Consider the following 144,179-nt stretch of genomic DNA (forward strand, 5'->3'; position numbering starts at 1 on the left):
CTGATATTATCATTCACATATCAAATTTGTTACACCACTTTATCGGTCACAGGGAAAGCAATTATAGTGCAGTTCAATTTTACGCTCAATGGTTGAACTGGGGATCAAAGTCAGAGGTTTTTTTTCCCTGTTGGAAAAGCGTTAACCTTTTTATTAGTTATTTATAATAACAAAGCAACACCTCGCGCCTCGCTCACTTAGCTTATATATACATCCCTCCTATAAAACGGGACGCGCTCCAAATATTTCAAATCCATTTATATGGCGATTACCGAGGGTTAGTGTAAATAAAAAATGCACAAATGTAGGAAGGCGTCGCATTGAATATTTTTGGGTATTGTTCTTTTAAATACTGTCGTTGTGTCCTCTGGGTGTTGGGAAGGACAACCCGTGCAAATAGGGTGAGGTATAGATTGGAGGGTGGTGCCCACCCTTTGGCAGAGTGAGTCAGGATTAAGATATTGAAAGTGGACGGTGAGTTTCTTTGAAGGGCCAAGCCTAAGAGATAGAGAAGCTGGAATGTACTACTGAGGTCCACCGATTGTACCACCCCTGGGAGGAAACCAAGCTCTACATAACCCTTTAAGGTTGACAATGGATATTACTTCTCATGGTGGTGAGCCTGAGCCTCGGAACTGGAAAGAGTAGCGGTTAACAGTGGGAGGTAAGGCGGAGTCCAATTTGAGCAGCCTGTCTGGTCTCCTATTGGCTGCAGAGGTCATGTAGGTAAACAATCGCTCGTAAATAGAAGACTAGAGTAGTTATTTAGTCTTATTTTTTGCATGCAGGGCATTCCCCCAGCTAGTATCCAGAGTAACCACCATGTGGCACACGAACAGCAGCTAGATAGGCTGGGAGTGACTCAATAATGTTCTGGTAGGTGGTCCCAGGTATCTGGAGCCATACTGATTGCAGTGCATCCCACAGTTGCTGGAGAGCATGGAAGAGAAGCCATAGAGCGAACGCGATGATTAAGGTGGTCCCATAGATGCTCAATTGGGTTCAAGCCTGGAGAAATAAGGGGCCCAGGGAAGTACTTGGAGGTCTTGGTCTTGGTTTTACAACCACTGTCTAAAACTTTTAGCCATGTGACATGTTATATTATCTTGGTGGAAGATCCCATCTGCCCCACGGAAGACAATCAGCATGTATGGGTGTACATGATCTGCAAGGATTGATTTATAATCAGATCGGCTCAGAGTGCCTTCCACATGGATGAGCGGCCTGGAGAACGCCATGAAAAATTTTCCAAGACCATAACGCTGCCACCACCAGCTTGAGTTCTTTCAGTAATGGTTGCAAGGTGTTTGCTCTCTGATGTTTCTAGCCTGACACCAATGTCCATCTGTTCGATAAAGCAGAAAACGTGATTCCTTGGAAAACACAACCCTCTGCCAATCAGCGGTGGTCCAATTCTGATACTGCCATGCAAATAGAAACCTTTTCTTCCGATGCTCCTTTGCTAACAGAGGTGTAGTGACCTCCCTTTTTTTTTCAGAGCCCCGATACGCAGTAGGGTTCACTGAACTGTCTGGTAGCCCCCCAGTTCATCTTTATGGTGAGCTGCTCCACTGTAGCCTTCATGCACCTTCATTACCAACATTCACCTCTCACATAAATGACAAGCGTCCACAGTTTCCATGTCAGTTATTCCCAGCAGCATGCAAACAATTCTGCCCTCTTTGAGAAATACTGCCAACCTTAGCTCGAAAGCAAATACTCATCCCTTTTTGCAGCTCTGATAAATTCCCCCTTTTAGCCATGACACCAATGAGGGAGCAGACAGCCTGTCGCACACCCTAGATGGCCACCAAACCAGTCCACCACATCACTTCCTTCATGGGCTATGCACTCTCAACATCGAAAGTAGGAGGTGGTCATAATTATATGACTTGACTTTGTATGCATAAGTATGCATGATAGTAGCAGCCCTTTCTATAAACTGCACTTATATTAGCTTATGACTTTATGCTTACTATTCCTTTAAAGATGTTTATGCTTTGGGGTCCATATTAATGAAATTGGTGCATACGTGGATCCTGTGCAGAGGTGCATGAATTCGCTATAAGTGCATATTATGTCTGGCATATTGCACTTCTTTGAAAATATCTCTTTAACAGGACATAAAATGTGTCATTCTCATAGATTCTGTGTATGACATTGGAGGTAAATGGAGGTACAGTATGGGGCCACAGTTAGCTATTTCCACCATATTAGTCATGTGAATGGAGCTCAAGCCTACCTTCTGGGAACAATGTTTGGCCAGGGATTGGAGGGGAAAGTCATATTACCTGGTATCTTTCCTTCTTCTCGTTCAGCTGCAGAACCGCTTGTTCCTGAGGCTATTCTTCACTAAATATATATATATATATATATATATATATAAAAGGTGGCCAGACGTCCAGATTTACATGGGACAGTCCCGCTTTGGGACCCTGTGTCCCGCTTTGGGACCCTGTGTCCCGCTTTCTCCAGGGTCCCAAGCAGGACAGCGATCTGTCCCGCTTTCGGGACGTCTGGTCACCATGAAGATGATCAGCAGCCAGGATTCCATAGCTCCCTAGCTGGTAATCACTCACTGCCGCTGCTGCGGGACACACACACTGATGTCAGTGTGTGCACCCAGGATCATTCTACCCCGACCTCTCCTCATTGGTTCCGCAGAAGAGGGGAGTGGAGGAAGAGTCCAGGCATACACACTTCCATCAGTGTGTGTCGCAGCAGAGCAGAGCAAAGGAGCAGCGGTGCTCTGAAGACAAGAAGGAGGTAAGTATAGAGGTTTTAGGGGGGGGCTCTATTACTACAGGGGCTACTGTGGGGTCACTATGATTACTGTGGTCAATATAGGGAACACTATTAATAATAGTGCCCCCAATATAAGCCCATTAGTAATAGTATTACTACTGAGGCCACTATGGGGGTCACTATTACTACTGTGGTCACTGTGGGGGGTCACTATTACTATTGAGGCCACTGTGTGGAACACTTTTACTACTGGGGCTGTTATAGGGGACACTTTTACTACTGAGGCCACCGTGAGGGTCATTGTTACTACTGGGGCCGTTATAGGGGACACTTTTACTACTGAGGCCACCGTGAGGGTCATTATTACTACTGGAGCCAATATAGGGGACACTTTTACTACTGAGGCCACCATGAGGGTCATTATTACTACTGGGGCCAATATAGGGGACACTATCACTCTGCATGTGGCAGCATAGCTCAAACTGACTTAGGGTATGCACGTGGCGGAAATACTGCATCCAAAAACGGTCAAAATCCGTACCATTGGGGCGGATTTTAACTGGAAATCTGCCACATATCCACAGCTGATTTCATGCTATGAGGCACCACCTCCCCCCCCCCCCCCCCCCCCCCACCTCCTCAAAAGGCTTCCCGCACTCATCCCTCCCTGGCTTTTAGTTTCCAGCAGCCTGGTCAAGTGTGGCTTCACTGGTCAGGGGAGGCCACTACAGGACTCTGGGAATCGGAAGTCGGGGAGCACTGACAGCGGGAAGCCTACAGAGGAGGTGAGGGGGAGCACCGCATAGTATGAAATCAGCTGCGGATACACCGCTGATTTCCAGTCAAAATGGTACAGATTTTGACTGTTCTTTGGATGTGGACTTTGCTCCTGTCTTTTTTTAAAAGGCTGCTATAAGCCCCTCCCCTGATCACACCCCTTTGCCCATCTTTGACCCTGGGAAAATCTGGTCACCTTAATATAAAACAATATTTGTTTCATTACATAGGTAGTCTGGTTTCCTGACAATCCCTTTTCTAGCACTGGCTGCATGGAAACAAGAAAAAAGTATTCTCACCCATCCATTGATGCCGAGATCCAGCACTGCAACCTGCTACGGTCCTGGTGATTGTTGTGACATATGATGTCACAGGAAATCACGTGACCACTGCAGCCAATAAGAGCCTGCAGCATCACATTCCTGAACTTCTGGCATCACAGCACTCAGGAGTGCCAATGGCAGTAGAACGAGTGGTGACAATGCAGCCTTTCATTGGCTGCAGCGGTCGCCTGATTTCCTGTGACATCATATGTCACAACAATCACCGAGACTGCAGTGAGCTGCAGCGCTCATGACGTCCCAGGAGGTGGGGGTATTGGAGGGGTTAAGTATATCTCTGTTTGTTATTTTAACGCAGCCAGTGCTTTTGAATCAGCATTGTCCAGTAAGTGGACAACCCCTTTAAACAAAGATTTTGTGTCCCTTTAACCTTTCAGAAAAAAAAGTAAATGTAATCCTCAATGTTTTTATTTTTCCAACCTGTCTCCATAAGGTAGCGGTCATACACCAAAATTACCAGCTTATTGAGCTCATTATTAAAAGCTGCATTACCTAATGTAAACCAGATGGGTTTTTGCTTTTCATAAAATTTACATACCAGGACCAGGCTAATAGAAATCCGAGTAGGGAAAGATCATTGTATGTAGAGTTAACCGGTCATTTATATTAGGGTCAAATGTGGAGGCCAACAAAATGTTTAAAGTCTTCAGAAATCTATCCTCCTCCATTCAGGATTTGTAGGGTCTTCGGAATAGGCAAGAGGTTCGGACTGTACATGATCACAAATGTAACATCACAGTCTTTTCTATCAGTTCTCATTCTTGGATGTTACTTTTTCGGCAATGAACAAGTATATCATTCTACTTTTGGGCTCCAATATTTGGCATATAAGCCGGGAATATCTCCTGCTGCAGACGCCCAAAGTGCCCATAGACTCTTACCAAGAGAGTTACCTTTTGACTTATATTTGGCCAGTATCTGTCAGTATATCATTGTCTCAGTTGACTATGCTTTTCCATAATGTTGAGTGAACTTGGCATGCAGTTCCATCTCAGGAAGATATGTAAATGATTGACAGAGGGAGCGCATTATTGGAATGCGAGAAGCTGGGTGGTCATATTGACGAATTGCCCATCACTTGGGCTTTTCTGACCAGACTTTTACGGGATGTTGAGACCAGTGGATAAATGAGGACACACAAGGTGACCGGGCTCAGGATGCCCTCGACAGACCACCAGCAGAAAAGATCAACTGATTGTCCGACAAGCATGAGCAGCTCCAGGAGTTTTGTTGTCCGCCATCCATAGACAGGTGGCACCATCGTTACAAGCCCCAGTGTCTGTTGGAACCTTTTTCAGGAGCTTGGCTGAAGGACATTTGATCTCACAGAGCCCACTACATGTAGTATCTTTTACACCCCCCGTTGTCTCCATTTGTAGTGGTGTCATGAATGATGATACTGGACGCTAAGGAGTGTAAAGAGGATGTCTTCAGTGAAGATTCCAGCTTTATTTTGGGGACTGACGACTGTTGTGTTTGGGTCTGGAGACCTCTGGATAAGCACCTCAATCCTGCCTTTGCTGTGGAGCGGCACACTGCCCCCTGCTGGTGTCATGGTCTGTTGGAACATTGCTTGGGACAGTAAATTCCCCTAGTAGTGGTACGAGGGACAATGACAGCTCAGCGATATGTTCAGAACATCCTGCAGCCACATGTGTTTTCTCTCATGGTGGCTTCTAAGAGGCATCTTCCAGCAAGATAATGCTTGGCCGCACACACAGGAAGCCTCTACAACATTGTCACACTTCCGCGACTGCCCGGTCACCAGATTTATCACCAATAGAACATGTATTGAACCATCTGGGATGCCAACTTTGATAGCCTATAAAGATACACGATCTGTAGGCTCAGTTACATCAAATGTGGAGCAAAATGCCGCAGGATACCATACGGAACTGTATGCCTCCATGCCCAACCGTATCACATCTTGTATCCAAGCTAGAGGCAGCCAAACAGAGTACTGGGGCCTCCATGCCCACCAGTATCACATCTTGCATCCAAGCTAGAGCCAGCCAAACAGAGTACTAGGGCCTCCATACCCACCAGTATCACATCTTGCATCCAAGATGAAGCGGCCTAACATGAACATGGTGCTAGAGTCTCAATGACTTCCTGTAACACATCTTGCATCCAAACTAGAAGGGGCCCAACAGGGTACTAGAGCCTCCATGCTGGCCTGTATGACGTCTTGTATCCAAGCTAGATGCATTAAAACAGGGTACTAGAGCTTCCCCCCAAGTGTTCAGGCATCCTCTACGTCTAGAGGAAAGAAGGTTTCTACACCAACCTAGATGAGGGTTCTTTACTGTAAGAGCAGTGAGACTATGGAACTCTCTACCTAAGGACGTGGTGATGGCGAATTCAATAAAAGAGTACAAGAGGGGCCTTTACACCTTTCTTGAGTGATACAATATTACATGTTATATCACTGATTACTTCAGAGGGGCTGGTGATCCGGGGATTGTTCTGATTGCCAGATTAGGGTCAGAAAACAATTTAAGTCCCCTAAAATGAGGAAAGTTGGCTTCTACCTCATTGCTTTTTTTTGCCTTCCTCTGGATCAACATTGCATAATAATGGGCTGAACTGGATGGACATGTGTCTTTTTTCAGCCTAACACACCATGTTACTTAAAGGGGTTGTTCCGCAGAAGCAAGTGCAGTTATGCACTTCTGTATGGCCATATTAATGCACTTTGTAATATACATCGTGCATTAAATATTGGCCATACAGAAGTTATATACTTACCCCCTCCGGTGCTGGCGTCCCCGTCTCCATGGCGACGACCAAACTTCTCCTCTGGTCGCCGCAACAGTCGCGCTTGAGCAGAGAAGAATCCTCTTCTGGAGGGTCCTGGCTCACAAGCTGCGTCCTGGCTCCTCCCCCTTCTCAGCGTCATTGAGTAGCTCCGCCCCGTCACGTGGTGCCGATCAGCCAATGAGGTGGCTGTAATCGGCAGTGGAGCTCAGACTGGAGAAGAACATCCACGGTGCACCATGGGAGAAGACACGCAGTGCACCATGGGAGAAGACCAGCGGTGCACCTTGGGAAATGACGGCGGCCATCTTGGAAGAAGATTTTTATAACTTCATGAAACAGCTTCATGGTGAGTAGAAACACTCTAAAAAACCGATTTACATGGGTAGTTTGTGATGCTTGCTTAACATGGGGGACTGGGGTGTGAAAAAATTTTTGTTTTGGCTGCAGGACAACCCCTTTAATTTATTACAAATTGTGTCAGAATCTAGAATAAATTGTATGTGCCACATTTTTTATACATTTTAGATCACTTTATGCATACCTCGAAAGTTTTAAAAAGCAGGAGAGGAAAGGAAGTGGCCAAGACGTCATTCTTTTCATCTCCTAAATAAGTCACCAAGCCTTTGATAAATCACCACCCCTACAGAATTTTGCAGCAGTTCATTAATAAGTAATTGCTAATATAAGTGTTTATCTGGTCTAAGGAAAGAATGTAAGAAAAAAATGTATTCAATTAAACATTTTAAACAGAGACCATGATTTATAAAGTAATTTGTTGACTACACTAAGGCCGGATTCCTATATACTCATATGTATACATAAGCACATGGGAGTTTGTATTCTAATATACCAATGAGACACATGATGAAAGAAGGGATGTGTTGTCTGTGATGGATTGTACAAATGAATGGCCAAGTTTTTTTTCTTCATTTTCAAGAAGTTCGGTGAAGAGGTCATTGACTTGAGGTAGAAAGTAATTCACTAGGTCCTCAATGAATGTTTACTATAAGAAATTTAGCCAATGAGCTTCAGACTCTACAACAACATCAGCCGCCGAAAACCAAGAGGCAATTTATCTCTTGCATGAATACCCAATGATGCCCTAAAGACACAATTTTGCATTTTGATTTTTGAAGTGAATTCTCATGAACTTGGTAAATTCACTTGGGATAATATTGGAGTTTGCAAAGATTAAGGTATAAACAGTGCGAAAATAAGTTAATATTATATTCCTTCAGTCGGGGTTATTTATGTCATATATGTATTACTATAGATAAGTAAAAAGTTCTACAAAGCTATTAATTAAAGGTAATACTGTATTTATAATTCATAGTCAAAAAATACTACTGCGGGGCAACAGAATCTGTTAGAAGAGCACCGGAGGGTCGAAAGAATACTATTTCATTTTTTTAGAGGGTTTATAACACTACAGAGTTGATGTATCATCTCTACAACATATTAATGGCCACAGCCTTGACGTGTCAACCTTACTGACATCACTGTTGGCTGACGTCACCACATCTTTGCTGTGATTGGCTGCCTTGATCATGTGTCTAGTTGTTCTCTGCAGTTGTGTAAACAAGGATTGGTTGGCAATTGAGGAATAGCTCATGTTTGGGAACTGGTAGGACAGCTTATGTTGTACCCATACCCTGCCACATGTTTCCCCCATATACACCTCTACCCAGGGGCGTAGCTAAACTCTCATGGGCCCGGGTGCAAACATTTATCTTGGGCCCCCCCAGCTTCTCTTAACCCCTTAACACAGAGGTGTAACTTGAAGCTTGGGCCCCAATGCAAAACCTGTAACAGGGCCCCCAACTATAATGCTTTATTCATAGTACTGGGCTCCCTACATGGAGAAGAAAGGCTTTATGGTTCCCCTAAGACTCCTGGGCCCAGGCATAACTCCATCCCCTGCATCCCCTATAGTTATGCCAGTGCCTCTACCCATTTGGCCTATCCCTGGACTTCTCTTCAACTACACCAGATCTAAATTCATAGTAATGGCCATATAATGTACATATTCCCCTCTACAAAGGTACTTCTAAGGGAAAATAATGGCATCTGATTACGCGAGGCACAAAGTCTAACAAAAGAAACCTCTAGATCCCCCTGAATGAAAGCAGAGATATATTGGAATATGATAGGGCCACAGAGACAGGATGGATGCCCTATTACGGTTCTCTATAACTTAGATTGAAGGAACCCATAATAAGCCAATATCCAGGAGCCGGTGGGAGTAATCAAGTGAACCAAAATCCAAAGTAGAGCTGAATTTTTGGGAATTTTCCAATAACCAGAATTGAGGGTAAATTTAAATAGCCTAATGTAATACAATGATATAACACTTACAGTCCCTAGTTCCTTACACAATGTATACTGTATGCTCAATTAGGATAACTCTACAAACATTCTAATTATGGAATCTCAATTATTTACCACTTGCACATGTTTTTGTTTTTTACTATGTAACTCAAGTTTAATAGAGAACACTTGGCAAAGGTTACATTATATAATAGAATAACAGAAAGAACTAAGCAGTGAGGCGTATATAGAAAAAAAGGAATGAACTCGGCATTCTGCAAAATGAGGAACAGCTGTAGGAGTCACAACCTGCTCACTGTTTGGTTCAAAAGTTAACTAATGGTTCTCCTCAAGAAACTCTACAACCGATAACCATATGTGGACGTCTAAACTGTTTCTAAGTGTTTTTTTCTTCCTTCTGTCAGGTTTTTCATGATTGATCTACTTCGTGTTTTGATACTTCTTTGAGTTTGGACCGTGAGAACCATTCGAAACACAGCTGTACGAACAGGTATTCATTGTGTATATCATTTAAAGGGGCTTTCTGAGACTGAAGAAAAAATGGAATTGGTCGTAAATGTAATAAAATGAAAAAATTAACCAGATTAACTCCCATAAACAGCCCCCATTCCAGCACAGGAGCTCAGTCCTGCCACTTCGATCATGGAAGGAGCTGCAGTGACCAAATGTAATTCATTGTGCATGCGGAGCAGGAGAATGGTGCGTGATGGTGCGACCATTACAGCGCTTTACTATCAGCACTTTATGACTGGTGCTTTTAACTCTTTCTCACCTAGGGCAGGGAATTGGCTTGAGGTGGGACCTTTTCTACAGTGCTACAAACCCTTTTCTTCTGGTGTCTGCCGCACCTTTCAGCTCCCTTTATACCTTCCTAGCCGTTTCCCAAAAAGGAGTGGGTGAGCCTAGCAGGAAAGCTCCCATACAGCAGCATGGCTGCTTTTCTCTGTAGGAAGGAAGTGGGTCACCACTCACCCCTTTTACATTCCCCCCTTCTTTAATGTTGCCAGTCCCCTGGCAACCTGACAACATCCAGTGTTCCTGCAGGGGTTCGCGGCTGCACTCTTCCCATCATTGTTGGTGCCTTATGTTCTCTGTAGGAGCGGAGTAGGTCATAGCTTACCCCTCTTACACGTGTTCACTCAGCCACTCACAGGCTTCAGCGGTGATACTGGTGTAACAGGGTATCTCTGTGTCCCTTCTTAGTGGAGTATTGACTGTGGTTACTGTAAATGTAATAGTTTGTTTTACTTGAAGTATGTGGCTGCAACAAGTAGCCACATAGAGAAATGAAATTATAAAGTTGCACTTATGTTGTTGTAGTCTTATAAAACAACCAAAGTCTGTGTCATCTGGGAGTTTTGTGCCAGAGTCTTCTGGATGTGAAAGGAAGATCGTATCAGGCTCCTCCATTCAATTCTGTGGAATCAAACTGTTATTAGCAATGACACTTTGGTGGTTTCCACTGTCACATCTGAAAAGTGACTTTGAGTCAAGTACTGTACCTTCGAGAAAAAAATCCTGCACATTATTTGCTGTCTCCGAGGTTCGAACAGGTGGCCAACAAAGTGTGTTGGCCAACATGGAAGGAGCATGGACTGTCAATGATTTCATTGGTCGCAGGCTACCCATGGGTAAGCTGCCGCTCCCTTGTAATAGAGAATCATCTCGATAGCCCTTGGGACACTGAAGCCCCACACCAGTTCTCGTGCCGAAGGCCCCAACAACATCTCAGGGGCCCTCAAACTGGCATAAACAGCATGTGACCACTGAACCTGTGATTAGCTGTGCAGAATAAATGGCATGTAACCGCTGTAGCTTCTTCTGGGAATGAAGTGGTGGAGACCGGGGCTCCTGTGCTGAACTTGCGGCCATTAAAGGAAATCAGTCCTGCTTATCTTTTTTAATCTATTCATTTCCCTGCCCATAGCATTTTTTAATGATAGATGGATAGATAGATAAATAGATAGATAGATAGATAGATGGATAGATAGATAGATAGATAGATAGATAGATAGATAGATAGATAGATAGATAGATAGATAGATAGATAGATCCCCTTTGAATATACTAAATTAATCCATAAGATTGTGAGGCAGAGAGTTTGACAGTCTGCTAGTCTTGGCAGCAGCTGCCTGGCATTGAGCTCTAGGGCTCATTTTGCCATTACCCCAGTCTTTTTTTTTGTCCACAGTTATATGCTGATGTTTATTTTCCCATATCCTAAGGTGCAGATCCTTACATTTATCTTTATGTGTTTAGGTTTTGTGAGTGATTCTATTAATCAAAGGCCAGCGGTGCTGGATGACAGCACACAGGTGTAGGGTTATTTTAATAATAGATTACTTACGGGCTTACTATATTAAAAGCAGCATTATGCTTCGGCTTTAGAATCCTTTGATGTCTCCTGTTAGACATCTTCCATTTATCCCCTTGGAATGACAAGGTAATACATGGACAAGTGTCTATCTTCTCCATTTATTATCCCCCATGTCTCTGATTACTCACCTCTTTTTTCTTCTTTGAAACTGGAGCAAATATGTACCATTTTTAATGACTCGAGTTGCTGTTCTAGTGTGACATGTCATTGCCTGAGGAGCAAGGGGCTATGACGATGACCTCAGATGACTCTCATTGTCTCAAGGTGTTCAAGTAAGATGGAATGCTATATATCATTATATGTCTATACCTGCTATCACCTGCAACTAGTAAGGAGAGAATAGCTGACTTTATGAATAATTGAAGTAAAATTTTCCAATTCATAGGTAAAGGCAAAGACAGATAGATAGAAGATAAATAGAAAGATAGATATGAGATAGATAGATAGATAGGAGATAGATAGATAGATAGATAGATAGATAGATAGATAGATAGATAGATATGAGATAGATAGATAGATAGATAGATATTAGATAGATAGATAGATAGATATCAGATAGATAGATAGATAGATAGATAGATAGATAGATAGATAGATAGATAGATAGATAGATAGATAGGAGATAGATAGATAGGAGATAGATAGATAGGAGATAGATAGATAGATAGATAGATAGATAGATAGATAGATAGATAGATAGATAGATAGATAGATAGATAGATATGAGATAGATAGATAGATAGATAGATATGAGATAGATAGATAGATAGATATTAAATAAATAGATAGATAGATATGAGATAGATAGATAGATAGATATGAGATAGATATTAGATAGATAGATAGATAGATAGATAGATAGATAGATATGAGATAGATAGATAGATAGATATGAGATAGATAGATATTTAGATAGATATGAGATAGATAGCTAGATATGAGAGATAGATAGATCGATAGATAGATATGACATAGATATGAGATAGATATGAGAGATAGATAGATAGATAAATAGATATGAGATAGATAGATAGATAGAGAGATATGAGATAGATAGATATGAGATAGATAGATAGATAGATAGATAGATAGATAGGAGATAGATAGATAGATAGATAGATAGAAAGATAGATATGAGATAGATAGATATGAGATAGATTAGAGATAGATTAGATAGATAGATTGATAGATAGATAGATATGAGATAGTTATGAGAGATAGATAGATATGAGATAGATAGATAGATAGATAGATAGATAGATAGATAGATAGATAGATAGATATGAGATAGATAGATAGATAGATATGAGATAGATAGATATGAGATAGATAGATGAAGATTAAATCATATAGTGAAAAAAATTAAAACAGAGAATTATGGGGCACAATGAATGTAGAATGGTCAGGTCAACTCCATCCCAAATACTGAAGTAATGATACAACTTACTTCATTTATGGGCCCCATATCTTCTTACAGTGTCCCATCTCATTTGATGGGAGGCTCGATAGCTTGTCTTTTAACATAATCCTGTTAAACTAATGTAAACATGTACTAGTAGATATATAGCAGTCTAACCCACCAATTTTGGTAGATCTGGCTGATGATACAATATGTATGGAAATCTCCCGACTCACCTGTAATGGCAAACGTTGGGTTTCAACTACCCGATTCTTCTCTTCTCGGTAAAATAAGCCACCCTGGCAATGGCTTTCTCTCCTCTTTACATCGAAAACACATGCATGTTTAGTCAAAGCTATTGGAGTGTTGGACAAGATAGCTATTGGCAAAACAAGCATGCAACGAACAGACAGCTATCTAAAGTGTATGCCCACCTAAGTCGAGGCGAGGCCAAACATTTATGTGTTCTCACTGTAAAGAGGGAAGAAAGCCGCCGTCAGTGCACCCTTTTCTCCTTGAGAAGAAAAGAGATTGGACAGTTGAAATCCAACATTTGCTGCCAAGGTAGAGAGGGAAGACAGCAAGACCTCTACATTAGAGATGAGCGAACGTACTCGTCCGAGCTTGATGCTCGGGCGCATATTAGCATGTTCGGGATGCTCGTTACTCTTAACGAGTACCACGCGGTGTTCGGGTTACTTTCAGTTTCCTCTCTGAGACGTTAGCGCGCTTTTCTGGCCAATTGAAAGACAGGGAAGGCATTACAACTTCCCCCTGTGATGTTCCAGCCCTATACCACCCCCCTGCTGTGAGTGGCTGGGGCGATCAGATGTCACCCGAGTATAAAAGTCGGCCCCTCCCGCGGCTCGCCTCAGATGCCTTGTGAGTTAGGTGAGGGACAGTGCTGCTGGTGCCGGAGCTGCTGTAGGGAGAGCGTTAGGAGTTAGTGTAGGCTTCAAGAACCCCAACGGTCCTTCTTAGGGCCACATCTATCCGTGTGGAGGGTGCTGTTAGCAGTGTTGCCCTTTTTTTTTTTTTTTCAAAATCGGCTGTGCAGAGCATTGCGCCCTGCAGTAATACTACAGGGACAGAAGTGGTGGTTAGGCAGGGAGAGTGTTAGGAGTGAGTGTAGGCTTCAAGAACCCCAACGGTCCTTCTTAGGGCCACATTTAACCGTGTGCAGTACTGTGCAGGCTGCTGTTAGCAGTGTTGCATTTTTTTATTTTTTTTTAAATCGGCTGTGCAGAGCATTGCGCCCTGCAGTAATACTACAGGGACAGAATTGTGTAGGCAGGGCCAGAAGACATATTAATTATTGATTGAATATACGCAGTGGGCCTTTTCTTTAACAAAAAAAAGGGAAACATTCTATTTGGCCTGCCTCTGACAGTCCTCAGCGTTCTGGGTACGTGTGTGGTGGGTGCAGACCGTAAACAAAAATCATACGCAGCCAGCTACGTTTAACAGCAGGCTTGCGCCAATTTATTTCCTGCCTGGGAAAAATCACCGCTCTGCTGTAGTTAATAACTCTGCAACCCTGCAGTTCTGTGACACATTTGCAGGGCCAGAAGACATATTAATTATTGATTGAATATACGCAGTGGGCCTTTTCTTTAACAAAAAAAGGGAAACATTCTATTTGGCCTGCCTCTGACAGTCCTCAGCGTTCTGGGTACGTGTGTGGTGGGTGCAGAACGTAAAGAAATCATACGCAGCCAGCTACGTTTAACAGCAGGCTTGCGCCAATTTATTTCCTGCCTGGGAAAAATCACCGCTCTGCTGTAGTTAATAACTCTGCAACCCTGCAGTTCTGTGACACATTTGCAGGGCCAGAAGACATATATTATTGATTGAATATACGCAGTGGGCCTTTTCTTTAACAAAAAAAGGGAAACATTCTATTTGGCCTGCCTCTGACAGTCCTCAGCGTTCTGGGTACGTGTGTGGTGGGTGCAGAACGTAAACAAAAATCATACGCAGCCAGCTAAGTTTAACAGCAGGCTTGCGCTAATTTATTTCCTGCCTGGGAAATCAAATCACTGGTAATACACCATGCTGAGGGGTAGGGGTATAGGACGTGGACGCGGGCGAGGACGCGGAGGCCCAAGTCAGGGTGTGGGCACAGGCCAAGCCAGTGCGGTGGCCAGGGGTAGAGGCAGGGCCAGACCGAATAATCCACCAACTGGTTCCCAAAGCGCCCCCTCGCGCCATGCCACCCTGCAGAGGTCAAGGTGCTCTACGGTGTGGCAGTTTTTCACAGAGACGCCTGACGACCGACGAACAGTGGTGTGCAACCTTTGTCGCGCCAAGATCAGCTGGGGAGCCACCACCACCAGCATGCGCAGGCATATGATGGCCAAGCACCCCACAAGGTGGGACGATGCCCGTTCACCGCCTCCGGTTTTCACCACTGCCTCTCCCCCTGTGCCCCAACCTGCCACTGAGATCCAACCCCCCTCTGAGGACACAGGCACTACCGTCTCCTGGCCTGCACCCACACCCTCACCTCCGCTGTCCTCGGCCCCATCCAGCAATGTCTCTCAGCGTAGCGTCCAGACGTCGCTAGCGCCACAGTTTGAGCGCAAGCGCAAGTACGACGCCACGCACCCGCACGCTCAAGCGTTAAACATGCACATTGCAAAATTGATCAGCCTAGAGATGCTGCCGTATAGGCTTGTGGAAACGCAGGCTTTCAAAAGCATGATGGCGGTGGCGGCCCCGCGCTACTCGGTTCTCAGTCGCCACTACTTTTCCCGATGTGCCGTCCCAGCCCTACATGACCACGTCTCCCGCAACATTGTACGCGCCCTCACCAACGCGGTTACTGCCAAGGTCCACTTAACAACAGACACGTGGACAAGCACAGGCGGGCAGGGCCACTATATCTCCCTGACGGCACATTGGGTGAATTTAGTGGAGGCTGGGACCGAGTCAGAGCCTGGGACCGCTCACGTCCTACCCACCCCCCGAATTGCGTGCCCCAGCTCGGTGGTGGTATCTGCGGGGGTGTATGCTTCCTCCACTAAACCACCCTCCTCCTCCTCCTACGCAACCTCTGTCTCGCAATCAAGATGTGTCAGCAGCAGCAGCACGTCGCCAGCAGTCAGTGTCACGCGGCGTGGCAGCACAGCGGTGGGCAAGCGTCAGCAGGCCGTGCTGAAACTACTCAGCTTAGGAGATAAGAGGCACACGGCCCACGAACTGCTGCAGGGTCTGACAGAGCAGACCGACCGCTGGCTTGCGCCGCTGACCCTCCAACCGGGCATGGTCATGTGTGACAACGGCCGTAACCTGGTGGCGGCTCTGCAGCTCGGCAGCCTCACGCACGTGCCATGCCTGGCCCATGTCTTTAATTTGGTGGTTCAGCGCTTTCTGAAAAGCTACCCCCACTTGTCATACCTGCTCGGAAAGGTGCGCCAGCTCTGCGCACATTTCCGCAAATCCCACACGCACGCTGCCACCCTGCGGACCCTGCAACATCGGTTTAATCTGCCAGTGCACCGACTGCTGTGCGACGTGCCCACACAGTGGAACTCTACGCTCCACATGTTTGCCAGACTCTATGAGCAGCGTAGAGCTATAGTGGAATACCAACTCCAACTTGCGCGGCGCAGCGGGAGTCAGCCTCCTCAATTATTTACAGAAGAGTGGGCCTGGTTGGCAGCCATCTGCCAGGTCCTTGGAAAATTTGAGGAGTCTACCCAAATGGTGAGCGGGGATGCTGCAATCATTAGCGTCACCATTCCTCTGCTATTCCTCTTGAGAAGTTCCCTGCAAAGCATAAAGGCAGACGCTTTGGAATCAGAAGCGGAGGCGGGGGAAGACAGTATGTCGCTGGATAGTCAGAGCAATCTCATGTCTATATCTCAGCGCGTTGAGGAGGAGGGGGAGGAGCATGAGGAGGAGGGGGAAGAGACAGCTTGGCCCACTGCTGAGGGGACAGATGCTGCTTGCCTGTCATCCTTTCAGCGTGTATGGCCAGAGGAGGAGGAGGAGGAGGAGGAGGAGGATCCTGAAAGTGATCTTCTGAGTGAGGACAGCCATGTGTTGTGTACAGGTACCCTGGCACACATGGCTGACTTCATGTTAGGATGCCTTTCTCGTGACCCTCGCGTTACACGCATTCTGGCCACGACGGATTACTGGGTGTACACACTGCTCGATCCACGGTATAAGGAGAGCCTTTGCACTCTCATTCCCGAAGAGGAAAGGGGTTCGAGAATGATGCTATACCACAGGGCGCTGGTGGACAAACTGATGGTAAACTTCCCATCCGACAGCGCTAGTGGCAGAAGGCGCAGTTCCGAGGGCCAGGTAGCAGGGGAGGCGCAGAGATCAGGCAGCATGTACAGCGCAGGCAGGGGAACATTCTCCAAGGCCTTTGCCAGCTTTATGGCTCCTCAGCAAGACTGTGTCACCGGTCCCCAGTCAAGGCTGAGTTGGCGGGAGCACTGTAAAAGGTTGGTGAGGGAGTACGAAGCCGATTGCAGCACCGTCCTCGGTGACGCCTCTGCCCCCTACAACTACTGGGTGTTGAAGCTGGACATGTGGCCTGAACTCGCGCTGTATGCCCTGGAGGTGCTTGCTTGTCCTGCGGCTAGCGTCTTGTCAGAGAGTGTGTTTAGTGTGGCTGGGGGAATCATCACGGATAAGCGTACCCACCTGTCAACCGACAGTGCCGACAGGCTTACACTTATCAAGATGAACAAAGCCTGGATTTCCCCAGACTTCTCTTCTGCACCAGCGGACAGCAGCGATACCTAAGCAATACGTAGGCTGCACCCGCGGATGGAAGCATCGTTCTCTCTCACCATCCAAAACGGGGACATTTCTGCTTCATCAATCTGTGTATAATATTCCTCCTCCTCCTCCTGCTCCTCCTCCTGAAACCTCACGTAATCACGCTGAACGGGCAATTTTTCTTAGGGCCACAAGGCTCACTCATATAATTTTTCTAAACAATTTTTATATGTTTCAATGCTCTTAAAAGCGTTGAAACTTTAACTTGAAACAATTTTTCGTTCAACTGGGCTGCCTCCAGGCCTAGTTACCACTTAAGCCACATTAACCAAAGCGATTAATGGGTTTCACCTGCTATCTTGGTTGGGCATGACCAATTTTTTCTGAGGTACATTAGTACTGTTGGTACACCAATTTTTTTGGGCCCTCACCTACAGTGTAATCATAGTAATTTCTATGTTCTTTGCCTGCACTCATGGTACAGAAAGGTGTGTGGGGTTGGCCTACACTTTAGCTACATAAATGTAACTGGGGCCTAGTCTATACTGCAGCTACTGAAATGTGAAAGAGACTGTTATCTCCCTAAACTGCTGCAATGGGAATGTTACTGGGGCCTGTCTTGAGTGCTACTATTACTGAAATGGAACTAAGACTGCGCTCCCCCTATACTGCTGCTAGTGATATGTTAGTGGGGCCTGTCCCTAAGGCTACCAATGAAATGTTAATAATTGTGGGCTCTGCCTATACCGCTGCTAATGGTATGTCACTGGGGTGTGGAAACAGAGGCTTCACAAAGACATGATGGCGGCGAGGCCATTTCCCACCAACGCTGTTACTGTTAAGGTGCATATAACCACGGACACATGTAGAGGACACATAGTGCCTCCAAAACATCCCCCTCCTCCTCCAACAATGAAAACATTCTTGGCAAATACCTTTGCATTGGTCCGTCTGGTGGCAGTCCAAGAATTTCACCTTTAACGACACAACAAGAGAGCACCACCACCATCCCCCCGCCACGGCCCACTTAATCCTGGCCACATTCCGAAAACCAACTACATAAAACCGCGCTACCAGGTCCGCAGTCACCACCACATTACCACCAACGAGGTTACTGTTAAGGTACATATTACCAGTCAGACTGGGGCATGCAGTGTGGGCCGAAGCCCACCTGTATTAAGCACGACATTACTACCTCAGCTGTGTTGGGCAATGCAATGGGATATTTTTATGTACCGCCGGTGGCTTCCAGGGAGCCACCCATGCTGTGGGTCCACAGGGAATTATAAATGCATCTGTTTCCACTTGTAAAGAACCCCAGTCTGACTGGGGCATGCAGTGTGGGCCGAAACCCACCTGCATTAAGCACGACATTACTACCTCAGCTGTGTTGGGCAATGCAATGGGATATTTTTATGTACCGCCGGTGGCTTCCTGGCACCCACCCATGCTGTGGGTCCACAGAGAATTATAAATGCATCTGTTTCCACTTCTAAAGAACCCCAGTCAGACTGGGGCATGCAGTGTGGGCCGAAGCCCACCTGTATTAAGCACGACATTACTACCTCAGCTGTGTTGGGCAATGCAATGGGATATTTTTATGTACCGCCGGTGGCTTCCTGGCACCCACCCATGCTGTGGGTCCACAGGGACTTCACAATAGGGAGTTGTACCTGCCTGTGTCTATGAATTAAAAACCGCCATCTGACTGGGGCATGCAGACACCTTGACAGAATGAATAGTGTGTGGCACATAGGTTCCCCATTGCTATGCCAACGTGTGCAGCTCCTGATGGCGGTGGCACAGGATTATATTTCTGATTGCTTCTGTACAGCATTGTGGGCTATCGCCCCGCCCCTTTTAAAGAGGGTCGCTGCCTAGCCGTGCCAACCCTCTGCAGTGTGTGCCTGCGGTTCCTCGTCATGGCAGACGCACTTATAAATAGACATGAGGGTGGTGTGGCATGAGGGCAGCTGAAGGCTGCGCAGGGACACTTTTGTGTGCGCTGTGGACACTGGGTCGTGCGGGGGGGTTGGGCAGCATGTAACCCAGGAGAAGTGGCAGCGGAGTGTCATGCAGGCAGTGATTGTGCTTTGTTGGAGGTAGTGTGGTGCTTAGCTAAGGTATCCATTGCTAATTAGGGCTTTTAAGAAGTAAAAGTTGTTGGGAGGGGGGGGGCCCACTCTTGCCGGTATTGTGGCTTAATAGTGGGACCTGTGAACTTGAGATGCAGCCCAACATGTAGCCCCTCGCCTGCCCTATCCGTTTCTGTGTCGTTCCCATCACTTTCTTGAATTGCCCAGATTTTCACACATGAAAACCTTAGCGAGCATCGGCGAAATACAAAAATGCTCGGGTCGCCCATTGACTTCAATAGGGTTCGTTACTCGAAACGAACCCTCGAGTATCGCGATAATTTCGTCCCGAGTAACGAGCACCCGAGCATTTTGGTGCTCGCTCATCTCTACTCTACATACATTAAATGATAGTCCAGAGCCACCAAAATTGGCAGCTTTGGCTGATATTTATCTAATGTGTGTGTCACCCTTAGTTGAAAGGGTTATGTTAAAAGATAAGCTTTGGGTGGACATACACATTAGATGTATATTGGCCAAACCCACCAATATTGGTTGCTCCACACTATCATCTGATGTGTATGGGGCCTTCCCAACTCTCCGCTGACAGCAGATATTGTATGTCATCTGCACAATACTTTTTCTCTTTTTGGATGGGGCACACTGGCAGTGGCTTTCTTCCTTCTTTACATTTAGAACACATACATGTTTGGTCGAACATAAACTTCATGTGTATAGGAGTGTCAGACGAGATGGCTATCGGCCAACCCAACGTTTGGCCAACAGCTAAGACACATTTTACAATACTTTGCTTTTAGAATTATACAACCATGGGTCGAACTGGCCTATCAGAGTCCCAGGGAATCCTCCAGAGGACCAAAGATCTGCCACAATAATAAGGCCCTAATACATCAAGGTCCAAAATGTCCAGCAGAAGACAATCTCAGGAGGTCACTTTGGAACTGATCACTTGCCACTAGGGACTATTTGTTATAGATGATCCACAAATAACCTATTGGATCTTATTGAATCTGTCCTGTGTGTAAAATGATAACATCAAATATAACAATGCGATTACAAGTAGGTTTAACATATGAGTGTGGACCCTCAGAATCCTCGTCTCTGGTGGGCCAATGTATCCCAGTTCGAACCTGTGTGCACCCGCTATACCGGCTGCTAAAAATATTTGGGTTTGGGAGGGTTTTGGTTCCTACATTTTCTGTTACACTAGTTATAAGCAGAATACACTTTATTAAATAATCACAATGTACATTATAAAGGTAACCTGATGACTACAAGGTCAAGCGGTAAAGTTAAGCCAAAGCATAAAAGTGGCAACATAAGCATATTGAGTGAATATGAGCTACACCTCGGTGGCACAGTGGTGATGGGATTGGCTCTATGATGGCAGGCTGCCTTCACAGGGTTATGACCTCAAACGAACACCAGTTGTTGCAGTTGGAAGTCAGGTTATGGTGTCTGCAGGTCAGAAACATAAAAAGGCATTTTATACATAGAAGATGTGGTATACTCTGTAATAGTGATGGATGACTCTGCACTGTGAGCCATTATATGGATGGTGACACCATGTACTTTCTTGCTACAAAAGGTGACAAAATCCACAAGCACATGTGATCTACATGTTGTGCTGGTCTTAGTTTGGCACCTTGTGCAGAATTTGTTTTGCCCCACCCCTCATCATAAGAAGCAAGTAATATACAGTATATTGCACTGATAGGCAGTCTCTGCATTTTGCTGAAAACTGCAAGATAGCAACATACCAAACCAAAAACTGTTCAGTGAATATATACAGCGCCCGAACCAAGCTCATAACATAAATACAGCCCCAGAACCAAGCTCATAACATAAATATAGCACAAACCAACCTCAGGACATGAATACAATACCAGAACCAAGCTCATAACATAAATACAGCTCCAGAACCAAGCTCATAACATAAATATAGAACAAACCAACCTCAGGACATAAATACAATACCAGAACCAATCTCATAAATACAGCAACAGAACTGAGCAATTGTGTTGCGGGAGTGCCGATAGGCTGACAGTGGTGTCTTGGAACATTAGAGGGGAGGAGACAGGGCCAGGAGGAGGATAATTCATGTAGCTCCCCAAGATACTGTTGCACAGAGGAAGAAGATCATTTGACTAATTGGACCTAAAGGGGAAGATTGCTCCCAGCCTACATTTGCCCGGTGCACCCCCTACAAGCTGGTGCCCAGCACCTTGTACAACTGCATGGGTCACACATAGCTAAGGCTGGCCAGGCCTATATGCATTAGATTCATCTCTGGATAGATAATCAAACTTTCCTTCTTCTAGATCAACAATATGAGCTTCTCTGTATATTACTAAACTCCTGGCAAGATGTGAGCGCCGATGCCAGGAACCAAGCGGTAACAATGCAGCCTCTCATTGGCTGCAACAGTCACCTGATTTCCTGTGACATCATCTGTCACAACAAGCGTCAGTTTCAGAACTGCGGCGCTGCATCCCGGCAGCGGTGGACGAGTGAGTATACTTCAGTTTATTATTTTATCACAGAGAGCCCTATTGAAGTAGGGCTGTCCAGTAAGCGGACAACCCCTTTAATGTAATAATAAGAAAAACACCAATAACAAATAACACAAAATGATGAATAACTGAAACAGTGATATATAACTAATCATTGTAATCCAAATAAAGGAAGAAATACAATAAAATACAAAATAATAACAAGAATATTTCACAATAATAAAATTATTAAATAGCAGCGAAAACAATAAACCGAATACGTAATCATTAGAGATGAGCGAGTATACCTGCTAAAGGCTATTGCTCGAGCGAGCATTGCCTTTAGCGAGTATCTCCCCGCTCGAGACGGAAGGTTCGGGTGCTGGTGCGGGGGAGCGGTGAGTAGCGGCTGTCAGCACGAGGGAGCAGGGGGGAGAGAGGGAGAGAGAGATCTCCCCTCCGTTCCGCCCCGCAGCTCCCTGCCCGCCGCCGGCACCCGAACCTTTCGTCTCAAGTGGGCAGGTACTCACTAAAGGCAATGCTCGCTCGAGCAATTGCCTTTAGCGAGTATACTCGCTCATCTCTAGTAATGATGCAATAAACCGAATAAATAATGATGCAATAAATGAATGTAAAACACCTATTTGTAGAGTATCTATGATGAGCGTACAATGGTAAGGAGTAGAGATGAGCGAGCATACTCGCTAAGGACAATTGCTCAATCGAGCATTGTCCTTAGCGAGTATCTCCCCGCTTGGATGAAAAGGTTCGGCTGCCGGCGCGGGTGACAGGTGAGTTGCGGCAGTCAGCAGGGGGGAGTGGAGGGGAAAGAGGAAGAGAGAGATCTCCCCTCCGTTCCTCCCCACTCTCCCCTGTCGCTCACTGTCCGCCGGCGGCAGCCGAATCTTTGCTCTCGAGCGGGCAGGTACTCACTAAAGGCAATGCTCGCTCGAGCAATTGCCTTTAGCGAGTATACTCGCTCATCTCTAGTAATGATGCAATAAACCGAATAAATAATGATGCAATAAACCGAATACGTAATGATGCAATAAAGCAAATACGTAATGATACAATAAACCAAATACGTAATGATGCAATAAACCGAATACGTAATGATACAATAAACCGAATACGTAATGATACAATAAACCAAATACGTAATGATGCAATAAACCGAATACGTAATGATACAATAAACCGAATACGTAATGACGCAATAATACTGAGAGAACGGATACATATAATACCAAAACTAATCAGAACGCTCAGAACACTAAATGGAATAATACACATTTCTCTTCCGTCTTAAAGATAGAGTGATTCCGATGACACAAAGGACGGCCGCCATCCCCTTTGTGCGGCGCGGACGCTCTCTACAACCCATTTCTGGACGATTAAATAGTGACAAAATAATAAGCAATGAGCAGAGGCCTAAGAGACAGAGGAACATGCCAGCTTCAGAAATGTGCCGTGCTAATGATGTGAAGGGGAAAATTCAAAGGACTGCGGTCGGCTTTTCATTTATTATGCAGCGATGTGTGCTCGAGAATTTAATTAGACCTAAAGCTAATTAAAATCATTCACACTTGATTAAACAAGTTGGAAATATATCTGGATGTATAAAGGTGATCTACTACAGTGCAGATAAAGGGCCGGCGCCCTGCAAGGTTCATGTGTAGGGACAGTCCTGGGAGTCATCTGCTTGGACATAGGAGCAACAGCTGGATGAGCCTGAGGGCTGCTTCACACAGGCATATGCGCAATTGCGAACACTTCAGCACTACGGATTTGCGCTATGAACGAGGTTGAGTTGCGCACGTGTCTGTGTGGTTTACTGCACTTCATGCGCACATGCCTGCGGAACGCACCCATGCTCTGATATAAATGGCCCCTTTGTCTAATGAGGTCCAAATATGTTCTTTTTTTTCTTGGAATTGCACTGCGTATTGTGCAGTTTTGTTTGCATTGCGCACCTCCCATAGGCCGCCTGCAGACGGGCGGGTCGGATCCGGCGGCGGGGATTCTTGCCGCGGGACCCGACCCGAGTGCCTACCGGGAGCAGCACATACTCACCCACGCCCCGCAGCTCCGGCTCTTTCATGTGCCGGCTGCCGGACCGGAGCCGGCGGCCGGGTGAGTGACGCACAGAAATAGGACATGCCGCGGTTTGTTTGCCACGCAAGATTTCGCGCGGCCAAAACGCGGCTGTCTGCATAGGATTGCGTTTGTCAACGCAATCCTATGCAGGCTTTGAGCGGCGGAAATCACGCGGGAAATCTCGCCGTGGGATTTCTGCCCGTGTGCAGGCGCCCTACTCTTCTGCAAATACTATTTTTTGTGTGCCAGAGAAATGAGCAAAAGAAGGAAATGTGATTGAACACATTGAAATCCATGGGCTCTATTCTCTGCATATTGTGCATGAAAAGTTAGCGCGCGCACAAATACGCCCGCGGGAATGAGCTCTAAGTCCTACAATAGACTTGCATTTGAGATGTCACAATTTGTGATCTTTGGTTTTCCACAGGACTGCAAAGTATTCAGCTTTACCTTGTACAGACAGCTATACAATGGCACAGTCCTGTACGGCGCTGCACTGTGGAACCACAAGAACCATGTATGCTGCCATATCATGCTTCCTCTAGTGCTGTATGCATGGAGCTATAGTGCCTGAGAAGGAGAGAATAGCTCCATCTATTGAAACATGCTGTCGTGGGTGGTGGTGCAAAACAGGATTTAGGATACGATGCAGCAGATGGAGTAACCAAAGTTTAAAATATTTATTGATGATCACAGAAAAAGAAATGAACACTAACACTATAGTGATAATATTGGTTACACAATTAAACTTTTTTTTACTTAGAATCGCCTGTCACTAACTGCGCTAATTAGATACTAAGGATAATACTTTGTGCACAATAGGAAATAATTCCGGAAGAACAACATCAATAACACTCGACTATTGTCAGCACCATTTCACACAATGTCTGCTTATGGAATACGTGGCACAGCAGCACAGCTTGCCTTTACAGGTCAATACTGGAATACAGCCTCTTAGAAAATGTCCCTTTAAATAACATAGTCCATAACCCCAGTTTGAGCATCAGAAGCTTGCACGATGTTAGTGTCCGCAATATGAGCCCTAGCTGCTATAGCAGGCCTGCTAACACAATGTCTTTAACCCTTTCCTCAGTGTATACACCTATTGTCCGATTGAGGCTAGCCTCACTTACAATATATTGCTTGGGAATACTAACTTCGACTGACCCAGGAAGTCCAGGGTCAGGAGCGCTCCTCCACCATGATTTCTGTAGATCCTGCTTGCTGTCTAGGTGTTCTGCTGGTCTGGAGATACACCACTGGCTCTCTCTCGACTCCAGACACCAGGCAGTCTTTGGTCACTGTCTCCTCTCAGCAGCTCCAGTGGCTTCCCCTCACAGACAGCAGCTCCCCAGCTCTCTCAGGCTCAGCTTCAGCAGCTCACTCTGCTCAGCACCATCTCTCCACTGTGACTCAGCACAAAAAGGTCCCTTTTGTAACCAAGGCCGCAGTCTCTAGAAAGTTCCTACTGAGCATGCTCAATTCCAATGTAGAGATTTTGGCACAATTTTTGATGCAAGTCACAGTCCATCTCCATTTTAACCCCTTAGGGTATCCCATTGCAATGGCACCATATAAAATTGGAGGCATCTGAAGGTATAAGATAGCTTATTATGAATTCCACTGATTCACAACCTAATACATAGGAGAAGTTGATATGTGTCACTTCAGTTCAGAAAAACTCTCTAAATGTGTGTAACTATTGAGGGATCAGTGATCAATTAAAGCAACTTTTTGGTCAGAGGGACAATTTTTAACAGGTTCACATCTTGTTTCTAAAAACAGAACTCTATTATGATCATAGCGGTCGCCCCAGCATTGGATGTTACCATAACATCAAAATCCATGGCACATGGACTTAGCAAGTGAGTAACCTAACGCTTCCAGGATCCACCTATTATGTGCCATTTATAATATAGGGGTGATTATTTGTAAAGGGGCCTTCAGAGCTCCTCAAGCTCTACTAGGATAAGATTGGTACCTCTGCGCCCCCTATAATTACAGCACTATGTAGTGGTAACTTGAAACCACCACTAAAAGACCTTGCTTGGAGGACAGGTAGGAGGCACGTTCTTTGGTGAACTTACCGGGAGGGAGGCAATGGGACATTTGCCAAATCAATCTGAGTTACGCAGACAGCAAGTGGGAACTACTTGAAGAAGGTGCAGTCATAGGGTTGTTTTGGAATCAGATGATGATTAGCCAGGAACCGTCCAAGTTTTCAACAGCTTTTATTGAATGTCCCGCTGAGCTGGACCACCAGTCTTCAGTTTCAGACCGATTGCCAATATGGTAGCTCATAAGTCGTAGAGGGGTGCCTTTTGTAATTTTCTCAGCTCCACATCTCACATTGAACCATGCCAATCCATGTGGCAGCAGCTTATAAGAGCCGACCTCTTTGTCCTGTCTTACTTGTCACACTGCAGACCTTTCATCCCTAAGCGGAAATTTTATACTACTTGGGCCACACCTTTTTTTGTGGTAGCATGTTCCTTGCATCCCTTTATTGCTACACATCACCATTGCCAACTTGGTGCCTTGCTCTCCTTAAAGGCACAGTAACATAAAATAAACCTAATTTAAATAATTGATGCTATTACATGAAACAAAAAACACCCCTTACAACCCCTTACATACTATGCCAATATCTAATGTTAGCTGTCAGCACAGTCCACTTTATAAAGCAGGCAGGCACAGGATGGTGAAGTCAACTTCACCACCAAGTAGCAGAAGAACACTGGCTTCTACTAGGCACTTTTAGTATTTTTTTCTTGCAGAACTAGGGGAATTTTATGAAAACTGGTGCAAATATAAAAGAGGAGTCTTCTCCCAGATCAGTTAATCAAATTGCTGCTTTAATTTTCCTAAGGGCCACTCTACTACCCAAATACTCCATTTGCTTTGCATTACTTTTAATAAATAAGCCCCTATGTTCTACAATTTGCATGAAGTATAACATGGAACTCCAGTCCAGAGGACTGAATGGTAATTACCTCTCTGCGTTCCAACGGCAGGTCTCGACTTGGGACCATGGCTCCAATTGCCAGCCGTATCTGGTTGATTGGCAACCAGACTCATCTAACCCTGCTCCAGCAATAATTCCTGAGGGTCCCAGCCCTGGCCTTATCTCGCCTGCTATCTGCTGCTGGCTGCATCAGGTTGGCAGCACAACAGGCACTCGTTAACCACTTCCAGACCAGAGATTTATCACTTTTTTTATTTTTTCATCCTCTCCTTCCAAGAGCCGGAACTTTTTAATTTTTTCATTGACCTAACCGTATTAGGACTTGTTTTTGTGGGATGAGTTGTAGGTTTTACTGATAACATTTAATGTACCATATAACGTACAGAAAAACTTTTAAATGCAACAGCACCATTTTTGGTAGGTTTAGTGTTTACAGCATTCGCAGTGCACTAAAAATGACATACCACTTTGGAGTGCACCCATCTTTTTGATCATTTTTTTACTCAAATTGTTTGGGAGTCAAAAAAAAATTCACTTCTGGCATTCCATCCTTTTTTTTTATTAATGGCCCTCACCGTGCAGGTTAAATATTGTGATATCTTAATAGTTTGGATTTTTATGTACATGATGATACCAAATATGTTGTTTTTTTTAATTGATTAGTTTTTTTATAGGGAAAAGTTGTTTTTTTTACTTTTAATATTTTCATTTTTAAAATCTTTTTTACACTTTTATTTAGTCCCTACAAGGGGCTTCAACTTGCGATCATTTGATCGCTTATACTGCAATACTGCAATACTTCATTATTAGAGATGAGCGAACGCGTTCGTCCGAGCTTGATATTCGTGCGAATATTAGGGTGTTCGGGATGTTCGTTATTCGTGACGAACACCATGCGGTGTTCTGGTTACTTTCACTTCCTTCCCTGAGACGTTAGCGCGCTTTTCTGGCCAATTGAAAGACAGGGAAGGCATTACAACTTCCCCCTGCAACGTTTAAGCCCTATACCACCCCCCTGCTGTGAGTGGCTGGCGAGATCAGGTGTTCGCCTAATATAAAAGTCGGCCCCTCCCGCGGCTCGCCTCAGATGCGGTGTGAGTTAGATGAGGGACAGTGCTGTTTATACCGGAGCTGCTGTAGGGAAAGAATTGGTAGTTAGTGTAGGCTTCAAGACCCCCCAAAGGTCCTTATTAGGGCCACTGATAGCTGTGTGTTGGCTGCTGTTAGCAGTGGGATTTTTTTTTCTTTCTCAAAATCGCCTCTGCAGACCGTTGCACCTGGCATTAGGGACAGAAGTGCTGCATAGGCAGGGAGAGTGTTAGGAGTGAGTGTAGCCTTCAAGAACCTCAACGGTCCTTTCTAGGGCCATATTTATCCGTGTGCAGTACTGTCCAGGCTGCTGTTGGCTGTGCTGCATTTTTTTTGGGCTTCTCAAAATCGCCTCTGCAGAGCATTGCACCCTCCATTGATACTGCAGGGAAAGAATTGTATAGGCAGGGCCACAACACAGTTATTATTCATAGAATATACGCAGTGCTGCCTGTTGGTGGGAAAAAACTGAAAAGAAATCTATTTGTCCAGCCTGTGTCCGTCCTTACGCCTGTGTAGACGTGTGAGCTGCGTGAAAAACATTGCTAAATCATACGCAGCCAGCTACGCTTTACTGCTGGGTTCGCCATTTGCTTTCCTTAATTGGGGAAAAAAATACCTGCTCTCCAAGAGTTATAATAACTCTGCTACCCTCACGTTCTGTGACACATAAGCAGGGACACAGCGCAGTTATTAAACTTCGCAGGTTCATTGAATATACGCAGTGCTGCCTGTTGGTGGGAAAAAACTGAAAAGAAATCTATTTGTCCAGCCTGTGTCCGTCCTTACGCCTGTGTAGACGTGTGAGCTGCGTGAAAAACATTGCTAAATCATACGCAGCCAGCTACGCTTTACTGCTGGGTTCGCCATTTGCTTTCCTTAATTGGGGAAAAAAATACCTGCTCTCCAAGAGTTATAATAACTCTGCTACCCTCACGTTCTGTGACACATAAGCAGGGACACAGCGCAGTTATTAAACTTCGCAGGTTCATTGAATATACGCAGTGCTGCCTGTTGGTGGGAAAAAACTGAAAACAAATCTATTTGTCCAGCCTGTGTCCGTCCTTACGCCTGTGGAGACGTGTGAGCTGCGTGAAAAACATTGCTAAATCATACGCAGCCAGCTACGCTTTACTGCTGGGTTCGCCATTTGCTTTCCTTAATTGGGAAAAAAAATACCTGCTCTCCAAGAGTTATAATAACTCTGCTACCCTCACGTTCTGTGACACATAAGCAGGGACACAGCGCAGTTATTAAACTTCGCAGGTTCATTGAATATACGCAGTGCTGCCTGTTGGTGGGAAAAAACTGAAAAGAAATCTATTTGTCCAGCCTGTGTCCGTCCTTACGCCTGTGTAGACGTGTGAGCTGCGTGAAAAACATTGCTAAATCATACGCAGCCAGCTACGCTTTACTGCTGGGTTCGCCATTTGCTTTCCTTAATTGGGGAAAAAAATACCTGCTCTCCAAGAGTTATAATAACTCTGCTACCCTCACGTTCTGTGACACATAAGCAGGGACACAGCGCAGTTATTAAACTTCGCAGGTTCATTGAATATACGCAGTGCTGCCTGTTGGTGGGAAAAAACTGAAAACAAATCTATTTGTCCAGCCTGTGTCCGTCCTTACGCCTGTGTAGACGTGTGAGCTGCGTGAAAAACATTGCTAAATCATACGCAGCCAGCTACGCTTTACTGCTGGGTTCGCCATTTGCTTTCCTTAATTGGGAAAAAAAATACCTGCTCTCCAAGAGTTATAATAACTCTGCTACCCTCACGTTCTGTGACACATAAGCAGGGACACAGCGCAGTTATTAAACTTCGCAGGTTCATTGAATATACGCAGTGCTGCCTGTTGGTGGGAAAAAACTGAAAAGAAATCTATTTGTCCAGCCTGTGTCCGTCCTTACGCCTGTGTAGACGTGTGAGCTGCGTGAAAAACATTGCTAAATCATACGCAGCCAGCTACGCTTTACTGCTGGGTTCGCCATTTGCTTTCCTTAATTGGGGAAAAAAATACCTGCTCTCCAAGAGTTATAATAACTCTGCTACCCTCACGTTCTGTGACACATAAGCAGGGACACAGCGCAGTTATTAAACTTCGCAGGTTCATTGAATATACGCAGTGCTGCCTGTTGGTGGGAAAAAACTGAAAACAAATCTATTTGTCCAGCCTGTGTCCGTCCTTACGCCTGTGTAGACGTGTGAGCTGCGTGAAAAACATTGCTAAATCATACGCAGCCAGCTACGCTTTACTGCTGGGTTCGCCATTTGCTTTCCTTAATTGGGAAAAAAAATACCTGCTCTCCAAGAGTTATAATAACTCTGCTACCCTCACGTTCTGTGACACATAAGCAGGGACACAGCGCAGTTATTAAACTTCGCAGGTTCATTGAATATACGCAGTGCTGCCTGTTGGTGGGAAAAAACTGAAAAGAAATCTATTTGTCCAGCCTGTGTCCGTCCTTACGCCTGTGTAGACGTGTGAGCTGCGTGAAAAACATTGCTAAATCATACGCAGCCAGCTACGCTTTACTGCTGGGTTCGCCATTTGCTTTCCTTAATTGGGAAAAAAAAATACCTGCTCTCCAAGAGTTATAATAACTCTGCTACCCTCACGTTCTGTGACACATAAGCAGGGACACAGCACAGTTATTAAACTTAGATAATTCATTCACTAGAGGCAGTGGGGCCTTTCGTTTTCCAAAAAGGGCAAAAATTATATTTGGCCTGCAGTCTTGCGCCAATTTATTTCCTGCCTGGGAAATCTAATCACTGGTAATACAGCATGCTGAGGGGTAGGGGTAAGCCTAGAGGACGTGGACGTGGACGTGGCCGAGGACGCGGAGGGCCAAGTGAGGGTGTGGGCACAGGCCAAGCTCCTGATCCAGGTGTGTCGCAGCTGTCTGCTGCGCGATTAGGAGAGAGGCACGTTTCTGGCGTCCCCACATTCATCGCCCAATTAATGGGTCCACGCGGGAGACGGTTATTAGAAAATGAGCAGTGTGAGCAGGTCCTGTCCTGGATGGCAGAAAGTGCTTCGAGCAACCTATCGTCTACCCGCAGTTCTGCGCCGTCCACTGCTGCCAATCCGAATCCTCTGTCTGCTGCTCCTCCTTCCTCCCAGCCTCCTCAGTCCACTACAATGACACCTGCTCAGGAGCGGGAACACTCCCAGGAACTGTTCTCGGGCCCCTGCTTAGATTGGGCAGCAGCGGTTCCTCTCCCACCAGAGGAGTTTATCGTCACTGATGCCCAACCATTCGAAAGTTCCCGGGGTCCGGGGGAAGAGGCTGGGGACTTCCGCCAACTGTCTCAACAACTTTCTGTGGGTGAGGAGGACGATGACGATCAGACACAGTTGTCTTGCAGTGAGGTAGTAGTAAGGGCAGTAAGTCCCAGGGAGCAGCGCACAGAGGATTCGGAGGAAGAGCAGCAGGACGATGAGGTGACTGACCCCACCTGGTGTGCAACGCTTACTCAGGAGGACAGGTCTTCAGAGGGGGAGTCAAGGGCATCAGCAGGGCAGGTTGCAAGAGGCAGTGCGGTGGCCAGGGGTAGAGGCAGGGCCAGACCGAATAATCCACCAAGTGTTTCCCAAAGCGCCCCCTCGCGCCATGCCACCCTGCGTAGGCCGAGGTGCTCTAAGGTCTGGCAGTTTTTCACAGAGACGCCTGACGACCGACGAACAGTGGTGTGCAACCTTTGTCGCGCAAAGCTCAGCCGGGGAGCCAACACCAACAGCCTCACCACCACCACCATGCGCAGACATATGATGGCCAAGCACCCCGCAAGGTGGGACAAAGGCCGTTCACCGTCTCCGGTTTGCACCCCTGCCTCTCCCCCTGTGCCCCAACCTGCCACTGAGATGCAACCCCCCTCTCAGGACACAGGCACTACCGCCTCATGGCCTGCACCCACACCCTCATCTCCGCTGTCCTCGGCCCCATCCAGCAGTGTAGTTCAGCGCACCGTTCAGCCGTCGCTTGCGCAAGTGTTCGAGCGCAAGCGCAAGTACGCCGCCACGCACCCGCACGCTCAAACGTTAACCGTCCGCATCGCAAAATTCATCAGCCTTGAGATGCTGCCGTATAGGGTTGTGGAAACGGAGTCCTTCAAAAGTATCATGGAGGCGGCGGCCCCGCGCTACTCAGTTCCCAGTCGCCACTACTTTTCCCGATGTGCCGTCCCAGCCCTGCACGACCACGTCTCCCGCAACATTGTGCGCGCCCTCACCAACGCGGTTACTGCCACGGTCCACTTAACTACGGACACGTGGACAAGCACAGGCGGGCAGGGCCACTACATCTCCCTGACGGCACATTGGGTGAATTTAGTGGAGGCTGGGACAGAGTCAGAGCCTGGGACCGCTCACGTCCTACCCACCCCCAGAATTGCGGGCCCCAGCTCGGTGCTGGTATCTGCGGAGGTGTATGCTTCCTCCACTAAAGCACCCTCCTCCTCCTCCTCCTCCTCTGTCTCACAATCAAGATGTGTTAGCAGCAGCATGTCGCCAGCAGTCGGTGTCGCGCGGTGTGGCAGCACAGCGGTGGGCAAGCGTCAGCAGGCCGTGCTGAAACTACTCAGCTTAGGCGATAAGAGGCACACGGCCCACGAACTGCTGCAGGGTCTGACACAGCAGACCGACCGCTGGCTTGCGCCGCTGAGCCTCCAACCGGGCATGGTCGTGTGTGACAACGGCCGTAACCTGGTGGCGGCTCTGCAGCTTGGCAGCCTCACGCACGTGCCATGCCTGGCCCACGTCTTTAATTTGGTGGTTCAGCGGTTTCTGAAAAGCTACCCACGCTTGTCAGACCTGCTCGTAAAGGCGCGCCGGCTCTGCGCACATTTCCGCAAGTCCCACACGGACGCTGCCACCCTGCGCACCCTGCAACATCACTTTAAGCTGCCAGTGCACCGACTGCTGTGCGACGTGCCCACACGGTGGAACTCTACGCTCCACATGTTGGCCAGGCTCTATGAACAACGGAGAGCTATAGTCGAATACCAACTCCAACATGGGCGGCGCAGTGGGAGTCAGCCTCCTCAATTCCTTTCAGAAGAGTGGGCCTGGTTGGCAGACATCTGCCATGTCCTTGGTAATTTTGAGGAGTCTACCCAGGTGGTGAGCGGCGATGCTACAATCATTAGCGTCACCATTCCTCTGCTATGCATCTTGAGAAATTCCCTGCAAACCATAAAGGCAGCTGCTTTGCGCTCGGAAACGGGGGCGGGGGAAGACAGTATGCCGCTGGATAGTCAGGGCACCCTCCTGTCTATTTCTCAGCGCGTACAGGAGGAGGAGGAGGAGCATGAGGAGGAGGGGGAAGAGACAGCTTGGCCCGCTGCTGACGGTACACCGGCTGATTGCCTGTCATCCTTTCAGCGTGTATGGCCTGAGGAGGAGGAGGAGGAGGAGGATCCTGAAAGTGATCTTCCTAGTGAAGACAGCCATGTGTTGCGTACAGGTACCCTGGCACACATGGCTGACTTCATGTTAGGATGCCTTTCTCGTGACCCTCGCGTTGCACGCATTCTGGCCACTACGGATTACTGGGTGTACACACTGCTCGATCCACGGTATAAGGAGAACCTGCCCACTCTCATTCCCGAAGAGGAAAGGGGTTCGAGAGTGTTGCTATACCACAGGACCCTTGCGGACAAGCTGATGGTAAAATTCCCAGCCGACAGCGCTAGTGGCAGAAGGCGCAGTTCCGAGGGCCATGTTGCAGGGGATGTGCGTAGATCGAGCAGCATGTACATCCCAGGCAGTGCAACAGTCTTTAAGGGCCTGGCCAGCTTTATGGCTCCCCACCAAGACTGTGTCACCGCTCCCCAGTCACGGCTGAGTCGGCGGGAGCACTGCAAAAGGATGGTGAGGGAGTACGTAGCGGATCGCACGACCATCCTTGGTGACGCCTCTGCCCCCTACAACTACTGGGTGTCGAAGCTGGACACGTGGCCTGAACTAGCCCTGTATGCCCTTGAGGTGCTTGCTTGTCCTGCGGCTAGCGTGTTGTCGGAGAGGGTGTTTAGTGCGGCTGGGGGAATCATCACAGATAAGCGTAGCCGCTTGTCAACCGACAGTGCCGACAGGCTAACACTCATCAAGATGAACAAAGGCTGGATTTCGCCAGACTTCTGTTCTCCACCAGCGGACAGCAGCGATACGTAAGCAATACGTAGGCTGCACCCGCGGATGGAAGCTACGTTCTCTCTCACCATCCAAAACGGGGACATTTCTGCTTCATCAATCTGTGTCTAATATTCCTCCTCCTCCTCCTCCTGCTCCTCCTCCTGAAACCTCACGTAATCACGCTGAACGGGCAATTTTTCTTAGGGCCACAAGGCTCACTCAAATAATTTTTCTGAACAATTTTTATAAGTTTCAATGCGCTTAAAAGCATTGGAACTTTAACTTGAACCAATTTTTCGTTACACTGGGCTGCCTCCAGGCCTAGTTACCACTTAAGCCACATTAACCAAAGCGATTAATGGGTTTCACCTGCCCTCTTGGCTGGCCATGGCCAATTTTTGGGATGTACATTAGTACTGTTGATACAGCAATTTTTGTGGGCCCTCGCCTACAGTGTAATCAAATTAATTTTTAGCCCACCTGCATTACAGCTGACGTTACCTCAGCTGTGTTGGGCAATGCAATGGGATATTTTTGTGTACCGCCGGTGGGTTCCAGGGAGCCACCCATGCTGTAGGTGCACACTGAGTTTTTAATACTTCTGTACACTTCTAAAGAACCCGTCTGACTGGGGCATGCAGTGTGGGCCGAAGCCCACCTGTATTACGCACGACATTACTACCTCAGCTGTGTTGGGCAATGCAATGGGATATTTCTATGTACCGCCGGTGGCTTCCTGGCACCCACCCAGGCAGTGGGTCCACAGGGAGTTAAACCTACATGTGTCCACTTGTAAAGAACCCCAGTCTGACTGGGGCATGCAGTGTGGGCCGAAGCCCACCTGCATTACGCACGACATTACTACCTCAGCTGTGTTGGGCAATGCAATGGGATATTTTTGAGTACCGCCGGTGGGTTCCAGGGAGCCACCCATGCTGTAGGTGCACACTGAGTTTTTAATACTTCTGTACACTTCTAAAGAACCCGTCTGACTGGGGCATGCAGTGTGGGCCGAAGCCCACCTGTATTACGCACGACATTACTACCTCAGCTGTGTTGGGCAATGCAATGGGATATTTCTATGTACCGCCGGTGGCTTCCTGGCACCCACCCAGGCAGTGGGTCCACAGGGAGTTAAACCTACATGTGTCCACTTGTAAAGAACCCCAGTCTGACTGGGGCATGCAGTGTGGGCCGAAGCCCACCTGCATTACGCACGACATTACTACCTCAGCTGTGTTGGGCAATGCAATGGGATATTTTTGTGTACCGCCGGTGGGTTCCAGGGAGCCACCCATGCTGTAGGTGCACACTGAGTTTTTAATACTTCTGTACACTTCTAAAGAACCCGTCTGACTGGGGCATGCAGTGTGGGCCGAAGCCCACCTGTATTACGCACGACATTACTACCTCAGCTGTGTTGGGCAATGCAATGGGATATTTCTATGTACCGCCGGTGGCTTCCTGGCACCCACCCAGGCAGTGGGTCCACAGGGAGTTAAACCTACATGTGTCCACTTGTAAAGAACCCCAGTCTGACTGGGGCATGCAGTGTGGGCCGAAGCCCACCTGCATTACGCACGACATTACTACCTCAGCTGTGTTGGGCAATGCAATGGGATATTTTTGTGTACCGCCGGTGGGTTCCAGGGAGCCACCCATGCTGTAGGTGCACACTGAGTTTTTAATACTTCTGTACACTTCTAAAGAACCCGTCTGACTGGGGCATGCAGTGTGGGCCGAAGCCCACCTGTATTACGCACGACATTACTACCTCAGCTGTGTTGGGCAATGCAATGGGATATTTCTATGTACCGCCGGTGGCTTCCTGGCACCCACCCAGGCAGTGGGTCCACAGGGAGTTAAACCTACATGTGTCCACTTGTAAAGAACCCCAGTCTGACTGGGGCATGCAGTGTGGGCCGAAGCCCACCTGCATTAACCCTTTCCAGTCCACTGTGTGACCTGTGAAGACATTAGGGTTTAAGGCTGTACAGCTCCGTTGTTGGTAGACGTCCGTCGGGGTTCTCTTACTGTATATTGCCAGCCTCTCTGCTGTCGGAGCCTATCCTACGTGTCAGCTCATGCAGTACTGGCTTTAGCCAGCATATAGCGCCGTTGTATAACAGCAGAAAAAGAGTAAGCCCCCTAGGAAAACCATATACAAATTGGATTGGAAAGGGTTAAGCACAACATTACTACCTCAGCTGTGTTGGGCAATGCAATGGGATATTTCTATGTACCGCCGGTGGCTTCCTGGCACCCACCCATGCTGTAGGTGCACACGGAGTTTTTACTACATCTGTACACTTATAAAGAACCCCAGTCAGACTGGGGCATGCAGTGTGGGCCGAAGCCCACCTGCATTAAGCACGACATTACTACCTCAGCTGTGTTGGGCAATGCAATGGGATATTTCTGTGTACCGCCAGTGGGTTCCAGGGAGCCACCCATGCTGTGGGTCGACAGGGACTTCACAATAGGGAGTTGTACCTGCCTGTGTCTATGAATTAAAAAGCCCGGTCTGACTGGGGCATGCAGACACCTTGACAGAATGAATAGTGTGTGGCACATAGGTTCCCCATTGCTATGCCCACGTGTGCAGCTCCTGATGGCGGTGGCACAGGATTCTATTTCTCATTGCTTCTGTACAGCATTGTGGGCTATCGCTCCGCCACTTTTAAAGAGGGTCGCTGCCTAGCCGTGCCAACCTCTGCAGTGTGTGCCTGCGGTCCCTCGTCATGGCAGACGCAATTCTAAATAGACATGAGCGTGGTGTGGCATGAGGGCAGCTGAAGGCTGCGCAGGGACACTTTGGTGTGCGCTGTGGGGGGGAGGGGGGGCGGTTGGGCAGCATGTAACCCAGGAGAAGTGTCAGTGGAGTGTCATGCAGGCAGTGATTGTGCTTTGTTGGAGGTAGTGTGGTGCTTAGCAAAGGTATGCCATGCTAATGAGGGCTTTTCAGAAGTAAAAGTTGTTGGGAGGGGGGGGGCCCACTCTTGCCGGTATTGTGGCTTAATAGTGGGACCTGGGAACTTGAGATGCAGCCCAACATGTAGCCCCTCGCCTGCCCTATCCGTCACTGTGTCATTCCCATCACTTTCCTGAATTGCCCAGATTTTCACACATGAAAACCTTAGCGAGCATCGGCGAAATACAAAAATGTTCTGGTCGCCCATTGACTTCAATGGGGTTCGTTGTTCGAAACGAACCCTCGAGCATCACGGGAAGTTCGTTACGAATAACGAACACCCGAACATTTTGGTGTTCGCTCATCTCTATTCATTATGCTATGGTGGTGCTGATGGAGTGTGGGAATAGGCGCCCTACCCTCCAAGCTGATTGTTTAGACATGTAAACAGTTAACTCCCATGATCAAAGCTAACCCTGATCACAGCAGTTACCGGTGGCAGTCAGTTATCAGAAACAGCTGATAGCCACAGAGTATAGAGTTGACTCGGCTCCCAAACCCCTCCATACACCGTATATGATCACATGCCGTTTATAGTCATTTGGTGGTAATGATATTGGTCATGATTGCCTCTTTGAAGGGGACTCTGGTAGAGATGAGCGAGCACGCTCGGTTAAGGCAATTACTCGAGCGAGCATTGGTCTTTTCAAGCAACTGCATACTCGTCTGAGAAAATTCGGGGGGCGTCGGGAGTGAGTGGGGGTTTGTGGGAGGGAAGCAGGGGGGGGGGGAGAGAGATATCTCTCTCACTCTCCCCCCGCCACCCCCCGAATTTTCTTGGACATGTATGCAGTTACTCGAAAAGACCAGTGCTCACTCGAGTACTTGCCTTAACTGAGTGTGCTCGCTCATCTCTAGACTCTGGCCTACCACCTTCTCAATGGATTAAGGTACTGTTACGTGTACTACTGGGACCTGTAGGGCCCAGATCACACAGCAAACTTCAACAGACAAGGATTCATGACTGCTCACCCTGAACATCAGACCGAGACTGACCAGGAGCTGGGTTTATATGTCAGCACAAACTCAGGAGATTGGCTAGCAGGAAGTACCACACCCAGCCAGCTCAATCAATTAACTCTGTGAGGTCTGTGCTGCTAGGAAGCTTAGAACTACAGGTCCCAGCAGCACATGTAACAGGTACATCCTTGCTTGGTTCTTCTTCTTGCTTGCTATTTGACCCTGACTTTGCCCTTGACTTTGTTACTGGTTATTTCTTGGACTTATCGACTGGTTCTCATCTTTCAATTTAGTACTGCACAGCCTAATAATTTTCAACCTCCATTTGCCCAGATATGATTCTTATTTCTAGTTTAATCTTGACCTCAGTGGCCAACGATGACCTGGCCAGATGACTTCAGATGACGTACTTGCTCCAATGAGCATTAAACTGCAGTGAATCACTTTGGACAAATGTCGTGGGACCAGCAAAGTACCACACCAAAATCAAAGTTGTGAGAAAAAAGAGTTCCTCCTACTTCCTGAGCGAATCACCACTGTAGCTTTTATACAAAACTTGTCCAAACAATTAGTAGTATAAATATACAATGATGGGAACAACTTCAAATATTTATAAATATTGTATCTTCCTGATCGGCGCAAAAAGACAATCCTTTCTTTCATAAGACCAAAATTGGTCATAGTGTTAATTTTTGTTGTAGGTCTATAAAAATGGTAGCATTTGCAATCAATTCTTAAAATGGTGCAGAGAATTTAGTCTGAGTTCCCATTTATCAGTCATATCCAGCTAGCTGTTTCATTCTAGATCCGGACACAGCTTATGCCCTTTTGGTGCACTTTGTGCGCCAGTCCGACGTCCGTAGCTGGATAGAAAAACGCTGCATACAGAATTTTCTGTCTAGTCTGTGAAGACATCTGCCATCAAAACTGATGCTCCCGATGCCATAAACTGCCCCACAGAAAACTATGGCATCAGTTCTGGTATCAATTTCTGACCGGATGGTTGAGAAAATGAGAACCCAACCTTCATACATTTTTTTCCAAGCTTGTTGTAATATTAAAAATGCCTATCCATGCCCCCATGTCATTCAAAGGTCTCTATGCTTTGGATCATTTTGTTTTATTAGAAGGTTCCCACCATAATAATCTTATCACAGGATGTACCACTGCTGAGACCACCAGTGATCAGCTATAATATGTGTTCAATTTCCTTATAGCACTAGCCCAGGGTAAAATAACCATTTTCAATGAGTCTGGGAGATAATGTTTCTCCTTGTGGAAAGCATCATGAGGGTGTAGAAAGTATTATAAGCCATGCAAGGCTCCAAGGCTAAAAGTTAGTGATTGAATAATTCTGTAAGCCAAACCAGTATGCTCATGTGCAAACAGCTGTTTTGGCAGTTCTTGTCCCTCTTCAGTGCCTAGTAGAGTTCTGGTTGGCTGGGTGAGAGGCCATCAACAAGTGGGGCAAAACCCTCAAAATAGCTGTAATGTACAGTACATGGGTATTTGGTTTGGCCTACACCCCTCGTCATGTTGCACGGCTCATTAAAAGTTTGGATATGGACTTATAGGGTAGCTACCTTCTAATAGGTGGCACTGTTGAGGCACAAGTTCCTCTGAAATCAATAGGTTATCCATGGGCAGGTTGGGTCCTCCAGATACGAGACGCTCTTTGCAATCACTCTCCACTCTGCCTACTAGTTAAGGGTCCTGAACAGGGGATCCCACTCTATTAAATCTCTAAAGGGGACAGTAAAATGTTTTTTTATAAACCAGACAACCCCTTGAAAGACACTCTAAGAGTTGTAGGTATTTGGGAACACGATACATGATTGCAGAACCTTATGGTCCGATATTCTTTAGCAATTTTTGGATCCCACATTTTCATTCATGAGCTCTAGGCTGCTTCTACTGACCCCAGAAAGCAATATTTTTCTATTACTAATATTTTTTGATGAAAGATATCAAAAATATTAAAAAGCCAAAAAAGTCAAGTTTATACATATATTTTTTTTTTCCAAGGAAGGCGCAACATTTTTTTTTTTTTTTTGCAACGACAACCCCGAGGATACAGCAGTTGTCTTCAAATCTGTGACCATAAAAATCATTATCTCTGTGAAATACAGCAATTTGGGAGATAATCAAATAGTGACCACGGGGCAGAGCTGCCAATCTGAAGGATTATGCTCTGTGAACGCCTGATTCCGCCTGACCTTCCTCCGAGCCAGCTGTCAGCTTGGCGAAAACACACACAATTCGACTTCAGGCACATTCATTAGACTGTCTTGAGTGAAGAAAATCATTTGCATAAAACCCCAGCTTTCTTAATTAGTACTTCATTTCTCCCTTGACTTATTCAATGGCGAAGTTCAAAATTCTTTCACCTAGCTTAAAGTAGTGGCAGGGAGTACGTAAGAAAATATGGAGTTGCTTGAAAAGCAGTTAAGCTTGATCATCTTGGTATCTCAACAGGAACATGCCCTGGTGCGAATTAGTTTTCTGCTTGAGACAAAATAAAGAACCTGGATCTATGAATCAATATGACACAGTTGTTTTCTATGGCATTTACTTATTAATACATCAAAGCCTGTTGTGAAATACAACCTTGTACACGGCGATCACTGATGGCGAAGCCAATCTTTGAAGGAAATCAATTTGCTGTCATTTGCTTTTGTCTTCTCGAATGTTACAAATACTTTACAATGATGTTGTCCCATGTCTACACCCGTCTCATAACGAAGCTATTTGACCAAACGTGTTTTTCTTGTTGCAATTAAAAAGTCCAAAATTGATGTGGTAGAGAATGTGCTGGTCGTAGTGACGGCGTATAACCCTGGGAACACTGTAGTGCCTGGACTGCAGGACTATCTTGCATGTGTGCCGGCAGGTGGCATCTAAAGGGTTTAAGAACAGTTGAGTCTACAAGAATGTACAAGTATTTAACATGGTTAGTTGAATCTCATCAGCTTCGAAAAGTTGTAGCTCAACATGTCTTGCTTCGTAATTAAAGGGGGTCTCTACCCTTTTTTCAACTAGTGAACTATCCTGCTACTCAACTTCCAGTTCATGTTACTGACATCCTGTTCTGGGCAGGAAGTAGAATAGCAGTGCGGTGGTCCCATTGATTTCAATGGGACTGAAGCCGCCGCTCCCACTTCCTCCCCTGTCTGCTGATGACAATGTTTGGCCTGTAGTAGTGGACAGTGATATGGACAACCAGCTAATGGATGGGGGACTGGAGTGACAGACCCTCATCTATCAACTACGTACAACTAGAGATGAGCGAGCATACTCGCTGAGAGCAATTGCTCGAGCAAGCATTGCCCTTAGCGAGTACCTGCCCGCTCGAGAGAAAAGGTTCGGCTGCCGGCGCGGGTGACAGGTGAGTTGCGGCAGAGAGCAGGGGGGAGAGAGGGAGAGAGAGATCTCCCCTCCATTTCTCCCCGCTCTCCCCCGCCGCTCCCTGCCCGCCGCCGGCAGCCGAACCTTTTCTCTCGAGCGGGCAGGTACTCGCTAAGGGCAATGCTTGCTCGAGCAATTGCCCTTAGCGAGTATGCTTGCTCATCACTACTTACAACCTATCCAGAGGATGGGTCATCAGTTGAAAAGAAGGGCATAAAACCGTTTTTATTGCATCTGCGAGAAGGGAAAAATAAAGTCTGAAACTGATGTGGTAGAGAATGTGCAGGTCTTACAAATGCTGTATTAATAGCATATACCCTTGAGAACACTATAATACACCAAAGTTGCAGGACTATCTTGCGTACATGGCGTATGAAGGGTTTTAGAAACAGTTGAGTCTATAGGAATGTACAAGTATCTCACAAGGCGTACAATCCGGTGCGATTGAGTTTCATCCGCCTCAAAAAGTTGTAGCTCAACATTTCTTACTTTGTGGTTAATTGCATCTACGAGAAGGCAAAAAAATTCTGAGCGTGATGTGGTAGAGAAGTACTGGTCTGACAAGTGTTGTATTGACTTCACATAACCCTGGGAAAACTGTAGTGTACCCAAGTTCCAGGACTATCTCATGTGTGTCCTTGCATATGGCATCTGAAGCGTTCAACAACAACTGAGTCTATAGGAATGTATAAGTACTGTATCTCACAAACAGTGCAATCCGGTGCTGGTAAGTCTCATCCATGACAAAAAGTTGTAACTCAACATATCTTACTTCATAGATATTTGCACCTATAAGGAAGGAAAAGTAAGTCTGAACTTGGTAGAGAATGTGCTGGTCTTACAAGTGTCGTATTGATGTCATATATCCCTGGTAACACATTAGAGAACCCAAATTGAAGGACTATCTTGTGTGTTTATGTGCCGCTATTTGGACGGTTTTAAGAACAGTTGCGTCTATAGGAATGTACAAGTACTGAATCTCACAAGCTGTGCAATCCAGTGCGGGTGAGTCTCATCTGCCTCAAAAGTTGTAACTCAACATTTTATACTTCATAGTTAATTGCATCTATGAGGAGGGGAAAAAAACTAGTGCAATTCCGATCAACTGAACATAACTCTAAACTTAAAGGGATTGTCTTGTTTTGAAACCCATTTTCATATAATAGAGAATATTGAGTTAATAAAGGGGGGACTCTGTTCAGGATCCTCATCATTGTCAGGATCAGTGGGGGTCCAGAGAGATCAGATTCCTACCAGCCATAAAGTAATGGTATATCCTAGTGATTTGCCATCACTTTATGGTATGGAAATAACCCTTTGATGGCTCCTTCACATGAGCGTGACATATTCACACGAGTGAGAGTGGGACATGATTGCACTCTAAATGGAGTGCTATTGCGTCCTCTCACAAGCATATTTACACCCCTTTACTTTACTTTTGTGCACTGTCGGGCCTGTTCACATTGGCGCAGGACACAACTGTGCCATGTTTGGATAGATATGGAAGCCGACTTAGTAAGCAGGCCAGCCGACTTAGTAGAGGGGCAGCCGACTTAGTAAGCAGACCAGCCGACTTAGTAGAGGGGCCATCTTAATTAGTCTCCGGTGTTATCGTTTAACAGCATGATATCGAACGGTTCAGTTCGCCATTTTGTTTGGGACATGTGCGCATTTGGGCACCCCATAGACTCCTATGTGGCCTGGGGTGTGCACAAAAATAGAGCATGTCACATATTTTTTTCACATGACCGAATTTCAAGCGCAAGAATGCTCCATGTGATGGAACCCATTTAAATCATTGGGTTTTAAAGGAAGCAATTTGCGCAAGCACAGAAAATTTCCCATGTGAAGGAGCCCTGAAGAAAGCCTGTTACTGGGCACTCAACTACTGCCAACTGTGCACTAACGCTCTGGTCATAGGCACTATTGTACCTCTGGGCTGTTAGTCAGTTGGTCTTCTTCAGCCCCTCCCCCTAACTAGCGATTTAAGCGATAGATGTCAATCATTAGACAAGGGAAGGTGCTGAGAAGGGCCAAGCAGCAGATAGACCAGAACAAGCTTGAAGATAAAAAAAGGCATTATGTTGTTTGAAGAACATCACTTTTCTGACTATCACAGTGGCAATATGGTGACCTCTAAGGTAGACTTCAGGTTACAATTCTAAAGGAGTTATATAGGAACCAAATTTTGAGATTTTTAACAAATACCCTGCTTACATTTTAATGTAAGTAAAAAAGGAAGAAGATGAACAGCAATAAGAGGGATGCAACCAACAATATTATGATCAAGTAAGAGGCGTAGCTAAAGCCTCACTGGCCTGGGTGCAAAAGTTTACTTTGTGGTTATCCCCTTAACGCAGGGGCGTAACTTGAAGCACTTGGGCCCCATTGCAAAACCTGTAACAGGGCCCCCAACTATAATGTTTTATTCATATACTAAGCTCTCTATATAAAGAAGAGAGGTCTTATGGGCCCCCCAAGGCTCCTGGGCCCGGGTGCAACCGCACCCCCTATAGTTACGCCAGTGGATCAAGTCATTGAGAAGTTTGAAGACTGAAGCAGAAGATGGGACATTATGCAGAAATACTTATTTAAGGTTTAATCCAGGGAGGGAAAAAACTTACTAGATCCAGTTGAACCCAGCAGTGCCAATACCTCCACTTCCAGCCATGTTCTGAGACCATTGGTGACTTCATTGCATTGGTCATGAAAAAAAAGGGGGCTGGCTTAGTTATTGAATTTAGCTAAACAGTCATTTTCCCGAGATGACATCAGAGATGCTGGGGAGTTATAAGTTGCTCTATGCCATGTGACACAGTGACGGAAGTTAGCCACAAGTGGAGGTGCCAACACAGCTGGATTGGACTGGGTCAGCTAAGTATTTCTCCTCTCTGGATAATAATATTACCAGTTGTATACCAATAAATAAATGATAAAACATATGTGCATTGATAGTTGATGGGCTAGACTGGCTCACCAAGGATCGTCTGGTGGACCTAAGTTCTCACACGCCAAATGGCTTCACTTATTAAGCTGATTGGGAATCTGGAGTCAATCATTTAGTTCTTGGGGTTAGTGTTGAGCGGACCAAAACAGTCAACCCCTATTTTGCGTCAGACTTTGCTAAAAGTTTGGTGTAAACCCCAGCTAAACCCACCAAAATGATTCCCTCTTCAAAAATGTGGCTTAGTTTTTCCTTATAGCAATGGAGTCATTTGTTGAAATCTGACCAAGGATAACATCTACATGGAGTTTGTATGTTCTCCCTGTGTTTGTACTTCTCAATAAATGTGTGCACAGTGATTATTATTATTATGAAGAAGAAACCCACACAAACACATGGAAACATACAAACTCCATGCAGATGTTGACCTTAGTTAGATTTAAACCTAGGATCCCATTGCTGCAAGGCAACAAGACTAACCACTGAGCCAATGTGTTGCTTCTTCTTCCTTCAGAGGAGGGGAAGAAGAAGGATACAAGGACATAGGAGAAGAAGAAGAAGAAGACAGAGGAGGAGGAGGAGGAGGAGGAGACAGAGGAGGAGGAGAAGACATAGGAGGAGAAGAAGAAGAAGACAGAGGAGGAGGAGGAGAAGAGGACAGAAGAAGAAGAAGAAGACAGAGAAGGAGGAGAAGAAGACAGAGGAGGAGGAGAAGAACAAGACAGATAAGGAGGAGAAGAAGACAGAGAAGGAGGAGAAGGCAGAGAATGAGGAGGAGAAGAAGAAGACAAAGAAGGAGGAGAAGAAGACAGAAGGAGGAGAAGGCAGAGAATGAGGAGGAGAAGGAGGAGAAGAAGAATACAGAGAATGAGGAGAAGAAGAAGACAGAGGAGGAGAAGAAGAAGATAGAGGAGGAGAAGAAGAAGACAGAGGAGGAGGAGAAGAAGACAGAGAATGAGAAGAAGACATAGGAGGAGAAGAAGAAGAAGACAGGAGGAGGAAAATAAGAAGACAGAGAAGAAGAAGAAGATGGAGGAGGAGGAGGAGACTGCTTTCTTATTCTTATTCTTCTCCTCATCCAGAGGAGGACAAGAAAGAAGAAGTATGGTGGCTTTGTGGTTAGCATGGAGTTTGTATAAATGTCTGTAGTAACCCACACAAACATCCATGCAGATGTTGTCATTAATCAGTTTTTAACCCAAGGCAACAGTACTAACCACTGAGTGGAGGATGAGCGAACCGACTGAACCAGACATTTCAAAAGTTTGCTCATATCTAGATGAGTTAGCCCTTTACCCAATGTTTTCTGTTATTGAAGGGTGGGCCAACAGAACAATTTTCTCCAATTGGCCCAAGGTACTCTAGTCTGACACCCACTTCCACTGAGTACAAGTACAACATCACTGGGTTAAGCTGAGTTTAGTCAATATGACTAACAAGAAGGAACCTTAAGTGATATGTCTGATAGGTGTACATAGAAAATTAAATTCATTGTACTAAGAAGAAAACCTGGAAAATGCCAGGCTCCTTCCATAAAGCCAAATTATCATGCTTTTGTTTCCTAGGTATCAAGAGTATCCATATGATTAAATAAAGAAATGGAGAAATGGGTTAACTAAGGTTCCAATAACAAGAAAATATGGTGTGAATAATCCTATTGAAAGATGTAGGGAATCTTAAGATATATATAGAGCTTATGTGGGGATTTACATTTCAATGTGCAAATCTGTGTGATGGTTTTTGAGAAAATTCATGCATGCAACACTTACAAATTACTCTGCTACATTCCTTCTTGTCTGATCTATTTCATGCTTGTTATAGGCTTTCTAAAGACTGTGAAGGGAATGTCACAAGTGTTGAACCATTCCAAGCAAAACAATTCTGCCAGTCTATTAGCTATCCTGCAGCTCCCGACACCGCGAGTGGCAGAAGTTTTAATCTTCCCTGTTTCTCTATTAGGACAGTGCAGGTGGAAGAAAAAGTTTGAGGTTCTTCTTCCGTCAATGAGAACTAACAAGTGATAAGACTTGAGAGTACTTCATATATTCTGTTGGTTTTGAAGAAATGCCCAATGTAAGACCCTTAACACTGTTTACACCTAATGAAGATATTTAAAGGTGAAAGCTACCATAACTCCAATGAGACATCTCCTTGGTGCATTATTGTACATTTACTATGCAAATTAGCTCCCCTCCAAAAGGAAGAGAACTACCTCATACCAGTCAAACAAGAGATACCCATCTGTAAACAGCTATTTTATCGGTGCTTTATCGGTGTGTAACTGGTGAAGGAGCTTACTTGAAACGGACCCTTGGCAGGGTTGAGGACCATGGAATGGTGTTGTGATGGGTTGGTTGCAGACCCTTGGTATTATATCTGGTGAACAGCCATCCAGGAATAAGAGCTCCTGTGAGTCAACGTCATTCACCCTATATCAGGAAGACCCCCATGTGAGGCTGATGGACCATAAGAGACTATATCCTTGTGTGTGCCAGGCCCATTTGTTGGTGCTATCGTAGCAGGTGCTAGAACTTCCAGAGCTGTTTAGAACTGTTTGCAAAGTTACAAGTAGAGTGCCTCCAATGGAGAAAACTGAGTATGATATGCACAATAAGGTTTTTGGATTTGCGGCACCTTATTGCCTCCTTCTGATTACTGCCATGCCATATAACATCACACCAGCATTCTGCATTACACAGCAAGGTACTAGTTGAATGGATGAGATGACTTTGATGCAGTTCTGAGGGGCACTAGTTCTCATAGAAGAGATCCAGCGGTGTAAGGACATTTTCTTTAGGCAATGCTCCATGGTAAAATAGTAAGCAAATTAGCTCTGCAGAAGAAGCGAAACTATTTAGGGCTCCTTTCCACTGGCGATAGCGATATCTCTGCGAGAAAATCGCAATGTTAAAATCGTATCGCAACGCAGCAAAATCGCAAGCTTTTGCGTTGCGAAGCGAGAATCTGTTTTGCCATTGCACTGAATGGGTGACAGAAAAATGCAAAACGTTGAAACAATCCTCCTGCTGCGATTTTTAATCCTCGCATCGCAGCTTGCCCTTAAACATCGCTAGAGGAAAGGTTGTCATAGAACAATGTGTGGGACTTTCCTGCGAGAGCTCGCACTCTCGCATCGCACTGAAAATGTGTGATTACCTCGCCAGTGGAAAGGAGCCCTGAGGGTGGACGCTCACTGGTGTTTTTTTCTCCACTGTGATGCGAGAGTAAAGTTAAAGTCTCGCATCGCAGTGCGAGAAAAAAGTCGGTATGACGCCGGCGTATCGCCAGTCTGTTCAATGGGGCCAGCGGCAGCAGTGCTAGCCCCATTGAAAAGAGATGCAGAATGTCGGGGACTTCTGCCACAGCTGTGACAGCTGTAACAGCTGTGGATGGAGCTTCTTTCATCCCCCCGGGGACCGCGGGGATGAAGGAATCCTCTGCCACAGCTGTCACAGCTGTGGCAGAAGTCCCCGACATTCTATCCCATTGCTTTCAATGGGATCGGCACTGCTGCCGATCCCATTGAAAGCAATGGTTTCTGCCAAGCCCCGCGGAATGATTATCGGGGAAGGGCTTGAAATATAAGCCCTTCCCTGATAATCAGGAAAAAGTGTGTAAAAAAATTTTAAAAAATGTACTCACCTCTCCGGCGCTCATTCTGCGGGGCTTGGCAGAAAGCATTGCTTTCAATGGGATCGGCAGCAGTGCCGATCCCATTGAAAGCAATGGAATAGAATGCCGCGGACTTCTGCCACAGCTGTCACAGCTTTCACAGCTGTGGCAGAGGATTCCTTCATCCCCGTGGTCCCCGCTGGCCCCATTGAAACCACTTGCGATATGCCGGTTCTATACCGGCGTCTCTCTTGCGCTGCGAGGCGAGAATTTTCTCGTGCTCTCACAGCGCAAGAGAGAAAATATCACTAGTGAGTGTCCACCCTTACCAGCCAAACCACAGACACTATCAAAAGGAAGAGACATCCATCAGTAGACAACTGTGTTTTTGGGTTCAGTAGTTAGCAGAGCAGTGGTTGGCTGGATGACATGAGGCGCAGTTAGAGAACAGATCATTTACATATATTTTTCCATGGAGTACCGCCTGAAGTTAGTCTCCTTACACCGCTGGATCTCTTCAATGAGAACCATCATTGTTGTCGGTAGTATCTTTGAAGAAGTTATGTGTCAGTGTGAATCCACATTACAATGGGAAAATCAAGCAATCTGAGCGACTAGTCGGGGCCAGGATTTCCCTGCCAAGCTTGTGGGGTGCGGAGAGTATACCGAGAATGGCGTGATCAAGGATAAAAATCCAGCTAAAGGGGATCCTGTGGATATAACCTCTTGTCATCAAGAGGGGTCAGAGGAGGATGTCTGGAATCATTCTGATGAACAGACACTACACAGTCATGTAAATTGTAGCTGAATACAATGTTAACGCTCCAACTAATGTCTCTGAAGACACAACTCTCCGTTCTTTATCACAGATGGTCTGTCACAGCAGATGACCAGTTCCAGCCCCATTGAGTCTAAGAGAAACAGAAAGGCGAGACTCCAATGGGCAACAGAGTGCAAAACATGTATCACTGAGCAGCGGAAAAATATCATCTGGTCAGATCAATCCAGATTTCTGCTGCACCGTGCTGATGGGAGGTCAGAATTTGGCACAAGCAGCATAAATCGCTGACCCCTTCCTGTCAGCTGGTCACAACATGTCAGCACCTCCATCTAACCTGCAGATGTAGCTTCCTGTCCGCCGGGGCCGATATTCCTGCAGAATGATATCCTCACCTGGTGGAATTTACATCATGATGAATTGCCGCGGTTCCGAGCAACAAAGGAGGTCCAACGTGCTACTAGGTGGGGGTCTCTAATGAGTTGGTTGTTGAGTGTTTCGCATTGTGAATTGTGTAATGTAGCATACTACATATTGCAAAGTAGAAAAAGGAATTTTAAAGTTTTTTGTATCAGATGACAATTTTTTAAAAACACCGCAATGATTCTTTTTTCCGGATATTAAAGGTGACGTTCCCCCGTCTTCTCCGTTTTGTCCAGCAGGCAGCCATCACTTTCAAATGGTGTCTTTATTTAAGGCCTGGCACCTTCATTAGTTACAACTGTTATTCCTCACTAAATGAGGAAGCTTTTAAGTTTTAATTAATCTCCTTCGCCTAAGTTGCAGGTGGTCAATGTGTTTCTGTGTTTAGTGTTCTGAAAAGACCCCGAGGACGGCGGAGTATATGAGTCTAGTGTGGCAGAACATTACAGGAGGGTTTTTTTTTTACTGAGTTTCATCATCAAAATCTAATTAAAGAATATCTTTCTCTTAAAATACACCAAATTAATTGCTTGGACTCCATGAAGGAAAGAACTGATTCTGATTAATTCAGCGTGAACTCAAGACTAGATGTTAGTTATTCATTAGGAAATGTAACGGCGTTTTATAAATAGATGTATAGTTGACTGTCAGTTCAGTACATGAGGAGGCTCGGTGATGACCCGGAATTTGGGCAGACAGAAGCCAAACATAGACATGAGATTTTAACTAGTCGGCCGTATGTCTCCCTACTGTACTTTTTGTCAATGCCACAAGCAGCTTTGGACAGTTAAAGGGATATTTCTAAGATTGACTTTTACCAACTATCCATAGGATATGTGAGAAGATTCCGAGAACTCACCGATCCCGAGAATAGGGGTCTTGAGTCTTCCTCTTCTCTTCACTGTGGGATCATTGCAATCCCCACAACAAGGAGGAGATTGAGTGGAGCAGCGGTTGGTGCTGCTCCATTCATCTTCAATGGAAATAGCCAAGCGCTTGTTCTCAGTTATTTCTGTCAGCCCCGTTGAAATGAATGGAGTGCCACCATGTTTTGCTTGGTCACCACTCCATTCAGTCTTCATGTCACTTTGAGGGTGCAGTGAGGAGGAGAGGAGGGGGACACAGGACCAGCCATTCTCTGGGTCAGTAAAGGTCTTGGCAGTGTGAACCCTACCGATCAGACGTTTCTCACCTATCCTATGGAAAGGCAGTAAATGTCAATTTTGGGAATAACCTTTAAACTGTGTATAGCTGCTGGTCGCATTGACCATGGGAATTCCGTTCTCGGGATTGTTGGGGGTCTCAGCAGTAAGATTCCCAACAATCAAACTATCCCAGGCCGTTGATTGCTGTAGGTCTAGTTTCTCTGACAATCAGCTGGGGGGAAACCATATCTAGGTACATATCTAGGGCATGTAGTTATTTCTCTTTTATTGTGGGAACTCATTCTACAATACACATTTTTCATCACTCACATTAGTTCCTGTGAGGGTCACAATCTAACGTACCTATCACAAACACACTACAGCCAAATGCACTAATATGGTCTGCAGAGGACCTGTGCAGAACGGGTATCTTCCACTATATGGTGGTAATATTGGTCTTTGTATAGTAACATTATGGTGGTATTATTCAGTCTCTGTTTAGTGGTAATGGTAGTAGTCATGGCATAGCGGTATTACTTGAGCCTTATATAGCGGTATCATTTGTAATATTGATCTTTGTACAGTGTACAGTAGTGTGTTGTATACAATAAACGGAATGAAGGTAATTATTCAGTTGCTGTTTAGTTGTAATGGCAGTAATCATAGGGCGGAAGTGTTATTTGGGTCTTGTATAGTGGTATCATTGATGACATCAGTCTTTGTGCAGTACAGAGCATTTTATTTAGTAACAGTATGGTGGTATTATTCAGTCACTATGTGATGGTAATATGTGACCATGATGGGGCGGTATTATTTGAACCTTATATAGTGGTATTATTGGTAATATTGGTGTAGCATTCAGGCACTGGATTGGAACTGTAGGTGTGGTAGCCGCAGGTCTGGAGAATAGTCAGGAAAAGCCAGAGGTCGGTATTGGCAGGTCTCAGTTAGGTTTGTCGAGGAGCAGGCAAGAGAGGAGCTTGACTAACACTGTGCAGCACAATAATCATGCACTGGAGGAGAGACTGGGCAAGGTTTATATAATGCAGGGCGCCAATTAGGAGCAGGGCGGAGCCAAGACAAGGAAACAGATCAGGAACCATAGAAACATTGCAAGGTGTTTAACAGAGTAACTGTCCAAGTCCTGAGTGGCTCAGTGGAAAGGGCTGCAGACTGGAGTGCAGGAGGTCCCGAGTTTGATCCCTGACAATTGGTTTTTGCATAGTGTGTTTTATTCAGTAACAGCATAGATGGAGTACTTAAAGGGGTTGTCCCGCGGCAGCAAGTGGGTCTATACACTTCTGTATGGCCATATTAATGCACTTTGTAATATACATTGTGCATTAATTATGAGCCATACAGAAGTTATCAAACGTTTTATACTTACCTGCTCCGTTGCTGGCGTCCTCGTCTCCATGGTGCCGACTAATTTTCGGCCTCTGATGGCCAAATTAGCCGCGCTTGCGCAGTCCGGGTCTTCTGCTTTCTTCTATGGAGCCTCTCGTGCAGGATGCCGGCTCCGTGTAGCTCCGCCCCGTCACGTGCCGATTCCAGCCAATCAGGAGGCTGGAATCGGCAATGGACCGCACAGAAGAGCTGCGGTCCACGGAGGAAGAGGATCCCGGCGGCCATCTTCACCGGTAAGTATAGAAGTCACCGGAGCGCGGGGATTAAGGTAAGCGCTCCGGTAAGCTTTCTTTACGTCCCTGCATCGGGGTTGTCTCGCGCCGAATGGGGGGGGGGTTGAAAAAAAAAAAACCCGTTTCGGCGCGGGACAACCCCTTTAATTACTATATGGAGGTATTTGTTTGTACTGGTGGTATTATTTAATAACTATAATTAAATATATTATATAAAAATAATTATTTTAGTGTGGGGGGGACAGACAGTACACCTTGTGGTTTGTGTCCATAAAATTTTAGACCTTAGTAATTCCTCTGCAAGTGCTATCGTCAACAATGTCATCTAGAAAGTTTTGATAAATGTAGACAACTCAGAGTCAAAGTGATTGGAGCATGACACAAGGATTCAAAAACCCACCAGAAAGAGAATCACTATGTCATATCCTGCCCTCTCTGTGCCGCTTAGGTTAAACGACACCCTATGCAGAATTCTCTTGGGAGCCCCTGTCATAATGAAAAAAAACATATATATTGCACTGGTAGGCAGTCTTCCTGTATTCTACTTGTGCAGAGAGCACTAAGATAGGAGCATACCAGAAGCAAGCTCATAATATAACTAGAACATGTCCCAAACTCAGAACATAGGTACAATACCAGAACCAAGCTCATAATATAAATAGAACATGTCCCAAACTCAGAACATAGGCACAATACCAGAAGCAAGGTCATAATATAACTAGAACATGTCCCAAACTCAGAACATAGGTACAATACCAGAAGCAAGCTCATAATATAACTAGAACATGTCCCAAACTCAGAACATAGGTACAATACCAGAACCAAGCTCATAACATAAATACTGCAGCCGAACTAAGCGAATAATATAAATACAGTACCAGAACCAAACTCATAGCATACATGCAGAAGCAGAACCAAGCTCATACCATGAATATATTACCTGAACTAAACTCATAACACAAATACAGCATAAACCAACCTTAGTAAATACAGTAGGTACAATACCAGAACCAAGTTCATAACATAAATATAGCCCCAAACCAAGCTCATAACCTAAATATTGTAGCACCGACGGCACGGTTCGCACTTAGCTAAGGCCAGCCAAGCTAACATGGCATTTCATTTTTACCTGGAGTGTCCCTTTAAACGATACACTCACCTCTTCCTCATCTTCACACCTCACCCGTACGTAGGATGACATTTCTTATATGGTTTAACAAGGCATCAATAACTCTAGAAACCTGATTTGGATTCATCAGCGTCCCGCCCTATAAACAATAGGAAGAACTAAAGAATAAATTCTAATTAAACCGACCGCTCGCTGTCTGCCGAGTAAGCGACTACCGAGTAAATGTGGACAATACCTTAGTTTTTATTCGTTGCCATCGCTTTCCATTATAGTAATAAAGAAATATGCTCTCTATTAAGTTAAATCTACCTTGAAGAGCGCTGAGCTATCAATGAAGACTAGTGAGGAAACCAGTTATTAAACCATTTTCCTATAAACATAATAGGCAACCCACCAGTGGCAATTATGTAGAGGACACTTCTGATATTTTTATGGCGTATAAAATGGTATTGAGTATTCCTTCCCTTTGTCTTCCTTCCCGCATTCTGATACATTCCCTTAACGTTTAACAAAATTGCTGTTTTTATTGAAGATTAAATTCTAATATCTTCTTTTATACCAGTTCATAAAGCATGCGGAGCATACAGTCGAATGTTCTATGGAAGACAGACTGCAACTTTGTAGCAGATCCTAATGTCTACCCGAATCCTAATGTACGCCCTTTATGTTCCATAAAGCTGGAATAGTTATGCTTAGATGGATACAAGGGTTAAACTGAGACTTTATATAGAGTACGTAACCCCCTACCCCTCCCCCGCTGCTCCCCACATACCAAACACCCACGTCAGTTCACATCCCATCACGCTTCCTTTATAAATGTCAAAAATCTTTTATTTTGATGAATGAATCAACCGGATGTAGATAACCCGAAGTGACAGATACTTGCAAAGTATCGATTGCAAAAGTTTTTCTTGGAAGAGATAACATCACCATCATTCATATTTCTGGAGGATTCTTGGAGGGTTAATGAATATTCAGGCCAAATAGACTAAAAAAATATATCTTTGTGTTAGATTATTAGAAAATATGTTGTGTTATGGCTTCTTTTATCCTATAATATCCCAAACTGTTGTTATTACTATTAGTGTCTGATTGATAGGATCCCACTTGCTGGGATCGGAGAGAACAGTTCAGTTTTAGAGGGTCGGGAACATCAAGAACCTCGGGGAAGGGCACCACTAATTTGGCCATTATTTTCCTTTTTGCTTTCACAGGCATCCGCGTCATCGAAGATTCTTGGACTGGTTTTGGCCAGGTTGGTTTTCGACAGGGCCGCAAGCTAAATTGAGCCGAGCTACTCGAAGAGCATTACTGCGTGTGCCAGTAAGTAGCAAACTCCAGAGTCAACTGAATTGTAGTCTCCTTGCCTATTGCAAGGGAAGCGTTAATGGGAGAAGAAGGATGGGACCAGTACAAGGCAACAATGTTCTGAAACGGCCCAGGCAAGTTACAGTCCAGAGGACTGTTGTGTGTCCACATGTAACCGTTCATGGGTGGTGGTGCGACACAGGTTCAGGATGACAGAAGGAGGTGGAGGCAATATATTTTACTGAACGGACAGGTTAATTAGCCTGTTGGGTACCAACAAAGGAGGGGGGTGGAAACAGGCTGAACTGGGTGGACATTTGTCTTTTTTCGGCATAGCATAGCATACTATGTACCATTACTTTAAACATCACGTAAACTAAAACCAGAAGTCACACACCAATAGCAGGTATCTCCGTCCCGGTATTCTGCTGCATGTGGGTTAAATGCACCAGAGGTGCAGGGGTACATTTTTCTCCTTCCTCGGGGTGACAGGGCACTTTGTACTATCCAGTGACTTATATCATAGTACTAATACTCAATATTCAAATGTCATACTCCATACTATTTCTACAAGGTCCGCAGTATCGCTACTTCGCGGCCTAATGCACCATGAGTGCCAGAGTACATTCTAAATTTTGGAGCTCCACCCTACTGTGGACTCACACACCGTAAGTGTGAACAGATATCTCACATACATTTCCATCTCACATCTCTCAATGGCGCTGTTAATAACCCTGAAGTGTCCTATCTGCAGTCACAGTGTCATGTACATCGCATTAACAAACCTCATAAATCTTGTTGTGTGGACCTTATATAAGTTCCATTGGGTGTACCTCGTATAACTCTCATTGTGTAAGTCCAAGGTGAATTATAACCCCTAGCCTATAAGCGTTCGTTATAGTCTCTGTAGTATGCGCACCCTAATTGTCATGTTGGACTGGGTCCACGGTGCTGTCAGTGGCTTTCAGGGCCTGAGTCCCCTGGGGAAAGAGAGATTCCCTCGTCTTTTACAAAGTCTGACTTAGCCCCCAGGTCATCAGGACGATTCTGGTCATCTCATGAATGCAGCTTTCCTCCAGCATGGGGGCAGCTCTAGGGTACCCATACTCACTGGCCGCAATGAACTGCATGGGCCATCTTTACTGCTGCGTCTGAGCAACACATACACACACTAATGCTACTGGCCTCTGTATCTGGGACTGGAGCTGTAACGCTGCTGCAGCCTTTTATATTCTCCCTGTAGGGCACCAAAATCTCCTATGCATTGGGCTAGAGAGAGGGTGGGGCTTCACACCTGCGAACATTCTCATGACTAAGGGAATCTTCTCCCATGTCTTTGCATGGACCTCTTGTACACACACACACCTCCCCACATTGCCTGTCCAGATATAGCCACCACAGAATTCTTGCCTGCAGCAATTCTACCCCGCGAGAAAGCAGCCTTAGAAAGTTTTGATAAATGGATGCCACCTTCTCTGGAAATGCGTACTGCACACCGGTAGGTGCTGACCCCTGATGAACAATACACCTCAGTTGGAAAGCAGGACATGGGTCATTGGCATACACTAGACTCCTGAAAATGGGTACAGTTCTACACAAATTACTATAATGCCAAAATAAGAATGGGCGGCTGGGAGTCCCAGGTCCCACTGACTCATCCAGAGATTATTATGATTGCAATTATGGAGTCGGGAAGGATTATTATCCCCCAAAATGATGGAAATTGACTTCTCCCTCATTGGTTTTTTTTTCCTTTCTCTGGATCAACAAGACTGAGGGAGGGGGGTCAAAACAGGCTGAACTAGATGGTCATGAAAGCAACCCCTTTATTGTAATTTTCCATAACTTAGTTGTGTCCGGGCAGTGTTTTCAAGCTGAAGTTGGACACAACTGATGTCATTTTAGGGTAGTTTGTACACTGGTCCGTAACCGTATAGAAAAACACTGCCTGCAACATTTTTCTGTCCACCACCGGGGGACTTCTAGCATCAGAACAGATGTGCAGGATGCCATGAATGACCCTACAGAAAAGAGACCCTCTGGTTTTTCCCTACAACACTGGAGGGGGAAAAAAGCCAGACTTCCCAGTAAACGGGTGGCAAGCCTAAGACATTCAGCCTGTATGAAATACCCTCTTTATTGTGTCTGAATGTATGTCCTACCAAAGAAGAGAGTAGCCAATGTAAGGACATGGCGTATGGAGTAGCGGGTAAGACTCATGGATAACATATAGAAGAGGGACACCCAGAAAACATAGATATTACCAAATTGTCCGCCAACATACCATATGGAACTGTTTATAGTGATACCTCCAGCATCTGCTGATTGGTTTGCCTCTTGATAGAAATCTCCTTCAGAATTGTGCATCCGGCTCCTATGCTGATGATACATGCCGGTGTTGCAGGTTGCGTGATGGTGCACCATGACAGATGGTGGCAAGGCAGCACTCATCATTTGAATCAACAAGCTTTACTAAAAACGGAAGTGAGCTGCATTTACTTCATAGCAGGTGGTACTTCTACTTTAAAGTTATGAGCTTTAATGGCAATTCACACGTACAACATAGACAACTTATCAAAGTGACAAGGAACTTCGACTTTAATAACCATAATCATACTGCCAGTTATCATTCCTCATTGGTCCACATCGAATCATTTTAGCCTAGCCAGTAGGTCGGTAGGTAGGTAGTAGGTAGAAGCATCCACACATTATGCAGAGCATTAATCCAATCCACCATTATCACCATAGAATGGAAGAGACATCCAGGGTAATTGGGTCCGACACCCCTGATCAATATCACTAAATCATCCCAGACAGATGTTTGTCCAGCCTTTGTTTGAAGACTTCCATTGAAGGAGAACTCACCACCTCCCGTGGTAACCTGTTCCACTCATTGATCACCCTCACTGTCTAATATCTAATCTGTGTCTCCTGCCTTTCAGTTTCATCCCATTGCTTCTAGTCTTGCCTTGTGCAGATAAGAATAGGGCTAATCCCTCTGCACTGTGACAGCCCTTCAGATATTTGTAGACCGCTATTAAGTCTCTTCTCAGCTTTCTTTTTTGCAAGCTAAACCTTCCCAGATCCTTTAACCGTTCCTCATAGGACAGGATTTGTAGACCACTCACCATCTTGGTTACTCTTCTCTGAACTTGCTCCAGTTTGTTGATGTCTTTTTTAATTGGGGTGCCCATGGTCAAGTACCTTGCTGTCCCATCACAACCACGTTACCCAACATCTATCTTCCTCATTCTCAATAGATAATATTTCTTTACATAACACGGATTACAAATAGGCCAAGGCATCGCATTCCAAGTATAGTTACAAACCCTCAGGGAGATGTTCCCTCAGTCCATCAAGTCAGTCACAGTCTAAAAGTCTGTCAGTTTGTATACTGGTTGTTCAGAAAGTAGTCTCATGTTTCTCACAGCTTTGGGTCTGGATCCTGCAGCTCTGTCAAGGTGATGGTTCCTGGCACCAACATTAGTTTGGTCCCCAGTGGTGTGGTCACTGGGCTCTTCCTGGCTCGGCCTCCACCACTTTGGGTACTGGTTCTGCTTGGCCACTCACTCTGGATGCTGTCTCCCTCTGGTAAGGCCACTGCTGCCTCTCTCTGAGCTGTGACCACAGGCAGAGCTGTGGTGCAGCTTTAATTCTATTTATATGGCTAAGATGACCACCGGCCATATCAATTGGGGGGCTTCAAGGCTTCGCCCCTACACTTGTACATAATGTGGGCAAGTTTATGTGGACGGAGCCTTTTTACATTGCTTGCCTCAATACTCCCTGCTGTATTATGAGCAAGGGAGATGGGACTTTGCCCAATTCAGGAGCACAGCCTCTTCAGCTGTAAGAAGCTTCTGTCTGTAAGGGGCAGCATAGTCAGTGCTAGCACCTTACACAGGCCTATGTCTCTCTATAGTTACAGGCCACATAGAAACCCTGTGTAGTCTAATTGTTAAGTCATGTGTTCCTCCACACTTTCTGTCTCCTCTTCTTGATAAACTATAGACAGTAGAATGTCCACACGATCAGACTACACGGTGTTTGTTTGTAGTCTGTAACCATGGAGACATGTAAGTCTGCATTAGAACTGTGTACACAAAATAGAAGATCAGAAAAAAGAGTGTTTTCTTTTTCCAGAAAATCGCCGTTATCACCCACGGTCTTCCTTTTGTATTGCAATAATAGGATGAGGCTGCAATACCAGACACAGCCATCATCAAACATGGCGCTGTTTCTGCAAAAAGAGGACCCTTTATTCTAACTCTATACAACTTTAATTTTCTGTTGTGGTTTATTAGAAGCATTTACATTGCCATCCCTTATGTAAGAAAAGCAAGTGTGCGCTGTGTTCGCAGTGGACCGGAGCACTTATACGTAATGGAGGGTTTACCCATCTACAACTCTGCCCTTGTTAATTAATTTTGTGTGTTCCCAACTAAAACTTTATCCAATTAACTCTCGCAATAGTCAGAGCTATCAAAACAGATCACCATTAATCAGATTAAAAACACATGCTGGCAGCGCTACGTCTACCCTTGGTGCCAGCGAACGCTCAGGACTTATTGCTTTACTTCGTTGGTTCCACTTAGGCTGCGTAATGAAAACACATGGCCAGATATTTGGGCTACATTTGATTTAGTGAATTTTAGTCTTTTTTTGGTACTATTTCAGGGTGTATCATCACTTTTCAATGCCCTATATAAAATTACACTTTTAGAATTGTCAAAACCTGGCAGATTTTGCCCCACATAATATTTAAAAATTTGCACAAAAATCACAAGATTGGCCAGAAGTAAAAAAAGAAAAAAAATCTTAGTAGCATCCTGTGATGGGCGGGCTGTGACTTACCTTGGCTAAAATCTGCAAGTTTGCCAGGCAAGAGGATGAACAACTGATTGCCGCGGTGCTTTTAGTATGAAAGGAACTGTCTGCCATAGGCCTCATACACACGGGCAGATTTGAATTGCGGAATCTGCGATCGGCACCCACGCGGGAGATCCCTTGTTCAAGTCGCCCAGAGGAAATGATGGAACGTCCTCAGCTCCACGCACACAAGCGGACTTGGTTTGCGGATTCTGCAAGCGGAAAATAAATCGCATCATGCTTCATTTTAGCATGGATTCCGCGCAGACGGGCTCCATTGATCGTTATGGAAGCGTCTGATCCGTAATGCAGCCGCATTTACATTGTGGATTTATAGGCAGATACTTCTCAGGTTTCTTGGAGACTAGGCAGGGAGGTGGGGGAAGGCAGCGTTGGGCTTGCGATTTTTTTTCCGTGTGGCTGATTGGCGTACATCTGCGCGGAAAAACCATTGAATATGTGATTTACCGCAAGCATTTATAATTCATTTATGCTATGACTCGCCGGTCATACACGGCGGAAATCTGCATGCAGAATTCCCGAGTGCTGTGTGCATAAGGCCATAATACGATCCCTTTAAATGAAGGCTGAGTTGCCCGTAAGTAGAACTTAACTATATGACCTTCCCATAGCGTTTTGCCACAATGTAGTAATCTAGAATCAAAAAGTTGTTCCTCTGTCTACAGAAAGAAACTAGTGGGGCAATCTACTAACAAAACTGTGCCAGGAAGCTGTCTTCCGTGCTTTGCACTGCAGTTCTGACATGTTTTATGCACTTATAGACACTATGGGGCCTATTTAAGAGCCCCTGAATGCCAGAATGCTGGCATCCAAAAGTTGTAGTTTTGGCACATACACCAAAAATGCCATTTGGGGCATGGCTGAAAACTGGCATAGATAATAGCAAAAACCTGCTCCATGTAGTACTACTCCAGCTGCAGTAGGCTTTCCATCTGGTGCACAGAGGTGCTAGATGAGCTCAGGGTTTACTTTACCCTTAGGCCAGCGATATTCTCACAATAGTATGACCCCCATTCTTTGGAATGGGGTCGTACATATGAGAATTTTTTTCCCGCATGTTCTATTTTTGTGCATGTCGTTATATCCCATCTCCCATTGTTTTCAATGGGGCCCGTGGCAGCATTGCGCCGCGTGCTAGTTGCACATGGTGCGATGCAAGGTTTCCCCATTGAAAACAATGGGGGAAACTCTACAATCCTCCGCCGTGGCTGACAGCCACATTGTAAAATTACCCAAAGTCATGCGATGCAATTTTGAAATAAAAACTCTTCGCATCCGCAGCAATATTTGCATGTTGGTGAGCGCAACTTCAGGCTGGGATTCATGGCCCGATATCACGCTTGCCAGTGTAAACTGAGCCTAGGGTAGGTGTAATTATGCCCTTTTGGGGAGAATTTATCGCAGCTGTGCGGTAGTTTTCTGTTGTAAAAAAAGTAATACAATGTTGCTTAAGTAGGGTTTTGCCAGTAAACAAATTGCAACTTTTTCTTGTTATACATCTCTAAGGCCGCCTAAACATTTGCGAGAAAATCACGCGATTTTTGAGCGATGCTGTTGTGCGAGAAAACACCGAATTATGAGACCCATGCTTTTCAAGGGCTTCATTGGCATTTGCAATGTTTTCTGTCCTGCGATGTTGCAGGATTTGAACATCGCTGCCTGTGTTTAGCTTTTTTTATTGCCCATATTTTCCTATAGAGCCTCTAATTTATCAGAACGCACGAACTTGGGATGTTCATGCCATGCAATGCGTTTTTAACATTATATGAAGAGAAACCACGTGATCTTGTGGATATGAGACCTTTTAATGGCTAACAAAAATACATGATGTTAATGAAAGCTTCCGAACCAACGCAGGGCTCTGCTTCCGGCTTAAATGAAATAGATCCGAAGAGGCATATATATATATATACATACAAATACTTATGACAAGGCACAGACATGGATGCGAATAATTTGCACTAAAAAGAATACCAGAACAGAGTTACAAACATCTTTAAATAGTCACTGATACAGATGTGAGTCACTGATACAGATGTGAAGGCTTTATGGTCCCTGAATTAGTGTTGGGGGGTCACAGCAGTGTTGTCAGTGCTATAGATTTCTCATACTTCCCAGTCACACATGAATCCTCATGAAGAGTTTAGCCCTCTATTGAAAGCGTCAAAAGTTGTTATAAATTTGTACTCCCAAATTCTTCTATGACTTTGTGACTTGAAATTGCCTTTCACTTTCATATCTTCTATGTTGTGTCCATAACTAGAAAAATGCTCCACCGCAAGAACTTCTGTCTTTCTTTTTTTAATTTTGTGGCGATGAGATCTCAAGTTTTTGTCTTGTTTCCCCAACATAAAGCCCCCAAACAGGACATTCACTGCACAGGATCAGGTACATTAGACATGGAACATCTGAATGTCCCCGGGATCTTATAGTCCTGCTGTGTGTTGGGGATCCGTATCCTGTCTGTGGTCCATACATGTGAGCAGGTCTTACAGCTTCTTACATTGCAGGGATAAGTTCCTTTTTGTGTGTCAGAGGGTAATGCACGCTTGATTAAAAAGTTCCTCAAGTTAGGAGGTTGCCTGTAACACAGAAGACGAGGGTCCGCGAATATGGTTTTCAGACGGTCATCCTTGTGCAGGGTATGGTGGAGTTTCTTTGTGGTTTTTCTTAGCACCTCTAGCTGTGAATTATAGGTCACTACTAGAGGCACACGATCATTTCCTTCCTTCTCTGTGTATTGGACTAGTTGATTCCTGGGTATCCTGGTGGCTCTGGTGATTTGGTCATCAATTGAGGTGGGATGGTAGCCCTGATCTAAAAATGTCTTTTTGAGATTATGTAAATGTTCTTCTCTGTCTGTGGGAATTAGCCCTAAAACTAAGTCAATTAATAGGTGGTATCACCTTAGCCTAGAGATCAGTCTAAAGGTGCACTAGATTTATCATCCAGCAGAGCCACTGTGGTAAATCTGTGGTATATATGGTGCATTTTAAAACTATGTAGTCTAAATTAGCACCATCTATGAGACAATATTTGTAAATCTGTCCCTATGTTTTTGAATTTGTTTTTTACGCTCTCTCAATTTTTTTTTTTTTCTTGTGCGGAATATGATATGAATCAAGGAAGCTTCAAAATATGGAAATTATATAACATTTGGGCAAGAAGTGGAGATCAATTTAATGAACCCGTAGAAGGTCTACATATATAATGAATATTTTATTTTTAATTTTTTTTAAGGTAAGGTTTACTTTCCTAATCTTAGCAGTTGAAGAGCATTTCCATAAAGAAGCACTGTTTCTTATCTCCGTAACCATTTTCTTATTAGAGTATGTAGAATATTGAAGCTCACAACAGTACAATAATAAATCAAATGCAAATCAGTTTACTTCTCACTCATGGATTTACATAAAATAAGCCCCAAGTAGTTGTGCTTGATTCTGCAAATGTGTTGTTAACCTATTTGCCATAGGGAAGTAATCTGAGGTCATCCTTGTAAACTAGTAAATAAAATATTTTCCCATCACTGCTGCCTCATTCACTCTTCTTATCCTTATTAGATTCAATTTTCAAAACGGCTCTTAACATTTTTTCGATATAAAATTTTTATATGGCCCAAACCTAGTGGAGGACACAGATCCAAATAGGAGGCCAAATAAGCTAAGAACCATAATAAAAAAACATAGTAGTACTTTAAAAAAATATATAGACAGAAGTATAAATCAGTAAAAAAAAAAGTAAAAAAAAGGTCTAAACCCCAATTTTGAAAGTTTCCAATTTTGCTGCTATATTGTCCACTTTATTCACACCATGTTTTATAACCTGTTGGATGAGGATTCTAGAAATGCTCTGAAGGTCCTTTCACATGGGAGGATTATCAGATGCTAGTAATTTTTAGGCCACCTGCACACGGACGGATTTGCATTGCGGAATCCGAAGCGGGCGTCCACCTCTGGATTACGCAACAAATAACTTCCAGCACCAGGAAGGCCCATGCCGAGCATAAAGATTCCCAGTGGGGAGTCCCCTCATCACTGAACACTGTGACAGCAGTGTCACAGTGTTCAGTGACAAGGGGACTCCTCGTGAGAATGAAGGAATCGCCTCCCACAGCTGTCACACCTGTGACAGCTGTGGCAAAGGATCGCGATGCCATCATATTGCTTTCAATAGGGCCGGCACTACTGCCACCGGCTCCATTGAAAGCAATAGGATGCAGGCAACCCCCGCAGTGAAGGGCTTGATATATTAGCCATTCTTTGAAAAGTCATTGATAGCTGCTGTAAAAAATAGAAATATTATATACATTACCTCTCCACTGCTGTGCAGCTCCAGCGCGTCTTCTCTCTGACTTCCCCAGCACTCTACTGAAGCTGCTTCTCCTGCAGGGGACTTAAAAATCCACACCTCCTGAAAGGGCTGTGTCTGATTGGCTGAGCGCTCAGCCAATCACAGGCAGTGACTGTGATTGGTCACAGTTCTCAGCCAATCAGAGGCAGCTCTCAGCCAGTCATTGAAGTCAATGGAAGCTCCTGTGCAATGGCATTGCGGAAAGGTCGCAGGTACCCGCATCATAGCCTAGCGATGGCATTGGAAAGCGGGAATTTAAAAAAAAACAGGACTGCGCATGTCCGACGGCTCGCCCTGCAGACCATCCACAGTACAAAAAAAAAGAAGAAAAGACAGGTACACACAGGTGTTAGCTGGGCACAGGGTGGGATTCCACCGTGGGCTCCCACATGCGGAATCCGACCAGGTCGTGTGCAACCGGCCTTGGGCATTATGACTTTTTGGGCCGATGTATATGGAAAAGGCATGTTGAAAGAGCAAGTATGGAGTTCCAATGAATCCGTTTTATAAACCCATAGGCACTCACTATGATCCTGAATCTTGCATACATGAGGCACCATATTAGAAAAGCAACCCTACAGTTTTGGGATAAAATTCTGTCTCAGGACCAGAGGGGGAAAGGAATATATGACTTGTAGTTAATTTTCTGTACTGTTGCTTCATTTTGCCTTTTTCCTTTGTCCTATTTTTATGCAGCCTGGTGGCTGATGGTATTTTCTATCTAATACACACTGAACTTCAACCATTTTTGACATTTTTCGCAATTAACTGCACTTGCAACTTTACTCCCCAAAGAGGACAAATGAAGTTGCAATGTTACCACCATTCGCACTTTACTTAATCTCACTCTGTAATTCCAAACTTTGGTGGAAATTATTTTAATGAAATACTACTGCGAATTCAAAAAATTGGGCAAATGTTAAAGTATGGGCTAATATGAAGGTATGATGACCCAAGTAGTCAACATCAATGTGTAAATAGTATACCATAATCTTCCAGTTAAGCATACTTTCCCATGAAAAGTTTTTTTCATCCCCATCCTGAATTGGTTCAAATTTCAATGGAAATGCGCATGTGAATTTTAAACAAAGGTAAAATTTGTACTTTCATTTTTACAGACATGCATACTAATGAAAAATACCAAAAAAATAATTAAATATTGTATATAATAATATATAATTAATAAGAACTAACATGGACCTCAAATTCAATTTTAATTTATGAATTTAATTTTTATGCATTCATTTTATTACCTTACACCTTTATTTTAAGCTTTATTGTATGTTATTAAAGCTAGTATGGAAGGATTAATGAAGCAATGGACCTGAGGCCTTCACCATCTAAGGAACTGAGTTGGCTTGATGCAACAGCACCAAGAATAACTCCTTGGCTTAACCATTCTCTGACTACAGATAGTGTGCTATTCATACAAGCACCACCTTGACTTGACTATGTGTAACGTAATGAGGAAAAAATGCAGAGGATTTCCATCCAATGTTTTGCCAAGGGCCTTCCACCAACAATTATCTGGTGGACCAAGATTACTCACGGCCACTTGTGCTCGCCTTTCATGATACATTGCAGAAAGCTTGTCTCTTACCATTTTATTATTATTGAAATTCCAACCAAGATGGTCCAGAGATGAATTTCTAAGTTTGCCTTCGGGGGAAATTCCAGGTTGCATGTGGAGGAATGCGGAACCTAATGGTCATATAACTCAGTAGACCTTCTGGAGGCACATTCCACAAGGCCACCACATGCTGAATGATCCTAGTGACCAACACAATTAAAGAAATCAATGTAATTTTACTCTTATAACTTAAGTAATGTGCCATATGCAGAACTTCAAGGATCTAATAACGTTCATAGATGGTAGTATCTGGATAGCGTTGATTCTTAAATTCTACTGGATAGGAACCTTATTTTAAGCATGACTGCTACAAATTTTTACTCAAAGAGGGGGAAACAGAGTTCTGGCTTTTGAGTTGAAGGTTCTTTGAATAGATAGCATTAGCACGTATTTTGGTGGAACACACCCTGTATAAGCTTTTGTTTGCTCCTTGTGGAAGGCATTATGTAATTAATTAGCTCCCCTGAGTGACTATACTTCAGAAGAGGTTGCAAGTGATATGCCTACGAGGGTCTTTTTCTTGTGTGAAGGCCTCAGGACTTTTTGCTTCATGAACTTTTGATCTATCTTTGTCAACAACAGATGAAAAACATCAGACGCCGTGGTCATGAGTTTTTTTTTTTTTCATCCCCATCCTGAATTGGTTCAAATTTCAATGGAAATGCTAATGTGAATTTTAAACAAAGGTAAAATTCGTACTTTCATTTTTATAGACATCCATATTAATTAAAAATACTAAATTTTATTTAAAAACTCCTATAATTAAATAAGAACTAACACGTACATCAAATTCCATTTTGATTCATGCGTTTCATTTGTATTCATTCATTTTATTACCTTACACCTTCTTTTTTTTTTAATATTTATTGTATGTTCTTAAAGCTAGTATTTTTTTATTAAATCGCCTTTTTATAGGATTAGTTAGAACGGCCTAATTAGGAATGGAAATTAGGAATAACAATCAAAGTAAAATAAGAAAAGAAAACATTTTGTATTTTGTTACACCCTAGCTGACTAATTTCCCAAAAAATCTACTTTTATTATCATTTTTTAATTACATTTTTTTAGTGTGCCAATATTATTTATACGCTTATACTTATTTGGCCTCTAGTGATTCATTAAAAGGGTTGTCCGTTTGTCAGATAATTTTAACTATAGTTGCAAATGTGTTAAAATAACAAAAGCGATGGTGCTTACTTGTCCTTTTCCCCGGTGGTCCTACCGGTCTTTGTTTAGAAATAACTACCACTTGATAGCTGCAGCCAATCAGAGGCCGCAGTGGTCAGGTGCCATTCTTTTGGCATTATGGCTCCTGGCATTCGATATGTAATGCCAGTAGAATGGCACTTGATCACTGTAGTCTTTGATTGGCTGCAGCGGTTAGGTAGTAGTTTTTTCTAAACAAAAGCCAGAGTAACTGCAGGGCTGGACCACTGGATAACCGGGGGAGAGGAAGGGTAAGGACCACTGCTTTTGTTACTTTAACAATTGCCCCTATAGTTAAAAAAAAAACCCTTTAAACAGCCCTTTTAAAGGAAGCCTGTCACCTCAATCTCACAGCATTCTCAAGTAATCCTATTATAATATGTGGGACATACAGATGAAACGAACTGTACCGTTATGTTGTTCTACAAAGACTACAATCCCGACATATCTTCTTTTGTGCAATTTCCACGCATTATGCAAATTGCTGTTAAACCGTTCGAAGAGCGCTTCACTTCAAGTCATCCGGGCTCTCTGCCCCTTCTTTATTCTAACACACCTATGAGGATGATGTTGAGCTGAAGACATTGTGCATTCCAGATAGACGGTGCTGCGCCACACTTGGGAATCGGTGCAATCCCATTGACATACTTTCACCTGTTCACTATCCTCAAAGATGACATATATATATACGCCTTCCTCCGTTCAGGGGTAGTCCTGAAATGTATTTTATTTTGGGCTTCAACTCTGTTCGTTTCATCTCACATCTTATGATAATATTACCTGGGAATGCTAGAATCAGGTGAAAGATATCCTTTACGTTTATTTGGATTGCAATAATTAATTTTAAATTTACTGTATTCAAAAAGTTAAGAATTGTTTCTTTTTGTAACTTTTTTATTTTTATATATATATATTTTTTTAAATTTTATTTTTTTTAATTATTATTATTTATTTATTTAAAATGAGTTAATTATTTTTTTTTTTTTTTTGCTGGAAGGTATGAAACTACTGGTGTTATGTGTGCATTATATATCTAATATAAACAGCAATTATATCAAGCCATCTCGTTAGATTGCATTGGACGCATTCCAGGAGCTTTTAATAGCATCACCATGAAAAAACAAAACTTGCCCCATAGAAGTATGAGGGACTGTACCTTCCTATATTTGACGTATTAATCACACATAGTATAAACTAGGTCCAACAGGTTTGTTAGGTGAATTGGCAGTGCTAATGAGGACACTATGAGATCTTATTGGAGCACTTATTGCCCCAAGGATATATGTGCTGCCTTGCACCTGATGAAAAAATTAGGAGACTTCAAAGCATATAGGATTAGTGCTTTCACAGTGTTCAGAAATGGCCGAAGGGAAATTCACCAACTTATTACCCACATACAAGCTAATCCTCTTATCTACAAACTATAACCGTATTCTGGAATCATCCTCACCTAACATTGCAGGAAGCTCATTTTATATGTAGATGGCCGGAGCCCGAGATATCTTTTCATCTATTACAACCCATGTGCAGTGCAGAAATGCAAAAAACAAAAAGACTATTACACTATTGAAAATTCACATCATCTTTCTGTCAATGGTAGAAGCACAGGAGATGTTTACAAAATTTACAAAAATTTCAAAAAATATTACTGTACGGATTATGGTATATTTGGTAAACTATCATAACTTTTTCCATTTCTGTGGTGTGTGCGTGGGGGGGGCGTATATTTCTTCCTCATATGAATAAATCTAAAAACATGTACTGTGTATATGCTGGCACAATAAATAGATGTGATATGATGATGATTTTAAGGTGTTTTTGTATGTATTATGTATTACATCCATTTATTAGATCTTCCTAGTTTGGCAAAAATATTCGTACATTGTTATTACAATCCCTAGAGCTGTAATCTTGATGGTCTGTCCTTGGGGTAGGTTATGTGATTGATGGGAATCTGATTCCTGGCACTTCTGCCAATCAGCTAAATGAATGGTCCTTTTACATGGGCATGTTGATTGGCGCTCGTGTAGTTTTCTTTCACACTGGCCAAGAATCGGCTTATGGGGACAAATGGTCACCACTACGATCATTTATCCCCATAGGCCAGCTGTACATTTGCACATTCATATGGGGAGATGTACCGGCAAACAGTGGGCATTTTAATGTTAGCTAAAACTGAACAATCAGCTGATGAATGAACGTTCATTGGTTCATCAGCTGATTGTTGGTTCTTTTACATGGCTCACTGGTTATGCAGTCATGCGAATGGGGCGATGTACAGCCTGCCTATGGGGAGGAACAATCATAATTACAATTGTTCATCCCCATAAGTTGATACTCGGCTTGTGTGAAGGAAAATTAAATGAGTGTGGATTGACATGCATTTCTCATTCGAATGGGCCAAGAATTTGGCAGTCTAAAAGGACCATAATAGTCATCCTACATGGGTTGAGTTTCAGGCTTGAACCTTCCTCTGATCGCTTATTACCCTGACAATTGGGCTGTTTAAAAGAACCATGGATCAGGTGACAAATAATAATAATCTTTATTTGTATAGCGCCAACATATTCCGCAGCGCTTACATAGACGGGGGGATACAGAAAGACAAAAGTACAAACATTACTGAACCACGGTTACATAGTAATCAGTTGATGGAAACAATAGGGGTGAGGGTCCTGCTCCAATGAGCTTACATACTACGAATAGCGGGGTGATACAGAAGGTAAAGGGGCTGGAGATGTGCACGATATGGCGAGGTGGAGAGTGAGCGATGTTATACACATAGACAATGGTCAGACATTTAGCCGTGTGACGGCAGAAACAGTTTTTTTGGGCTGATCATTTAGTTTCTGTGAGTTTCTCGGCCCATGTGAAGAAAAATAAAATGAATGCCTATCTACATGCGTTTTGATCAGTGCTCATTAGATTGGACCTAGAACTCGGCCAATCGAAAATGACATAACTTATCTTCAGAGTTAAAGACTATTGTACAGATAGAACCCTGTGTTGTTTCATCCTGTATCCATTTGTTACTTCTTTCTAACTTTCTCCTCTCCTACCGTCTGTAGGTTCAGAATTTTTTTAAGAATGTTTTGTTAGAATTTTTTGTTGTACCAAGACTAATTGCACTTTTCATTTTAGACTGAAGCAATAAAAATGGTTGCAAAAGTTTACATAACCTATTAAAAAGAAATGCTATGCAGACCTTCACTGCTGGAACAGTGTGCCAGTGAACATACAGAGAACATAGAAAAACGAGAAAGACCCTGATTTGGCACATATGTTTGACATAGCCAACCAATTCATTGAGTCACATAATACCAAGAACTAGGGTTCTGCTGAGGCAGGACTCTATTTAGCTGCTTCCCACCTTAGTTCATGGCCCTACTGGATATCTTGGTGATTGCTGACCAAGGACAGAGCGGCCTGGACAATATAAAAAGTGGGACAGCAGTGGTGACATCTCACCGGAGCCATATCCACTGCCTATAGAGTACTAACGTGTTCTACAGCACTATTCATAGAATTTATTTCTTAGCATTGTTCTCTGTGTCCAGTAGGGCCAAAATCTGATTTGATTGTTTAGATAAACTCAAGTCTACAAATAGAGACGGCTATTGCTGTATGTGGGCTGTAGGAGAACAAATCTCCAATGGGCTTCTATTGTTTAACCTTTAACATGATAAAAAGAGAATATGACATAGAACAAGAAACAAAGCACCATTGGCAACACATTCAGTGGGCCAAGGCCCCCAAACCCAATAGGACCACAATCTGATTTGCTATTTTAGGTACATTCAAGTCTCCAAATAGAGATGGCTACTGCTGTATGTGGGCTGTGGGAGAACAAAATTTCAATGGCCTTCTATTGTTCTAATATGCTAAACAGAGAATAATACATAGAATAAGAAACAATTCACCAACAAGTTCAGTGGGCCAAGGCCCCCAAACTCAATAGGATCTATGATGTTAGGTTAATTTCTTGATAAATTCTAGACTACCTTTATAACCACTTTCCAGTAATAGCTGTATCATCTATAGATGCAATGCCTGCTGTATGTGCATCACTGCTAAGCATGAAACTTGTAAGACCTGCTAGTCCCGAGGGTATAGGGTCTGTCTATGAGTTTATCAGCTGCAGCCTGCTATGTATAATGTCGGGACACCTCCAGTCTATGTAGTGTAGACAGATGTGCTTGTAAGGGCAATTTCTTATCAACACAATTATCTGACTTTCACAACTTTAACCTGTCCAGATCAAAAGCCGCCCTGACATCAAAGCCGACTTATTAATAGCAGATAAACAGATGGACCCTTTACTTAGCCCAAGGTGCAGCTTCTAGTCCCAGATTTCACATATCAGACTTTGGTATATGCCGGTTTTTCCCTTTTTTAAAATAAAAATTGATCAGTTAAGCAAATAAGTAATTATTAATTTATGGATTTTTTTTAGTTTTAGGATTTTTTGGCAGCGGAATGTTTGTAGGTATTTCAAAGCAGATTTATAAAGGCTTATTCACATATTATTCCTAGGATACGCCATACCTTTATGATTGGTGGGATCCAAACTCTGGGATCCCCACCAATCCTGAGGATGAAAGGGCTACTTCACTAATTTAGCATTGCATTCCTTTCTAGCGTTTCATTGGATGGCGGCTCTCCCAACCGTCCAGCTGTGCAGGCAACTGTAGCATAGCCCCATTCATTAGTCCAGGTCACCAATGATTAGAAGTAATGTCTTCTTCATTTTCAGAGACACTTGCTGCGCCTTTAACTGCCATCGGGGTAATATCAAGCCATGCCCGTACAAACTAGATGGTCAGCTGGTCCCACCAAAATCGTTATTATTAAAGTATTAGGATGTTACGTAGTAGAGGCAGCATTTCCTGAAGACTGTATTTAGTCATTGTATCTGCATTCTTTCACTCTTATCAGTGTAAGTGATGTAAGCAACATGTCATGTTCATTCGTAAGTGTTAGATATTTATAGGATTTACAGCAAAAAGGTGTAACTTAGGGTAATGTCCACCTGTGATTGGACACTATACTTTCCTTTGTCCTGCTTAGCAGAAAGAGCAGAGTAGGGACTTCACATAGTTGTGGTGTTGGTGGTCTAGTGGTGAGCATAGATAGCTCCCTTCCAAGCAGTTGACCCAGGTTCAATTCCTGGCCAATGCATTGCTTCTCTTGTTTGGACAAATATCTGTCTGGGATGATTTAGTAAACCCTGCAGGGAGTTGGACCCAATGACCCTGGAAGTCCCTTCCAACTTTGCCATTCTATAGTTGGTGTCTCATGTTCTTTCTGAGATGATCATCTTTAATTAATTTGGACACATAAGAGAACTTATTCTAAATGTAAAGGAGTATTCCAAGACCATGTTTAACCTGCAGTCATCTAATGTGTTTGGCCACCTTTACGCCTCCTTCACATGACTGTATGCATTTTTATGCTCGGCCAATCGCGGCTAAAAATCGCATGCATGAAGAATAGCTGCGATCAAGTCTAGAACTTTAACCGCATTTTCTCGTCCATCTACATGGGCGGCTGCAGCGTATCGGCAAAAGAATATGCTGCAGCGCGGAAGTTCCTTGGTCAGCAGAAATCCTCGGAATGACTATTAAAGGGGTTGTCCCGAGGCAGCAAGTGGGTCTATACACTTCTGTATGGCCATATTAATGCACTTTGTAATGTACATTGTGCATTAATTATGAGCCATACAGAAGTTATAAAAAGTTTTATACTTACCTGCTCCGTTGCTGGCGTCCTCGTCTCCATGGTGCCGACTAATTTTCGGCCTCCGATGGCCAAATTAGCCGCGCTTGCGCAGTCCGGGTCTTCTTCTTTTCTGAATGGGGCTCCGTGTAGCTCCGTGTAGCTCCGCCCCGTCACGTGCCGATTCCAGCCAATCAGGAGGCTGGAATCGGCAATGGACCGCACAGAAGCCCTGCGGTCCATGAAGACAGAGGATCCCGGCGGCCATCTTCAGCAGGTGAGTATGAAGACGCCGGACCGCCGGGATTCAGGTAAGCGCTGTGCGGGTGGTTTTTTTAACCCCTGCATCGGGGTTGTCTCGCGCCGAACGGGGGGGGGGGTTTAAAAAAAAAAAAAACCCGTTTCGGCGCGGGACAACCCCTTTAATGCTTAAATAGAACCAGCTGTCTTGGTTTCCCGGCGTTGGATGCAGGTAAACTCCCTTCCCCTCCCTTTATTTTATCTCCCCTGGAAGCCTGAGGTTGTGTGGTGAATAAGGCCTTAGTTTGCACTATCATAGCAATTTTTTGTATCATAGACACGGCCCGATTTACCTACAGATGTAGAAATGTTTAACCAATGCTGATAACTTGTTGCAAGAAGTTATTAGAGATGAGCGAGCACCAAAATGCTCGGGTGCTCGTTACTCGGGACGAACTTTTCGCGATGCTCAAGGGTTCGTTTCGAGTAACGAACCCCATTGAAGTCAATGGGCTACCCGAACATTTTTGTATATCGCTGATGCTCGCTAAGGTTTTCGTTTGTGAAAATCGGGGCAATTCAAGAAAGTGATGGGAACGACATAGCAACAGATAGGGCAGGCGAGGGGCTACATGTTGGGCTGCATCTCAAGTTCACAGGTCCCACTATTAAGCCACAATAGTGGCAAGAGTGAGACACCCCCGCCCCCCCCCCCCACTGTCAGCGTAAAGATCGTTCTCCTCTGCCATAGCTGTAACAGCTGTGGCAGAGAAGAACGATGTTTGCCCATTGAATTCAATGGAGCCAGCAATACAGCAGGTTCCACTGAAAGCAATGGGCTGCCGGCGATCGCGGGATGAATTGTCGGGAAGGGCTTAAATATATAAGCCCTTCCCTGCAATTCATCCAGAAATGTGTTACAATAAAAATATATACCGGCGTATAAGGCGACGGGGCGTATAAGACGACCCCCCAACTGTCACCTTATACGCCGGGAATACAGCGGAGCAAAGAATAAAAATCATTACTCACTTCTCCTGGCGTTCTGCGGTGCTCCTGCAGGCTGTCGCTCCCTCCTGGTCCCCGGCAGAGCATTGCTTTCTGGACGCAGGGCTTGAAATCCCCGCCTCCAGAAACACACGTGCCTTCAGCCAATCACAGCCATTCAATGACATCATTGTCATTGGCTGTGATTGGCTCAAGGCACGTGTGTTTCTGGAGGCGGGGATTTAAAGCCCTTCGTAGAGAAAGCAATGCTCTGCCGGGGACCAGGAGGGAGCGACAGCCTGCAGGAGCGCCGCAGAACGCCCGGTGAAGTGAGTAATGATTTTTATTCTTTGCTCCGCTGTATTCCCGGCGTATAAGGTGACAGTTGGGGGGTCGTCTTATACGCCCCGTCGCCTTATACGCCGGTATATATTTTTATTGTAACACATTTCTGGATGAATTGCAGGGAAGGGCTTATATATTTAATCCCTTCCCAACAATTCATCCCGCGATCGCCGGCAGCCCATTGCTTTCAGTGGAACCTGCTGTATTGCCGCTCCATTGAATTCAATGGGCAAACATCGTTCTTCTCTGTCACAGCTGTTACAGCTGTGGCAGAGAAGAATGATTTGTCTTCTATATGTTCTCAATGGGGTCGGCGCTGCTGCCGCCGGCCCCATTGAGCGCATATACAGAAGAGAACAGGAATCGCAGATCGCACATAGGTGCGATCTGCGATTTCTATGGCCTAAGAAGGACCGTTGGGGTTCTTGAAGTCTAAAATGACTCCTAACGCTCTCCCTAGAATGCATCTGTGGCTAGCCGCGGGAGGGGCAGATTTTAATACTCGGGTGACACCTAATCTCGCCAGCCACTCACTGCAGGGGGGTGGTATAGGGCTTGAACGTTGCAGGGGGAAGTTGTAATGCCTTCCCTGTCTTTCTATTGGCCAGAAAAGCGCACAAATTTCTCAGGGAAGAAAATGAAAGTAACTCGAACATCGCGTGGTACTCGTCACGAGTAACGAGCATCTCTAACACCCTAATACTCGAACGAGTATCAAGCTCGGACGAGTATGCTCGCTCATCTCTAGAAGTTATCTTTATCTTAATGCAGCAAAAACGATTGAGAATCCTCGAAATTCCAAAAATAAAATCGGTGCCACAGTTTATTTAACTTGTTAAGTGTCAAGTAAAACTTTTTTACATCTGTGCACGCAAAGTAGGCACTTGCCTATAGGCAGCCTCGAAATATAGACAGATGATAAAGAAAATACTACCTACATTGACCGACCTAATGGTTGTAGTCTAAGGCACCAGACATTGGGGGCATATTTACTTAGAGCAGCATTTCATACACTGGGCTAAGTAAACTGTGCAACCATCTACCAGGGACAAATGAATGAACGGGCACAAGCCTGTTAATACACTTGTTTCATTTGGTGGCACCTCTGCCAAATAAGCTATGCTATTTTCTAGCGTAGATTAGTAAAAGTGATGCGCCACTCACAGGCCCCACCCACTTTTACTTAAGCTAGGCCCCACCCACTTTTTGAAAACCCCCATTGTGTCTAGTGGTTTGAGAGATGTACATCCATTACTAATAGACTGCATATGAATTGCTGCCAGCCCATAATTTTGCTTTACATTCATCGTCATTCTCCTATTTTGCTTTTCTCTAAAGTCAATTCTTACTGGCAATAAATTTAACCCTTCCCATACTTCTGCAAACCAGCTCACAAGTAGCTTTCATGTTTCTTGGATTTTTCTCAGATGCCGATATATACATATTTATATACCGTATACGCAGTGGATATACGTACAGTATATAATATATATATATTCCATTGTTGTTGCCTGAGGGACGGCGTTAGGAAGCTTATCTCTATTCCCAAGGATAAGACAATTTGTCAATCTTCACATTTTTAGCTAGTTTTACCAGTCTGCCCAATGATAATATCATTAATTAAAGAGATAAATAGAATTAGCTAAGTTCCAATTTAGACAGGGAGAAGACACGATCTGTGCTTCATATGATACATAATTCTATTAGCTCTGTCTCCAGTACAAGAAATGACATGTTTATGTGTGTAGACCCATTAAATTGGAGGCATTAATCAGTGATACTCTCGGGTTGTTGGGTGCACGCGCTTTCAATTGTTCTCGCTTTGGAGTCTCATGTATATAATAGACAAATGTAAAAAAAATGCATTGTGCCACAGTTAATATATTATATCAGGAGAACTGACAGCGTCCTTCAGCAGGATTATCATTCCCAGACATGACATTTATGGCATAGCCACATGATATGACATAAATGTCTGATATGTGTAGGCTATACCTCTGGGACCCTTACCTATCTCCTCTGGCAGCAACATTTAGGTAGGCAACAAATGGGAGGTGGTTGCATGGCTCTCTCTGTTTATTCCTGTTAAGCGGTGGTACTGCGACAGAGTTCTATTGCAGCATCCTGTAGGGTGACCCTGGACACATGGCATACGCTGAGGAGCTGGGGAGGCAAGATGCTGGCTTTTCACGGCGGCACTTACCACACTCCCTCCCGGAGGGATGCACGCAGCCAAGGCCAGGGCAGCGCTGGGCCTCTTCCAGACACCCTTAGGATAGGGATGCCCAATAGATGGTAGAACAGGGAAAGAGTTTGTCATGGGTGATGCCACCATTCCAGTACACACCAGAATGAACTCTGGCGGAGAATAAAATGAGCCACAGACAGATATGAAGTAACTCAAGTCCCTGGGAACAGTCAGGGCCTGGAATAAACTTTACTTGGCAAACTTCAACAATACAAGGCACAATTTAGAGCAATTGCAGTGCAGGAAATGAATAGACTTGGACAGAAGTACCTCCACTCGGTGATCCAGACTTCAGAACACCCGTGCGTGAACGACAGACTTAGGAGTACCTCCTCCCGGTGATCCAGACTTCAGGAGGGCCAGGTGTGAAAGATAAAATGGGTGTACCTCTATGCGGTGATCCACTAGCTCCGGACGGCCGTGTAAGAAATTATCACATAGACAGTATCTCTGCACTGGGCTTTTACAAGCACTCACTCATGGTTGCTATCACTCTGCTTAGTTGGGGCTCACTCCTTCCTCTTCACATGCACATCCAAGCTGGTAAAACCTCTCCTCCTCTTCCATGCCTCACTACATGAGGGCTAAACGTACCCCCATGTAGCTGGACCTCTTGACTACGACTCCAGAAGACATGGGCTTTCTTCCCGCTCTCCAACACTCACTTTTATAACTTCTCATACCACGTGGCGGGACATAAATTGATACATTTACAGACACTCTCTAGGCTTTGCAAATACTTAACCTCTCACTTGTTGCAGCTGTGCAATACACATAACAGAATGACAAGACAGTTTTGTACAGAGTATCAACATAAGGGCTCCTACCCACTAGCATTTTTTTAATGCTGCGATAACGTTGCACTTTTTTAATGCAAATGTCAATGGGACTTTCTAAAGTTAAAATCGCATCGCACAAAATTCGCAAAGCACAAACTTGCAATTTTTGTGTGATGCGATTTTAGCATTAGAAAATCCCATTGACATTTGCATTAAAAAAACGCTAGTAGGTAGAAGTCCCTAAGATATACATGTATGACATTATGGAGGGGGCCAGGAAAGCATGTACTGGGCCACTACACTATGCCCAAAGATCAGGATCAACTGATGGGTATTGTCATCTCTGGTGGGAACCTGACCACCCCCCCCCCCCCCCCCCCCGCTCACACATGGTTTCTCAGCCCCTGTCTTTGTCTCCCGCTCGAGGTAGCTGGTTGTCCTTCCAGTTCTCATCACCATGAGAAGCAACCAAGCCTATATCCATCGTCAACTTTATTGTGGCTTCTTTGTTACTTGGTTTCTCTCTGGGTACTAGCGTGGCACACTCCGTAGAGCTCAGTAAATAATCCCCGCCTCATTTACTGCTTGGCCTTAGGCTTGGCACACTCTGTAGACTCACACTGTCTCAGGACTGGCTCACTACTCACTACCAGAGGATGGGCATCACCCTTCAATCTATACCACACCTTGGTCACCAGGGTAATGGGAAACTTTTAGCGTGTTGCTCCAGACATGAGTTGCTGCACCCAGCACCCAAAGGGTACAGTCTTAGAACAGAATATTACTAATAAACATTTAAAGTGACAGTACAAGCAATACACACAACATCCAAGGGTGCATGTTGCCAAAAATGCATCTGACTGGAGCTCCAGTGACACGACACACGGCTGGTGATATTACTAGGTCTTCTGGCCCCAAGTGATGTACCGTATATATGTGGCAGGTTTGGGATTATTCACCTCTTTCCCAACCTGAGTTATAAACCACGGTGGTTTGGGCTTTGGGGGTCTTACTTCCAGTATAGAGGACGATGAAGGGAGACATTACTCTGTGTGAGTGTAAATCGCTGGAGTACTGCTCTTTTAGTTATTGCAAGACAGTTGGAGCCATCACAGGAAGTTGTAACCAGACAATCCATTTCATAGGCCAAGAACTGAATGATGTTCTACTTTCGAGCAGGAGAAGAGATAGGTGAAGCAAATCCCAAATTGTTGCACGAAGTGAGGTTTAAAGATGACCTTGAGTAGAAGATGCAGTGAATCAAGTGGACGCCTCACCCAAAAGGGCAGAAGGGCATAAGGAACAATATATGATATTGAATAAGTGGTCTGGTGCAAGGCACACCCTCCACAAAAGTGGTCTTGCAAAGATTAAGCAAGGTTAAGTGTTTTTTATTGAACTACTAAAAAATTGGTTTCGAGGCGAAGAGCCTCTTCCTCAATTAAGCTGGAGGATAGACTGCATGATGCTGATTATGGGGTACAAAGCAGAAATTACACCCACCAATGAATAGATATCACATCCTTTATTGCCATTATGCGCGGGCTAACACATAGCGGCACTAGAGGATATGATATCCATCCATTGGTGCTTCGAAAGGATTTCTTTACTTGGTGCTATTTCAAAAACTTTACCTAATCTCTGCAAGACCAATATTTTTTGGAGGGTGCGCCGTGCACTTGGCCATTTATTCCATATCATATACTGTTTTGGTGCAGGACATTGGCTGCAGTGGTCACGTGGGTTAGCGGGCATATCATGACAATGTATACACAGACCGGCTGGGAGGACGAGAGTGGTGGCGGTGAAGCAGTGGGAGATGGATGTTTGAGTAGTATGTTTTTTAAATACCTTTTTTGTATCCTTTTCCCCCATTACCACCAATGTTTCACTAATCATACATCCCCTTTAAGAGCATGGGATTTATAAAGCAGGTGAGGGGCATATGTTCTATGGTGATATATAGACACAGGTATATACATAGTATTCCGTACATTAGAGAACCCAAATGGTAACAGATGGAGATGTGGGGCAAAATGTAGGCTTTTGCACTTCGCTTCATGCTTCTCGCTATTATCACTGACCTTACCCAGAAAGCTTGGCTGTTCTTTGTCTACTCCATCTTCATTTTCTGGGTATAGCTGACAATGTAATACACATTGTTCAGCTGATTATAATTAAAAATATCAGAATAAATTAAAGTCCTCAGCTTGACACGCAGAGCCATAACTTTGCCTTCAGACATTCCTCTCTAATTAGTTAATTAATCCTAATGCAAATTATAAGCAATAATTAGTCAGCCAAGCTTGACAGAAAAGTCTGCTGACTTCCAGCTGAAAAGGATTTCAGAATCCAGTACAGATCGTCTTAAGGTGTCTTTTGTTTGATGGGTTCCCGTCTGTATTCTTCTTGAAGGGATGCGAATCGCAAATCATTGCAGTTTGTTTTCAAGCCATTAGATGTACGCAGATTTGATAAACATCTGCATATTTAATTAAAATATGTAAAGGAAGGAAAACGCTCGTCAGTTCTTCGCCGGAGACAGCAGTGAGCCATCCATCAGCTAGCATGTTCGTTAATATAGCTAATGACATGGATTGTTTTTTTTTCTCCTAAGTCGGCCATTGGTGCGAGAGAACTGACAAAATTAAATAAAATTTGACAATCTGACCCATATGCAAATTTGCCCTCCTCAAAAAAGACGAAAAATGTCTCCCTGGTGCCAACTATTGTGAGTAGCTTTATGTCTGACCCAATAAGTAACATGTCTAGGGATTTTAGCCAAGCTAAACTCTTCTCAAAAATCCCTAATCGTGTTTCAAGGCTCTGTAATGTGTTGAATATTGAGCTATAGAGTACCTACCTACAATAGGTAGATCTAGGGAGGCAGTTTCTTTCTTTTTGAGGGCAGCTAATTTGCATATTTTTTCCCAGAAAGCATTGCATGTAAGACTTCATACACCAGATGATCTCCACAAGCTGAAAAAGGGTACTCCCAGTGAGCTTGACTCAGGCCTCAAGTCAGTAGCTTAAAGGGGTTGTCTCAAGGAAGCAGTGAATTTTTTTTTTTGCCCAGTCCCCCTAATTAAGCATAAATTACTAAGCCCCCCTGTAAATGACTTTTCTAGCTGGTTTGTACTTACCGTTCCAGCGTTTCAGCAACTTATAAAAGTTTCCCCAAGATGGCCGCCAGCTCTTTTCCCGTCGCTCGCTGCAGCCCGACGTGCGCGCACCCGAGACGCTACCAGCTGTGTCTCCCTGACAACCAGACGCCCTGCAGCCGCCGACCGGACCCCTGGATTCAACGCCGCCGACCAGTCACCCACCGCCAGGCAGCAGGTAACCGGCGCTAGCCCCCGGCTCCCCCGCGCTACGCCCCGGCTCCCCAGCGCTAGACCCTAACAGACGAAGGCCCCGGAGCCCAGCGGTAGGCCCCGGAGCCCAGCGGTAGGCCCTGGAGCCCAGTGCTAGGTTGCGGAGCCCAGCGCTAGGTTCCGGAGCCCAGCGCTAGGTTCCGGAGCCCAGGTGAAGGCCCCCGGAGCCCAGTGCTAGGTTCCGGAGCCCAGCGCTAGGTTCCGGAGCCCAGGTGAAGGCCCCGGAGCCCAGCGCTAGGCCCCGGAGCCCAGCGCTAGGTACCGGAGCCCAGCGCTGGGCTCCGGAACCTAGCGCTGGGCTCCGGGGCCTACCGCTGTGGCCCGGGACCTTCACCTGTTAGTGAAGATCACCCCCCGACCCATCACTTACCTGGGCGGCTTCTCGGGACAGCTGGACGGCTGGGCGGCTTCTCCGCTGGGCAGCTCCAGTTTCTGCACCTTCCTCTAACAGAGGATGGTACAGAATGGCCGCTCCAGCGCGCTCCCGAGCAGTGACAGCTCGTCTGCGCATGCGCAGAAGAGCTGTAGCGGGGAGCACACTGAAGCGGCTCGTGCTGAAAGGAGAAGACCGGACTGCACAAGCGCGTCTAAAAAAGCAGGCTGCCAGCGAATTTAGACGGAACCATGGAGACGAGGACGCCAGCAACGGAGCAGGTAAGTGAATAACTTCTGTATGGCTCATAATTAATGCACGATGTATATTACAAAGTGCATTAATATGGCCATACAGAAGTGTATAGACCCCACTTGCTTTCACGAGACCTCCCCTTTAAGGGACCTTTCAAATGGGACAGATGTAGTGCAAAAGCTGATTTTGTTGCTTTTTTTAACTGCAGAATGTGTTCTGCAGAACTTCTTGTGAAATTTCGACATACTCACTTCACCTAATCGCCTTCCACTCTTGTTCTGACGGCGGGGGTGGTAGTGGGGTGCATACAAAATACCCCAGCTGCACACTGCTTCCCCGCCACCAGTGGTCACTGTTCCAATCTCTGTTTACTGCAGGCTGCAGAGGTGATGTAGGTACTGCAAACAGCAGGAGGCATGTAGGGACATCATCTTATATGACAGGTTAAAGGAATGTCCCTGGGCCTTTTGGCCAGCTGACATCGTCTGTCAGATGACGAATGTCAAGGGCTGAAGCGGCAGTACAGCGCCATGATGAGTATATTGATTTTACATAGTTTTGGGCATAGTGAGCCCAAAACTCTCTAAAATCAATGACTCTGTAGCTATCTCCATTAGGTGGCACTAGAGGGAGTTTTCTTCCTTATAAAGGAAAGCTAATTTGCATATCTTTTCCCAGAGTGCACTATCTGTCCCATAAAGTGTCCTACACCAGCTAGCGATTCAAGGCAAAACCATCATCTTCAAGAACCTGACCTTTAGGGACACACAAGGTTCCACAAAGCTCGAGCAAATAATTTTAATGGGTGATGCAGGATTTGAAAAATATGGTTACTTTCTACCAGAAATGGTGCCACACTTGTCCCTGAGTTGTGTCTGGTCGCTACAGAAATTCAATAGACACCTGCAAGGAGTGTGCCTTTACACTATAATGGTATGAGCCCTTGTATGGCACTATTTATACATATACAGTGTGTGAATGTAGTGGGCGGTGGTATCTAGGACAGGATCAAAGCATACAAAATCTTATGTTTTACCCAAAATACCCCAGGACATACCTCAGTCAGTGATGGCCTTAGGTTAGATTCGCACCTTGTGCAAAATGTTATTTGGAGCCTCCCATTATAAGAAGAAAATATATATTGCACTGATAGGCAGCCTGTCTGTATTCTGCTTGTGCAGAAAGCAGCAAGATAGCAGTGTACCCACAGCAGAACAGCTCAGTGAATAAATACTGTACCAGAACCAAGCTCATGACATTAATATGATACCAGAACCAAGCTCATAACATATACACAAGACCATCATAAATATCAGTACACAAATTCGGCCCCAGAACCAAATTCAGTACACAAGTACAATAGCAGAACCAAGCACATAACATAAATACAGCAACAGAACCAAGCTCATAACATAAATACAGTAGCAAAACTAAGTAATTGTGTTGCAGATACACTGATGAGCTGAGAGCTGCTGCCTGGAACATCAGAGGGGAAGAGCCAGAGCCAGGAGGAGGATGATTCATGTAGCTGCACAAGTCGGTGCCGCAGAGAGGAAAAAGATCATCTGGCAAGGTGGACTTAGCTAAGGCCAGCCATGACCTCTAATGTAGCTGCACACCTCCATATATACGATTCTATACATCTCTAAAGCTGTATCTGTTTTCTGGACACATTCACTTCTCATGTTCCATACGGTGATTACATTTGTGTAGATCTCAAAGCGAGAACGTGTAAAAGGACAAGTCTTTGCACGCTGGGTAACGTCTCATTATACGCCTCCCTTTTACCTTGACGTGTTGTAACTATATTAGCATCATTTATGGCTTCTACATTGAGAGTCATATTTCAGCTCCTGCTGACAAGTACACGGGTGTTAACACGATAGAAATGTTCAAAGGTGCGTTGGAGCGCTGCGACTGCGCCGTCTCACGCCGCCATTCACTCTAGTACATTAGAGTTCCCTTAACATTTCGGTTTTGCTCTTTGGGACAATGGATATACATGAAGAATATTTCCTGGACTGGATTGCAGGGGTGTCAAAATCATTTTCACCGAGGGCCACATCAGACTTATGGCTGCCTTCAAAGGGCCGATTGTAAGACTGTATAGCACTAATAACCCCCATAGTGACCGCAGCAATAATAGTGACCGCAGAAGTAAAAAGGTCCCCTATATTGACCCCAGTAATAGTGAGCCCCCATATTTGTACCTGTAATAGTGACCCCAATAGTAATAGGACCCCCCCCATTGTGGTCCCAGTAGTGATAGTGACCCTTCATAGGGCCCTCAGTAGTGGGTCTGGTAGTAATAGCAAACACCCTATTGGCCTCTATCCCTGCAGGTATTCTACTCACCCAGCCTGCAGCTCCAACCTGGCAGCAGCCACTGCTGAGCCTATGACCACTGACCTCTTCCCTCAGCATCTGTGCTGTGTACAGGATGGTCTGCACAGACAACCGGGAAAAAAGAGGTCAGCGGTCACAGACTCTGCACTGCCACCACCAGTCTGGAGCTGTAGGCTGGGTGAGTTAGGTTGCTACACATCCAGCAGGCTACATAAAATGAGGTGGCGGCTGGATTTGAACCGTAGGCCTTGTGTTTGACATGAGTGCCGTATTGGTTCAGGAAGGGTATCATCTCTCCTTAGGGAGAACAACTAGAAGGTGTAAGGAGACTTATAAGGCCATGCACGCTCCTCTGGGAAATATGCAAATGGAAAGATGGAAAAATGACTCTGCAGCGCCACCTAGGCTGGAGAGGGATTGTTGCATCTTCCATTTGCACATTTCCTAGAGGAGCGTGCGTGGCCTTATAAGTCTCAAGCAGAAATGATACCCTTCCCTGACCTACATTTATAGGCCTCTCACTAGCAAAGCCAGAAACAGACTGCACACTGATGGGGGACAATCACCCTGAAACAGCTGTCTGTGTATGGCTATCTTTTCTTTCGGGGGAAAAATCAGACTTTGGCTCATAATTCCAAGTCATTGTAACAAGATCTCTTAAAAAGCCTGACATTGACTTGCAGGAATGCTGCCTTCCAATAGGTGGTGCTGTAGAGGTATTGTTCCATCTTCCCATTTGTAAATATACTATATTTTAATTCCTTTTATACAGAATCCAATAATCCAGATACTTGATAATATGACACATGCTACCAACACCGGATTAGGAAATTGTGTGGAATTTCATAAGTCCCAAAGCAAATATAAATAATATGTATTAAAGAGATGGCCCAGGGTTCCAGTCCTGGCCCCCCTCTGATTCTGCCAGGGAATGTCTCAGCTATCCAGGCAGTGCATTGGCCATAGAGAAGCCGCAGTCACAGCCGATGGAGGAGAGGTGCAATAATGCATGGAGAAAATTCAGATGAATGGCCATCCTTGTAAAACAAGGACGGCTCAAGTCCACACCGCCTGTAGAGAGCTGCTATTTGTTCTGGCTCATAGTGAGGGAAGGGGTGCTAATTGGGGAACCTCCTCTATGATGTCTGTGTGTCTTTATAGGACCACAGACAGACTAGGATCATCTTCATGAGACAACCACTTTAAACAGCAAAGGTGGTAGCAGCATATTTTGTGTTAGAGACGTCTGGTTTACAAAAACATTTTTCAGTATCCTATTAATGCAAATAAGGAAGATTAAACAATACCTCTGCAGCGCCACCTATTGGATGGCAGTATTCCTGCAAATCAATATACGACTTTTTAATGAGTCTGTAAAGCAATTATTGGGAATAGGCAACCAAGCCAGAATCCATACACAGACAGCTGTTTTAGGGTGTTTGCTCCTCATCAGTGTGCAGTAGAAACCTGGCTTGGCTAGTGAGAGGACTGTGATGTGGGTCAAGAGGGGTGTTGTCTCTCCTTAAGGAGAGCACCCAAAAAGTGTGTTTGGAGACACCTAGCGGGTAAGTGGGTCGTGGAGGAAGGGGGTATCATCTCTCCCCAAGGAGAGCACCCAGAAGAGGTGTGACAAGACACCTCTCATTCCTACATTTGGACCATTTTGTCCTCCAGTGATATATCAGGTCTTCTACGATTCAGGACTTCTCTGTTTGTTGCTCTCACCATCCAGGGCATACGCAGTAGTTTTCGCCAGCACCACAGCTCAAACACACCATTTTGTCCATGTTTATCATTGCTCTTTGCCCCAATGCTATCTTACGTTTTATCTCTGGCATAGATTCTCCAGCCTGATCAATTTTTGAGCCAAGGAAGATGACGTCTCGCTCACATTTTACGGCCTTGTTGTTGATTTTGGTTTGCATTTGGCCATTGTTTGCACTTGTCATAATCTTAGTCCTCTTTAAATCCAGGTAGAGGCCGGCAGCAGGCAATGCGGGCAGAGTCGCTGGATAAATCTATAATGCTTGGACAGATCAGTGGCAAAAGAAGACCCGGCGCCAAAGAACACGATGGCCGATATTGTCAGAGCGGATACGGGCATGGATATCACACAACTGAGAGAAGCAACGCAAAACCGAAAAACATGAAGGGAGCTCGCCTTTAGGGTCGCCGAGGGCCGTGAACGACTAAACGTCTAACAGCAACAACATTTGGGCCTCCATTAGCTGGTGGGCAAGAACCTACAAAGAACGTGCCATGATTTCTGGAGGACTCACCACACCCATGTATTACAGGGTCTATCCATTTCAATAAGTGCTTTACTTCTCCTGTGGTGACACTACTGGACCCCCTGCAGATCACAGCTGACTGTTGGGGTTTCCAGCCGCAGGACATGGGATATTTTTTGGTTGTCTGTTATAAAAAAGGGATTCAAAAGTGGACGCCCCCATAACACTTTATTTTGTGTTTTATGACATCCATACTGGTGAAATTTGTATACTTTTCTATTTTCAGATAATCCATAACATCTAATAATCCGGCACCTGTCCAGTTACATTGATGTTGGTTTAACCCCTTAGTGACGTGGCCTATTTTGGTCCAAAAGATGCACTGATTTTTGGGAAATTTTTATCTCCACTGTTCAAAAGCCATAACTTTTTTATTTTTCCATCGACACGGCTGTGTGGGGACTTATTTTTTGTGCGACGAACTGTAGTTTTTATTGTATAACTCTTATTTAATGCTTTGAGTAGGCGGACACCTCAGGTCTGGGATTCATTTTTTACAGCATTAATCATGCAACATAAGGGCTTAGTCACACGGGCGCATCGGCCAAGGACTGAGCCCTTACTGCAGGAAGAAGACGGCCGTACTTCAAGACGGCCAACTCCTAGCAGCGCTGAAGAAAGAACACATGACCGGCAATGAAGCCGGTCACATGTTCTTTCTTCCGGCGCTGCAGAGAGACGGCCGTCCTGAAGTGCGTCCGTCTTCTACCTGCAGTAACACGGCCGCCGATGCGCCCGTGTGACTAAGCCCTGAATGACATGATTAGAGATGAGCGAGCACCAAAATGCTCGGGTGCTCGTTACTCGGAACGAACTTTTCGCGATGCTCGACGGTTCGTTTCGAATAACGAACCCCATTGAAGTCAATGGGTGACCCGAGCATTTTTGTATTTCGCCGATGCTCGCTAAGGTTTTCATGTGTGAAAATCTGGGCAATTCAAGAAAGTGATGGGAACGACACAGCAACGGATAGGGCAGGCGAGGGGCTACGTGTTGGGCTGCATCTCAAGTTCACAGGTCCCACTATTAAGCCACAATAGCGGCAAGAGTGGGCCCCCCCCCCTCCCAACAACTTTTACTTCTGAAAAGCCCTCATTAGCAATGCATACCTTAGCTAAGCACCACACTACCTCCAACAAAGCACAATCACTGCCTGCATGACACTCCGCTGCCACTTCTCCTGGGTTACATGCTGCCCAACCGCCCCCCCTCCCCCCCCACAGCGCACACCAAAGTGTCCCTGCGCAGTCTTCAGCTGCCCTCATGCCACACCACCCTCATGTCTATTTAGAAGTGCGTCTGCCATGAGGAGGAACCGCAGGCACACACTGCAGAGGGTTGGCACGGCTAGGCAGCGACCCTCTTTAAAAGGGGCGGGGCGATAGCCCACAATGCTGTACAGAAGCAATGAGAAATAGAATCCTGTGCCACCGCCATCAGGAGCTGCACACGTGGGCATAGCAATGGGGAACCTATGTGCCACACACTATTCATTCTGTCAAGGTGTCTCTGCATGCCCCAGTCAGACTGGTAATATGTACCTTAACAGTAACCGCGGTGGTGGTAATGTGGTGGTGACTGCGGACCTAGTAGCGCGGTTTTATTTTGTTGGTTTTCGGAATGTGGCCAGGATTAAGTGCGCCGTGGTGGGGGGATGGTGGGGGGGATCTCTTGTAGTGTCGGTAAAGGTGAAATTCTTGGACTGCCACCAGACGAACCAATGCAAAGGCATTTGCCAAGAATGTTTGTTTTCATTGTTGGAGGAGGAGGGGGATGTTTTTGAGGCACTACGTGTCCTCTACACGTGTCCGTGGTTATATGCACCTTAACATTAACCGCGTTGGTGGGAAATGGCCTCGCCGCCATCATGTCTTTGGGAAGCCTCTGTTTCCACACCCCAGAGACATACCATTAGCAGCGGTATAGGCAGAGCCCAGAATTCGTAACATTTCAGCCGTAGCATTAGGACAGGCCCCACTAACATATCACTAGCAGCATTATAGCGGGAGCGCAGTCTTCGTTCCATGTCAGCAATAGTTGCACTCAAGACAGGCCCCAGTAACAATTCCGAAGCAGCATTATAGCGGGAGCGCAGTCTTCGTTCCATGTCAGCAATAGTAGCACTCAAGACAGGCCCCAGTAACAATTCCGAAGCAGCATTATAGCGGGAGCGCAGTCTTCGTTCCATGTCAGCAATAGTAGCACTCAAGACAGGCCCCAGTAACAATTCTGAAGCAGCAGTATAGCGGGAGCGCAGTCTTCGTTCCATGTCAGCAATAGTAGCACTCAAGACAGGCCCCAGTAACAATTCCGAAGCAGCAGTATAGTGGGAGCGCAGTCTTCGTTCCATGTCAGCAATAGTAGCACTCAAGACAGGCCCCAGTAACAATTCCAAAGCAGCATTATAGCGGGAGCGCAGTCTTCGTTCCATGTCAGCAATAGTAGCACTCAAGACAGGCCCCAGTAACAATTCCGAAGCAGCAGTATAGCGGGAGCGCAGTCTTCGTTCCATGTCAGCAATAGTAGCACTCAAGACAGGCCCCAGTAACAATTCCGAAGCAGCAGTATAGCGGGAGCGCAGTCTTCGTTCCATGTCAGCAATAGTAGCACTCAAGACAGGCCCCAGTAATAATTCCGAAGCAGCATTATAGCGGGAGCGCAGTCTTCGTTCCATGTCAGCAATAGTAGCACTCAAGACAGGCCCCAGTAACAATTCCGAAGCAGCAGTATAGCGGGAGCGCAGTCTTCGTTCCATGTCAGCAATAGTAGCACTCAAGACAGGCCCCAGTAACAATTCCGAAGCAGCAGTATAGTGGGAGCGCAGTCTTAGTTCCATTTCAGTAGCTGCAGTATAGCCAAGGCCCAAGTTACATTTATGTAGCTAAAGTGTAGGCCAACCCCACACACACTTCTGTACCATGAGTGCAGGTGAAGAACATACAAATTGCTATGATTACACTGTAGGTGAGGGCCCCAAAAAATTGGTGTACCAACAGTACTAATGTACCTCAGTAAAAATTGGCCATGCCCAACCAAGATGGCAGGTGAAACCCATTAATCTCTTTGGTTAATGTGGCTTAAGTGGTAACTAGGCCTGGAGGCAGCCCAGTTTAACGAAAAATTGGTTCAAGTTAAAGTTTCAACGCTTTTAAGAGCATTGAAACATATAAAAATTGTTTCGAAAAATTAGATGAGTGAGCCTTGTGGCCCTAAGAAAAATTGCCCGTTCAGCGTGATTACGTGAGGTTTCAGGAGGAGGAGCAGGAGGAGGAGGAGGAATATTAGACACAGATTGATGAAGCAGAAATGTCCCCGTTTTGGATGGTGAGAGAGAACGTAGCTTCCATCCGCGGGTGCATAATACGTATTGCTTACGTATCGCTGCTGTCCGCTGGTGGAGAAGAGAAGTCTGGGGAAATCCAGGCTTTGTTCATCTTGATGAGTGTTAGCCTGTCGGCACTGTCGGTTGACAGGCGGGTACGCTTATCTGTGATGATTCCCCCAGCCGCACTAAACACCCTCTCCGACAAGACGCTAGCCGCAGGACAAGCAAGCACCTCTAGGGCATACAGCACTAGTTCAGGCCACGTGTCCAGCTTCGACACCCAGTAGTTGTAGGGGGCAGAGGCGTCACCGAGGATGGTCGTGCGATCGGCTACGTACTCCCTCACCATCCTTTTACAGTGCTCCCGCCGACTCAGCCTTGACTGGGGAGCGGTGACACAGTCTTGCTGGGGAGCCATAAAGCTGGCCAGGCCCTTAAAGACTGTTGCACTGTCTGGGCTGTACATGCTGCTCGATCTACGCACCTCCCCTGCTACCTGGCCCTCGGAACTGCGCCTTCTGCCACTAGCGCTGTTGGATGGGAATTTTACCATCAGCTTGTCCGCCAGGGTCCTGTGGTATAGCAACACTCTCGAACCCCTTTCCTCTTCGGGAATGAGACTGGGAAGGTTCTCCTTATAGCGTGGGTCGAGCAGTGTGTACACCCAGTAATCCGTAGTGGCCAGAATGCGTTGAATGCGAGGGTCACGAGAAAGGCATCCTAACATGAAGTCAGCCATGTGTGCCAGGGTACCTGTACGCAACACATGGCTGTCCGCACTAGGAAGATCACTTTCAGGATCCTCCTCCTCCTCCTCCTCCTCCTCCTCCTCAGGCCATACACGCTGAAAGGATGACAGGCAAGCAGCATGGGTACCCTCAGCAGTGGGCCAAGCTGTCTCTTCCCCCTCCTCCTCATCCTCCTCATCCTCCTCCTCCTCCTCCTGAACGCGCTGAGATATAGACAGGAGGGTGCTCTGACTATCCAGCGACATACTGTCTTCCCCCAGCTCTGTTTCCGAGCGCAAAGCGGCTGCCTTTATGGTTTGCAGGGAACTTCTCAAGATGCATAGCAGAGGAATGGTGACGCTAATGATTGCAGCATCGCCGCTCACCACCTGGGTAGACTGATCAAAGTTTCGAAGGACCTGGCAGATGTCTGCCAACCAGGCCCACTCTTCTGAAAAGAATTGAGGAGGCTGACTCCCACTGCGCCGCCCATGTTGGAGTTGGTATTCCACTATAGCTCTACGCTGTTCATAGAGCCTAGCCAACATGTGGAGCGTAGAGTTCCACCGTGTGGGCATGTCGCACAGCAGTCGGTGCACTGGCAGATTAAAGCGATGTTGCAGGGTGCGCAGGGTGGCAGCGTCCGTGTGGGACTTGCGGAAATGTGCGCAGAGCCGGCGCACCTTTACGAGCAGGTCTGACAAGCGTGGGTAGCTTTTCAGAAAGCGCTGAACACCAAATTAAAGACGTGGGCCAGGCATGGCACGTGCGTGAGGCTGCCGAGCTGCAGAGCCGCCACCAGGTTACGGCCGTTGTCACACACGACCATGCCCGGTTGGAGGCTCAGCGGCGCAAGCCAACGGTCCGTCTGCTCTGTCAGACCCTGCAGCAATTCGTGGGCCGTGTGCCTCCTATCTCCTAAGCTGAGTAGTTTCAGCACGGCCTGCTGACGCTTGCCCACCGCTGTGCTGCCACGCCGCGCGACACCGACTGCTGGCGACGTCCTGCTGCTGCTGACACATCTAGATTGCGAGACAGAGGTTGAGGAGGAGGAGGAGGAGGAGGAGGAGGAGGGTGCTTTAGTGGAGGAAGCATACACCGCCGCAGATACCACCACCGAGCTGGGGCCCGCAATTCTGGGGGTGGGTAGGACGTGAGCGGTCCCAGGCTCTGACTCTGTCCCAGCCTCCACTAAATTCACCCAATGTGCCGTCAGGGAGATGTAGTGGCCCTGCCCGCCTGTGCTTGTCCACGTGTCCGTAGTTAAGTGGACCTTGCCACTAACCGCATTGGTGAGGGCGCGTACAATGTTGCGGGAGACGTGGTCGTGCAGGGCTGGGACGGCACATCGGGAAAAGTAGTGGCGACTGGGAACTGAGTAGCGCGGGGCCGCCGCCGCCATCATAGCTTTGAAGGACTCCGTTTCCACAACCCTATACGGCAGCATCTCAAGGCTGATAAATTTGGCTATGTGGACGGTTAACGATTGAGCATGCGGGTGCGTGGTGGCGTACTTGCGCTTGCGCTCCAACACTTGCGCTAGCGACGGCTGGACTGTGCGGTGCGAGACATTGCTGGATGGGGCCGAGGACAGCGGAGGTGAGGGTGTGGGTGCAGGCCATGAGACGGTTGTGCCTGTGTCCTGAGAGGGAGGTTGGATCTCAGTGGCAGGTTGGGGCACAGGGGGAGAGGCAGCGGTGCAAACCGGAGGCGGTGAACGGCCTTCGTCCCACCTTGTGGGGTGCTTGGCCATCATATGTCTGCGCCTGCTGGTGGTGGTGGCTCCCCGGCTGATCTTGGCGCGACAAAGGTTGCACACCACTGTTCGTCGGTCGTCAGGCGTCTCTGTGAAAAACTGCCAGACCTTAGAGCACCTCGGCCTCTGCAGGGTGGCATGGCGCGAGGGTGTGCTTTGGCAAACACTTGGTGGATTATTCGGTCTGGCCCTGCCTCTACCCCTGGCCACCGCACTGCCTCTTGCAACCTGCCCTGCTGATGCCCTTGCCTCCCCCTCTGAAGACCTGTCCTGAGTAGGCGTTGCACACCAGGTGGGGTCAGTCACCTCATCGTCCTGCTGCTCTTCCTCCGAATCCTCTGTGCGCTGCTCCCTTGGACTTACTGCCCTTACTACTACCTCACTGCAAGACAACTGTGTCTCATCGTCATCGTCCTCCTCACCCACAGAAAGTTCTTGAGACAGTTGGCGGAAGTCCCCAGCCTCTTCCCCCGGACCCCGGGAACTTTCGAATGGTTGGGCATCAGTGACGATAAACTCCTCTGGTGGGAGAGGAACCACTGCTGCCCAATCTGAGCAGGGGCCCGAGAACAGCTCCTGGGAGTGTTCCCGCTCCTGAGCAGGTGTCATTGTAGTGGAGTGAGGAGGCTGGGAGGAAGGAGGAGCAGCAGACAGAGGATTTGGATTTGCAGCAGTGGACGGCGCAGAACTGTGGCTGGACGATAGGTTGCTCGAAGCACTTTCTGCCATCCAGGACAGGACCTGCTCACACAGCTCATTTTCTAATAAAGGTCTCCCGCGTGGACCCATTAATTGGGCGATGAATGTGGGGACGCCAGAAACGTGCCTCTCTCCTAATCGCGCAGCAGTCGGCTGCGACACACCTGGATCAGGAGCTCGGCCTGTGCCCACACCCTCACTTGGGCCTACGCGTCCTCGGCCACGTCCACGTCCTCTAGGCTTACCCCTACCCCTCAGCATGCTGTATTACCAGTGATTTGATTTCCCAGGCAGGAAATAAATTGGCGCAAGCCTGCAGGCCAAATATAATGTTTTCGCTTTTTTGCAAAGGGAAGGACCCACTGCGTATATTCAATGAACAATAACTTTTAGAACTGTAGTGTGGCCCTGAAAAAGTGACACACAACTTTAGTGTAGCAGAGTTATTAACTCTAGCAGAGCAGGTATTTGCCAGTCAGGAAAGACAATGGCACAAGCCTGCAGTAAACCGTAGCTGGTTGCGTCTGATTTTTGTACGTTGTCCACGCAGCACACACGTACACGGAGACCTTAGGACTGACACAGGCTGGCCAAATATAATTTCTTTTCCTTTTTTGCAAAGGGAAGGACCCACTGCGTATATTCAATGAAGAATAACTGTGTTGTGGCCCTGCCTACACAATTCTGTCCCTGTAGTATCAATGGAGGGTGCAATGCTCTGCACAGACGATTTTTAGAAAAAAAAAATATGCAACACTGCTAACAGCAGCCAGCACAGTACTGCACACGCTTAAATTTGGCCCTAGAAAGGACCGTTGAGGTTCTTGAAGGCTACACTCACTCCTAACACTCTCCCTGCCTATGCACCACTTCTGTCCCTAATGCCGGGTGCAATGCTCTGCACTGCCGATTTTGAGGGGAAAAAAAAAAAAAAACACTGCTAGCAGCAGCCTGCACACAGGTAGATGTGGCCCTAAGAAGGACCTTTGGGGTTCTTGAAGCCTACACTGACTCCTAACGCTCTCCCTACAGCAGCACCAGCAGCAGCACTTTCCCTCAGCTAACTCACAAGGCATCTGAGGCGAGCTGCGGGAGGGGCCGACTTTTATACTCGGGTGACATCTGATCTTCCCAGCCACTCACAGCAGGGGGGTAGTATAGGGCTTGAACGTCACAGGGGGAAGTTGTAATGCCTTCCCTGTCTTTCAATTGGCCAGAAAAGCACACTAACGTCTCAGAGAGGAAACTGAAAGTAACCAGAACATCGCGTGGTACTCGTTACGAGTAACGAGCATCCCGAACACCCTAATACTCGCACGAATATCAAGCTCGGACGAGTACGTTCGCTCATCTCTAGACATGATACATTTTTTCTTTGGCTGGTATGATTGCGACAATATCACTTTTTTTTTTACATTTTCTAACTTTTGCACAATAAAACCCCTTTGTTTTAGAATGATTTTTTTTTTTGCATTGCTGCGTTCAAAGTCGCATAACATTTTTACTTTTCCATCAACAGAGCTCTGTGAGGACTTGTTTCTTTGCGTGAAAAGATGTGGTTTTCTTTGATACCATTTTAAGGGACATTTGGCTTTTTGGATCACTTTTATTGCATTTTTGGAAGGCAAAATGTACAAAAAACCTCTTTGGCGAAGTTTTTTTTCAAGCATAAAAAAGTGTGTTTAGTTTATAGAAGAGGTCGTTATGGGTGTGATGATACTAAATATGTGTGCCTTCCATTTTTTTAAACAAAGGGTGGAGTAAGTGAGCAAAAAAGGTTTTTCTTTAGTATTTTGGGGGATTTTTTCTTTCATTTTTATTGTTTATTTTTCCATTTTTATGTCCTGGTATGGGATTAGAACCTGGGAAGCTTTTGTACTGCAATGCATTATTGCTTTTGATAGCAATCATAGACCATGGCAGACCCAGACGCCATTGTATGGCTTCCGGTTGCAACCAATCAGCCCATGTGATTAAATGCTGGAGGGCTTATGACATCACAGAGGGAGCTCCCTCCTTCTGTGAACCTTTTACATCCCGCATTTAGCACTGATTGCAGCATGTAAGTGATTAACAGCGGGGATCCGTGTTTTCACCAATCCCCACTGTTGCAGCAGGAGACTGGCTGTGAGTCACACCTGGCTCTCTCTACAGTTGGCATGGGTTCATAGAAGGTTCTAGGGAGGAATACCTCCTTAATAACACCCACTGGCGTACAGTTTGGGCCCATAGCCTAAATTATGATCATAGTAAACCATTACAGCACAGATACATGATACGATACATGTAAGTCTATTACAGTCCCAAACAAAGGACTGTAAACTTTCATCTTCTGATGTGACTACTGACTAGTACAATGGTTTACCTACCAGGTGGAAACCATAGATAGAGGGGGCACTAAGGCTCCCTCCTTCACCAGGGCCTGGGTGCAACCATGGCCAACCTTAGCTATGTGTGACCTGTGCAGTTGAACAGAGCGCCGGCCACCTGCTTGTAGGGGAAACGATTGTTGCCCTTATGTCCATGTGGCCAACTTGTCTTCCTTCTTGTAGAGCTACATGAATTATCCTCCTCCTGCAGCACAATAGCTTACTTCTGCTATAGTAGTTATTTATGAACTTTGTTCTACTCTTGTATCTATCTACTGAGGTTGGTTCATACTGTATTTGTGTCACAACCTTGGTTCCAGTGCTGTATTTGCTATGAACTTGGGTCCGGTACTGTATTTATGTTATGAGCTTGGTTCTAGTATTGTATCTATGTACTGAGGTTGGTTCATGCTATATTTTATGTAATGAGTTCAGCTCTGGTGCTGTATTTATGAGGTTGGTTCTGGTGCTGTAGTTATGGGCTTGCTTCTGGTACTGAATTCTTGTTATGAGCTAAGTTCTGTAGCTGTATTTATTTGATGAGCATGGTTTTTACCTTTTTTTATGTTATGAGCTTGATTCTGGTGCTGTAATTTTATATTATTAAAGGGATTGTCCCGTGAGAGCAAGCGGTGTTAAGCACTTCTGTATGGCCATATTAATGCTCTTTGCAATATACATTGTGCATTAAATATTGGCCATACAGAAGTTATACACTTACCCCCTCCGGTGCTGGCGTCCCCGTCTCCATGGCGCCAACTAAAGCTGCCTTCTGCCGGGATTAGACGCGCTTGCGCTGTCTGCTCTCTTCTGTCCAGCTTCGGCGTGCTTGCGCTGCAGAGGTCTTCTGCGCATGCCATACAGAAGTGCTTAACACCACTTTCTCTCACGGGACAACCCCTTTAACTTGGTTCTAGTGCTGTAGTTATGTACTCAGCTTGGCTATGGTGCTGTAGTTATGGTATGAGCTCGGTTCCTGTGCTGTATTTTCATATTACGATGAGTGGTTCTAGTGCTGCATTTATGTACTGAGCTTTATTCTGGTGTTGCATTTATATTATGAGCTTGGTTCTGGTGTTGTATTTATGTTAATAGCTTGGTTCTTGTACCACATTTATTCACTGAGCTGTTCTGGTATGGGAATGCTGCTATCTTGCTGTTTCTGAACAAGCAGAATATATATTGTCTTTTTTTATAATGGGGGCCTCCAAAAAAAATTCCACACGGCCATCTAACCTAAGGCTAGTGCTGGGCGCAACTGCAAGGTCTGCATCCGATAGTTATGCGCTGAGCTTGATTCTGGTGCTGTATTTTTATATTATTAACTTGGTTCTAGTGCTGTAATTATGTACTGAGCTTGGTTATGGTGCTGTAGTGTTATAAGCTCGGTTCCTGTGCTGTATTTTCATATTACGGTGAGTGGCTCTAGTGCTGCATTTATGTACTGAGCTTTATTCTGGTCTTGCATTTATATTATTAGCTTGGTTCTGGTGTTGTATTTATGTTAATAGCTTGGTTCTTGTACCACATTTATTCACTGAGCTGTTCTGGTATGGGAATGCTGCTATCTTGCTGTTTCTGAAAAAGCAGAATATATATTGTCTTTTTTCTTATAATGGGGGCCTCCGAAAAAAAATTCCACATGGCCATCTAACCTAAGGCTAGCGCTGGGCACAACGGTAAGGTCTGCACCCGATAGTTACGCCGCTGAATACAGCTTTATAACAAATCATCGTCTGTGAGGAATGCTGCACACTATTTGGGAGAATTCCTTTATGCTTGGCCTGCTGTACAATGTCCTTTTTATTAAGTATTGATGTTGTATTTTATCCATTTTTTGATGATCTGATAGAACTTTTTGGGCAGTGACAGATTTCAGCGCCTGAATCTCTTATTTGTTGAATCCCCATCTAAGCTACAAAGCTCTGACAGTCGTATCCATCGCCTCCCCAGGCCACTTTTGAAATTCCTTTTTGTACTAGTAGCAGCAGGTTTTTTGTAGACTGGAGAATTTTTATTGCTCTGTTACCTGCCTCGTCGTTGAGTAAATGAAGATGCAAAAAATTCAGTGTGCGCTACTAAGAGAAAACCGTCTATTTGGAAAGAGACTTAATTGACGCGTCTTATCTGCATTTCGCATCCGTCGGGTCAGCGTTTCAAAATAAATATTATTTAAATCAGAAACTATAAAATTTATGTAAAATATTTATTTATTCGATTCCCGCTAACAACAAGGACGAGAAGCATAAAAGAAGATGAGGGGAAAATTACCGAGGAGGTTGTTTGGTGGAAATTAATGTGCCTTGAATGTTAAATACAATGCATAGCAATGCATAGAAAGTCAACGGAGAAGACAGTGACATTATCCCGTTCAGCAGAACCATGGAAGATGGTATTTTGTTTTGTTTCTACTCACTGACAGCAAACAGAGATCTTGAAAATGGCAGGGAATTTTAAAGGGGTCCCTGAAAACCCCTTTAAAGGGGTATTCTGGACTTTTACAACTGATGATCCAATCCCTGGATAGATCATCAGTAGTTGATCAACGGGGGTCCACCAATTGAAAACCCTACCAATCAGCTGATCATCCAGCCCAACATCAGTGCAGTGAATCGGATGTCGCCATTAGTGGTCAAGGGAGGAAGTTTACTAACTGGCTTCACTCCCATTGAAATCAATAGTAGAACTGTCTTCTATTACACTTCCAGACCGGACGTGAATCCCGGATGACAGACCCCCCCCCCCCCCCCCCCCCGGTTGATCAACTACTGATGATGTAGACAGAGGATAAGTCATCAGTCGTAAAAGCCCAGAATACCCCTTTAAATATCTTAGAAAGTTGAGGAACACTTCATTATCATTGAACGAGCTTTTATTAAAATAAGATTGGACAACCACTTTGACAAAAGCGTATTTATAAGCTGTCAATAGAGCTTAAGGGCTTTATACTAGGCTTGGCATAGAGCTTGATGGAGGTTCTCTTTGTCAGTTGCTCTCAACCAGCTAGCCTTGCCGACAGTGTTCTTAAGGCTGGCTGTCCACGGGCGATGATCCGCTGGTGATAAATCCTTGATTTCAATGAATGGCTGAGCACTGCCTCTGATTGGCTGAGCACTGTGACCAATCACAGGCAGCGCTCAGCTGTCAATGGGATGCAGGCAGGGGGTTGCCAGCATTCCATTGCTTTCAATGGGGCCGGCTTTAGTGCTGGGCCCATTAAAAACAATGGGAGAACATCGTGATCCTCTGCCACAGCTGTCACAGATCCTCTGCAACACGTGTGGCGGGAGATTTCTTCATCCCCGCAGGGAGTCCCCTTGTCACTGAACACTGTGACAGTGCTGTCACAGTGTTCAGTGATGAGAGGGCTCCCCACGGGGATATTTTACACACTTGCTGGATGTCCTATCTTCTGCAGATGTGAGTATTTTTGCCTGTAGAAGATAGATATGTGAACACTACATAGGGAACCAATGGTTCTATCAGATGCGCTTTTGTTTGCGCTCATAGGCGCGCGCAAAAAAAGCTCGTCTGACTTTGCCCTTAATAAGAGAACTTGTTGTAGAAAGGTATAGGTGGAAATAAAGATTCAGTTTTTTTCCATCTGGAGGAGAGCTAATTTGCATATTTTATCAAGGGAGCATTGCTTTTTAAAACTCTGCAATGAGAATTAAAATCCTCCAAAAACAGTGAGGGCGGAAAAGAAAAGTGTGGGGTTTGGCAGAGTGACACAACTCCTGTAGAGTACACTGGAATATAGTTAAGCAGAGAGTATGGGTAGCAGTAGTGTAGATATAATTCAGTGATTCCCAACTGGCATGTTGCGGCTCCTAGGCTGCCAATCACTCAGTCAACATTAAATGGGTTTTCTAGGCAGCACCCACTGTCACCGCTGCGATCCACCGGGGTTGAAGCTGCACCTGCAGTTACGAGCAGCGGCCACTGCACAGAGGTCGGAGCAGCGCTTCTGCTCTGACCCCAGTGTATCGAGGTGGGCACTGCCTGGAAAACCCCTTTAGGCTAGGTCCACACAGTAAGAACAGTAGAGTGTATTTGGCCAACTTAGAGAAATAGAGATCACAAGTGAGGAACATACAGTGAGAATGCAGACCCCTAAGTGGACACTAACAGTGATGGTCAAGAGAAAGGATTAAATGAAGATTGTATTTACCATAAACCATGGCACAACAGAGCTTGAACACAGTAACAAACCAGGAGAAGGAGGCTTGAAGCAGCGTGCAGAGAACTGGAGGAGACCAGCATGAGACAGAATAACATGCATGAACTCAAAGGAACTGCCAAGCAACAAATGAATGAAGTGCCGTATATCTACAGCAGGTACTGATAAACACATTAGAATCAGGAGAATGACAGGGTCCAGGTCTGGAAAAGGTTTATTCAGGTGCCAGTGAAACGGGCCGAGCAGAGCACATTGGGCAGAATATTAAAGTAGAATATGTGTAGAACGCCCGGGTCAAAAGGTATCCAGGAGGCTGCGAAGAGGTAATACACAAAGTAGAATACGGTATGTTTGTAGAATAAACCAAACTAGAGTAGATTAGACTTTCAAAGAAAATAGAGAAGTGTAAATTAGAATAGAATGGAATCGAATGTGGAGCCTAGCATAATAGAGTAGATTATAGAAGAGTTGTTGGTAGAGTAGAGTATAGAGTTGTATAGCATAGATTAATAATGTAAAGTGGTGCTGTAGAGTAGGGTAGAATAGAAAAGAGTTGAATTCAGGGGCGTAACTATAGAGGGTGCAGGGGATGCGGTTGCACCCGGGCCCAGGAGCCTTAGGGGGCCCATAAGGCCTCTCTTCTCCATATAGGGAGCCCAGTACTATGAATAAAGCATTATAGCTGGGGGCCCTGTTACAGGTTTTGCATTGGGACCCAGAAGCTTCAATTTATGTCTCTGTGCAGCATGGTTTAGGTATGGGTACGGGTACAGATAGAGGGGGGGCCCCAGCTCACGTTTTGCATCAGGGCCCCTGAGCCTTTAGGTACGCCCCTGGTTGAATTACAGAGTAGAATAGAGAAGAGTTGTAGAATACCTGTGGAGTTGAATAAAGTAGAGTAAACCAAAACAGAGTGGATTAGACTCGCAGAAAAACATAGAGTATAGAGGAATTGTAGAGTAGAATAGAGTGGAATCGAATGTGGAGTCTAGCATAGTTACGCAGACCATAGAAGAGTTGTAAGTAGAGTTGTAGAATAGGGTAGTCTTGCAGAGTAGAGTAGAGTAGTATAGCATAGAAGAGTTATGTAGAGCAGTATTATAGAGTAGGGTTCGATAGAAAAGCATTATAGGGTGCTACAGAATAGAGTTGTAGTGTACTGTATACATGTGGAGTTGAGTAAGCCAAATTAGAGTTGACTTGAAAAGTTGTTGAGTACAACAGTCTTGTTGAGTGAAGTACGGTAGACTTGCAGAGTAAACCAGAACTGGGAAGAGTAGACTTGTAGAGTAGAGTAAACTAGAATATAGTATAAAGTAAATTAGGCTTGTAGAATAAACTAGCAGAGTAGAGTAGAACAGAGTAGGCTCATAGTATAAAGCAGAGTAGGGTAGAGTAGTATACAACATCTTCTAATAAACTATTTGTGGTTAGATATTATACTTTGATGAGTTCTGAGATCATCTTGAGTTCACTACAAACTTTTATCCAGGTGTTTTCCCAAAGTCTGATCAGTGTTTGCACGTGTAACGTCCTCTACAACAAAACTCGATTGTGTCTTGTGCCTTGGGGCCTCTTGACTCCATTGAATCACCTGCAAGAATGCTAACATGAGTCTAGTAATGTCAATCACATATCTCTTAAAACATGATTGTTACTTCAAACGGGATCCTTCTGTGGATGTCCGTAATCCTTTAACAACCATATAATGGCTAATGCTGAGCACGCACTACTGAAGTCAATGACGTGGCAATGGAGCCATGCCACTGTCTTTAGTATTTGGGTCATTCAATTCTAAAAGCATAGGGAGAGTAAATGGGGGCCAACTAGCAAGGTTTGGAAAGCCAGCTAGCACGAAACCTACGCAAACATGCTCACTGACAGATGCAAGAGGTTACAGTAAGCAGGGTCCACGTTGAAAGAGAGAGATTTCCTTTTGTTATGGAGCCCTCCCTCCACTAGTTATGAAAAGAATGCAAGATGGGAGCTTTTGTTCTGCTAACACTACTTTTCAGCCTTGAAATACACTAAATGGCGACTTTATTAGAGACGCAAACATCTTCTCACCAAAAGGGATCGGAGGAGGATGTCAAGAATTATCCTGATGATCAGGCTCTGAACAATCGAGCAAATTGTATATACTGAATACAATGCTGGTACTCCAACTAATGTGTCTAAATGCACGGCTCGTCATTCCTTTGCACAGATGGACTCTAACAACAGAAGACCAGTTTTAGTGCCTTTACTAAGAGAAACAGAAAGGCGAGATTCCAGTGGGCACAAATTACCGAGCAGTGGAAAAATATTGCAGTCAGATGAATCCAGATTTCAGTTGCTCCATGCTGATTGGAGGGTCATAATTGGTGCAAGCAGCATGAATTGATGAACCTTTCCTGTCAACTGTTCAGAGTGTTGTGGCATAGCAATGCAAGATTCACTTAACAGATAATGGTACAGTTCCACAGTAATACAAATCACGATAAATAATGCACAGTTTTACCCATTTGATTACAGTTTCAGCACATATAATACACAGGCAGATTACAGTTTATTATTGCAATATCTCTTTAAGGCTTGCTTGATACCGCAGGAAATGCCTGACTTTCCTTTGGCCCCAAAGAACTTAGCCCCAAAACAGCGTATAGGGCATCAGCAACTTGGTAACAGTACTGTCCACTAAGTATAAGTCCTATCCTCTGCCGTAGGCCTGCTGACAAACTATGGCCCCTCCCTCTCTAGTGTGCATACCTATAAACCTATTGGAGGCTGGCCTCACTCACACTTTGTTGCGTGAGAGCCACTACTGCTACTGTTACCTGAGCTTTTCCCTTGTCACCGCTTGTCAATCCTCTGTCTGCCTAGGGCTCTCGGGATCCTTCCATGCCTTTTCCTCAACCTTCTCTGGCGGCATAGACAACAGCCTCTCCTCTGCAGTCAAACCATCAAGAGCCTCCTGTTCTTCTTCCCAATGCACATCCACCACACAGCTCAAATTGCAATTTTTAAATCAGGACATCCTCCTTCTAGAAAGTTCCCAGTAAGCATGCTCAGCTCTGCTGCACTAAAATTTGCTGCAAATTGTGGCACACATGGTGATTTGGCACAGTTTTTGGTGCACTTTTCAGTCCGTCACCTTAGGAACCTTTCAACCTTTTAGGGAAGCCCCTTACAAGAGCATGCCAGTACCTCCATCTAATTGGCAGAAACTGTAAGAATCGATCCAGTCCACATGAGCCAACATTCCTGCAGACCAATTCCATTACCTAGTGGAATCTATCCTAAGATGGATTGCTTCGGTTCTGAAGGCCAAAGGAGGTCCAACGTGATACTTGATGGGTTTTTTTAATAAAATGGCTATTCAGTGTATATGGACAATCCTCATTTTTAAAAAGCAAGAATTAGAATTCTACTTTTGTACCTAAAGTCCCATTTCACTAATGTAAAACCCTTGAACCATCATCCTGATATCCATAGCTGCAAGTAGTTTGTGTAATGGTTTACATTCTGCCTTGAGATGGTCAATGAGCGTGATGAAAAGACATCAGAAGCTATGTAGACGGATCGTGATTGATGCATTACCCTTATTTTATGCAAGGGCTATAAAATCTCCATGAGGTTGCATTTTAGCCTCATTACATTTAATACAATTAGTAGAGAAATCCCTTCCCAGTGCAAAATTTACAACAGTTATTTATGCTATTATGCACCTGCTGGCAACAATTAGATCAAATAACAAGATCATTTCATGCTTTGTAACTAATGATGATGTTTTTACGTCTTGCATATAGCAAAATAGTGTATGACGACTCAAATAACCAGAGCAGAACATATAGATTTATCTGCTGATAATGGGTAATTCCTTGCGATGTTCATAGGGTCATGGACATCCATACCATAGAGGATGCCCATTTGACTATGTAAGGTGCCATCCTGAAGGGTTAAAAGGTTGCTACGACAATGGACTGCGAGACGTGCCAAAATTTGAGCCCAATTATCATATGCTCAAAAATCTGCACCAAATCTTGATGCAGCCGTATTGAGCTGCCTAAGGGATCAGTACTGATTCACTAAGGCTTGCAGATTAAGGGCGATTTTTGCTGCACCACAGAGAGAGGGCAGGAACCCAATGTGTACGAGAGGAGCTGCCGCCTACAAGGAAAAGGCAGAAACAGTGTCAGGAATGACAGACAGGAGACAGAGCAAGAGTTCAGAACTTGGAAATGACAGGGCTACTTGGTAGTAGCAATGATTTCCATGCAATGAGCTGTAAGTGAGGGCGGACTCAATTTTGAATTTAGTTGTGCATAGCTTACGGGCGCAATTTAGTAGCCAACGGGCCTTTCGAAGATGCTGAGAACTGCTTTGGGGAGATTGTACCACTGAGTGAATGGTCACTACACAAGTTGCCAGCATCAGATTTAGATATCACACAGAGGGCAGTTTGTAATCTGATGATTAGAGACATTGTCAAGCGAATATGAGTGCTGTGTGTTCAGTAGACCAAGGGAAAGGGAAACAGTGTCAGAGAATGACAGACAGGAGACAGAGCAAGAGTTCAGAACTTGGAAATGGCAGGTCTACTTGGTAGTAGCAATAATTTCCATGCAATGAACTGTAAGTGAGGCTGGACTCAATTTTGAATTTAGGTGTGCATAGCTTACAAATGCTATTTAGTAGCCAACGGGCCTTTTAAAGGTGCTAAGAACTGCTTTGGGGAGATTGTACCACTGAGTGAATGGTCGCTACACACGTTGCCAGCATCAGACTGAGATATCACACAGAGGGCAGTTTGTGATCTGATGATTAGAGACATTGTCAAGTGAGTATGACTGCTGTGTGTGGACCATATTAAAGACAGGAGAGGGTTAATCCCTAAAGGTGAACTGTGTGTTGTGTTCCATGTTTTGTCTTTCTATTTTACAAGGCTGATCTCTTTACAGCAATATTGATACTCTTCTTCCGGCATTGTTAATACGCCGTATTAAGTACACATGATTATAATCCTAGGATTTAGTTATCTGTAGCTAGCCTTAGGTAAATCTGAGGTAATTGTTATTATACCATTGTTTACTTTCATTACTTTTTTCTTAAAAAAATATTGCTTTTTTTGTATGTGGCACAATATATCCTGAATCTACATCATAGCACTATCACCCATGACAACTACTAGGGAACATGTAAGAAGTGAAAGCCCACTTCAGGTTGGCACCATTCTTCTTTCCAGTTGGAACGATCTACACAATTCTCCAACTCTTCACTGTCAAAATGGCTTTTGGAAACAATTGAGGGGGAAACAGCCAAACATGATTTCCAATCTGCTTTCCCATAAGAGATGGGAAGAGGATTGACTGGCCAAAAGGTTCCCGGTAGAGATGAGCGAGTATACTCGCTAAGGCACATTACTCGAGCCAGTAGTGCCTTAGCCGAGTATCTCCCCGCTCATCTATAAAGATTCGGGGGCCGGCGCGGGTGACAGGGGAGTTGCGGCGGGGAGCGAGGGGGAGAGAGGGAGAGAGAGATCTCCCCTCCGTTCCTCCCCGCTCGCCCCCGCCCCCCGCCAGCCCCCGAATCTTTAGAGACGAGCGGGGAGATACACGGCTATGGTACTACTTGCTCGAGTAATGTGCCTTAGCGAGTATACTCGCTAATCTCTAGTTCCCAGCCCTCCAAACCCAGGATAGATGGGTATAACCCAGAACCATCGTGGTCCTCTTCCATTTTTATTATGTACATTATGCAGGAAATGTGATTAGACTTTGGTCAGATCTGTGTCGGAAGCTCCGTGAGGAGCCTCTAGGTCAGAACCAGCAGAAAATCCCAGGCAAAATAATGCAGTATGCTGTGCTATGTAATCCAAGAAGATGCTGTTTGGCATGACTAAATCCAAGCCAACTCCAATGACTATAATGGGTCCATAGGGTGCTGTTTATTTCCACCATAGGATTGATCCATTCTTGTTTGGTATTCTGTTTTCCTGTTCCAATGATGATAACAGAATTCTGAATGCAGTTTGACCCATCAGCATTGTGGAGCTTCATTGCTCGATTTCATCCTATGAGCCAAACAACAGTACTGCGTTATTACAAATGATCTTCCCGATCTGAAACACTCACAAGTCATATTTAATGAACCTCCGATACCTAAATTTGATATCAATAGAAACAGAAACTCAAAAAGGTTTCTTGCACAACATCAAAAATGTTTCCCACATCAGAGGTGTTCACCATGAAAACCCCTTTGTCACTCGACACACATAGAGCCTGTAGTCAAGTTCCTGCCATACACATTGTGCATCATGATTGACTGATGCAATAGCTTCTTTGATGCTGCAGATCATGGTGGGTGGTAAGGGAGGGCATGTAGACTCTTACACTCACCCAGAGTAAAAAATCGCAAAGCGTAAGGTCCGGGGAACATGGAGGCCAAGGAAGAAGTACACTATCATCACTCTCATGTCCTCTCTTATGACTGCTAGGCCTCTGCTGGGTGCTATGGAGCACACACTGCTCTCATGCACTCTCCTCTGACTGCTAGACTTCTGCCGGTAGCTTCAGAGCACACACGCTCTCATGTCCTCTCTTATGACTACTAGTCTCCTGCTGGGTGCCATGGAGCACACGCTGCTCTCATGTCCTCTCTTATGACTGCTAGACCTCTGCCGGTAGCTTCAGAGCACACACGCTCTCATGTCCTCTCTTATGACTACTAGTCTTCTGCTGGGTGCCATGGAGCACACGCTGCTCTCATGCACATTCTTATGTATGCTAGACCTCTGCTGGGTGCTGTGGAGCACACGCTGCTCTCAGGCACATTCTTATGTCTGCCAGGCCTCTGCCAGGTGCTACGGAGCACACACTGCTCTCATGTCCTCTCTTATGACTGCTAGGCCTCTGCCGGGTGCTATGGAGCACACATGTTGTCATGTCCTCTCTTATGACTGCTAGACCTCTGCCGGTAGCTTCAGAGCACACACACGCTCTCATGACCTCTCTTATGACTGCTAGTCCTCTGCTAGGTGCCATTGAGGACACGCTGCTCTCATGCACACTCTTATGTCTGCTAGGCCTCTGCTGAGTGCTGTGGAGCACACGCTGCTCTCATGCACATTTTTATGTCTGCCAGTCCTCTGCCGGGTGCTACGGAGCACACACTGCTCTCATGTCCTCTCTTATGACTGCTAGGCCTCTGCCGGGTGCTACGGAGCACACATGTTGTCATGTCCTCTCTTATGAATGCTAGACCTCTGCCGGTAGCTTCAGAGCACACACACACTCTCATGTCCTCTCTTATGACTGCTAGTCCTCTGCTGGGACTGCTAGTCCTCTGCTGGGTGCTACAGAGCCCACACTGCTCTCATGTCCACTCTTATGACTGCTAGGCCTCTGCCGGGTGTTACGGAGCACACATGCTCTCATGTCCTCTTTTATGAATGCTAGACCTCTGCCGGTAGCTTCAGAGCACACACACGCTCTCATGTCCTCTCTTATGACTGCTAGTCCTCTGCTGGGTGTCATGGAGGACACGCTGCTCTCATGCACTCTCTTATGTCTGCTAGGCCTCTGCTGGTTGCTATGGAGCACATACTGCTCTCATGTACTCGCTTATGTCTGCTAGGCCTTTGCTGGTGTGAAGCACACGCTGCTCTCATGCACTCTCTTATGTCTGCTAGACCTCTGCCAGGTGCTACGGAGCACACACGCTCTCATGTACTCTCTTATGTCTGCTAGGCCTCTGCTGGGTGTTGTGGAGCACATGCTGCTCTCATGAACTCTCTAATGTCTGCTAGGCCTCTGCTGGGTGCTACAGAGCACATGCTCCTCTCATGTCCCCTCTTATGACTGCTAGACCTCTGCCAGGTGCTACGGAGCACACACGCTCTCATGTCCTCTCTTATGACTATTAGTCTTCTGCTGGGTGCCATGGAGCACATGCTGCTCTCATGCACATTCTTATGTCTGCTAGACCTCTGTTGGGTGCTACAGAGCACACGCTGCTCTCATGTCCTCTCTTATGACTGCTAGACCTCTTCCGGAAGCTTCAGAGCATACACACGCTCTCATGTCCTCTCTTATGACTACTAGTCTTCTGCCAGGTGCCATGGAGCACATGCTGCTCTCATGCACATTCTTATGTCTGCTTGACCTCTGTTGGGTGCTGTGGAGCACACGCTGCTCTCATGTCCTCTCTTATGTCTGCTAGGCCTCTGCTGGGTGCTACGGAGCCCACACTGCTCTCATGTCCACTCTTATGACTGCTAGGCCTCTGCCGGGTGCTACGGAGCACACATGCTCTCATGTCCTCTCTTATGAATGCTAGACCTCTGCCGGTAGCTTCAGAGCACACACACACTCTCATGTCCTCTCTTATGACTGCTAGTCCTCTGCTGGGACTGCTAGTCCTCTGCTGGGTGCTACACAGCCCACACTGCTCTCATGTCCACTCTTATGACTGCTAGGCCTCTGCCGGGTGTTACGGAGCACACATGCTCTCATGTCCTCTTTTATGAATGCTAGACCTCTGCCGGTAGCTTCAGAGCACACACACGCTCTCATGTCCTCTCTTATGACTGCTAGTCCTCTGCTGGGTGTCATGGAGGACACGCTGCTCTCATGCACTCTCTTATGTCTGCTAGGCCTCTGCTGGTTGCTATGGAGCACATACTGCTCTCATGTACTCGCTTATGTCTGCTAGGCCTTTGCTGGTGTGAAGCACACGCTGCTCTCATGCACTCTCTTATGTCTGCTAGACCTCTGCCAGGTGCTACGGAGCACACACGCTCTCATGTACTCTCTTATGTCTGCTAGGCCTCTGCTGGGTGTTGTGGAGCACATGCTGCTCTCATGAACTCTCTAATGTCTGCTAGGCCTCTGCTGGGTGCTACAGAGCACATGCTCCTCTCATGTCCCCTCTTATGACTGCTAGACCTCTGCCAGGTGCTACGGAGCACACACGCTCTCATGTCCTCTCTTATGACTATTAGTCTTCTGCTGGGTGCCATGGAGCACATGCTGCTCTCATGCACATTCTTATGTCTGCTAGACCTCTGTTGGGTGCTACAGAGCACACGCTGCTCTCATGTCCTCTCTTATGACTGCTAGACCTCTTCCGGAAGCTTCAGAGCATACACACGCTCTCATGTCCTCTCTTATGACTACTAGTCTTCTGCCAGGTGCCATGGAGCACATGCTGCTCTCATGCACATTCTTATGTCTGCTTGACCTCTGTTGGGTGCTGTGGAGCACACGCTGCTCTCATGTCCTCTCTTATGTCTGCTAGGCCTCTGCTGGGTGCTACGGAGCCCACACTGCTCTCATGTCCACTCTTATGACTGCTAGGCCTCTGCCGGGTGCTACGGAGCACACATGCTCTCATGTCCTCTCTTATGAATGCTAGACCTCTGCTGGTAGCTTCAGAGCACACACACGCTCTCATGTCCTCTCTTATGACTGCTAGTCCTCTGCTGGGTGCCATGGAGGACACGCTGCTCTCATACACTCTTTTATGTCTGCTAGGCCTCTGCTGGTTGCTATGGAGCACATACTGCTCTCATGTACTTGTTTATGTCTGCTAGGCCTTTGCTGGTGTGAAGCACACGCTGCTCTCATGCACTCTCTTATGTCTGCTAGACCTTTGCCAGGTGCTACGGAGCACACACGCTCTCATGTACTCTCTTATGTCTGCTAGGCCTCTGCTGGGTGATGTGGAGCACATGCTGCTCTCATGCACTCTCTAATGTCTGCTAGGCCTCTGCTGGGTGCTACGGAGCACATGCTGCTCTCATGTCTCCTCTTATGACTGCTAGACCTCTGCCAGGTGCTACGGAGCACACACGCTCTCATGTCCTCTCTTATGACTGCTAGACCTCTGCCGATAGCTTCGGAGCACACACACGCTCTCATGTCCCCTCTTATGACTGCTAGGCCTCTGCCAGTTGCTACTGAGCAAACACACTCTCATGTACTCTATTATGACTGCTAGACCTCTGCTGGGTGCTACAGAGAACACACGCTCTTATGTCCTATCTGCGGCCCATTTCTCCTCCTATGATGCAGTTCTGTCTTTTTTATATCATCCCCCAGACCTACTAGTGACTTTGCAGGACCTGGTACTGTGGGCGGGCTTAACCATGCATTATTTAAGAAGCCCTTACAATCCAACTGACAAAAAAGTTATGGCGATTAGCCATAAAATGCCATAGCACTAGACGCCCTGAAAAATGTCACCACTGAATTTCTTCCTCTCTGTCGCCTCCTTAGAAATTTTTAACATTTTTTCAGTATATATCATGGTACATTGCATGGTACCAATAAAAAAAATCATCCTGCAAAAAAACAAGTCCTCAGACAGTAATGTCGATGAAAAAAATTAAAAAAAATATGGCTTTAGAAATGCAGGGATGAAAGAATGAATATAAAAAAGTGAAGAATCTCTGGTGATGAAGGGGTTAAGAGGTGTGCGCTTCTTAAAGGGGATGTGTCACAATTACTAGTTATTCCCTATCCAAAGGATAAGGGATAACTTTCTGATCGGTGGTGGTCTCACCACTGAGTATCCCCGGCAATCTCGTTAAACGGACTCCTGTGTCCCACACCGCCCATTGCTTCCGTACAAGTGATGCTACTGTGAATGGAGTGCTGGCTGAGCATGCCCGGCTGATGCTCCATTCATTTCAGTGATGCTGACTCAGCCCATTGTAAGTGAATGGAGCGCTTGTGCCACCAGTCTTCTCCTCACCATGGGGGGGTGCATCAACCTCACAATGAGAAGGACGAGAGGGCCGGTGAGGGAGGGGGAGGAGACATGGGGCCCGCCGATCAGCAAGTTATACTTTATCCTGTGCATAAGGGAATCTAATATTAAAAAAAAGCCCACAGGCTTTTTCTTGCACCACACTTTCACCCCTTTGTGTGACCTTTGGTGGACGATTTTGGTGTCATTAGATTTGTTCCATCCTCACCACCACCGCCAATACATCGAGGGATCTGTCAGGCAAGGTCAAAGTTCCTACATTAGGGCTAATGTCCATGGGGAAAATCAGGCCTGCCGCGGATTCTCCACGCAGAATCCCGCAGTGGGTCTCTCCATTCCCGGGGACATGAGGCTTAAAAAAAGATTAAACTTACCTGTCCAGATGCTGCGGATCTTCCCTCCGTCGCGGCCTGATCTTCTTTCTTCAGCCCGGCGGATGTGCTCGGCACGCGCCGAGCACATCCGCTGGGCCGAAGAAAGAAGATCCGGCCGCGATGGAGGGAAGATCCGCAGCATCTGGACAGGTAAGTTTTAATTCAGGTACGGGTGTTCCGCGGATCCGGACGGCTTCCATAGGCTTCAATAGAAGCCTGCGGGAGCCGTCCCCGTGGGAGACCAGCACTAAAATGGAGCATGCCACGTTTTTTTTTCCCCGTACACGCAATCCGCGGCTGAAGGGGAAAATGACATCCGCAGGTATTTAACTACCTGCGGGTGTCCAATGCATCCCTAAGGGGCGCGGATCGCGTGCGGGAAAAACGGACATGAGGCCTAAGTCTAGAGGTGCTGTTGTGCTTCAGCCAACAGTGCCGCTAGGGAGAGTCAGGACTCCTTCACACTGGCGAGGGCGATAACGGGTATTAATCATAGCCTGATATCGCCTTTGCAATCCATGTGGAAACCCCTGGATGTGAGACTGAAGGAATCCCTCGGAGCAGTTGTCACAGCTGGGATCGCAATTTTCTCCCATTGTCTTCAATAGGGCGGGCACTGCTGCTGCCCCCCCTGGCCCCATTAATAACAATGAGCAATATCGCGAAAAGAAAGGACATGCTGCGTTTTTTTTCCTGCATAGCGTCGCAACGCGGTGCCATGCAGAAAAACATTGCAAATGTGAATGAACCCATTTAATGTTCGCGTCAATCTAGTAACTTTTAATCGTGGTACAACTCCTTTAATATATTTGCTGCATCTTTATCTAGCTGCTAACGACTCGCGTTAGTTAGATTACCCGTCTTTAGTAAATTCCCCCCCCAATATTTTGAATATTTTGAAAAAAACGTATAATTCATTTGGCGGCGTTTATTTTAACTGTAGGGCGCTCGGGAATAAACGGCGCATAGGAATAAATATCCCTAATAATAGGAGGCTGCTAAGTGCTCGTTTGGCTTCTTTCTGTGATCAGAAGCCGTATTTTCACAAATATTTCCGTTCTGCCATGTTGTACCGTATATTAAATTAAAGCCTTCAGTCAGTATATTACTTCCTGTCAGATGTAAATGCATTTGGTTTGATCCAGAGGCAGATGTGTCCTGCTGAGCCACGTCTTCTGGTTACCTTATCATGTCAAATTACATTATCAGACAGTAACCTGAAAACCATCTGTTAGATTGTGAATAGCCAAACAGTAGCCTGTAAATGGCTCTATAGAGAGCAGAGTGCTCCGCGCTATATATCTTGTATTAATTGTCTGGAACTCGTATTAATCTTCGCTTTGTCTCAGTCGCGCCACCGAGCAGCACAATAAAGGTCGTTGTCATTAGGTCTTTTTAGCAGCCGTAATTCAGAATCGCTTGACAAGCATATATTCTTCCTGTACATAGGGTTCCTTTAATGACAGAACGTAGGGAAAGCGGCAATGCGAAAAGAAAAATGACTCATTTACCATGGCAGATTTAGGGATACATCTGTTTGTCAAACATAAAATTGTCATAAGAAGTCTATAAAATACAGGGTGAGCCAAAAGTCGAAACCGGATCCATAGAGATGAGAGGCAATTGTAAATTTGGGATTGCCGTGGCTTTGGCAAATCTGACCACCATATTTAAAGGGAACCTGTCACCTCCCTACAAAACCATAAACTAAGTTATGGGGCTGTTAGGGGAAGTTACAGGGAGCTGGCGGATGTATTTTTTTATACTCACCCACACCGGCGATCCTATACAAGTCTGTGGGAGAAGTGTGTACAGGACTCTGAAAAGTGCTGCGTGATCTACAGGGGGCGACAACGTTGGATCACGGGAGCAGGGAAGTATAAAAAAATATATCAGACGGCTCCCTATCACCTATCCTAACTGCATCATAACTTAGTCTATGGTGATAGTGTCGTGGATTTACTTTGTGTCCAACAACTTATTCAATTAGGAATGTTTACACCCTTCCATATTAATTCTGAATTGATAATGCGCATAAGAAGATTTCACACTGACACAGGTTCAGCATGTATAAGCTTCCTCAATTCTACTTTAATGTTGGGCCCGCAGCCTCTTTTAAAAGAGTTTAACATATCTGCCCATCTGGGCAGGTCAAAGATTACATAGATACAACGTATTGTTCAATTATTGGATAAGCATCTTGCAAATCTTCCATCCTCCGATCATCTGTGATTGGCCATCAGGTGGTAGACGGGATGAGTGGGTTGTCTTGGACCCACGTGTGGTTCCTTCGATATGATTGGATGTTACATCATGAATTAGTAATTGCACAAACCTCCCATGTTATTTGCATAAGTTTCCAGTAAAACGGCTTGGGTAATTATTGCGGTATCTAAAAGCGGTACTTGTCTCAAGTGTGGTTATCTGTCTGATGCTACTTCTAAATTTACAAAACAGATGGAAAATGTAACATGTTTACACTATATATTATCTTGTCAGCGTTTTGAGAACAGAAGTTTCATTAAAGGAAGTAGTGCATATTGTGTAAATGTAAGAACAGAAGGCAAACATGACATTTGGTTATACCGAGTGTTAACTCCTGAATACAGGTCCAATGTCCACTACAAAAGGCCCAAAACCCAATATAGCTATATTGGGTTTCCACCACAATAGTAGAACTGGAAATTGTTGTAGGCTAGAAGTGAAACAAACCACACATGATGGTGGAATTGGGATCCTCCGAGAAGTTACAATATGATTAGAGATGACTGAGCATACTCGCTAAGGACAATTACTCGAGCAAGTATTGTCCTTAGTGAGTACCTGCCCACTCAGAAGAAAAGATTCGGGTGAGCGGTGAGTTGCGGGAGGGAGCAGTGGGCAACAGGGGGGGGGGGAGGGAGAGAGAGATCTCCCCTTCGTTCCCCCCTGCTCTCCCCCGCCACTCCCCGCCCCCTGCCGGCACCCGAATCTTTTCTTCTGAGTGGGCAGGTACTCGCTAAGGACAATGCTTGCTCGAGTAGTTGTCCTTAGCGAGTATGCTCGCTCATCTCTAAATATGATACAAAAAGTATCTGGGGGGTTTGTTGCAGGGCTTAACATCTTGGGGAACATTTTTTGACTGAATTCAATCTCGGAAAAGCCCTTTAATCCCACTTATAGGGGTAGACAGCCTAATTCTTTCCCTACGTGTGTGGCTAGTTCTATGCCTATTTCCGATGTCACAGCTGAAAAAAAAGTATAATGCTACCACCTCTTCTATACAAGTCCTTTCATTAACTGTTAAAATAATCTGCCACCTCTTAAAGGGCCAGCGTGTGCACCCAGTTTTTCAGTCCCCAGCCAATCTAGATGAGTACCCTCCCTATTTAAGAGTGCCTAAGCAATTTGTCTACTGATGTGTAAAGCTGTTAGAGTGTTGTTATCGGATCTCTTGGTTTTGAACTGTGCCTGTCCTGCTTGGCTTACCTCGCTTCTCCTGTCCTGTCTTTGGCTTGCCTGTTGACTACAATTCTTCCGTCTGTTGTTTGCCTTGACCTTTTGCCTGCCTCTTGTATACTTAGGAATTTTGTCAATCTTGACCAGATCACAATCTTGACCTCGCCTCTATTATTTGACAACTTCTTTGTTTACACCCTCCAGTATGCCTTACGGTATTCTTGAATAAGTTGAATTAGCCGAGACTATTTCTTAGCTAGTGGTCAGCGAAGACCAGATCACAATTGGTGGAGTTAGAGGGTAAAATCTGAGGATCTCCAGATGCAGCCCTTAGATCTAACCATATCTGCTGCTTAACAACTGATTAGCCATAACATTCAAACTACTTGCTTAATATTGTGTGAGTTCCCTCGTTGCTGCCAAAGCAGCTTTGACCCATCGATGCATGTACTCCATAACATCTCTGATGGTGTCCTGTAACAAGACATTAGCAGCAGCTCCTTTAAGTCCTGCAAGTTGTGAGGTGTGGCCTCCATGGATTTGATCAAATTGAGATCTGGGGAATTTGGAATCCGAGTCATCTTGATCTCTTTCTCATGTTTTCAATCCATTCCTAAACATTTTTTGCAATGCTGCAGGATGCATTGTCCTGCTGAAGAGGCCACTAAGTCTCAGTTCAGCATTTGTTCTGGATACTAAAATCAGGAGCTGATAACACATAATATCTGGGAAGGTTGCGTGCTAAAATACATGTGTTACGGTTATAAAATTCACTAGAGTGGAGGACACAAGTCTCAATTAAAGTGATTTTCTCAACAAAGCAGGCCCTGTCCATGAACTCTGTTAGGACATATGGATGTGTAATAGAAGGGAATCCTCTGCACCCTATCTATTAGTCAGAGTAGATAGACAAAAACAAAGAGCAACCTCCACTATGGTGGACTTGACCCAATCATGTCTGACATGGTTACCCATTAATTATAATGAACGCCATGTAACACTACATTTTCCTAGTAGAGACCACTGTACAGGAACTGTATGGTTTGCTGCAAGTTCCTCTGTCTATAGTAACTCATTGCTAGGGTTTTCAGAAGCCATGCTTGTGGTGATCAGCTGTCGTCTCAATAAGACAGACCCTGTCCATAAAATCTAGTAGCACATAAAGATGTGGAATAGAGGTGGAACCTCTATATTCCCTCCACAATATTAGTTAGAGCATAAAGACAGGAGTAAAGAACGGCTCCCACTTTGATGGACCTGACTCAACCACATCTGATATGGTCACCCATTTATTTCAACAAGTGCCATGTAATACTACATTTTCCCATTAGTTGCCACTGTACAGGAAATGTGTACCTGGCTTAAAAATCCTTTGGCAATATAAACTGATTGCCAGGGTTCTCAGAAGATATCCTCATGGTGATCAGCTGTCATCTCAACAAGAAAGACCCTGTCCACAAACTCTAGTAGGACACATGGATGTGGAATAGAGCTGGAACTTCTACACACTCTCTACAGTATTAGTCAGAGCACAAAGACAAGAGTAAAGAGCATTTCCAACTTTGTTGGACTTGGCCCAACCATATCTGATATGGTCACCCATTTATTTCAATGAGCACCATGTAATGCTATGTTTCCGCAGTAGTGGCCACTAGACAGGAAATGTGTGACTTACTGCAAATTCCTCCAATGATATCAACAGATCATCATGGTTTTCAAAAGCCAGTAGCATACTAATCAGCTGTCATCTCTACAAGATAAACCGTGTCTGTAAACCCTACTAGAACAACATGTGTAATAGAGGGGGATCCTCTATCAGTCAGAGCACAATAATATAATTAAAAAAGCAGCTCCCACTTTGATAGATCTAGTCTACCCATGTCTTACATGGTCACCCATTCATTTCAATGAATGTTGTGCCGTCAGGATCAGAGGACTTAGATCCGATGTACCACACACTGGTTTGGCTTGGCCGAATGCTAAGGTGACATCTAAGGTACCCTGGTCTTCAACCTTCAAAGGGAACTTGTCATCAAGTTTTTACAACGCAATCTACGATAAAGCTTTAACAGCGCTGCTAATGAGATTTCCTTATCGCTAATTAGTTTTGAAATACGTGCCTCAGTACCTTCACAATCTGCTTTTGAAGTTTTCCTGCTCTGTATTAAAATGAGTTGAAGAGAGTAAGATTTCTCCCTCAGTGCCGTGCCAGGCTCCCCCTGTTTTTGATTGGCATGCATGCTGATTTCTCCTATTCCCAGTAATCCCACACAGACACCATAGCGAACCCTGCCCGTACACCTCAGCTCTCCCTTACTTGTTGAGACCTCAGTGGCGTACTGCACATACGCCTTGAGGATTATTACTCCTACCGTCATCTGACCTTGGACACAGTGGGAGTAACAATCCTCAAGGCGCATGTGCAGTATGCCTCTGAAGTTACAGCTAGCAAAGGAGAACTAAGGTGCGCAGGTGTAGTACCCCAGAGTTGGGTACTCCAGCACTTTTGGTGCTAACTGTATTCTTTCAATCAGGTCCTTATGTGGTGTATACCAGGTGTAAAAAGTTGTGTTTATTCTGTATATCTGCATATGTTTCCACTGTTAATGTGTGTTCTAAAAGTTTCTCAAGTCCCTGGTGATTACAGGTTACCTAGCAACAGTCAGGGGGTGGTTAACCTGGTACAGCTGGCCTGTTATTGGTGGTTATCACATGTGGGCTGGGCTAGAGCAACACTACAAAAGGAGGGAGTGGGGGGAGCTTAGGCAATCTAGTCCTGGAGATGGAGGAGAGTAGACAGCCCACAGATAGAGACTGGGGAGGAACAAGGCGGCAAACATCTTTACAAAGTCTTCTGAATGGAGTCTAATCTTAGAGGATTCCTAGCAAAGAGGTCCCACAGATAGAGACCAGGGAGGAACAAAGAGAACAGTGCAGTGGGAAGCTAGAATATTCTAAGTGTGAGTACTAACAAGCCAAGTTTATTCTGGAGAGTTAGCAGAGGAGAGAGATAGAGAGGAGAAGAAAAGGAAAGCAAGGAAATCAAGTCAGCAAGTCATAGTCAAAATAAGTCAAAAGCCAGGGAGAAAAGCTGAAAATTCGGAATTGCAATGTCTTGTGTCATTCCCCTAAGAAAATCACAGAGTTTATCAATGTTTGCAACTGTAATGCAAGTTCATCATCTGCTCAAGTAACTGTAATCTAATATGTGTTACTGCTGCAAGTCCAACAGGACTTTCTCTTCCTGTAATAAAGAGTTAAAAGTTGTTTCACCATCTAAAGTCTGTTGCCTGGAGTCTCTTCCCATCATCTGCATACTGCACTGAGGTGCCACACTAATGCTCCAGGACCAAGGAATACTACCCCCATTTTTGTTTAATTCTCCACTTTTTACATTTTATTACTTCTGTCCAGAATGGATCCCTACCCATATACGGACTGGCATCACGACAAACTAACATCTTTCCCTACCCGACTCCGTGGTTAGCAGGCCATAATAGCTGCCTATTTTGTTTATTTATTTCTACCACTGTTGTAGCTCGGCCCAATAGACCGCCATTTTTACCACCTGACAGGAGGAGCAGTAGAGCCACAGTGACTACCATTTCATTTTCTGCTCTGCTGCTTAAACACCTTCTAGGTCTTGGTCATTACACAGGCATAAACAGGGTTTGCTTCGGCGCCTGTGTGGGATTAGAGTGAAGAAGAGAATTCGGTATGCATGCCAGTCAAGAACAAGGGTGTGTCTGGTGTGGCATTGAGGGAAAGATAGGACTCTTTTCTGTAAAATTGGACAATTTTCATCTCAGTGCAGAAAAACTTCAAAAGTAGATTGTAAAGGTACCGGGCACAGATTACAAAATCAAATAACAATAATGAAATCTCATTAGCAGCAGTTAGATGTTTATCGGGGATTGCATTGTAAAATCTTCATGATAGGTGCTCTTTAGTCCCACCAATCAAGATGTGAGGTTCGCTGCTGGGTCTCCAGGTCTTTACTCAGGATGTGGTCCCAGCAATGTGGCAGTTGATGTTACTTCAGACCAAGGTGCAGTACCTGAGGGCAGACAGTCTAGGTTGGGGCAGGTTGCAAACTTCAGCATGAGGAACAAGCCAGAGGTCAAATCATGTTGAACAGGTTCAGCACAGTCAAGTAGGCGAGGGGTGAAGGCAAGCAGCAGACAGAAGTGTAGTCATTATATCAAGCTGCGGTCAAGAGCGGAGGCCGGAATGTAGTCAAGAGTAGACAATGTTAGGAAACAGGGAATCAGAAGGAACTTAGCAGTGCCTTGAGTGAGACCATATTGACCGCAATACTCAGGCACTCTCCATTAGGAAAAGATGCCTGATGTAACCATAAAATACTGGAGTTTAGCATAGGATACTTTTGAAACAGGCACTCTGGCCCTTTAAGAACATGGCTGAGCACATGCCCTCCAGTTACTGCCTGACCAAGTGCTGGAGTCAGGCGTCTGGAGAAGGGGAGATGATTAAGTGCTCCATGGCTGCTAAAAGGGGCGACTCCAGGGCCATGGCTGCAAACCGTGGCACATGTAATACTACATTTCCCCAGTAGTGGCCACTGTACTGAATATGTGTGGCTGGCTGCAAATTCCTCTGGCGATCTCAACTGATTGTCAGTGTTTTCAGAAGCCATTTCCATGGTGATCAGCTCATCAAGGGAAAAATCATTTAATTAAAGAGGTTCTGTCACCATCTTTTTGCATCCCTCTCTGAGGGCTCTTTCAACGGGCGCTGTGATCGTGGCTGAAAAATACACTCCTATGGGAGTCTATGGGAATGGCTGGTGTATTACAGTGATATGCCTGCATTGGACTGTGCAGCAGTTTTCGAGAAGCTTGCCTTTCATCAGTAGCAGCAAATGCAGAGAAGACTACTTAAGGTAGTCCCGGATATTCATGAGCTTCTTTCAAGCCACACCCACCCTGCAGCCACTGATTGATAGCTGTATGCCTATTACCATGCATAGAGAGAGCTGCTAATCACTAGCTGGAAGGCGGGGTGGGTGTGGCTAGTCTAAAACTCATGAATATGCAGGACTACTTCTGTATCTGGCTGTTAGCTAATTAAGGCTGCATTCCCAGGAACGAATATCAGCTCGGTTTTCACGCTGAGCCGATATACGTCGTCCTCATGTGCAGGGGGGGAGGATGGAAGAGCCAGGAGCAGTAACTGAGCTCCCGCCCCCTCTCTGCCTCCTCTCCGCCCCTCTGCACTATTTGCAATAAAAGGAGGCATGGCGGGGGCGGGGCTAAGTTCAAAGAATTAGCCCCGCCCCATTCCACATCTCCCCATTGCAAATAGTGCAGAGGGGTGTAGAGGGGGCAAGAGCTCAGTTCCTGCTCCTGGCTCTTCCATCCTCCCCCCCCTCCCTGCACATGAGGGCGACGTATATCGGCTCCGCGTGAAAACCGAGCCGATATACATTCGTGGGAATGCAGCCCACATGCAAGTTTCTCCAAAACTACCGCACAGATACGCACAGCAGACACATCACTGCAATCAGTGTGGCAGGCACTACCTTATGGTGCTGTCAGTGAGGGCTGCAAAGAAATGGTGACAGAGTCTCTTTAATGAATGAATATATCCATTCTATATAATTGTGAACCAATTAGGTAATTCACAAATCAAATTGTAGCATCTAATTAATTAATCAAATGAATGCATTAACAAGGTCCAAATTAATTAGTTCATTTTGTCGCTTTGAAGTGTGGGGCTTTCTAAATATATAGAGAATTTTTTTTAAAAAAATTGAAAAATAATTCTAATAATAGAAATTGTTTTACCAGCAAAATCTGTATTTAAAAAAAAAAGTGTCGGCCCTTAAGTACAGTTTAACTCTTCATCCTTTTATTGGAAATTTGAGATAACAAGCAATTTACATAATTCAATTTATAAAGCTGAAATAACAAAATAGTCATCTAGATACAGTGGAAGCTTGGCTTCAGATCAATGCAGTGGTCCTAATTATCGTTATTTAGATTGAGTGCGCCTGGCTCCCTCCCAGCATACGCGCTCTCAGATCACTATCATTGGAACTTCATAAACAATACATGTGTAAGACTCATTTAAGTTGTTCTGTCAGAATGGCCAGAAATACAAACACAAGTATTCACAGATTTTGGCAGTAGATCACACTGGCTGAGGCGAGGAATGACATCAAAGTGATTCCCCAGCACCTAGTGTGTGAGGGTGAGGCCTATCAAGACAAGTATCTGCTTCATTGGGAAAAGTTAGGTGGTTAGTAAAAGCAAGTCAGAAAGTTTAGGGCTAGAACTGAGAAGAAGTCCTATATTTTTGCCCTCGAAGTTATGGAGGCATGTGACTATCCAAACTACAGATGGAGCAGTCGTTAACATGACTGGCATATCATAGTAAGTCTATTTACAGGATTGCTGTATATTGTAGTTAAAGGGATTGTCCGGTGGCAAACTATTGATGGGCCTATCTGCAAAATAAGGGCATAAATAATAGATCAGCACGGGTCTGTCTCCCAGGATCCCCACTGATGGCTGGGCCGGTGCACTTATGCACTGAACTCATTTCTGCGGGAAGCAGACAGCTTTGTTCCTACTGTAGTGGTCAGGTTTGGTATTGCAGGCCATTCCCTTCATTCATAATACCAAGCCTGTAGTTCACTGCCAGTAGTTCACTGCCCTGAATTCTTTTCCCTTACTTCCTATGCTGCATTGCACTGTCTCTGGTCCAATCAGCAGGGGGAAGTAACTGAATGCCCAAGCCTCTGCTTTTCTAGGATGATCAGGCATTTAGAGTCATTCTGGCCAAATGATATTAAAACCCACTATAATATGTGTGTGTAATGTGTGCTGGATTTTTGGGGAATCAAACACTGATACTGTATGTGTCCACAGGAACTGAAAGGAGCGTTCGTGGGGATGTTCGCACAACATTATTTAGTACGCTGTGTGATTATGTCAAGGACTTCCAAACAGAACCATATGGACACTACTTTGGTGTTCATCTTACAAGCGCTCTGTTCATTTTCATTAGATTTGGAGTACGGAATAGCGTGGTTGACTATGTTATTCTATACTCCACATATAACGGAAATGACCAGAACACTTCAGAAATAGACACCAAAGTGGTATCCGCTTCACTAACGCAAGTGAATAGTTCTGTTTGGTTCCATTCAGGGGTTCCGTCACAGTGTTGTTTTTGGCAGCTGTGATGGTGTAGTGGCCCAGAACATCTATTCTTGGCCCCTCCATAAATGTCATATATGTCATGTCCTTTGTGTGGATACACTGTGCAAATTGTCTTGTCTCTTGTTATGTGTATTGCACAGCTGCAGCAGATGAAGAGTTAATGTCTGCGTGAGACGGGGATATGTCTGCAAATGTATCAATTTATGTGCAATCACATGGTATCTTAGAGTCTATAAGGTTTAGAGCAAGGTGTAGTTCATCATCTTCAACGGTAGAGAGGAGTGGAGTGCCGGCCGCATGGTGGTACCTTCAACTCTCATGTGGTGAAGAGTGATGGAAGAGGAAGAGCGGCTTCCTGGGGTCCCTAATGCCAGGAACCATTAGAGAGTGTAGAGAGAGAAACGCAGAGCATGAGCAGAGAAGAAACCCAAGACCACCGTGCAGAGGTATTTCAAAAAGTGTCTGTGGAGAGTTTGCCGCTTCCCCTTCCAGGAGCTGTACCATACAGATAACAAAGACTGTAGGACCGGCATCATCTTGAGTTCCTCCCTGACCTCCCTTCTTCTTTCATGCCTGCACCAGTGTGTTTTCACATTGTACAAGTGTCAAAGTTTACAGTAAAGTTTTACTAGGCCCTGACTGTTCCCAGGGACTGAGGTACTTAAACACTAAAGTGTGTGTGGACTCTCTTTATTATCGCCGAGATTCAATTCAGTGAGTAAAGGAACAGTGGCGTCACGTGACAATCTAAGGCATTCTAGGGCATGTATATTGGCCATCCCTCTCCTAGGGGTGTCCGGAAGAGGCAGCGATGCTCTGGCCGAGGCTGCATGTGTCCCTCTGGTGAGTCAGGTAAGTGCCACCATGACAAGTGACAGCTTTACCCTCCCAGTTCCTCAGCCTTTTCCCCCTGTCCCGAGTTACCCTTTGGGATGCTGCAGCGGAACCCCTTGGCATAGTGTACTAAGTAATGCAGTGCGAGCAACCTTGAGATGGACCGCTGAATAGAATCATTTATACCTAGAATCTTACCCTCTAAGAAAATGTATGGTCTTAAAGGCACACACACAATTCCTACTTTCTTCACAGCAGTTGAAAAACACGCAAACATGCAAAAGTATTTCCAATGTTCCCTGGCATGGTCTTTATGTGAACATCTAGGATTCTTTAATTAGAGGAAGTAATGTTACTTTTACATGTTTAATATGTAACTTGACTTCTTGTTATGTCTGTGGAATGTCTGGGCAGTTAGTTAAGAACAGTCAAGAACAGGTTCCTTGTGTGGTTATTGTGAAGGGCAACTTGTTTCATTATCATAATGGTTAACATCTCTAAAAAGATCACATCTCATGTTAAGACTTTCCTCAAAGTGACCTGAGATGAAGGAACCATTTGTAAGCAAAAATGTCAAATTACTGAGGCCCAATGTCCACGGGCGGATTTGATTTGCGTAATCCGCACGGGGTGCCTGCGTGGGAGATCTGCAAATCAAGTCGTCCATAGGGAAGCATGGGCATCCGGAAAATAAATTGCACCATGCTCCATTTCTGCGCAGTTTCCACATGGATGGCTTCCAATGAAGTCAGTGAAAGCCGTCCGATCCGTGGCCTGACACTGCAAGTGTGCCGCGGATCCCACAGGAAAGCAGGCGATTTTAAAAAAATCTGTACTGCGCATGTACAGACGATGCAGACCATCCGCAGTACAGAAAACCGGAAGCACAGAGGTCTGAACGGACGCCGACGCCTGCCAGCACAGGTATGCAGGGTCCTCGGCCGAGGGCAGGATGGGATTCCGCACACGGAATCTGACCCGCCCGTGGACATGAGGCCTGAAGAAAATTCTGAGCAATAAAACATAAAAATCTGCAACTAAATAACTAAATGTTCAGTAGATTGTAATATGAGGAAGAAGAAGATAACCCATGGAGGACTTCACTGCTAAAGAGCGTTGGTTTGATGGTGACAACATGGCAATATACTATAGATAAGCATTCACTATTCTTGCCAAGCTGAGGTTCAACTAGACAAGGGGATAATGTTAGCACCCATTTATGAAAGAGCTTGCATGGCGCAGTGTCCAGCTAACCAGGATTGGGATCGATGTAGTCTGTAGATGGTGTGGTCTCTGGGGGGAAGAGGGGTCTACCTTGGGCCTGAGCATTGGAGTGGGAACTTTGCATCCACATCATCTATCCAACTCTGATTTCTCGAGAAAAGAGAAGCGTGGAGCTTGAATAGTCAAAAAAACAAAACACTGGTTCATGCATTAATCTGCTCCGCAGCGGCGATTGATTTAGCACATGCGCCGGTCTGTTGAAGCCCTTAGTGTTTCAAAAATATCTAGAGAGATAAATGAGGGTGTATCACTCAGTTTCAGAAAGTAGAATCATATTAGCCTCTCACACTCAAGGTATTGGTTGAGCCCTTATAGGTAGATCTGCACCAGATACCTAGCTGCTCTGACGTTCTTCTACTTCATTGCTTGCATTTGCTGGGTACCTGAGGAAGGCAATTAGGAGATTAATATGATCTATGATTTATGCAGCCTTTACAGCACATATTGCACTTGTGTTGTGGGTCCTTGAGGGAAAAGGACAGTTATAGGAGTGGGGACATTTACACTTGGGTGAAAAGAAGAGCAATATCTTGTTAACCTGGTTTGCCCAGCATTGCATATTAAAGTGGCTGTTCGGCCATTTAAAGGGCCACTCCATCATAAACACATTTTTCTATTCCTGCCCCCTCAGCTGATTGCCTGTCACACTCCTGGAGGTCTACTCTGTGTATTCCAGTAACTTCCCTGCAGTGCAGCCTCCTGTCTGACACTTATCAGGCTCCATCTTGAGACTGATATTTTTAGCTTTCAGTTTCACGTCTATCCCATGATGCATCCTCACAGCCTTAGTTTAGGTTATACCATTCTACCTGCAGTTTAATTAGCATTACTTTCTGTATTTACCTAAGTAAGCTACAGACCATAAGGATAGAGTCAGGAGGATTAGTTGTGATCTCCTCTATAATAACTGTGGGAGAGGAGCTGTATGATCATCATCAGTAACTGTAACAGGAGATTCTATGTCCCCCACAAGCAGTTTCTATGGTAGATCCATGTAATAGCATCACACAGACTGAGAATCTGACTAGAAAATTAATACATAACCCCAAGTAGATCTGAGTTGGTAGGAATTGAGGTCATGTGACCATCTGAGGAAAAATAGGCAGGGAGTTTTAGACAAAAAGAAAGAAATAACTATTTTTTTTGGAAAAGACTAAAAACAATTTAAAATAATAAAAAAGCTTTAATGATTCTTCACCACTCCTGATCTGTAGTCTACCAGGATCCCCGTTGGTTTCCAAACTTCCTGATCCCGGCTGACATTAAAGGGGTTGTCCCGCGCCGAAACGGGTTTTTTTTTTTTTCAACCCCCCCCCGTTCGGTGCGAGACAACCCCGATGCAGGGACTTAAAAAAAAAACGCACAGCGCTTACCTGAATCCCCGCGCTCCGGTGACTTCTTACTTACCGGTTGAAGATGGCCGCCGGGATCTTCTCCCTCGGTGGACCGCAGGGCTTCTGTGCGGTCCATTGCCGATTCCAGCCTCCTGATTGGCTGGAATCGGCACGTGACGGGGCGGAGCTACACGGAGCCGGCATCCTGCACGAGCGGCCCCATTGAGATAAGAAGAAGACCCGGACTGCGCAAGCGCGGCTAATTTGGCCATTAGACGCCGAAAATTAGTCGGCTCCATGGAAACGAGGACGCTAGCAACGGAGCAGGTAAGTGAAAAACTTCTTATAACTTCTGATAACTTCTGTATGGCTCATAATTAATGCACAATGTACATTACAAAGTGCATTAATATGGCCATACAGAAGTGTATAGACCCACTTGCTGCCGCGGGACAACCCCTTTAATGTGTGACTACTGCAGCCAATCACTTACTGTCTTGGTCCTTGCTCACATTAGCATGTGACCACTGCACCCAATCAGTGGCTGTAGCAAGTCATATATCCATGTCAACAGGGACTAGGAAGCACAAAGATCTTGGGTGACCCCAGAAGGACTCAGATCTGGAATGGCAGGGAATGGGTAATGTGAGAATTATTTTTTTAAGTAGTCTGAATATATTTAAGAGACTCCGGACAAATGTAACCAGATATTTAAGAACCCGGACAAATCCTTTGAGTAGAGTTCTTTCAACTAAAATGACATAGCTCCTCTCCTGGAGGAATTGGTGGGTAGCAGGTAGATGGCAGATGACAAGTGAGAGTTTGGCCCTGCATTTGCCTCAGAGTCTGACAGCAGTACCACTTATGCAACCCTGAGGGTGACGCTGTAGAACATTATATAAAGTACATTAGTTTCATCAATAAATTCCCATAGTTGTTCACATTGAAACATAATTGCCTCATGGAAATAGGCCTTTAGGGGCAAAAATACTGAATTAAATGTGTGAGGGATCTTTGCCCATTGCTAAACACGTTCATAGTTGTGGCATTCTGCTGTTTCCGTAATGAAATATTTAATCTCTAATTAATAATTCCTCGCAGGATGACAAATTTTACTGAGGTTTCCAAAGTTGCTTAAGGTAAAACTGAAAAACGTTGCCATGGAATTTCCCGATGATGAGTAACATCTCACGTGTAGGTGGGCAAGGACGTGCTTAGAGAGATCCTCCAATCTTTAATTAGTGCAGTATATACCTGAAACCATTTCATGTAGAACTTCATCCATTCATTGCACAGTATGTCTCCTCAGCCGAGCTTTAAAATTCCGTTTATACAACCTACCAAATGATGTGGAAGAAAGACAGCAAATAATTCTCTGAGCATATTTTTGGCTCACTAAGGCAGTTGCCACCAATAAAGTGCATTAAAAGCAAGCCCATTATATGCAAAAATATAACTATTATAATACGGCTTCCTATGTACAAGAATATAACTACTATAATACTGCCCCCCATGTACAAGAATATAGATACTATAATACTGCCCCCTATGTACAAGAATATAACTACTATAATACTGCCACTATGTACAAGAATATGACTACTACAATACTGCTCCTATGTACAAGAATATAACTACTATAATACGGCTTCCTATGCACAAGAACATAACTAATATAATACTGCCCCCTATGTACAAGAATATGACCACCATAATACTGCCCCCTATGTACAAGAATATAACTACTATGATACTACCCTCTATGTACAAGAATATAACTACTATAATACTGCTCCTATGTACAAGAATATAACTACTATAATACTGCCCCCTATGTACAAGAATATAACTACTATAATACTGCTCCTATCTACAAGAATATAACTACTATAATACTGTCCCCTACGTACAAGAATATAACTACTATAATAGTAACATCTATGTACAAGAATATAACGACAATAATACTGCTCCCTATCTACAACAATATAGCTAATATAATACTGCTCCCTATGTACAAGAATGTAACTACTATAATACTGCCCCCATGTACAAGAATTTAACTACTATAATACTGCTCCCTATGTACAAGAATAAAACTACTATAATACTGCCCCCTATGTACAAGAATATAACTACTATAATGCTGCCTCCAATGTACAAGAGTATAACTACTATAATACTGCCATCTATGTACAGGAATATAACTACTATAATACTGCCCTCTATGTACAGGAATATAATTACAATAATACTGCTTCTATGTACAGGAATATAACTACTATAATACTGCTCTCTATGTACAATAATATAACTACTATAATACCTCCTCCAATGTACAAGAAAATACCTACTATAATACTGTCCCCTATGTACAAGAATATAACTACTAAAATATTGCCCCCTGTGTACACGAATATAACTAATGTAATACTGCCCCCTATGTACAAGTATATAACTACTGTAAAACTGCCCCCTATGTACAAGAATATAACTACTATAATACTGCCTTCTATGCACAAGAATATAACTACTATAATACTGCTCCTATGTACAAGAACATAACTACTATAATACTGTCTCCTATGTAAAAGAATATAACTACTATAATACTGCCCTCTATGTACAAGAATATAACTACTATAATACTGCTCCTATGTGCAAGAATTTAACTACTATAATACTGCCTCATATGTACAAGAATATAGCTACTATAATACTGCCCCCTATGTACAAGAATATAACTACCATAATACTGCCCCCTATGTACAAGAATATAACTACTATAATACTGCTCCCCATGTACTAGAATATAACTACTATAATACTGCCCCCTATTTACAAGAATATAACTACTATAATACTGCCTCCTATGTACAAGAATATAGCTACTATAATACTGCCCCCTATGTACAAGAATATAACTACAATAATACTGCTCCCTATGTACAAGAATATAACTACTATAATACTGCCCCCTATGTACAAGAATATAACTACTATAATACTGCCTCCTATGTACAAGAATATAACTACTATAATACTGTCCCCTATGTACAAGAATATAACTACTATAATACTGCCCCCTATGTACTAGAATATAACTACTATAATACTGCCCCCTATGTACAAGAATATAACTACTATAATACTGCTCCCTATGTACAAGAATATAACTACTATAATACTGCCCCCTATGTACAACAATATAACTACTATAATACTGTCTCCTATGTACAAGAATATTACTACTATAATATGGCCTTCTATATACAAGAATATAACTACTATAATACTGCCTCCTATGTACAAGACTATAACTATTATAATACTGCCTCCTACGTAGAAGAATATAACTACTATAATACTGCCTCTTTTATACAAGAATATAAATACTATAATACTGCCCCCTATGTACAAGAATATAACTACTATAATACTACCCCCTATGTACAAGAATATAACTAGTATAATACTGCCCCATATGTACAAGAATATAACTACTATAATACTGCCTCCCATGTACAAGAATATAACTACTATAATACTGCCCCCTATGTACAAGAATATAACTACTATAATACAGTCCCCTATGTACAAGAATATAACTACTATAATACTGTCCCCTATGTACAAGAATATAACTAATATAATACTGCCTCCTATGTACAAGAATATAACTACTATAATACTGCCTCCTATGTACAAGAATATCACTACTATAATACTGCCTCCTATGTACAAGAATTAGAGATGAGCGAGCACCAAAATGCTCGGGTGCTCGTTACTCGGGACGAACTTTTCGCGATGCTCGAGGGTTCGTTTCGAGTAATGAACCCCATTGAAGTCAATGGGCGACCCGAGCATTTTTGTATTTCGCCGATGCTCGCTAAGGTTTCCTTGTGTGAAAATCTGGGCAATTCAAGAAACTGATGGGAACGACACAGCAACGGATAGGGCAGGCGAGGGGCTACATGTTGGGCTGCATCTCAAGTTCACAGGTCCCACTATTAAGCCACAATAGCGGCAAGAGTGGGGCCCCCCCCCTCCCCAACAACTTTTACTTCTGAAAAGCCCTCATTAGCATGGCATACCTTTGCTAAGCACCACACTACCTCCAACAAAGCACAATCACTGCCTGCATGACACTCCACTGCCACTTCTCCTGGGTTACATGCTGCCCAACCGCCCCCCCTCCCCCCCACAGCGCACACCAAAGTGTCCCTGCGCAGCCTTCAGCTGCCCTCATGCCACACCACCCTCATGTCTATTTAGAAGTGCATCTGCCATGACGAGGAACCGCAGGCACACACTGCAGAGGGTTGGCACGGCTAGGCAGCGACCCTCTTTAAAAGGGGCTGGGCGATAGCCCACAATGCTGTACAGAAGCAATGAGAAATAGAATCCTGTGCCACCGCCATCAGGAGCTGCACACGTGGGCATAGCAATGGGGAACCTATGTGCCACACACTATTCATTCTGTCAAGGTGTCTGCATGCCCCAGTCAGACCGCGGTTTTTAATTCATAGACACAGGCAGGTACAACTCCCTATTGTGAAGTCCCTGTGGACCGACAGCATGGGTGGCTCCCTGGAACCCACCGGCGGTACATAAAAATATCCCATTGCATTGCCCAACACAGCTGAGGTAGTAATGTCGTGCTTAATGCAGGTGGGCTTCGGCCCACACTGCATGCCCCAGTCTGACTGTGGTTCTTTACAAGTGGAAACAGATGTATTTATAATTCCCTGTGGACCCACAGCATGGGTGGGTGCCAGGAAGCCACCGGCGGTACATAGAAATATCCCATTGCATTGCCCAACACAGCTGAGGTAGTAATGTCGTGCTTAATGCAGGTGGGCTTCGGCCCACACTGCATGCCCCAGTCAGACTGGGGTTCTTTACAAGTGGACACATGTAGGTTAAACTCCGTGTGCACCTACAGCATGGGTGGCTCCCTGGAACCCACCGGCGGTACATAGAAATATCCCATTGCATTGCCCAACACAGCTGAGGTAGTAATGTCATGCTTAATGCAGGTGGGCTCCGGCCAACACTGCATGCCCCAGTCAGACTGGTAATATGTACCTTAACAGTAACCGCGTTGGTGGGAAATGGCCTCGCCGCCATCATGTCTTTGGGAAGCCTCTGTTTCCACACCCCAGAGACATACCATTAGCAGCGGTATAGGCAGAGCCCAGAATTAGTAACATTTCAGCCGTAGCATTAGCGACAGGCCCCACTAACATATCACTAGCAGCATTATAGGGGGAGCACAGTCTAAGTTCCATTTAAGTCATTGTAGCAGCCTACACAGGCCCCAGGAACAATTCCGAAGCAGCAGTATAGTGGGAGCGCAGTCTTAGTTCCATTTCAGTAGCTGCAGTATAGCCAAGGCCCAAGTTACATTTATGTAGCTAAAGTGTAGGCCAACCCCACACACACTTCTGTACCATGAGTGCAGGCGAAGAACATACAAATTGCTATGATTACACTGTAGGTGAGGGCCCCAAAACATTGGTGTACCAACAGTACTAATGTACCTCAGTAAAAATTGGCCATGCCCAACCAAGATGGCAGGTGAAACCCATTAATCGCTTTGGTTAATGTGGCTTAAGTGGTAACTAGGCCTGGAGGCAGCCCAGTTTAACTAAAAATTGGTTCAAGTTAAAGTTTCAACGCTTTTAAGAGCATTGAAACATATAAAAATTGTTTAGACAAATTAGATGAGTGAGCCTTGTGGGCCTAAGAAAAATTGCCCGTTCAGCGTGATTACGTGAGGTTTCAGGAGGAGGAGCAGGAGGAGGAGGAGGAATATTAGGCACATATTGATGAAGCAGAAATGTCCCCGTTTTGGATGGTGAGAGAGAACGTAGCTTCCATCCGCGGGTGCAGCCTATGTATTGCTTACGTATCGCTGCTGTCCACTGGTGGAGAAGAGAAGTCTGGGGAAATCCAGGCTTTGTTCATCTTGATGAGTGTTAGCCTGTCGGCACTGTCGGTTGACAGGCGGGTACGCTTATCTGTGATGATTCCCCCAGCCGCACTAAACACCCTTTCCGACAAGACGCTAGCCGCAGGACAAGCAAGCACCTCCAGGGCATACAGCGCTAGTTCAGGCTACGTGTCCAGCTTCAACACCCAGTAGTTGTAGGTGGCAGAGGCGTCACGGAGGACGGTTGTGCGATCGGCTACGTACTCCCTCACCATCCTTTTACAGTGCTCCCGCCGACTCAGCCTTGACTGGGGAGCGGTGACACAGTCTTGCTGGGGAGCCATAAAGCTGTCCAGGCCCTTAAAGACTGTTGCACTGCCTGTGCTGTACATGCTGCTCGATCTCCGCACCTCCCCTGCTACATGGCCCTCGGAACTGCGCCTTCTGCCACTAGCGCTGTCGGATGGGAATTTTACCATCAGCTTGTCCGCCAGGGTCCTGTGGTATAGCAACATTCTCGAACCCCTTTCCTCTTCGGGAATGAGAGTGGGAAGGTTCTCCTTATAACATGGGTCGAGCAGTGTGTACACCCAGTAATCCGTAGTGGCCAGAATGCGTGTAACGCGAGGGTCACGAGAAAGGCATCCTAACATGAAGTCAGCCATGTGTGCCAGGGTACCTGTACGCAACACATGGCTGTCCGCACTAGGAAGATCACTTTCAGGATCCTCCTCCTCCTCCTCCTCCTCCTCAGGCCATAAACGCTGAAATGATGACAGGCAAGCAGCATGGGTACCGTCAGCAGTGGGCCAAGCTGTCTCTTCCCCCTCCTCCTCATCCTCCTCATGCTCCTCCTCCTCCTCCTGAACGCGCTGAGATATAGACAGGAGGGTGCTCTGACTATCCAGCGACATACTGTCTTCCCCCGACTCTGTTTCCGAGCGCAAAGCGGCTGCCTTTATGGTTTGCAGGGAACTTCTCAAGATGCATAGCAGAGGAATGGTGACGCTAATGATTGCAGCATCGCCGCTCACCACCTGGGTAGACTGCTCAAAGTTTCGAAGGACCTGGCAGATGTCTGCCAACCAGGCCCACTCTTCTGAAAATAATTGAGGAGGCTGACTCCCACTGCGCCGCCCATGTTGGAGTTGGTATTCCACTCTTGCCGCCCGCAATTCTGGGGGTGGGTAGGACGTGAGCGGTCCCAGGCTCTGACTCTGTCCCAGCCTCCACTAAATTCACCCAATGTGCCGTCAGGGAGATGTAGTGGCCCTGCCCGCCTGTGCTTGTCCACGTGTCCGTAGTTAAGTGGACCTTGCCACTAACCGCATTGGTGAGGGCGCGTACAATGTTGCGGGAGACGTGGTCGTGCAGGGCTGGGACGGCACATCGGGAAAAGTAGTGGCGACTGGGAACTGAGTAGCGCGGGACCGCCGCCGCCATCATAGCTTTGAAAGCCTCCGTTTCCACAACCCTATACGGCAGCATCTCAAGGCTGATAAATTTGGCTATGTTGACGGTTAACGATTGAGCGTGCGGGTGCGTGGCGGCGTACTTGCGCTTGCGCTCCAACACTTGCGCTAGCGACGGCTGGACTGTGCGCTGCGAGACATTGGTGGATGGGGCCGAGGACAGCGGAGGTGAGGGTGTGGGTGCAGGCCATGAGACGGTAGTGCCTGTGTCCTGAGAGGGGGGTTGGATCTCAGTGGCAGGTTGGGGCACAGGGGGAGAGGCAGCGGTGCAAACCGGAGGCGGTGAACGGCCTTCGTCCCACCTTGTGGGGTGCTTGGCCATCATATGTCTGCGCATGCTGGTGGTGGTGAGGCTGTTGGTGGTGGCTCCCCGGCTGATCTTGGCGCGACAAAGGTTGCACACCACTGTTCGTCGGTCGTCAGGCGTCTCTGTGAAAAACTGCCAGACCTTAGAGCACCTCGGCCTCTGCAGGGTGGCATGGCGCGAGGGTGCGCTTTGGGAAACAGTTGGTGGATTATTCGGTCTGGCCCTGCCTCTACCCCTGGCCACCGCACTGCCTCTTGCAACCTGCCCTGCTGCTGCCCTTGCCTCCCCCTCTGAAGACCTGTCCTGAGTAGGCGTTGCACACCAGGTGGGGTCAGTCACCTCATCGTCCTGCTGCTCTTCCTCCGAATCCTCTGTGCGCTCCTCCCTCGGACTTACTGCCCTTACTACTACCTCACTGCAAGACAACTGTGTCTCATCGTCATCGTCCTCCTCACCCACTGAAAGGTCTTGAGACAGTTGCCGGAAGTCCCCAGCCTCATCCCCCGGACCCCGGGAACTTTCCAATGGTTGTGCATCAGTGACGATAAACTCCTCTGGTGGGAGAGGAACCACTGCTGCCCAATCTGAGCAGGGGCCCCAGAACAGTTCCTGGGAGTGTTCCCGCTCCTGAGCAGGTGTCATTGTAGTGGAGTGAGGAGGCTGGGAGGAAGGAGGAGCAGCAGACAGAGGATTCGGATTTGCAGCACTGGACGGCGCAGAACTCTGGGTGGATGATAGCTTGCTCGAAGCACTGTCTGCCATCCAGGACAGGACCTGCTCACACTGTTCATTTTCTAATAAAGGTCTCCCGCGTGGACCCATTAATTGGGCGATGAATGTGGGGACGCCAGAAACGTGCCTCTCTCCTAATCGCGCAGCAGTCGGCTGCGACACACCTGGATCAGGAGCTCGGCCTGTGCCCACACCCTCACTTGGGTCTACGCGTCCTCGGCCGCGTCCACGTCCTCTAGGCCTACCCCTACCCCTCAGCATGCTGTATTACCAGTGATTTCCAAGCCAGGAAAAAAATTGGCGCAAGCCTGCAGCCAAAATAGTATTTTTTCCCTTGTTTTTCAAAAGGACAAGCCACACTGCGTGTATTCAATGAATACTACTACGTTTAATAACTGTGTTGTGGCCCTGCAAATGTGTCAGAGAACTGCAGTGATGCAAAGTTATTCGCTACAGAAGATCAGGGATTTCCCATGCAGCAAAAAAATTGGCGCAAGCCTGCAGCCAAAATAGAATTTTTTCCCTTGTTTTTCAAAAGGACAAGCCACACTGCGTGTATTCAATGAATACTACTAAGTTTAATAACTGTGTTGTGGCCCTGCAAATGTGTCAGAGAACTGCAGTGATGCAAAGTTATTCACTACAGCAGATCAGGGATTTCCCATGCAGGAAAAAAATTGGCGCAAGCCTGCAGCCAAAATAGTATTTTTTCCCTTGTTTTTCAAAAGGACAAGCCACACTGCGTGTATTCAATGAATACTACTACATTTAATAACTGTGTTGTGGCCCTGCAAATGTGTCAGAGAACTGCAGTGATGCAAAGTTATTCGCTACAGAAGATCAGGGATTTCCCATGCAGGAAAAAAATTGGCGCAAGCCTGCAGTAAAACGTAGCTGGCTGCGTCTGATTATTTTTAACGTTCTGCACGCAGCACACACGTACCCAGAGCCCTGAGGACTGTCAGAGGCAGGCGAAATAGAATTTTTTCCCTTGTTTTTCAAAGGACAAGCCACACTGCGTGTATTCAATGAATAATAAATGTCTTCTGGCCCTGCCTACACAATTCTATCCCTGTAGTATTAATGCCGGGTGCAATGGTCTGCACAGCCGGTTTTGAGAAAAAAAAATAAATATGCAACACTGCTAACAGGAGCCTGGACAGCACTGCACACGGATAGATGTGGCCCTAGAAAGGACCGTTGGGGTTCTTGAAGCCTACACTAACTGCTAACACTCTCCCTGCCTAACCACCACTTCTGTCCCTATTGCAGGGCGCAATGCTCTGCAGATCCAATTTTGAAAAAAAAAATAAAAATTACAGTGCTAACACAGTACTGCACACTATTAGATGTGGCCCTGAGAAGGACCGTTGGGGTTCTTGAAGCCTACACTCACTCCTAACACTCTCCCTACAGCAGCTCCGGCACCAGCACTTTCCCTCAGCTAACTGAGTCACAAGGCATCTGAGCCGAGCCGCGGGAGGGGCCGATTTTTATACTCGGGTGACATCTGATCGCCCCAGCCACTCACAGCAGGGGGGTGGTATAGGGCTTGAACGTCACAGGGGGAAGTTGTAATGCCTTCCCTGTCTTTCAATTGGCCAGAAAAGCGCGCTAACGTCTCAGAGAGGAAACTGAAAGTAACCGGAACACCGCGTGGTACTCGTTACGAGTAACGAGCATCCCGAACACCCTGATATTCGCACCAATATCAAGCTCGGACGAGTATGTTCGCTCATCTCTAACAAGAATATAACTACTATAAAACTGCTCTCTATGTACAAGAATGTAACTACTATAATACTGCCCCTATGTACAAGAATATAACTACTATAATACTGTTCCTATGTACAAGAATATAACTACTATAATACTGCCCCCTATGTACAAGAGTATAACTACTATAATACTGCTCCTATGTATAAGAATATAACTACTATAATACTGCTCCTATGTACGAGAATATAACTACTATAATACTGCCCCATGTACAAGAATATAACTACTATAATACTGCTCCTATATACAAGAATATAACTACTATAATACTGCTCCTATGTACAAGAATATAACTACTATAATACTGCCCCCATGTACAAGAATATAACTACTATAATACTGCTCCTATGTACGAGAATATAACTACTATAATACTGCTCCTATGTACGAGAATATAACTACTATAATACTGCCCTCTATGTACAAGAATACAACTACTATAATACTGCCCCCTATGTACAAGAGTATAACTACTATAATACTGCTCCTATGTATAAGAATATAACTACTATAATACTGCTCCTATGTGCAAGAATATAACTACTATAATACTACCCTCTATGTACAAGAATATAACAACTATAATACTGCTCCTATGTATAAGAATATAACTACTATAATGCTGCCCCCTATGTACAAGAATATAACTACTATAATACTGCCTCCTATGTACAAGAATATAACTACTATAATACTGCTCCTATGTACAAGAATATAAATACTACAATACTGCCCCCTATGTACAAGAATATAACTACTATAATACTGCCCCCTATGTACAAGAATATAACTACTATAATACTGCCCCCATGTACAAGAATATAACTACTATAATGCTGCTCCTATATACAAGAATATAACTACTATAATACTGCCTCCTATGTACAAAAATATAACTACAATAATACTGCTGTCTATGTACAAGAATATAACTACTATAATACTGCCCCCTATGTACAAGAATATAACTACTATAATACTGCCCCATATGTACCAGAATATAACTACTATAATACTGCCCCATATGTACAAGAATATAACTACTGTAATACTGCCCCCTAGGTACAAGAATATAACTACTATAATACTACCCCCTATGTACAAGAATATAAATACTATAATACTACCCTCTATTTACAAGAATATAACTACTATAATACTGTCCCCTCTATACAAGAATATAACTACTATAATACTGCTCCTATGTATAAGAATATAACTACTATAATACTGCTACCTATGTACAAGAATAAAACTACTATATTACTGCCCCCTATATACAAGAATATAACTACTATAATACTGTCCCCTCTATACAAGAATATAACTACTATAATACTGTCCCCTATGTACAAGAATATAACTACTATAATACTGCTCCTATGTATAAGGATATAACTACTATAATACTGCCCCCTATGTACAAGAATATAACTACTATAATACTGCCTACTATGTACAAGAATATAACTACTATAATACTACTCCTATGTACAAGAATATAACTACAATAATACTGCCTCTTATGTACAAGAATATAACTACTATAATACTGCTCCCTTTATACAAGAATATAACTACTATAATACTGCCCCTATGTACAGGAATATAACTACTATAATACTGCCTACTATGTACCAGAATATAACTACTATAATACTGCTCCCTATGTGCAAGAATATAACTACTATAATACTGCCCCCTATATACAAGAATATAACTACTATAATACTGTCACCTCTATACAAGAATATAACTACTATAATACTGCTCCCTATGTACAAGAATATAACTACTATAATACTGCCCCCTATGTACAAGTATATAACTACTATAATACTGCCTCCTATGTACAAGAATATAACTACTATAATACTGCCCCCCATGTACAAGAATATAACTACTATAATACTGCCTCCTATGTACAAGAATATAACTCCTATAATACTGCCCCCTATGTACAAGAATATAACTACTATAATACTGCTTCCTATGTACAAGAATATAACTCCTATAATACTGCCCCCTATGTACAAGAATATAACTCCTATAATACTGCCCCCTATGTACAAGAATATAACTCCTATAATACTGCCCCCTATGTACAAGAATATAACTCCTATAATACTGCCCCCTATGTACAAGAATATAACTCCTATAATACTGCCCCCTATGTACAAGAATATAACTACTATAATACTGCTCCTATGTATAAGGATATAACTACTATAATACTGCTCCCTATATACAAGAATATAACTACTATAATACTGCCCCTATGTACAGGAATATAACTACTATAATACTGCCTACTATGTACCAGAATATAACTACTATAATACTGCTCCCTATGTGCAAGAATATAACTACTATAATACTGCCCCCTATATACAAGAATATAACTACTATAATACTGTCACCTCTATACAAGAATATAACTACTATAATACTGCTCCCTATGTACAAGAATATAACTACTATAATACTGCCTCCTATGTACAAGAATATAACTACTATAATACTGCCTCCTATGTACAAGAATATAACTACTATAATACTACTCTTATGTACAAGAATATAACTACTATAATACTGCCTCCTATGTACAAGAATATAACTACTATAATACTGCCCCCTATGTACAAGAATATAACTACTATAATACTGCCTCCTATGTACAAGAATATAACTACTATAATACTGCCTCCTATGTACAAGAATATAACTACTATAATACTACTCTTATGTACAAGAATATAACTACTATAATACTGCCTCTTATGTACAAGAATATAACTACTATAATACTACCCCCAATGTACAAGAATATAACTACTATAATACTGCCCCCTATGTACAAGAATATAACTACTGTAATACTGTCTCCTATGTACAAGAATATAACTACTATAATACTGTCCCCTATGTACAGGAATATAACTACTATAATACTACCCCCTACATACAAGAATATAACTACTATAATACTGCCCCCTATGTACATGAATTTAACTACTATAATACTGCCCCCTATGTCCAAGAATATAACTACTATAATACTGCCCCCTATGTCCAAGAATATAACTACTATAATACTGCCCCCTATGTACAAGAATATAACTACTATAATACTGCTCTCTATGTACAAGAATATAACTACTATAATCCTGCCCCCTATGTACAAGAATATAACTACTATAATACTGCCCCCTATATACAAGAATATAACTGCTATAATACTGTTCCCTATGTGCAAGAATATAATCACCTCATGGGATAAATAAAGGATAGCTGTACTGCTTGTGGACCATCACACATGCCAGTTTTCTGTATTTGTGACATCACAATAATTTACTGTATTGTCCAGATATTACTTTCTTTTTATTGCCATTTATTAATGAAAATATTATGATTTTTGGTGTTTGCAAAAATATCCTCATACATGCCTATATTATGGTATTACTATGTGATTTCTAGTTGACTTTCATGGAAGTAAAATATGGCTTTCCTTTGATATTACCAGGTTTATTTTTTCATCCATGTCTGTACCAGTTTTACGTAGATGCAGTTTGACAGTATTAGCGCAGTTGAACCAGGGTGTGCCGCCTGTGCCTTGGTGGCTATATGTGGCTCACAAACCTCTTCTGTGCAACCCATGGTAGGACTGAATGGCTGCTACTATTAGACATTAGAAAAACTTTCTGACAGTGAGAGTAATCAATGAGTGGAACAGGTTACCACAGGAGGTGGTGAGTTTTCATTCAATGGAAGTGTTCAAGCAAAGACTGGACAAACATCTGTCTGGGATGATTTAGTGAATCCTGCACTGAGCAGGGGTTGGACCCGATGACCTCGGAGGTCCTTTCCATCTCTACCATTTTATGATTCTACTGTTTTGTGCAGCACTGTAAGTCTGGCACTACTAGGGAGTATTGTGTGACTAGCATTAAGGCATTAGGTTACAGGGATATTGGGGCCTAGTTATTAGAGGGGTTTTCAAGGTAAATACTATTGATCAATAGTTGATCACCAGGGAACCGGCGCTTGGGATCCCCAGTGATCAGCTGTTCCACCAGCCCACTGTCAGTGCAGTAAAGCCAGATGTCATGGGAGTCGGAAGACAAAGTATAATAAAAGGCTGAACTTTCATGAATTTCAATGGCAGTGAAGCCATCCATAATGCTTGTAACTCCAGCTCCAATAACTACATCCGGTCCTGCTGCACTGACAGCTGGTCAGGTGATCTGCTGAGAATACCGTGTCGGGTATGCAGCCATCATTAGTAGTATTTGTCTGGAAAATTCGGTTAAGCCCCGAAAACCAGAATTCCGGCAGAGAAAAGTTGCAAGTTTGGCGCACACGACAAGATTGTGACTTTTAAAAAAATTAGCAGAGTATGGCTTTAGAGTGCAGGACCTTGTGCAATATAATCTACAAAGTCATAGTCTCTGGCATAAATTGTAGCTGGTGTAGATTTCAGATTTGGCAAATGTATTATTTGGGTTGTACCAAGATCTAAAGTTATCTCCTATCTCCCACAAATTCCAAAAACAGGGATCCTGCTGGTACCCACATGAAAGCAGTTGAGGGAGCAGATGTATTAGAGCTCCTTTTAATGGTAGCGTCAGCGGTTGACGAGCACGCATACTCAGCATTTACAAGTGCTTTCATTGCAATGAATGGCCTGCACATGATCGACCTTTGCTCCTTCCATGCTTGGACCATCATGAGCCCCATGAAAGTTCCAGAGGTTGGACCTCCACTGTGGATGGAGGATAACTTTAGATCTTGGTACAACAACTTTCAGATGTTGCCCCACTTAATACTTGTGTTGCACTTAAAGGACTATTGTCATTAAAATAAATTCTATACTCACCTTTTTCTTCTCCATCAGTCTACTAACCAGATCTTCTCCTCACTAAGCTTCTGCAGTGCCTACGGGGTCACCTCACCACATGCCAGCTGGCTTGTTATGAAGGCTGCATTCCTCACATTCTTCTTCCGCCCGGTCAGTGAAGGTCACGTTGTTCACTGGCTAAGAAGGAATGCTAATCTATTTCAGAGGCAGCTTGCATGAGCAGTCTCTGAAGTAGATCGGCACTCCCCCTGCTGGCCTGTGAACTGTGACGTAACGTACATTGGCTAGTAGGAAGAAGACTGCTGGCAATGAACGTAACCTCACAGGAAGAATCAGCCAGCTTGAGGTGAAGTGAACCCCCGGACTGCAGGAGACAGGATAAGATAGGGGAGGTGAAGATCTGGTAAGTAGACTGACGAGTAAGGACTAGGTAGGAATAGAATTTTTCTTTTTTATGACAGAACCCCTTTAACGCCAGCCCAAACTTAACCTAGACTAACATATGTAATGCTGGTCTAAAAAAATGATGCCCCCATATGAAATTAGTGGGGGTACAGTTGGGCTCCATAGAAGTCTATGGGTACGGTATTACCGCTCCTCACAACTCGGAGCCATAATATGACTGTGACATTGTTTTATTATTTACTTTTGCTATCGAGCATTTCCCAACATTTCCTTGTGTTCAGGTCCTTAATTCAATTTCTAAAAATGCTCCTTTACAATAAAGTACATAAAAATATCCAAAACAGTCACAAAAAGAAAGGTGATCCCACGTCATCCGCTTTCTTATTAAAGAGTCTAATGGATCTGCGGTACACAGAAGATACACATACATCTGCTGCTCACACCGAAATATATTTTTGCTATTATCCTAGTCATGCTGATGGCATCCGCGGCTACCGGCAGCGAAACATTACTAGCTGTAATTTCTGTCGGCCATTTACCTGCTCTCCCTAAGGGACTACAAAAAATTAATTTAAATAGGCTGAAATTAAAACAAGGGTGTGTGGTTAAAGTAGACACATTTAACTCCGCCAGCGTCGTACTGTAGGGAATAAAAAATGTTTCAAAGCTGCTTTTGTTTAATAATTAGATATATGGATTCCTCTGGCTACTAAGATAACGGAGGATTTCAGCCTTTTTTATTATTTCATTCATGCTTTTTTTTTTTAGATATTACCATATTACCGTCTTGTGACTTTTTTTATGTATTCTTTTTTTTTTTTTTTTTAATCTTTTTAAGCATAGCACATGAGTACGCTTTCAGGAAGGTATAGCTGACATAATGATGTATGACCCCAGCAGAATGCATTGCCACCAGCCGTCCACATCTCTTGTTGAAGCAACAGCCTGTCAGGCTCAGGCAGTGTCAATGGCGAAGGTATTACCTTATGCAAAATGTATTCAGACATTTTCCCAAATTGTTGTGACGGCACCATTTTTTTAATATCCTATATTTATTTATTTTTATTATCTATTTTATTTATTTTATTATTATTTATTTGCTTTTTGTATTTACGTTTTTTTCTTTATTTTTTTATTAGAATGTTTTGGTTTTTTATCCCTTTTTAGATTTTTTATTTTAGTTTTTTTTTTTTTTTAATTGCTTTGTCTATTTTTTTAATTTTTTTTTCTATTTATTTTTTGCATTTTTGCTTTTTGTCTAGATTTTAATTTTCGTTTTATTGTTGTTTTTTACGGCACTTTTTCTTTAACGTTTTCACTTAAACATTTTGTTTATATTTTGTTGTAACTTCTTGTTCTTTCTTTTTCATAAATAGCACATTTTTTGGCAAAATTAGTCTGACAATAACCCCCTTTTTCTTATATGAATATTCTTGTAACATGTACGACTGATGTTCCGCACACGCCTGAGCGAGTAACTTGGAAGAAGCACACAAGATCCAGATTGCAACATGGGTCAAACCTCCACTCTAAATTTTATCTGCAGGGGATTTATCTTGTGGCCATCCTTTTTTTCACTTTTTTTGTATAAGGCCTATTTCCTCACTGTAGATCCTAAGTGACAACTACAAGTACTTTGGGCCCTAACTGGATGTGAACATTGTCAAAATGAATTTAGGCTAAATGGAGGCATCTGTAGCTCTGTTCAGATCCTACTCGGCACCGGGGCCACTTTTGCCAACGTGGCATAGTGGCTGGTGGGCAGACACCCGTGCAGATGGGAACATCACATACTGTACGCATCATGGCCAACTATAAAATCAGTCACAGTGAATCAGCTGCTGTGCAGTTACTTTCCCTGGAACCATCACATTCGATTTCCATCTCTCTGACACACATAGCTTACAGTGAGCTTTTGTGTTGAAGCATTCCTACAGAATTAACGCAACAGCGAGTTACGGCATTGTCAAGGTACAGAATTAACCAGTGATTCGGGGCAGTGATCTGTAAGCGCACAAATCAGACACAGTACATGTGGAGAACATGGCAAGCACACCCCTGAATCAGAGGAGTGCAATGGTTGAATATGAGACTAGAAGATTAGCAAAAAATCAGGGCTGCATTTTTAAATGTGTGATCATAACTGAGGAATATAATTTTAGATCCCGTTCTTTTTTTGTGATGTTTGTTAAGGGGTTTGGGTAAAGATACTTAGAAATTCCACTTCTTCTAAATTCATTCATTTGGGATTGATGAAGTACAGTACAAAAAAAAGAGACAATTTTATAGTTTCAACACTGCGGAATATATTGGCGCTGTACAAATACAGATAATATTATAAGTTTATTAGACAAAGCTGCTATCGGGTCCGAAATCGAGGAATCTTGTAAGTATGTTATACCTTTATACCATATGTCACTTGTACAGATGTAACCCTCTGACTACATGATCTCTGAATACATATCTGACTTCATGATTTCTGTCTACATGACCCCTGAAAACATGACGTCTGACTAAATGGCCCCTGACTATATGATCTCTGACTACATGACCTCTGAGTACATGATTTCTGAGTACATAACCTCTGATTACATGATCTCGGAGTACATGACCTCTGATTACATGATCTCGGAGTACATGACCTCTGATTATATGATCTCGGAGTACATAACCTCTGATTACATGATCTCGGAGTACATGACCTCTGATTATATGATCTCGGAGTACATGACCTCTGATTATATGATCTCGGAGTACATAACCTCTGATTATATGATCTCAGAGTACATAACCTCTGATTACATGATCTCGGAGTACATGACCTCTGATTATATGATCTCGGAGTACATGACCTCTGATTACAGGATCTCTGACTACATGATTTCTGAATACAAGATCTCTGAGTATATAACACAACTACATGTCATCTTAATACATAACCCATGACTACATGATTTCTAAGTGCATGACCTCTGATTATATGATCTCGGTGTACATGACCTCTGATTAGATGATCTTTGACTACATTATTTCTGAGTACATGACCTCTGATTACATGATCTCAGAGTACATAACTACTGATTATATGATCTCAGAGTACATAACCTCTGATTATATGATCTCAGAGTACATAACCTCTGATTACATGATCTCGGAGTACATGACCTCTGATTATATGATCTCGGAGTACATGACCTCTGATTATATGATCTCGGAGTACATGACCCCTGATTACAGGATCTCTGACTACATGATTTCTGAATACAAGATCTCATGCGTATATAATACCTAACCCATGACTACATGATTTCTGACTGCATGACCTCTGATTCCATTATTTCTGACCACACAACCTCTGACTACATCAACCTTGACCATATGACCTCTGACCACATGATTTCTGAGTACATCACCTCTGACTACATGAATTATGACTGCAGCCCTACAGAGACATATCTTTGTAGCCTTCCATTGTTTTCCATATGCCACATACATGCCAAGGAAATAATCTCAAAAGGATTAGGTTTGGCCGTTGTTTGGTGGTGCAGTCGTAAGCACTGGTGGCATCATATCAGGTCTATGTAAAGGTGATTCAACCACTTGTCTTTTTATTGGTTTTACCTTTGGGTGCTATTATGTTTCGCACACCTCAAAAACATGGTAGCAGACTAAAAAAAAATGCTACCTGTATCAATAGCATTGGATCCTGAACTCTGTCTATGGCATCCACATTAGAGATGAGCGAACGTACTCGTCCGAGCTTGATATTCGTGCGAATATTAGGGTGTTCGGGATGCTCGTTACTCGTAACGAGTACCACGCGGTGTTCTGGTTACTTTCACTTTCCTCTGTGAGACGTTAGCGCGCTTTTCTGACCAATTGAAAGACAGGGAAGGCATTACAACTTCCCCCTGTGACGTTCAAGCCCTATACCACCCCCCTGCTGTGAGTGGCTGGGGAGATAAGGTGTCACCCGAGTATTGAAATCTGCCCTTCCCGCGGCTCGCTACGGATGTATTCTGACATTAGTTCAGGGAAAGTGCTATCATGTTGGAGCTACTATAGGGAGAGTGTTAGGTGTATTGTAGGCTTCAAGAACCCCAACGGTCCTTCTAAAGGCCATAAATCGTCTCTATATGCGCTCAGTGGGGCCGGCGGCAGCAGCGCCGACCCCATTGAGAACATATAGAAGACAAATCCTTCTTTTCTGCCACAGCTGTAACAGCTGTGGCAGAGAAGAACGATGTTTGCCCATTGAATTCAATGGAACCAGCAATACAGCAGGTTCCACTGAATGCAATGGGCTGCCGGCGATCGCAGGATGAATGGTCGGGAAGGGGTTAAATATATAACCCCTTCCCTGCAATTCATCCAGAAATGTGATACACTAAAAATATATACCGGCGTATAAGGCGACGGGTCGTATAATACGACCCCCCAACTGTCACCTTATACGCCGGCAATACAGTGGAGCAAAGAATAAAAAGCATTACTCACTTCTTCAGACGTTCTGCGCCGCTCCTGCAGGCTGTCACTCCTTCCTGGTGTTCTGCGGTGCTCCTGCAGGCTGTCGCTCCCTCCTGGTTCCCGGCAGAGCATTGCTTTCTCTACGAAAGGCTTTAAATCCCCGCCTCCAGAAACACACGTGCCTTCAGCCAATCACAGCCAATGACAGTGATGTCATTGAATTGCTGTGATTGGCTGTGTTTCTGGAGGCGGGGATTTCAAGCCTTTCATAGAGAAAGCTTT

General features: G+C 44.9%; 1 long non-coding RNA gene across 1 annotated transcript; it reads left to right on the top strand.

Moving 5' to 3' along the window:
* Window positions 1–42,632: 42,632 nt before the first annotated feature.
* On the top strand, window positions 42,633–85,878 carry LOC136609346 (uncharacterized). The gene is made up of 3 exons (XR_010790044.1): window positions 42,633–42,682; window positions 54,563–54,671; window positions 85,368–85,878. It is a non-coding gene; the product is annotated as an uncharacterized lncRNA (long non-coding RNA).
* Window positions 85,879–144,179: the final 58,301 nt, after the last annotated feature.

The sequence above is a fragment of the Eleutherodactylus coqui genome, chromosome 1, assembly GCF_035609145.1.
Source record: "Eleutherodactylus coqui strain aEleCoq1 chromosome 1, aEleCoq1.hap1, whole genome shotgun sequence".
Taxonomy (NCBI): Eukaryota; Metazoa; Chordata; class Amphibia; order Anura; family Eleutherodactylidae; genus Eleutherodactylus; species Eleutherodactylus coqui.